General features: G+C 42.4%; 5 protein-coding genes across 9 annotated transcripts in view; 3 read left to right on the top strand and 2 right to left on the bottom strand.

Annotated features, from left to right (window-relative positions):
- The first annotated feature begins 33,002 nt into the window (after positions 1-33,002).
- On the top strand, positions 33,003-39,831 carry si:ch211-262h13.5 (alpha-2-HS-glycoprotein). Its single transcript, XM_015971035.3, has 7 exons — positions 33,003-33,326; positions 33,878-33,988; positions 34,644-34,731; positions 36,381-36,547; positions 37,006-37,113; positions 38,326-38,412; positions 38,925-39,831. The coding sequence occupies exons 1-7, from the start codon at positions 33,099-33,101 to the stop codon at positions 39,408-39,410; spliced, it is 1,275 nt and encodes a 424-aa protein (XP_015826521.3). The 5' UTR covers positions 33,003-33,098; the 3' UTR covers positions 39,411-39,831.
- Positions 39,832-45,006: 5,175 nt separating this feature from the next.
- On the top strand, positions 45,007-72,200 carry LOC107392951 (G-protein-signaling modulator 2). Its single transcript, XM_015971034.3, has 16 exons — positions 45,007-45,182; positions 45,265-45,306; positions 59,295-59,516; positions 59,679-59,814; positions 60,100-60,239; positions 61,628-61,751; positions 61,858-61,973; positions 64,307-64,462; positions 65,213-65,321; positions 65,455-65,617; positions 67,659-67,756; positions 68,047-68,223; positions 68,571-68,730; positions 69,050-69,235; positions 69,315-69,424; positions 71,390-72,200. The coding sequence occupies exons 1-16, from the start codon at positions 45,175-45,177 to the stop codon at positions 71,555-71,557; spliced, it is 2,115 nt and encodes a 704-aa protein (XP_015826520.1). The 5' UTR covers positions 45,007-45,174; the 3' UTR covers positions 71,558-72,200.
- Positions 72,197-85,526, bottom strand: mcoln3b (mucolipin TRP cation channel 3b). Of its 5 annotated transcripts, XM_070554280.1 has the most exons (14): positions 85,386-85,526; positions 84,884-85,203; positions 83,030-83,197; positions 82,611-82,764; positions 79,229-79,304; positions 79,057-79,153; positions 78,717-78,816; positions 78,513-78,625; positions 78,188-78,337; positions 77,954-78,055; positions 74,919-75,041; positions 74,627-74,833; positions 74,058-74,185; positions 72,197-73,871 (listed from the first exon to the last, which is right to left on the bottom strand). In XM_070554280.1, exons 2-14 carry the CDS (start codon positions 85,103-85,105, stop codon positions 73,832-73,834), a joined length of 1,680 nt encoding a protein of 559 aa, XP_070410381.1. In that variant the 5' UTR covers positions 85,106-85,203; positions 85,386-85,526; the 3' UTR covers positions 72,197-73,831. The 5 variants fall into 5 exon arrangements, with proteins under 5 accessions (XP_070410381.1, XP_070410379.1, XP_070410382.1 ...); XM_070554278.1 differs by having other exon boundaries at positions 79,057-79,304; XM_070554281.1 differs by having other exon boundaries at positions 79,057-79,304; positions 84,884-85,061; positions 85,386-85,506.
- Positions 85,527-85,739: 213 nt separating this feature from the next.
- On the top strand, positions 85,740-119,959 carry dnai3 (dynein axonemal intermediate chain 3). Its single transcript, XM_015971029.3, has 23 exons — positions 85,740-85,855; positions 87,178-87,264; positions 87,389-87,427; positions 92,908-93,092; positions 93,918-94,022; positions 94,150-94,245; positions 94,340-94,530; positions 95,608-95,724; positions 97,583-97,767; positions 98,024-98,145; positions 100,000-100,089; positions 102,753-102,842; positions 105,106-105,225; positions 106,048-106,121; positions 109,899-110,052; positions 110,148-110,232; positions 112,568-112,689; positions 112,763-112,823; positions 113,155-113,285; positions 113,437-113,644; positions 116,481-116,572; positions 117,131-117,235; positions 119,467-119,959. Exons 2-23 carry the CDS (start codon positions 87,204-87,206, stop codon positions 119,635-119,637), a joined length of 2,604 nt encoding a protein of 867 aa, XP_015826515.3. The 5' UTR covers positions 85,740-85,855; positions 87,178-87,203; the 3' UTR covers positions 119,638-119,959.
- A 12,965-nt stretch (positions 119,960-132,924) lies between these two features.
- syde2 (synapse defective 1, Rho GTPase, homolog 2 (C. elegans)) overlaps positions 132,925-144,179 on the bottom strand; it is a 74,759-nt gene continuing 63,504 nt past the window's right edge. Inside the window, exon 8 of the mRNA XM_015971027.3 lies at positions 132,925-136,497. Coding sequence (XP_015826513.3) covers positions 135,803-136,497 — 695 coding nt within the window. The 3' untranslated portion in view covers positions 132,925-135,802. The remainder of the gene's footprint in view (positions 136,498-144,179) is intronic.

The raw sequence follows: 144,179 nt of genomic DNA, 5'->3' as shown, positions 1-144,179 counted from the left end.
GAACAATTTCAGTTGCATCCATAAAAAAAATCTCCAACAAAGGAAATGTCAATGTAAATGTTTATTCATTTCGCAGACGCTTTTATCCAAAGCGACGTACAAGTTTTTTTTTTTCCTTTTTTTTTTTTATAACCTGTAGGGCATGTTGTGATGTGTGGGGGAAACCGGAGTACCCGGAGGAAACCCACGCATGCATGGGGAGAACACGCAACTCCACGCAGAAAGGCGAGTTTTGAACCTGCGACCTTCGAACATCGAACCTTCGTGCTGCGAGGCAACAGTGCTAACCACTGCGCAGCTTCGATAATTGGTTCATTTATTTTCAGAGTCAGTTCTAACCCAAACACCAACTCTTTGGTTGTGTAGCTCTATGATGCACATGTGTCTTGTCTTCATTTCCATGGGTGGATAGATGGATTTGTCTTCTGTCAAACTATTGATAAAGACTAAAAGATGAAATTGTGGTGATATTTGATTCTTACCTTCTGACAATCTTAAGGATGAGCCTGGTTACCGTAACGCTTGTAATGATAATTGTTTGGTGTGTTCAGGGCTCTCTGGTCTGCTTGGAAGCACATCGGGATCGCTCAGATCTGAAATCGGGGAGATCAAGCATATCTGATTGCCTTGGGCTGATGTTCGAGGACAAAGCAGCGTGCAGCCTGTTGAATGTGACTTGTAACCTACCAGAAAGCAAGGTGATGGACGAATTGTTTATTAATAATATAAACAATATTGTTAACTATTAATATCAATCAATCAATCAATCAGATTTCATTCATAAAGCACTTTTCAAGCAAAGTGCTTTACAGAATTAAAATGACCCCAAATTCCCATAACAGTTTGAAAACATTAACAGACATACGCACACACACACACACACACACACACACACGCACGCACAGAGGATGGACAGAGACCTGCTTCTCATTACAGGAGACCTCTGAGGTTGTGCGGAGATAACGTAAATAAATAACACACCCCTTCACAACTGATGCTCTTCTCCACTGAGTTTTATTTTATTCAGCTACTTCTCATCTGCCAGCCTTATTCCATTCTGTTTGATATCGATACTTAGCGGGATAATTATCCTTCCTTTATGTTTAATTCTGTTTCTTGCTACTTTTTTGTTATTTTTGTTTCTTTTGGACCAGAAAACGACGCGAATGGACGTTCTGATTAAGCCGACAGCACACACTCCCACTCTAGTTGGCACCAGACTCTTTTATCAAAGCCTACTTTGATTTCAGAGACAACACACAGCCGGTAATGATGTTCTCGGTGGAGCCCCACCCCTGCGGAGGAGCCATGTTTGTTACTGTTTGTTTAGACGCATTCATCTCACTGCTGAGTGGACTCCTGCTGCCACTCTGCTCAACATTCAAATGATCTTCCAGACGGTTAGTCACAAAGTTCAGGAGGAGGTTTCTCATTTGCTTTGCTCCTGAAAGACCTAACACCTTCACTGCGTAGAAGTGACACACGCTTACAGGAAGTCACGTAGGGAGGGGGGCAGAAGTGAAACTTCCCTGCTGCTCTGAGTTAAAGCACAGTTTACTTTTCATTTCACAGGGGGTTATTTTGGGAAAGCTTCCCTTTTCGCTCGTTTTTAAGCTGCCTAGAGAAGGAAGACAAACACACCCTCTCACATGTGTACATATCCCCTCACTCCACCGACAAGAGCAGAAAACCCTCATTAAGATCAAAGACTTGCTTCTCTTAATTACTCTGTCGCTGAAGCCCTACCCTGCCCTCGCATGCGCACACACACACATGCACAGAAGAGAAAAATAATTAGAATGTGATTATTTTAAAGCACAATCACAGCTTCTCAGCAGGACTCGCAGTTTTTCTGCACGTTTCACATCAAAATGATCGTATAACCTCATGCCCCCTGGCTGTTGTGTTAGCTGTCGGTGTTTAATCCTCACTAAGTGAAGTTCTTCACCACATCGAAGCTGCGCTGCATTTGCATCTCACAGCTGCTGCAGATTTCTTACCTGCCTGCTCAAAGGGACTCTCTTGGACTGAGATCCAGTGCTTGTGAGACCTTTTGAACATATTTTATCACAGAGAGGATGTTTACCTGATATGCTACTGGAGGAAACTGTTTGAAGACGGTGGCCTTAAACCGGCTCACAGGCAGCAGTGGTTATGTCATTTAGGTTCCAAGCATTTCTCTTTTTTGGTCATGAACAAGTTACATTACCTCAATTAACCTGCTGGTAAAGTGCTCTGATCAACACAAGAGTGACCCAAGTTGTCATTTGCAGCAAGTGTATTCAAAGTGTTGCTTGTGGGTTGTTTGTGACCCTCAGACAAATTTTGTGCCTGAATTTCAGTCAAGAGTGGTAAACTCATGGTCCATCCGTGGCTGCAGATTTTTTTATTGACCCTTTGCACCGACATCACCTAATCACGTGGGTCCACCATGCTGGACGGCAAAAGCATGTAAACAGTGAGCGACATGATTACTAAACTAAGGGAAAACTTGAGCCTGACATTATTTTTGCGATCAAAACAAAAACAAAACTCCTCCAGCATTCCTTCAACTAGTTCATGCCCAGTTCAGTTATCAGAAGAAGTAGCGCATCTAGCCGGGGCTCATAGAGAGCGGTATGTTAACTAGCTTACCAACGTTAGCTTACGTTCTCTCTGCAGCTGTTCACCGATGTAAACATGTTGCTAACTTTGCCTAAATTCACCCCGCTGGATTTATAACATTATGTTATGAACAGCATTTTACTTTACACCAAAGCTCATTTTTAAAAAGTCCGGATCCCTACCAGCTTCTGTTGCTGGTGGTGTTACCGGGTTCAGCTGCTGCTCTCACACCCAAATGAGAAGATCTCTGAACGGCAACGATCATATAAATAAATAATGTAATTTTAACACATGCAATCATATATCAGAGCTTTAATATTGTTAATAATTATCTCGCTTTACACTACAGTGGACGGAGCGCAACCTCCGTGGTGAAATGCCCATCCATCAGGATTATCAATAACTTGTATAAACAAATCACATTTGTCCCTGTCCCTGTCTTCCTTGTGAAATAAATGAACGTTAATCTTACCCGGTAAAATCATGCTCGCTGCAAATCTGAGGGCTGTTGATTGATCGCTGCAGTTCATCCGTCCTCAGTCTCCATTAAGTTACTGATACTCCTGGTGGAGGGTAGCTCTGAAGTGCCTTTTTTCCCTCCACCTGAACCAATCCTCATGTAACCCTCTTATGCGACTCAGGGTTGCGAATGACCACAGTCACCAATTCTTGTCATGTGTCTTGCCCATGTATGCCTGATCTCTGAATTGTGTGTACTGAAACTCTAATTTCCCTCTGGGATTAATAAATCAGAAATCAGAAAAGGTTTATTGCCATTGTCAGTGAACAAACAATTCACAAACTAGGAACTTGCTTCGGTACTAACGTGCTACATATAACATGAGTAATATAATTAAAAATAGAATAAAGTAGAATAAAATATAATAAACTAGCATAAAACTTTGCTATAAAAAATGGCAGGTAAAGGTAATATGGCCGATAACGTGACGTTGTGTCGAGTACAGAAGACGAGCATGGTTGTGTGTTTATAATCTATTCACAAGTCTAACGGCAGATGGAAAGAAGCTGTTCTTATGGCGGGAGGTTCTGGTCCAGATGGACCGTAACCTTCTGCCTGAGGGAAGCGGCTCAAAAAGTCTGTGACCCAGGTGAGAAGGGTCAGCTGCTATCCGGCCTGCACGCCCCCGAGTCCTGGAGACGTACAGGTCCTGGAGAGATGGAAGGCTGCAGCCAATCACCTTCTCAGCGGAGCGCACAATGCACTGCAGTCTATGTTTCTCCCTCACTGTGACTCCAGCGTACCACACAGCGATGGAGGAGGTGAGGATGGACTCAATGATGGCCGTGTAAAACTGCACCATCATCTGGGTCGGCAGCTTGGCCTTTTTCAACTGCCGCAGAAAGTACATCCTCTGCTGGGCCTTTTTGATCAGGGAGCTGATGGATGGCTCCCACCTAAGGTCATGTGTGATGGTGGTTCCGAGGAAGCGGAAGGAGTCCACAGTGGTGACGGGGGTGTCCGTCAGGACGAGGGGGAGAGATGGGGCTGTGACTTTCCTGAAGTCCACAATCATCTCCACTGTCTTCTGAGCATTGAGCTCCAGGTTGTTGCTGCTGCACCAGTACACCAGCCGTTCCACCTCCCTCCTGTAGGCGGACTCATCACCGTCAGAGATGAGCCCGATGAGGATGGTGTCGTCCGCAAACTTGATTAGTTTAACGGAGTCATGGCTCGAGGTGCAGTAGTTTGTACACAGGGAGAAGAGCAGAGGAGAAAGTACACAGCCCTGTGGAGATTCTGTGCTAATTGTCTTAGTGGTGGAAACATTCTTCCCCAGCCGCACGCACTGCCTTCGGTCCGTCAGGAAGTCAGCGATCCACCTGCAGGTGGAGTTGGGTACGTTGAGCATGGAGAGCTTGTCCTGGAGCAGAGCAGGGAGGATGGTGTTGAACGCAGAGCTGAAGTCCACAAACAGGATCCTAGCGTAGGTTCCCGGGGAGTCCAGGTGCTGCAGGATGAAGTGGAGGGCCAGGTTGATGGCGTCGTCTACAGACCTATTGGCTCTGTATGCGAACTGCAGAGGGTCCAGGTGGGGGGAGGTGAAGGACTTGAGATGAGGGAGGACTGTATCTTTGATTGATTGATTGATTGATTGATTGATTCATTGATTCATTGAAGCACGTGAGGGTAGACACACGAAGATTGCGTCTGATGCAAATCAAAGAAACAAAAATAAACCTCGCACTGTGAGTACCTGCATGTACTATGTGTAGCAATTACGTGAATAGCGTTCAAGTGACGAAATGGGTGCAATACACAATGTGTACTGGAAAAAGTGGTGCAAAAAGAATAAAGTAATAAAACCCTATACTGCGTATGAGAGAAATCACTGCACTAAGTAAAACTTTATCAAAATGAAGGGCAAAAATGGATGTAGCCCATAGAGGTAAATTAACAAAGTTAATCATAAAGTTATCCCTTAATGACTGTAGTAAACGTCTATAAAAAGATAGATGTGTGAGTGTCAAAGTGCACTAAAAATGTAAATCAGTGAAGTTAGTAATCAACCTGCATGTGAATGTACCCATAAGGAATTAGGATTAGTGAATAACTGAAGCATAAAAATTAACTGGAATCAGTTATCAAAAGATTAAACTTCAAAAGTTATCGAAATCACTAGAAATTGAAAAATAAAGAAAAATGGAATTTGGATCGACAGAACAGGTAGTGAAGTTACTCACTTTGAACTGCTATGAACTTAAATCACATGATTATGAAAAACCACAGCCAAGATCACAACCAAAAATCAACCAAGTCTGCATGATATGTTTAGACATGAAATTCATTCACGCACACACATACACTCAACAGGACTACGTGACCTGAATCAGCGAACCCAGCGAGAGCTGACGGAAGCTCACCTCCCTTTTGGTACGATTCGAGTTGGGTAGTCAGCTATATCGGTTGTAATCACATCCAAACTAGTGGAGTTTTTGTGCGGTTTGATTTTGTTCTTGCGGACCCATAAATAGATGGGAACTTTGTTACCTTTGGTCAGGGGCGGCGTTAGGCCCGGCTACTTGGGCTGAAGCCCCGGATGTTTCAGAGGAAGCCCCGGATCTAAATCGCGGAAGTAACATGCAGTACCAAAGTCCAACAGAGAGGGAGCAGCTGGCAGTAGTTTGTATGCAGCCTGCCTGAGCCTCCACCACTGAAGAAGAAGTCCTTCAGTAGCCGGATTCTTCTACTCTCTGCCTGAAATGCATAAGAGAAGATGGACATAAGGACGTTTTTTAGACCCAAAGTACAACGACAGAACCCCAGCTTTGATGAGACTGGTGCTGACTCAGGTTTGTGAGTCTTATTTGAAAATATTTGTTGTGCTGCTGGTTTGCCTAAAGTTAGCTTATCAGGTAACGTTGTTGGAGAAAGAAAGGGAATATTTACTATCATCTCACACTAAACACTAACAGGAACAATACTCTGCCCTGAATATGCTGAATATGTAGCTTCAGATTAAAAATAATGTGGTACAAGACAAATATATATGATGTTGACTAGCGCGTGTCACGTGTGTGTGTGTGTGTGTGTGTGTGTGTGTGTGTGTGTGTGTGTGTGTGTGTGTGTTTGTGTGTGTGTGTGTGTGTGTGTGTGTGTGTGTGTGTTTGTGTGTGTGTGTGTGTGTGTGTGTGTGTGTGCGTGTGTTAAGCCCCGGATGTTCTTCAGTCCTTAATCCGCCCCTGCCTTTGGTGATCTTGATCAGATACACAACCGGAGAGAGTGGTTTAGTTGTCAGGTACGGGCCTGACCTTTCATGCGAAAGGTTATTAACCAGTTTACCAGAGGTGACTATTGTGTGACCAGAATTAGGAGCAAAATTGAGGTCAGAATGAGAGGCCCTCAGATCATGAGGAGTCATACTGCCCCCTGCTGGCTTCTTCAGACTTGTCTGTGGAAAAGAAAACACCATGCAGATTGTCGTTAAGGCTCCGCAAAACCCACTCACTAGTGAAAGTCACAGCACCACCAGACTGAACTGGCTGGAACAGCAGGTGATGGTTAGACATCAAGAGATCTGGGTGTCCTCAGAGTGAGACACCTGAAGAGGACCCAGGCTCATACGGTCGTATTAGAGGAGGCTGCAGAGGGAGCACAGCCACGTTCAGGATCAGACACACACATGTGGCTAGCAAGAAAAACATTGTCTGTCCTGAAGACTGAAACCAAGGATGATTTAGCCCAGGGGTGTCAAATATGCGGCCCGCGGGCCGCATCCGGCCCGCAAACGGGTTAAATCCGGCCCGCTAGATGGTTGTGTAAACTTTATTTTCATACTTTACAATGTAGTGAAAATAAACTTATCTTTGTGAGCAAGTTTTCTCTGTAATGAGTATAAATAAAACAAAGCTGCGCTCAAGGCTCACACAAGAACTTGAATCACATCCTGAAGTTGGCCGCCACTCAGGATGTGACTTCTGATATTGATGTGCTGGTGAAAGCTAAAAGATGTAAAGTAAAATGAGTCAAATATACTTTAAGTCATGGGTGTCCAATCCTGGTCCTGGAGGGCCGGTAACCAGCAGGTTTTGTGGTTTTTCTGCTTCAACACGCTTGATTAGCTGGTTGAATCACCTGTGCAGCAGCTCATCAGGCTCTGCAGAAGCCTGTTAGTCACCTGCTGATTGAAATCAGGTGTGTTGAAGCAGGTTAAAACAAAAACGTGCTGGATACCGGCCCTCAAGGACCAGGATTGGACACCCCTGACTTAAGTGCTGCATGAAACTGATCTAGCCATGTGATCTGTAAGCACTTTGAATCACTAAGGAATGTTTTTTTTATTTATTAATTTTTTTTTTGTTTCAAATTTTCAAGTACACTTCAGGTGTTGTACTTGTACTATTTTGGATATACTGTCCTCAGGCTCCAGCCTTGTTTTATATTGATTGTATTAAAACAATGAAAACAATCTAAGTTTTTCTTTAATTTACCCATCTGGCCCACTTGGGACTAGATTTTCATCAATGTGGCCCCTGAGCTAAAATGAGTTTGACACCCCTTATTTAGGCTATAGACAGGTGCAGGTGCAGCCTTACGAGGGTCCGGAGCAGATGTGCTCTATGGAGGGCCCCCGGTTGACACACAGGTGCGATCAGAGAGATCAGGGTCAGCCAGTAGAGGTACAGGGCGACATCCGACCCGCCTTTTCGTAGGTAAGTCACCCACCTGAGGTTTAGAGGTCATCAGCGCCAGCTGTAGTGGAGTAAGGTCAGTGATGGCGTCGGCCCCCCTTTTGGTAGGTGGTGTTCCCACCGCATAGTACTGGGCTTCAGCTGGAGTCTTAGCCTAGTGAACTAGACCAAATTCTTGCTTTGCAAAGTAAATAATACATTTATTTAGTCTGGCTTGCCAGGCTACTGGAGTCTCAGTGCCACCATCAACTCTCCCTGCGGCAGGTGGTGTTCCCAGTGCAGGGTGTGGAGTCTCAGGCGGAGCGTCGCTGCAAGCGTCAGCCTCCCCTGGGTCAGGTGGCTTCCCCAACTCAGGTAGGAGTGGTTCTGCTGCAGGGACAACACAGGCTCTGTGGACATCAACAATCTTAGAGGTACTGGATTCCCTGGTCAGTCCGGCGCCGTTGTGGTCAACAACACCTGAAAGAGGAGTGATACGAACACAAAAGAGAGCACGCAGCTCAGGAACGGAGTCAAACTCCAGAGAAGGATGTTGATGAGCTTTTGGATCAGAAAGGTGCAGGATCATCTTGCTGACTGAACAGGGATCCTTGTTTCTCCTGCAGAAAATATTCCAGACTTCTAGACTCCTGGATGGGGAGGAGTAGGGCATGATGACATAACCGTGTCCCATCCAGGTGTCTGCAGTTGCTTTGCAGATCAGCAGAGGATTTGCAGCTGAAACAGGAACATAAAAGTAGCCAAAAACTGCTGTGGGGTGTTTTTCATGAGAAAATAACTATGTAACATGGCCAACAGCTCCTAAAAGTGGATTCTGTAGTAAATTAGCCCTTTAAAGAGCAAGTCAACCCCTACCAGAGTCTAACTCCACTCCCACTTCATGTTTGAAAAATGCAACACATGCTGTTGCCTGGCAGACCGAGAGGGCGGAGCCGCTAACAAATACACACACACTCAGGCTCACGACAGCATTGTGACATCATAATGTACCAGTTTACATCATAGCATACTTCTTAGCCAATAGCGGTGGCAGATTTAAATTAAAATACAGTGCAGAGTTTTTACCTGACAACGGCACAACACTGCCAGTTTTAGGCAGAATATTTAAATTTTAACTAAGATGCACTGAAGTGCCAAATTATTGACGACACGTGTCTGCAGCACGATTAGACACTCGTTTATTTAGTTTATCAGCAAAAAAAAGTTTATTTGGGGGTGACTTGCTCTTTAAAGGATCCTAAGGCAGCTAAACTATTCTAAAGTAATCATCATAAAACATCAACACTGTAACTTCTCTGTCGTCTCTCAGTCAAGAACTGGAAAATAAGCATGACGGAAATTTTTTAAAATGATGAAGTCTGCTAGGAGATCTCATTTCAGCATCCTCAGAGAGTCTAGTTAAACTTTTTGTCTTGTTGTAGGCTCCAAAATAAAACGAGCACACTGGCGCATGAGAGCCTTTATGGAAAGATGGCAGTTTTTACTGTTTTATCTCACTTGAGACACGATTTCATGAGATGTCGGCGTGCATGTGCGTCAGTCGTGTCATCAGAAAGAAAGCTGGATCATTTTCTCCTCACTTTAGCAGAAGACTCCAATCAAGTCTTAAGGCTGTTTTTATTTTTTCCTTAAGGAATGTTCGGATCTGATTGTTCCGTCTCAAAAACAGCCCCTGAATGCCAAAATGACAATGTGTGCACGGCCCTTTGTACTTGCCAGAAAAGACCCGTCTGTCCTTTTTATTTCTCAGTGTGGTACCGGCCTTGTCTTTCTCCCTCTGTGTATGTGTGTGTGTGTGTGTGTGTGTGTGTGTGTGTGTGTGTGTGTGTGTGTGTGTGTGTGTGTAGCATGCAGATGGCACACCTGCCACTTCAAAGCTCCTGCCAGATGTGGAGACACTGGGACTGGCACCACAGAGGGAGGCACCCTCACTGTTCACTATTGTATTATTACATGAATGCATATTCATTCATGCACAGATACAATGGCTCGCAGCTTATTTCCGATGCTGAACACAAAGCTCAAGCCTGCGTGTGCTCACCTGTGGTCCTCCTACGATGGGTCGGCCAGAAGAAGCCACTTTTAAAGCACCTTTCTAAAAGAGCACTTATTTTAAATTGTTGGACAAATTTGTGCTCTCAGCTGAAGTGTTCAAACTGACGGACGAAAGATCACAGGGCAATGTCTGCTCCTCGCTGCAGCTGCCAAGAGAAAGTACGATGAAAGTCACATTTCACTCTGCAGAAACACTTTCTGTTGGATGTCAGCAGGTCGGCTTTGGCCAGAATAAATCTTTTCATTCTTTTTTTAATGAAGTAAAACAAATATAAAAGGTGAGGAACACTGAAAAAAACATTCGTAATCATTAATTCCGATTATAATCCGTCACTCTGAGTTTTTTGTACAGGCTGAACATGAAAATAGTCTCCTACACGTATCTCCTGCATTAGCTTCTGATCGAAAATAAATAGTGAGACTCCAGGATATGAAAATGCTGACAGATATGTCACACTGTCTCTTATCAATCATGTTCTCACGCATCATGACGCACAACAGCTGTTGCTGGATTAGTGTCCAGGAAGCAGCAGAGAACGTAAGCGTTAGCCACTCCACCACACAGCAGAACTCCTCCAGGCTTGCGTTATTTGTGGAGATAAAACATCAGCGTTGCAAAGCTGTCAGTAGTAGTGTTGTGTTGCTGTTAGCCGATCCGAATATTTGAAAATACGACTGTCATGACTCGAGGTAAGTGTCTAACCCAAGACATGCAGAATCAAACTCGACGAGCTGGTAGAGTAAAAGAAAAGTTCTTTATTCAAAAACGGGAACAAAAATAGCAAAGGGAAGTCCAGTGGGGAGTGAGCAGTACTGCTCTTGTCCATATAGCGTTCGTGGTGAACGAGGGAGGCGGGAAAGCCGAGGTGAGCGCTGGGCAGAGGGTGAGCGATCCGGGATGGGTGAGGTAGCAGAGAGGGACCAGACAGGAACAACGGAGGAGGATGGGACGTGGTGCATGTAGTAATCCAGAGTTCAAACGGCGAGGGCGAGGCAGGTATGTGGAGATCCTGAAAGGACGCAAACACCACCAGATGTGAGGGTAATCCAAAAACGTAATGCAAATACAGTCCGAGTTCAAAAATCCGAGTAATCCAAAACGAGTCAAAGGGAACAAACAAGAGCAAGTACGAGTGGCTGGGGCTACCTAAACTGGTGCAATCATCCGGCGTAGTGAGGTGTCTCCATCCTCCTTTTATACCCGAGTTCCTGATTGGGAATCTTCTGCAGCTGCAGCCCCCTCCGCTCCTCACCTGTGGGAAATCAGCTCAATAACGGTTAGATTGGAGATGGTGTCACTCACCTCGGCTCGGGAGCATGACAGACTCCAAATCCAGCCGTGTTCTGCCACTCTCAGCTGCAGCAGACTTGTGCTGATCCAGGGTTTTTTGCCCCGAGTACGGTTTGCAAGGCATTCATTCCTACCAGAGACCATTGCAAATGTTTTGATTAAATGAGTTTCCCAAAACTTTAAACAGAAAGCAAAAAGAAAACCTCGTTCTTTTTTTATTTCTTCGGCTCCATGACGTTTTATTAGTGTGGGTGTAAAGCGAAGTGTTTGGGTTCTTGTTCAGTTTGACTCACAGCTGGAGACTTTTATGGCTCAAATCATTACTTAGAAAACGGATATCCGTGTCACTACATTTCCCTTCTTGTAAAAATCCTGTGGAGGGAAACATACCAGGAGAGGGGTTTTTTTCAGCCTCCAGGGTGATTTTAAAAAAGAAACGTGAAATCTTGTCGTTATAAATGCTGTGTTGTGTCACTCAATGTGAATTTTCTGAGCCAATCATCCTTTCCACTGGTTATGTTTTTAGCTTTGAATCCTGCTCTTGTAAATCAATTTAAAACATGTAGACCAGAACATTATTATTAATGTTTTATTAAAATGTTCGCATATCAGTCATGTTGTTTCTGTATCCACATAGCATTCCCAGTTATTCCCCTAAAATCCCAGATGCCTTTCCCCTAATTTCCCCAGAGAATCACTTACATGCATTCATTCCTGCTAGAGACCACTGTGAATGTATTAAAAATGTAAATAAACTTGATCCTTGATTATATTTAAATCATCCAATTTGCCACCTGTCTTGGGACAGGTGGCAAATTTCCAGAGAGACAACAGCGAAGCCCTAAGAAACCTTGATGTGTCATAATCACACAGGGCTGCATCTGTTGTTGGTGACAAATTCCAAAAGGGCATTTCTGAAAGTTTGCAAAACGTTCCAGAAAGGTTGCTAAACAAGGTCTAGTAATTTCTTTCCTAAACAGTCCGACATGGCATATGTGTCCAGGACTCTGCTTAGTTCTGATTCTGTGAGTTGTAAAGTTTAAGGAATGGTGCGTGCAGCCACCGTTTTAGCACATTTGCTTTGAAACAAAAAGGTCACAGGTTTGAATCCCAGCTGCAGCCTTTCTGCATCATATGGCCATTCCCATCTGTACCGGGTCGGCCCAGGCCTGGCCCAGTTGATTCCATACATCCTTGCTTAGGTATGCAAGGAATGCAGTCAGAGACACTTTCAGCTTCTGGGTAATCAGCATGATAATGAATGATAATGAATTGAGCATGCCTTAAGCCCATGTGGGCTGATTCTACCCACCAATCAGAGGCTTGCTCTAATGGAAGGTGTGAATTTGCTGTCAGCAGAGGGTGTGTTGGCCTGAAGCAGACCCCCTCAAGAAGAGGGCTGAGAATGAGCCTTGGTTGGCCCGGGAAAATTCCAGGTCACCCAGATATGTAAACAACCTACGCTACCTGGCCCGGGCCGACCCGGTACAGGTGGGAATGGGGCTGTGCACTTCTCACCTAATGACTGGTGGAGTTGGATACCAGCTCCCTGTGACCCCACTGAGGAATGAGTGGTTCATGAGGGAACTTCAGCTCCTCGGATGAGAAGCGAAATGTCTTCAAGAAACCAAAGAAGTTCAGTTGCCTTCATTCAAACCACTCTGGATTATCATCACCTGGATGACTGAAAACCTTCACCAACAACTTCTTAAAGGGTTAGTGACCCCATCGGGATATCATAAGGACACTTCATGACCAAGGATTTTGAAATTTTCATATGATTTTCTAAATAAACACCCTACATGTGGCAATGAAGAATCATGGGTTTCCCAATCTTGGTCCCATTGTGTGTGGTGTCCAGCCACCTGACAATATAAATATATATATAACACACGAAACAATTTCACACAAAAATATTTCCCATTCAGAGGGGAAATGTTGCAAGATCAAATTTTACTTTGGAGTAAACAAACTTGGTGGGAGAGGACACTTCTGTCTCCTCGTTTTCTTCTGCTTCCGGTCGGCAACAAGATGGCGCCTGTGCTTGGCTTAGCCGCAGTCACCGGCCACTTTTTCAAATTTTTTTCCACTAACCTCCTCTTTTCCACCTTGCTCCTGTCTGCGATCCTCTTCAGTAGTGTCCCTGCTACCATCTCCTATGATCGTCAGACTCTTTTGTCCTTCCGTTCGTTCGCGATCGCCCAAGATGCACTGAGGACGTACCATCCTGTTTGTTTACCTGAGCGGCGCACTGGCCCGGAGCCAATCGACGGTCCCGAGCTGCGCACCTCCGGCTATGTTTATCCAGTCCCGGGAAAACGTCAGAGGAAAAGAGGTAAACGAGCAGGAATCCAGGTGAGAATAAGCAGAGAGACCCAGACCTCCTACCCAGCCACTTGGACCAGCTCTTCCTGGTGAATCCCAAGGCGTTCCCTGGCCAGGTGAGAGACATAGTCCCTCCAGCGTGTCCTGGGTCTTCCCTTGGGTCTAATCCTGGTTGGACGTGCCCAGAAAACTTCAGCAGGGAGGCATTTAGAAGGCATCTTGACTAGATTCCCGAGCCACCTCAACTGGTTCCTCTCAATGTGGAGGAGCACCGGATTTACTCTGAGCCCCTCCCGGATGACCAAGCTTCTCACCCTATCTCTAAGGGAGAGCCCAGCCACTCTGTGGAGAAACCTCATTTCAGCTGATGTTTCCGCAATCTCATTCTTTCGGTCACTACCCAAAGCTCATGACCATAGGTGAGGGTAAGAATGTAGATCGACCGGTAAATCGAGAGCCTTGTCTTTCGGCTCAGCTCTCTCTTCACCATGACAGACCGGTACAACGCCCGCATCACTGCAGACGCAGCACCAACCCACCTATTGATTTTGCGCTCCATCTTTCCCTCACTCGTGAACAAGACCCCGAGATACGAAAACTCCTCCACATGAGGCAGGACTTCGTCCCTGACCTGGAGAAGGCATTCTGCCCTTTTCCAATTCAAGACCATGGCCTCGAATTTAGAGAAACTGATTCTCATCCCAGCTGCTTCACACTCACCTGCGAACCGCTCAAACGAAGGTCGGAGATCACTGTCTGATGAAGCCAACAGGACCACATCATCTGCGAAAAGCAGAGATCTGATCTTAAGACCACCACAACGGATCCCTTCAACACCTTGGCTGTGCCTAGAAATCCTGTCCATAAAAGTTATGAAGAAGATAGGTGACAAAGGGCAGCCTTGGCGGAGTCCAACTCTCACCAGATCCAGACTTTAGGACCTGGGAGATCTTCAGGACATCAGAGAGCTGATTCATGAATATGAAATATCATATTTACAGCAGCCATAGTTTGACTAAAACAGCAAGCTTTTGATATTCCTTCACTGCATTAGAACTCCGTCAGACTCATTTGAGTGAAGAAAACCAGGCAGGAAAAAAAGTAGAGGAAGTAGAGCGACATGTAACTGACACACACACACACACACACACACACACACACACACACACACACACACACACACACACACACAGTCATGCACACAGCAGACACATTTTCCTTGTTTCAGTCATTCTTTGGCTGGCATTTTCTGGGGTTGCTGTCTCTGCAGGAACTCTTCACACATCCTCCCTCTCTGCCTGTGAGCAACACTGATCTGATGGGCAGAGAAGGAGGGAAAGAGGAGTGCAATCAGGCAGATAGTTGGGCTGAGGCAGCCAAGCAAAGAGTGGTTGTAGGAGAATGAGACCGACTGCGTGGGAGTGGTGCTGCGACCTGAATTTCTATTTAACGAAAAGCAGCCATTTTCATTCAAACATCCACTGGGGATCGATCCGGCTGACGCGAGAGAAAGGTACAGAAACCCTGCAGTCTTTCATGTTCCTGAAGCCACAGATGTTCTTCCATTCTCAAGCACCAGACATGATCATTAACCCTCCAATAAATCAACTTTGATGCATGTAGAAACTTTGTTTTTGGAGACTGGTAGGAGTTATCTAATTCTTCTGCACTCATTTACACAACAAACGACGTGATAAAAAAAAAAACACTGACTGCATGTTCTTACATTGAAGTCACATTCTTCAGGTGGCAGGAAGATGCTGGCGCGTCGTTTGGTGTGAAAAAAGGAGACAGATGTAAGTCTGACCGTTATCCCTACTGGGATCTTATGAGTGTCTGAGCTTCCCACTGGTTACTCTGTCCCGTCATATTAAAGCAGGCTCCAGCTTCACTCTGGAGGACTTAGCTGAGATGTCAGACTGGATTTTTGGTTTTTGACACTAAAATGAGGCGGATCTCATTCTTAGTTAACAAAACATATTACATTAAGATGAACGTCCTGGAGTTCCTACAGACACGTTTCTGCCTTTAAAGGCCAATTTCACTGAGAAACCTTTTTTACATGTTTTTTAATATGATGAGCCACTATCATGCAGGCTGAATGCGAAAATAGTCCTCCACCCCGAAAATAAACAGAGAATCACTCAGATTAGGGGGATCCTGTTTCCCCCAGCGAGAGCAGCCATCTACGGCGCTCAGCCACTGTAGTCACAGGTGGGAGGGAGATCTTGGGAGAGTGCAGAGCACATTGACTCCTGCAGGTTGATGACCTCGCCAGGCTGAAGTCCACCAATCCGAAGGTGTTGTGTGTGTGTGTGTGTGTGTGGGGGGGGGGGGGGGGGGTCCACAGCATCTGTCTGCATTCCTTCGTGGAGGTTTGTAGCCGCTCAAGGCTGCCAGGGCGTCAGATTCGGATAACAAGAATATGTTTGGGTCAGGCTGAGATAATTTTCCTCTCTGCCTTCAGTCTTTAGAAATGCAGAGAAGCGCTCTGTGGGCAGACAGGTCAAAGAGCCTTCAGAAAAAAAGATAAGGGAGTGAAAAGAGAAGCGTTTGTACTCTGCGAGTGCCAGGAAGAAGCCTCTTCTGGTCATTGAACACCACATTTTACATCCCGCAGCTGCTCTAGTCCAACAAATGGATGAAACTATGCCATCCTTATGCAGAATAAACATTTTTATGTTATTATTGTTAATGTTGATGCGTTTTGGCGCTGATCAGTGACATCGCTCACGATATGCAGACGTCTGTGAAAAGTCCTGATAGAGCTGAATTTGAATGGAGACACAACAGCTGAGAGGACTGGGACATCTAATCTCCCACTCAATTTCCCCCTCCCAAAATTTACCCTGAAGCTCCGACAATGGAAACACACCTACTAAATGTTTCTGCCTCAGACGTCATGGCCGCTCAGGTGTTACTAGAACTAACTGTGTCTTTACCACCCAGCTTCAGCACTTCCTTGTCTGGTTTGCCCTAAGTTAGTAAATTTAAGTTCTTGATCAGGTTTTATGCCTGTTCTAGTGTCATTTTTAATTACTTTTATTCCTAGATATGCTTTTACTATTCATAATAAAGAAAACGAAAATAAAAAAGCATTTTTATATAGCGCCTCTCAAGATAAAAATCACAAGAACAAAAACTTTAAAATATAAAAAGATTTTTTGTAATGATTTAAAAATTGTTAAAATGAGAAAAAAACTTAAAATTGTGAATAAAAGTAAGGAAAGGGAGAGAGAAAATGAATAGGAAAGAGGGAAATCAGAGGATCTCGGGAAAGGCAGAATAGATAGAAAGAGCAGACAAGGAGAGGGTGGCGAAGGTCACACCAAAGCCAGCCTGAACAGGTGAGTTTTCAGCTGCTTTTTAAAGGAGACCACTGAGTCCACTGATCTCAGGCTCAGGGGGAGATAGTTTCAGAGTCTGGAGGCCACAGCAGCAAACCTGTGGTCTTTAGCCTGGTGCTGCACAACCAGTAGGCTTTGGTCACTGGACCTCAGGGACCTGCTGGGAGTGTAGGGACTGAGAAGATCACCAATGTATGATGGTGCTTGTCCATGTAAGATATGTAATAGAATAGAAAAATTTGGGTATGGCGCAAAATTCCATTTATTTCAGTAATTCAACTTGACTGAGAGGCCATTTAAAGGTTCAGGAACCCTTTACAGGTGTTTTCTATTTGCAATTATAAATTTTTGTTTACAGGCGACTTGTTTCATATCACACAGTGACATTTGAATAGTTGAGATTAGTGTAACGTTTCCTGTTCCTCCTGTTTAGTGCTTATTTATTTCAATTATTCAGTTTTATAATAAACAACTGGACTTTACTGATCCCACAGTGTAGGAATTCACTTGCTACAGCAGCACAAACACTTAGAGAAAAGGAAGAAGAAAAATAATAACAAGATTACAGGTAAACACACAAAGGCGGAAAGCTATCATTGTAACCTTCAACCATTAAAAACAACAAATGAAAAGTAAACTTGTGTTTCCAGAATTATTTAGCATAAGGGACACAGACATACTATGTAAATAAACACATACTGAATGTTGCATTGATGGTATTGTGTACCAGGATAATGCCAGTATCAGTTAAACTGAGGAGTTACACACTCTTACTGCAGAGGGGATGAATGACCTACGGCAGTGTTCTGTTTTACATCTTAGATGATCCACTGAAGGAGCTGTCCATGGTCCCCACAGTGGTATGGAGTGGGTTTGTCCTATTTTAGTATTGTAGTAACTTATAGTAAATGAAGTAAGCTCTGGTAAGAGGGTATCCCATTTTCCTTACATATTTTTATTAAAAAAGTAACACAATAGTTACTTTCCTGGTAATTAGTTACTTTTATAACCATGTAACTCGGTCATTTTGTTAGCAAAGTAATTAGTAAGTATAACTTATTACTTTTTTAAAAGTAACTTTCCCAACACTGTTTGTGGTAATACAACACTAATGTTGCAATGCAAATGGAGTCAGTGGTAGTCGTGTTGCTGTTAGCCAATCAGAGGCAAGATGTCCAAATATCAGGAAGTAGGACTTAAAATTGTGTCGTCTTCTGCTCCCCTCTCCTCTATCTGACTCCTAGCTCCTGAAACAGGAGCTCAAGAGCTTTTTTCCCACTGAGATTGACTTAAAAGGCCGTATTTAATACTAGAGATCGCATAATAGATGCATTGAAAAAACAAGTGAACTTGGTCTTTAAGCAAGCGCCCCATCCCCCCACCACACACACACACACACTTTACCCACTGCTGTAACAAATGTATTCTTTCCATCCACTTTCTAGTTATTCTTTAAGGACATTTTTTTTTACTAAATTAGATATGAGAAAAGCTCATCATTTAATGATAAAAGGATAAAGAGAAGCGATGAATGAGACAGTTTTAACACCCGAAAAGGACCTTATAACTCCTTCCAAATACATACCTGTATGATTAAATGAAAGTTCAGTGAAATCCTTATTACTTGGATACATGGCTTGGTGCTGTCAGTTGCTGATTTGAGGCAGAGGAGTGGAATTTTTATTTTTATTTATTTTTGCGAACTCTACTAGGCATGGAAGCGGTAAGGGCTATGGAAGAAATGATTCAGGTGAGCCTGAGCTGTGGAGCGGAGAAGATAAGAAGGAGTTCTGTGAGAGTAAACTAACAAACTGGCATCGAGTGCAGAGTGGAACTGAGCAGATAAACTGTTGGGCGGATGATGAGCCGCAGGTGAACGGAATGAGCAATCACCAGATTGCTCTGCTGGACATGCTACGGAGAAGCACATGTCAAAATGGGAAAAGAAAACTAGCAAAATGCAAACGAAAAGGAGAGAGGGCTGCTATTAAACCCAAACTGGATCCTGCTAAGCTACTTCAGAATCAAACGTCCCATCTCCAGTTCCAGGAAAAATCTTCACTGTTTCTGCACTTTAATGCAGGCCTAGAATGTAAAACCACATTCACCTTGTTGGTGTGAGTTATAATAGATAATTGACCACTTTCCTAGGTGAATTAGTAAAGCTGTAACAGCCACAGAGAAACTGATCTGAGAAACGCTGATTTCACACATTATAAGCATAGACACACACCCTTACGTCCCATCTCACTTCAGCATTGACAATAACCAGGGGTGGACTGGCCATCTGGCACACCTGGCGTGTCCCGGTGGGCCATTTACCCAATGGGGACCCTAAGTCATGCCCACCTAGTTCCGCACCATGGGTGCCCAGAAGAACGAAAAATGAATGCAAGTTAATGGGGCTAAAAACGCTATTTTCTAATTGTGCCATGGATTTCACATATGATGTCTGTGAATTTTAAAGAAAGATTTTGATACCAAGAACGTGTTTATTTTCTAACAGGGGGAAATGCTATTTTAGGTTTTGTGTGAAAATAAGTCCAGAACTACAAATGTGCTTCACGAAAGTGACGTCATCGAACCAGACACGGAGAAAACTGAGGGAAAATGGCTGTAAGTTCAGCAAACTTCCCACAGGAGGAAAGAAGCACCATAAATCTGGCCATGTGGTAAGTAGCAGCTATAGGGGAGAGGAGATTATGTGGTGATGTCACACATGCAACGTGCCGATTTCTAGTTTGTTGTCATACCAATTACGAACTTTTACGAGCTAATAAATCTCAAAGTACATGACTGGCGTGGTCGAAACAGCCATCATTACTTTTCATTTAAATTGCAGTACAACATTTGTGTGATCCAGGGTGTAAGGCAAACCGGTTTAGAAAATAGCGTTTTTAGCCCCGTTGACTTGCATTCTTTTTTTTGTTCTTCCGGGGACCCATGATGCAGAAGTAGACTTATGGGCCATTCCCATCTGTACCGGGTCGGCCCGGGCCGGGTAGCCCCAGTCGGCCCCAGCCTGGCCCAGTTGATTCCACACATCCTTGCCTTAAGCCCATGTGGGCTGATTCTACCCACCAATCAGAGGCTTGCTCTAATGGAAGGTGTGAATTCGCTGTCAGCAGTGGGTGTTTTGGCCCTGGTCGGCCTGAAGCAGACCCCCTCGAGAAGAGGGCCGAGAATGAGCCTTGGTTGGCCCGGAAAAATACCAGGCCACCCAGATATGTAAACAACCTACGCTACCCAGCCCGGGCCGACCTGGTACAGATAGGAATGGCCCATTAGGCTCTCTATGTGGGCCAGTCCGGCCCCATCACCCCACCCCAACTCTGACTGTCGCCCCAGACTATGAATGAATGCTAGGTAGATCCACAGCCTTCTGTCTTTGTCTTCTTCCTCATCTGTGAGTCCATGCCCCCCACCTCCACTTGACACTGGCCAGATATTCACTTTCCCTGGTAGATATTCACCCCAGAACAAATGAGAACCATGAGGCCAATGGAACTGCCTGAAGAGCTCAAATACATAAATGTGGCAAGGCACAGATCTGGCCAAGGTTATAAAAAATCTCTGCTGCACTTAAAGTGGGAGTAACACCATGGGTTGAGACTTAATTCAATTAGACTTCCTGTCAGAAAAATACCTGGAAAAAGGCGTCACCTGGAGGACTGAGAAAACAGCACTGAGGCAATTCATTTCAATTCAAATTCAAAACCACTTTATTAATCCCAGAGGGAAATAGATTTGAATTTGTTTTACATGGCATATGGTCCTGCAGCCACGTCTCAGTGAAACACATAACACTGCACTGCCGATACTCTGGGTGAGTCCTTGAAAGGGCTTGGAGTTCATCCATCTTGTTGGCCAGTGATCTCACATTGCCCATTATGATTGATGGAAGAGATGGTTTGAATTTCCTCTTTCTCTGTCTCCGTTTTGCTCCCGCTCTGCATCCACGCTTCTTGCGTTTTAGCTCATTTGTGACTTGAGGTATTATTTCAGCCTTTCCCATGTTAATCAGCTGCTCCCGATAGTAAACCAGCTTGTTGCCATGGTTACACATCATAACAAATGCTCAAAAAGTGAAAAAAGTTTAAAAAAAATAGCTTTAAAAATCCTCTAAGCTTCACGGCACCAGAAACAGAAAAGTAAAATGTCCAAAAAATACCATTTTTCTTGAGAAACTTGAAGAAAAAATGTCAAACAAAAAAGGCTAAACTTACATGTAGTTATCAGAGCTGCTCCAACTTGCAACACCCAGATCAGCGCAGTTCTGGGAAATCATGGACTGCACCCCCCTCAACACCCCATGTGAACTCTCTGAGTTTCTCAGTTGGAAAAAGAGTCGTTAGCAAGTGTGCGGAGTTGCGCGTGCACACGAGCACACACAAAAAGCAGACTTACCACTCAGGAGAAGAGCAGACACAGAAACTACTGTAGGAAGGAGGATTTCTTCACCGCATTCATTAGAAAAAAGGGAAGGAGGAACTTTTCTTAAGGAGGCGAGCAACTCCAAGCGCCAACATGTCATATCAGCAGGAGTCCAGTGCAGTGCAGCCACGTAGTCCTGCACTGACAACGTCACCCTGCAGTTCTTGAGCAATCAGCTGTGGCTGATTCTAAATCAATGTGGAGCAGAGTTTTAACCTGAAGATGGAGATATAATTATGGTTTTGCGCTAAAACATCGTATTTTAAGTAAGTTGCACTAAACTTCCAAAATAATTACACATATCTACTGCACCATTAGACAATCATCTATATTGGTTATCAGCACAAAAAGCTGATTTAGGTGTTACTCACATTTTAAGGTTCCTAAGAGCACAGTGGCCTCTATACTGATTTGGAAGATGTTTGGGAAGACCAGAACCCTTCCTAGAGTAGGCGGTCCAGCCAAACTGAGCTACCGGAGGAGAAGAGCCTTGGTGAGAGATGTAAGGAAGAACCCAAAGATCACTGTGGCTGAACTCCAGAGATGCAGTCAGGAGATGGGAGCAAGTTGTAGAAAGTCGACCATCTTTGCAGCCCTCCACCAGTCAGGGCTTAATGGCAGAGTGGCCCGTCGGAAGCCTCTCCTCAGCACAAGACACATGATAACTTGCATGGAGTTTGCTATAAGACACCTGAAGAATCCCGAGATGGTGAGAAAAAAGATTTTCTGGTCTGATGAGACCAAGATAGAAGAAGATAGAAGTGGTATTGTGGAGAAAACCAGGCAATGCTCATCACTTGTCCAATAAAGTCCCCACAGTGAAGCATGGCAGTGGCAGCATCATGCTGTGGGGGTGATTTTCAGCTACAGGGACAGGATGGCTGGTTTTAATCAAGGTAACGATGAATGCAGCCAAGTACAGGGATATCCTGGACAAGAAACTTCTCCAGACCGCTGAGGACTCCAGACTGGGCCGAAGGTTTACCTTCCAACATGACAATGACCCTAAGCACACAGCTAAAATAACAAAGTAGTGGCTTCACAGCAACTCGGTGACTGTTCTTGAATGGCCCAGCCAGAGCCCTGACAAACCCAATTGAGCATCTCTGGAGGGACCTAAAATGGCTGTCCATCAACGTTCACCATCCAGCCTGACAGACCAGGAGAGGATCTGCAAGGAGGAATGGCAGAGGATCCCCAAACCCAGGTGTAAGAAACTTGTTGCATTTTTACCAAGAAGACTCATAGCTGTATTAGCTCAAAGGGTGCTTCTACTAATTAATACTGTACTTCTACTATGGTGTAGTGTTGGATGCATGCTGTAGAGCGCCATGCTGCCCTATACAGTTTGGGAGAATATTGGCTCACCACAGAGACAAGCCACATGAACCATAAACGCTGCGAGTTGTGAAGCGCGTTCCATCTGCGAGGCGCATCACCAAGCAGAAAGTGAATGCGTCAAGCATAAACCAAGCTTTAATGAGGAAATTTTTTTTATTGATCTTGTAGCAAATGGCTGCAATATAACAAAGAGTGACAATTTGAGGAGGGTCTGAATACTGAACCACTTTAGAAATACTTTTTTAAAATATCAATATCACATAAGAAAATCTCTCCAGACCAGCAACTACATCTCAGAACGCTGCAGCTTTCTGAACATAATTGCGGGGATGGTACAAGATAATCAGCAGTAGATTATATTAGTCCAAGATAAAAAAAAATAATCCCAAATGTTTTAATTTTTCACAGAATACCATTGTGAATGATTGTGTGGGAGTCTGTGCAGTGGAATGCCCCAACAATGCAAAGAAAACCAGTCTAATATTTGATGATCATTAAAAAGACTGGAAAAAAGTGTTAAGTGATTTTAAAAGACTGCTTTAGGACTGTGTTGGATAGCACTGAGATTAAAGATTACGCTGGAGAAAGTCAGAGCAAAAAGATAATTGAAATGGCTCGCTGCCAAGCACAGACCAAGTCTGTTGAATATAAAGCTGGCAGATGAGGAAGTATACAGGGAAGAGGGACAGACAGCAGGTCTACTAAAAGACAAACGGGAAAAACACCTGGATTAATAAATCAGCAAAAACATAAAAAGCTATGGAACTAAATGTCCTAAAAAAAAAGCTAGAGGTGGGAAGACTTATTAAAACAACAGGGCCTGAAAGAAGAACTGCAGCACAGACCGTGGAGCAGATGGACAATAAGGGGAAGTAAAATGTGAAGATTAGGAGAGTGAGCACGCACGGACACAAGCAGCTAACTCGCATACGAGCTCACCCGCATACATACTTCTGACACATACATTTACCACGCTTATGAATGCATGCAGCTGCACACACACACACACACACACACACACACACACACACACACACACACACACACACACACACACCAAACCTGGTTGAGACATCCAGAGTCTCCTCTGTGCACCAGACTGTTCCTCCAGGGTGAGTTAGCGGTGCTTTTAAGTGTCGACATCAAAGAGGCCTGCATGGGTGTACAAATAGGCTTTAGGGCTGAAAAAGTTCTAGTTGTCATGAGTTTGATACCCAGTTGGTTAGGCAAGGTCATGCATTGACTTCATTATTTCCTAGTAGCCTCTCTGATCCTTTCTCTCTCCCACACACACACACACACACACACACACACACACACACACACACACACACACACACACACACACACACACACACACACACACACACACACACTGAACACTCGAGTGCAAATATGCACATGGAAACAGCCTGTTTGGTGTTTGTACAAACACATTTTAATGTATTCAAAAGAAACACATGTAGTCACAGAAATGCTTTCAGTTCTTAAGAGCAAGCGAATGTTACCACATTTGTGAAAGGCCACATTACAGCCAAATGTTTATTGTTATTATTACGTTTCTATTTTTTCTCTTTTGAACACCTGTCAATGACTTCCAGCTGGGATTCTTACGGCAGGTGATCGGCTGTGACATGTCTCAGAGCTGACCAAAGAGGAAAAATGAGAAGAGAGCGATGCATCACGAGAGTCCGTTAGAAATACCACACACGGTACTTCAATCACATTCAGTGATTGAGCTGGTCTCTCACACTGTGAGTCATCTTTCCAGCTCTGGCTTTCTATAATACACCCTGAGATAGCAATGCTCCTCTAAGTCAAATTGAAGCCTTGTGCTTTCAGAGCCTAAAAAAATATCATTCGAGTCTCAATTGCAATTTCAGATTTTCCATTTCTGGCAAAACTATGTTGTGTTTATCAGCACATATTTCTGGGAAAAGTGGGGTCCTACCAGTCAGGTAGCAGGTTAGAGAAATGCCAGTGGGGAAAGTCACCAGATCCTTTCCTGAAGCACCTGGTTATGAGCTGAACTGATGTTTCATCTTTAAAATAAATGTGACAAGACTGTGACTCACTGAGCTTATAGTAACACTAAATAGTTTTTAAACTTTAATCTAGAACTTTAACATTGAGCTCAGTGATTGTTGGGTTAGAAACTTGACCAGTTTCACATTTGACACCAATCTGCAGCCCTCTGATGGCCAGATCATGCACTTAACATTTTTGTGGAGGGGGTATGTGTTCTAGGGGGTGCTCTTATACATACATTACAGCTGTTCAGCTATTTTCTGTGCACTTAGCTTCCACAGTTTGCCGATTGTCAGTAAAAAGCACAAGAAGAAGAAAAAGACAAAGTTCCTGGGGAGGATAAAGGTCGTTTATGAGATCAGACCGTGGCGGTAATGTGGCGCAATCGTGGCAATTTTATAAAAGATTAGGTGATGGCGGCATAAAGGGGGTATGGGGGTGGTTTCTGCGCTGCCGTAGACTTCCATTTATCTTGGACATAACTTGCTTTTTATTGCAATTAAAGCCGTGATCGTTACGTTTTTTTTTTTTAACAAGCAGCTCCTAAGGTGTCTGTCCCCATCAGTCCCTGTGCAGTCTCTGGTGATCTGAGCTTCAGCTGTAACAGAGAGGCTCGTGGAGCGCCAATTTGCTGGCATGGTGTGTCTTATAAAAGCACCTTTTGTCTGTATAGGACTGTATATGCCGGGTGCGGTCTTGGACTTCTCTCTCCTGAGACTTCTTGTGCTACTACACATCTTCGCCTACCCCCCCCCCCCCCCCCCCGCCACATTTGGTGTGGAGTGTGAAGCCGTGGTCTGCCTGAGTGTTTGCGGCTCCCAGGTCAGGGGATTTAAGATTTTTGGAGTCTGCCTGATTGATCCCGGTGGCCGCTTGGTGGGATCTGATTCCCTGGGTCCCGGGTCACTGGGTTCTGGGCTTGGCCGGCTTTGGGGTGGGAGGCTGCGGGTGGGCCTGTGGGCTTGCTGCTGATATCTCCCGGGACTCTGCCGGCTGCTGGTTGTGGCCCCCCGGGGCAATCCTCTGCGCCTCTCTCGAGAGAGGGCTGGGGCTTTTCTGGTTACAGTCTCCCTGGGGTTTCTGTGCTCTGGGGCAACTCCTGGATATCTGGCACTTGGAGCCCCCTCCATCTCCTACACATCTTTGGGGGGCAGATCTGTGGCCCCTCACACTCTCTATTGGACACTTTTATAGAGAAACCTTACATAAACAAGCGCGTGAACGCATACAGGTGCTCACATGGTGCTCTCATAAGTATGGGCTTGGGCACGTTCAACACATGTCTTAAGGCTGTGGTTGGCACTAAATGCACTGTGAGTTATTATCGTGTGATTGTTCAGTAAAACAATGTTGATTATATATTTCCTCATCAGGTTGATGCAGTGATAGCTTGCTCTTGTTGTATTGTTGTGTGTTCTCTTCTTTTTGTTTGTTTGTTTCTCTCTTTCTGCAGGTCTAGAAGCAGACTCTAGTTCATCATTGATTGTTTATTTTTGTGGACAACCCCACCCCCGTGGGGGGGGGGGGGGGGTGTCAAACATCAAACTTGGCTGTCGTAAACGTCTCTCGTCGAATTTTGCATAATTACTCTTAACCCTCCCACTGGTGGTGCTCACTCCTCACCCCTGCCACGTGGACCTCAAGGGATAAACCATCCATCATCTCAATGGTCAACTTTCTTTGCAGGGTCACCCATGAAGACAGTGGGAGGGTTAACCTGTTTGAATTTCCTGTGAGATTAGAGGGCAGGTGAGGAATTTTGCTTCGGTACTTGTTTTCGTTGCTTCATTGCAAACCTCTGGTTTCTTCCTTCATCACCCTGTAGTGCATGCTGGGAGCTGGAGTGCATCCTCATTTACTGGCAGCTCCCTCTAGTGGATGAGCAACTGTATTGCTCATCGCTCTAGACTCGAGTAAATGATCAATTTTGCTGTAGAGACGAGAGACTTAGGGAATCTATAAATGAAGGCCGACTACCTACTTTATTATCATAGATCAGGGTCAGATAGTCAAATCTAAGCATTTTAAGTTAGTTTAAAAAATGTAATCTATGATCCCCATCTAAGAAAATTTTGATGAAAATCTTTTCCTTTGGAACAAAAATGATACTTTGATTGTAATTAAGTTTTTAAAGTAATATTTTATATTACAGCAATTGAATGTCCACCAAAAATAACACAACCCAACCTGTCTGCAACACAGAGGTCATGTTGCAGTAATGCTCTCATATAACCTCCATAAAGATGATTTTTATGTAGTGTTGCACTTGAAGTTTTCTTCTCCTCTGTTCTCTTGTCTTTTGTTCTCTCATCTCCATCCCCAGGCGTATCGCTGAACAGCCTCCTCCTATCAGAGCTGGGGCATCACTGCAGCATGGCATCTCTCTGCAGTGAGCAGAAGGAGAGATTATTCTGTCCTCACATCAAAGGAGGTTTGTCTAACTTGGGCCTGCCGTTGTTTTGGTGGACCAGGCCCTTGGAGCAGCCGTGCCGTTCTTATCTCTCCCCCACAGACTCCCTCTGCTTTCTGCTGCAACACAGCTGGCTGCCGGTAACACTGACTCATGAATTTGTTGCTCCGCGCGACCAGACGTGCACACAGCCAAACACCAGTTTGCATTCTCTTGTATGAAAAAAAACACGCGCACGCACACACACACACACACACACACACACACACACACACACACACACACACACACACACACACACACACACAGCATTGAGGCAGCTCTTTCCCCCCTTGATATTAGTAGAATTTGTTCTGCTGAGCAAGTCTCTGTCTCTCCCAACAAGCCTCTGCTGGGAGGTGAACCTGGTTCTGTGAATATTTCAAATGGATTAATGTAGAGAGATTAGCCTGGGACAGATGGTTGCAAAAGGGAGCTCCCTACATGAGCATAAGATGTTAAAAATGTGAATTTCCTGAAGTGCATTCAACTAAAACCACGATAAAAGCAAATAACACATGTTATGATTTATGCAGAAGATTTAAACCTGAAACTGGTAACAGCTTAAAGAAATTTTTGCTCACCGGGACAGAAAGCATGCTTTTAATACTGCCAAGTTGTGAATAACAAGAAAGGAATTCGAGTCTCACAAAACACATCAGCAAGTCTGATCACGTATAAACATGAAATTACTTCCTGCTTACTGTTCTCAAGTCCCGTGTGATGTTGTGACTGTCTAGTGACTTTCCAAGAAGCATTCAGCAGCGCAGCGTGTCCTGTGTGACCACTTGACTTCTCAAAGTCCCGGGCGTGAAGCTGCGTGGCGCGTCCACCTCCGGAATGCCCCAGGCTTAATGTTACATTATACGAGAGATAACGTTATATTTTATACGTGTACGTTTCAACATAAATATTATAACAAGGCTTTTACTTTTTTAATTGTGTATATATTTGTTAAATTAAATATGTAAGCGAGTTACCATTTGCTAGCCACTGAAGCTGCAACTACAAGCATCTAACCAATCATGGATAACTTTTTTGGATCTAAAAAAAAACATTTCAGATATCAGCTCGATAGCTACAATTAGTTGACGTACATTTAAAGTAGCTGCTGGCTCCTGATCCGCCATCTTGTAGAAAATACCACAGTGTATTCTGGGAAATTTTTGACCAAGGCTAGGCTACAAGACACCTCTCGTGTATCCTTACTCAGCTAGCTAAACGGCTAACGGCTAACAAATGGTGAACAGACACCTCGGTAAAACATGAAGATTGGAACACGCCTTGGCGGTTCCTGATGACGTATCTCCTAGGCAATCGGCGCGGGGCCAAGACATCAAGGCAAGGTTCCTTGGCATTGAGAAACACCCACCTTCAACTTTAACACAGCAGTACTAAAAATGATGAGGCTGTTTTAACTTGGTTTGTTTACAAAACAAATAAAAGCAGAGAAATGTTACAGGAAGGATACCCCTGTCTGCGTTTTGTATGAAAATCAGGAAACTATTTGTGTGAGATGAGGCTGCGTGCCACGTCCTATTCTAACCGAAGACATAGTGTTCTCAGGTGCTTGAACCTAAAGCCGAGCGGACACTGTGCAACTTTTTCAACTCCATCTCAAACGGTACGACTTCGTCTCAGAGCAAAGCTCAAGAGTCATGTTCTCACACTGTACAACCCAGTGCTCAGACAACCTGACTGCTCACACTCTATGTCTGGTAGCAACACGTCGGACCTACAAAAATGCTAAAGTTACTAGTCTTACCACAACACATTGTACCTTTGAGTCAGAAATCCCCGAAGACAGGAGACTGTTGTGTTGTTATTGATGTCTATTGACCTTCAGGCTTGCCGTAGCAGGACACACGGGGGCTTATGGCAGTTGAGGGAGTACTTTTGGGTCACAATTCTGCTTCAAAAGTGCAATGTCATCAGAAGAAATAATGAAAATATCAAACATTTTTGACATTGTCCTGAGGTTTTAATCGCCTCTCGTAACTCGCTGTATACTACGTAGTGCAAAACTCACCCTTACCTCAAAGATTCTCGTACGAGAGGAAAATTAGGTCAAAAAAGTCCAAACATCGCATAGTGTATACCCGGCTTAAGTGATTGTAGACCTAAATAAAACTATTCCAGCTAGTTTATACCAGGTTGTATTCCAAAGGTCAGAAACTGGATTGACGTGACCTTGTTCAGTTAAAGTGGCAGTGTGTAGTTTCCTGCCACTAGGGGGCAGTGCAAGCATTTCAGGGTAGTTTTACACCATATCATCATGACTGTCGCTAGTTTGAAAAGACATTATGGTAAATGTTGTATTTGTTACCTGTTCAGCAGATAGCATGCACCCTCTGCGTGACTCCTCAGACTTTGATGGTCATTCAGTTAATTCCAACAAGAGAATGCAATGCAAATTGTTTTCTGGAGATGTAGTTTCTGGATCTGCTCGGGTTCCTGCGCTTGCCGATGATGTCGTCATGGTACAGCAATACCGCTCGGCCAAAATGTATTGCATCTTTTTTTCGATTCTGTTTTTTCACATATGTTTTGTAAAGAGTTTTGTTATTAACCCATTCACTGCCGCTAACGACTAATTTGTCAATTGCGTTTTTTACGGGGCGGGAACGAGCTTGCGCACCTTGAGAGTAAACATCACGGCTCTAAAGTTGATCACACGCCACATGATCAGGGAGCAGAAATGTTAAGAACAGAACTTGAGGACCCGTGAGGACACCAAGACACAGTAAGGCGCTTATTAATGTCTTTATTAAAAAGGAAAACACAACTAGGTGTTCCCAGAGGTGGACGAGGCTGAGGCAGGGTCAGGAGGAAGCGTGGGTCAAAACCAGAGAGAGATCCGTGAATGCTACAAGGGGCAGGCAGGAGGCTGAACCCAGAGAGTGGTCCGAGGTCGAGAATCCAGGTAGTCAGAAGCAGAGAAAACAATCCAGGCAGGGAGCAGCCACGTGGGTTGGTCAAGGAACAGAAACAAGGTCAGGATCTATGATACAGGCAGAGGTTGGAGAGCTGGAGAATTTATTGGCATGAGCTTTCAATAATCTGGCACTGGCTTGGTGTTGGTCCTGGTGTTGTAGAGGGTGTTGCAGGTGGAGCTAATGAGTAAATGTGAGACAGGTGGTTTGGATGACGTTGATGAGCTGGTTGCTGGGGAAACTGGGCCTGGCTGACATCAGAACACCCCACCATACACAAAATGTCAGTAATCAGAACACTATATCACCGAACAAACATAATAACAGAAGAAAGAGACCGTAAACAAGAGGACAAACACATACAACATGCTTTAAAGACCTGCGGATACCCGACATGGGCAATAAACAAAGGAAAACAACAAACAACAACAGAAAGAAAAGAACAACCAAAGCAAAGAACCAGAAACCCAGAAAGACAAGAACCAAAACCAGTGATAACCCTACCATACATCAAAGGCATAACAGAAAAAATAAGAGCAACAATGAAAATACACAACATAAACACACCAACAAAACCATACACAACAGTTAAAAGCAGACTAGTACACCCAAAAGACAAAATATCAGCTGGACATAAATGTGGAGTCATTTACAAAATCCCATGCAAACTCTGCAATTAAACATACGTAGGAGAAACCGGACGCCAACTCAACACACGAACAATAGAACATAGAAAGGAGTGCGAGAAAGAGGCAAGTCGAAAACACACAAGAGCAGCAAAAGAAGAAGCAGAAAGCACAATAAAGAAGTCAGCCATAACAGATCACTGCACAAGAGAAAACCATATAATGGACTGGGACAACACACGGATCATAAACACCGAAGAACAGAAATACAAAAGATGGATTAAAGAAGCAATGGAGATAAGGAGACGTGGGACCATGAACAGGGACGATGGGGTTTACACGTTGGACCGCGCATGGGATTGCATCGTTGGAGAGGGGAGAGCGGGCAGTAGAGGGCGACAACGTCCTCTGCTGCCCGCAGATAAACAGAGAAGGAAGTGACGCCACCATCACCGTCAGCCTGAGGAAGTCTGCAGCCGCAAACGAAACGTAGCGAAAAAAACAGGTAACTAAACCCTTACTGAACTACAGCATGGAATTAGAAACAAGACACAGCAAGAACACACCTAAGATGTTTGTATAATTGTTTCATTGAATAAAAAAATGTAAAAAAAAAAAAGTCACAAATGTCCAAAGAATAAAGACCCATTGAAGTCTGCAGTATGGTTGTTCAAGACAAGGACACATGTTTTATGACCTAACTGAGCCCTGTTATAGCACATTAGACCTGCAGATATTAAATATTGATACCAGTTATGATCAGGATTGCAGCTGAAGAGAACCCCCCCCCCCACACACACACACACACACACACACACACAGATATTCCCCTCCACAAGCTGCTCTGTCTGTAAATGTCTCTCTGCTCCACACACCTGTTTGTTCTTCTCTATAAATCCTCTCTCTCTCTCTCTCTCTCTCTCTCTCTCTCTCTCTCTTCCTCTTTCTCTCTCTCTCTCTCTCTCTCTCTCTCTCTCTCTCTCTCTCTCTCTCTCTCTCTCCTGCCTCATTTTTTCCTCTCACACCTCATCTCTATAGGTGGAGCTCTGCCAGGCCGATCGCTGATGCCAGTTCTTGGCATCGCGCTCCCCACACTGTTTACCTTATTCCTAATTAATGTCACATTCTCCCATCTCATTGAAAGTGTGGTTCTTGCTCATGAATGTGCAAATCAACCCATAAAAACCCACCACTCTGAATTATTGAAGGCTTTTGCATCAGTCCAAAACACAAAAAATGTGAAATCACAGCTCTGGATAGCTAGTTTTTGTCATTTTGTTGTTGTGTGTGCATGCTGCGGATGTATTACAACAGAGTCCCACAAGCAAGATGATGCTTTCAGGCCTTTCAGTTAGAGAGAGAAAGAGAGAGAGAATGTTAATGGTTTAACACAGATTTCAAAGCCAGGCTAGCAGATTTCAAGTCAACTTGCTGAGTTTTCCTTGTTTTTCTCTACAAACTGGGATGAATCAAAAGTGTGCGTGGGAAGTGACAGACTGAGAGAGTCTACGTGTGCGTCTGCTCCGAGCTGCAGTTACAGACTTTACTTGATCCTGTCGTGAACGGCGGAACCAATCTGACTGCTCCCAAAGTGTGAACCCCACCCACAGCAGTCAGCCGAGAGGTTCACTGCTTCACCGCCAAGAGGCATGAGCAAGAATACAACCATAGAGCTCACAGCTCCATCACAAGAAGTCTGTTTTAATTGTTTCTTAGATGTTTTTGGCGCTGCTCGTTTACCACAGAGAATTCAAACGAGTCGAAACGATGGCTTCTGACTTAGTCAGGAAAAGAAAGACCCAGACCAAAGAAAGTCACAGGACAGCAGCAAGACTAATGCTGACATTAATGACAGTCACTGGATATTAGTGAATCATTAACCCAGTTCTGCAGGCTGCACCAAAGGATTTCCCCTCGACTCCTCAGGCCAGGAACACAGTGACTCCTACTGGTCCTCAGAATGCACTACACCTAAAAAAAATAAAGCTTTTCCCTAAATTAAATGCTGCATGCTTCTCAGTCCAGGCCTCCGGGATAGCCATCTATTGGTTTTATTTTAAAAAAGAAACATGTTTCTGCATAAATTAGTTCAAAACTGAAAATAACTTGTTTTCTTTCAAAACCAGCTGTTTTGCAGAAAGAAAATGTTATGCAAAGAAAAAGAAGACGGATCGAGTGCCTGGAGTTTATTCACACATGTAAGCCACACTTCCTGTTTTCCCCAGTCTGGCGAGGAAGCAGCCTTAAATCTACAGTGCGGTTGCAGGGAGAACTATAAATGACAGCTTTGACCTTCACTCTGTTTGTGTTCGCGGGAGTTTAATGAACCACAGCAAATTCATTCACAAATATCAGCCCTTTGTCATCAAATAAACTTTGCCCTTGGTGTCATTTCCACATCTCTGGTCCGTTTTCATTCCAAAAGTCACTTTCTGGACGGAGGGCAAACATAAGAAAACAAACATCACCTTAAAGCAGCTCCGTCGGTTCGTTTTCGTCCAAACCTCTGTCGCTATGGACATCAGCACATTTTTACTCCTGATTCCTCTGCTTTCTCTTCGTGCTCTGCATGCGTATGGGGAGGATTTTCTACTAATGCCGGTGGAACTCGCTCCTATTCCCTGTAACGACAAAGCAGTGGAGAAGCTCTCTCGTCTGGCCGTCACTTACATCAACGAGGATCGCAGCGAAGGCTACAAATTTGCTCTAAACCGCATTGCAAACGTCCACCTGCATGCTCAGGTGAGTGTGAATGCAAATGCTGAGGGGGAGATTTGGAAGGCCCCTCCAGCAAATGAGTATTTTATTTGAGAAAAACTGGGAAAGAGAGGTTGTTTGATAGATGAATTATTTGTTTCACTGCACAAAAACAAGTGACTGTGCTCAGTTTCTGGATCAAAACGTGACCAGCGTGGCCTTTAGAACCAGGTGATGCCTTGTTTGATAACTGCTAGAGTGAGAAGTCATCACCTGTCGTGCCTCATAAAGAAGACATTCAGGACATGAAGTAACCACTAATAAAGTTCATTTTAGCGCTAAGCTGCACCACAGTCATGAACTTCATGCTGCTGAAGGCTACAAAGGCCTGCGTGTGAGACGGATCACTCTCAGGCTCAGTTTAACCTCACAGCCTGGAATGTTTGCATTTGTTTTACGGGGGAGGTTAAGGATTAAATCAGTGTAGCTTTATCCATCAGCTCTGACATCAAGGCTTTGGTTTACGTGAATATTTCGTAACCTGTGTCGTGTTTTCTCCTCGTGCCTGTGACATGGACGCACATGTGGGAACACAGGGACCAGCAGGAAACGTGTATTATCTGGACCTGGACGTCCTGGAGACAAAGTGTCACACAGGCAGCCCGAAACCATGGAAACGTTGTGACGTCAGACCATTCATGGAAACGGTGGGACCCTAAAACACACATGAAGACAAATGTTTGCACTAGAGGTGAATTTCCTCCAAAGTGTCCTTTATTTTATTAAGTAGCATCCAAGTAGGCAAACACTTGTCTAAATGTCAAGGCTTTATTTATTTATTTATAACTAGTATTATTATTTGTTTTATTTATTGGAAATTTTAGAGAAGCAAGAGAAGTTTTATTTTTGTTTGTTTTCAATCATTTACAGTTTAGGGCTGGGGGTCACCAACCGTCGTGAATCTGAGAGCTGCTTCGTGGGTACTGAGCCTCACGAAGGGCTATCAAGTTGACACAAGAATGACCTTTGAGCTAGAATAGATTATAGATAAACTAAACTTCACGGACAATAAACGTATTTTAAAGAAATTTGTAGTTTTTAAATGTATACTAATGCAGATAGCAACAGATGTTTGTGCTATTTGGAGAAAGGGCCCGCGGGCACCAGGTTGCTGACCTCTGGTTTAGAGGCTTCAGGATATTAATTGAACATTTTAGAGCAGGGGGCTTAATGCAACACATTGCCCAAGACCTACCTGCTTAGTACAAACACACAAATCCATTATGGAGCCCTCAAATGTGCTTATTTTGGAGCTGCTTTGGTTTAGTTGTCCTGATGCCAACCAGAAATTCTGTCTTTTAGCAAATCAGTGGCAACTGCAACACCACCATTCTGCACACAGCAGAGGGCTACACCTACCTGTACAGCTACGACTGCGCTCTACTCCCAGGTAATGTCTCCACACTGCGTCTAAATACCTTAACCGCTCATATAAGAATAACTGTTATTTTTCATATATGGCATGCGTTCATCTCACAAATGTTCTGAGAGGTTTGCGAAGAGAAAAAAGAAAAAGCACTTGTTGTTTCAGTTTGTCCAGATCAAATGAAACTAGCAGCATTAACAACTGTTTATTGGAACAGCTAAATGGTCCCTGAGCTCCAATTAAACATAAATTTGTGACAATCAGACATTAGCCACAGTATTAGCTACTGAGTCCAATCTTTGATTTTTCAGCACACTGTATATTTATTAAAGAGGTTGTTCAATGAAAAAACATTTTCACTTATTATTTTTGAAAATGATCAGTCACTCTGATTTAGGATGAACATGAAAATAGTCTCCTACACCCGTCTCCTGCATTAGCTTCTGATAGAAAACAGACGGTGAAACTCCAGGATTTGAAAATCCTGACAGATCTACGCCACACTGTCACTGAACATTCATGGACTCACACATCTTGACTTGTGACGGGGAAGGCTGTTGTTGGTTTAGCGGCTAGCAAACAGCAGAGAATGTCTCGGCTAGTAGAAGCTAACCATTAGCAGTAGCAACTCCACCACACAGCAGAACTCCTTCAGGTGAGATGTCCAAATATCAGGAAGTAAGACTCCAAATCCTGTTGTTTGAAGCTACTTTCTCCTTTGGCTGAGCGTGCTGCATCTGAGCTTTGTTCCCCCAGAGGAACAAGGTCTTTATTTCTACTAGAGACCACTGCAAATGTACTAAATGTGAGTGAAATTCCTCTTTAAATGTTTTTACTGTACTTTGTATTGTGTTTTGTATTTAACCGATCCTGCAATGACCTACAACTCTTATTTAAAGAGATCCTAGTTTTAAACCATATTTTACTTGCTGTTGTTGTTGAATAAAATGCAGCTTGGAGTGTCTAATGTACCAAAAAGTGTGTGCCATCTGAAACCTGCTTTGCTGCGTAAATCATTAATTTTTGTAAAGGCCAAGTAGAAACGGTTCGTTCTGAGAAATGCTGATTTAACACATCATAAGTTTACACACACACACACCTTTAAATCTTCCTGTCCCGACTCACTTCAGTGTCAGCAATATATAAACATTGGTTGTAATGCTAATCCCGGATTTGCACTTGGACAAACTACTGTGGTTGAAGTGTCTTGCCCAAGGACACGGCGACTGACAGACTGAGCAGAGCTTGAACCTGCAACCCTCTGGTTACGGGACAGGCACTCAACTCCTCAGCCACCGTCATGCTTTCATGTGAATGAATGCCAGATGGTTTAAGTGTTTTTGGACCTTGTCTTTCTCATTTCATCTCTCACTCATCCACACTGCCTCCCCCTATTCGTGTCCTGGCCGAGTGGGTGGGAACAACCACTTTATTTTGGAGTTGAGTTTGGCCATCTATCAGGGCTCCTGCGCCATTGTGAGCCCCAACAAAGTTTTACATGTTCTACAGAGGCTGAAAGAGCAGTTTCCAAGTATAAGTAAACCTTTAAAGAGTTATTCCTGTAAGTTTAAGTTCGTTCTCGGGGTAAATTTCAGTGGTTTGTTTGTTGACCAAGTTAACATGTTTTTATTTTCATCTCTCAAGTTTACTGATCTGCATTCCGATTCTTTCAGATCCTCCAGAAAAGCTCCAACAGACTTGTCCAACTTGTCCCCTCTTGCTTTCGGAGGACAGTCCCGATGCCATGATTGCTGCTGGGATCAGTCTGGAGTCCTATAAGAGGCAGTCCACTCTGGGTGCAGGACTCGGAGTGAAAAAGATCACTCGAGCTGCAGCACAGGTACAGTTATGGTTAGCACCGATGCAGGAAATAAAGCTCTGTGGCTGATTTTACAGCTCTGCAACGAGTTAAATGTTACCTTTATGTGTAAATTACACCCAAGATTAATCTCTGGGTGTGTATGAACAGACCTTACAGTGCACCTCTGAGCTGAAGCAATTACTGCTCAACAATAACTGTAATGCAATAGCATCATATGAGCCTGGCAAGGTTACAATGGATCAATGAAAGTACTTTACACATTACTGTCCTGTCCGGGTACGAGGAACAGAAAAGTTTGTTCAGAGACCAAAGCTCACTTTATTGCATCTCATTGCAAATGATACTGTGGCTCTGGGACTGAAAACAAACAGCAAAAACAAAGTGGACGTTATAGAACAGGACTATTGCACCTCTGCTGCTGCCAGTGTTTCTCTGTGTGTGCTTGAGCTGTTTGCCATTTCGTTTTTGTAACGCAGGATGTGCCAACAAAAGCCATTTTAGTGGAGTACACAGTCCAAGAGTGTCCAGAAGGAATCACAGAGAGAGGAACCTGCCAGAGACTGTCGCTCAAATCAGACACACAGGTACTTCAACACTGTGTGTGTGTGTGTGTGTGTGTGTGTGTGTGTGTGTGTGTGTGTGTGTGTGTGTAACATTTAAAATCTGTCATATTTAGAATTTAAAAAATTGCTGTTGACATCTCGACTTACTTCTTTTGAGGAAGGATCGGAATTTTAAACTTGAAGTGAATTTAAATAAACATTTATTTAAGCAAATAATCTAGCCTAGAAATCTAGACAGTAGCTGAAGTAAAATGATTTTGCTCTGCAGCTCGGTGTAGCCACGCCCCATAGGAACCTCAGCAGACCCAAACAGGCTTGTGCCTTGCCAATCACAGTACTCTATCGGTTTGGTGGGCTTGGCCAATCACAGCACTCTATCGGTTTGGTGAGCTTGGCCAATCATAGTGCTGTATCAGTTTGGTGGGCCAATCACAGTGCTCTATCGGTTTGGTGGGCCAATCACAGTACTCTATTGGTTTGGTGGGCCAATCACAGCACTCTATTGGTTTGGTGGGCCAATCACAGCACTCTATTGGTTTGGTGGGCTGGGCAAATCACAGTGCTCTATCGGTTTGGTGGGCCAATCACAGTACTCTATCGGTTTGGTGGGCCAATCACAGTACTCTATTGGTTTGGTGGGCCAATCACAGCACTCTATTGGTTTGGTGGGCCAATCACAGTACTCTATTGTTTTGGTGGGCTTGGCCAATCACAGCACTCTATTGGTTTGGTGGGCTGGGCTAATCACAGTGCCGTATCAGTTTGGTGGGCCAATCACAGTGCTCTATCAGTTTGGAGGGCCAATCACAAAATTAAAGATGGCGACGGCTCGTTTGAAACAGCTTTGATCTTTGGAATATTTAGACTTGGGCTTTTCTTTGAGTCAAGAGCAGACAGAGGTGCGGTGTGTAAAATCATTCGACTCCTCAGCGTCATGCTATTCAGAGTAGGTATCACATCTACAGCAGCCCACACGCATCAAAAAGACAATGAGTCATTCAGGCAGTGCATGTACAGCTGCGGGAGAGAGGGAGACACTGTAGCACAGGCAACTGTTTTGGGGGTCAAACACAGAAAATACCACAAACCCACATCTACCACATGTGCAGCATCACTCACGCATTCAGTTCCATTGTGATCCTCTGCGCTGTTACTGTACTTGCTTTAGAAATCATCAGTCATTCAAAACTGAAATAAATAAATAAATAAATAAATTGTGTTTATTCCTCCCAGACCACAGGTTTCTGTACAGCATCTGTGCTTGGAGACTTGAACGACCACCCTGATGTTCAGGTGTCCTGTGAATTGTTCAGAATACAGGTACAAGAAAGCAGTGGCAGCAATGTTTAGCTAATAAATCTTTTAAAAAAAAAGTCAGTCCTGCATATTTATATCATGCTAACACACATTTATAAAGTGAGTGCTATTGACAGAAATGTTACAGACACAACAATCTTTGTAACGACGTGCATCAGGGAGTAAATCCTGCACAAAACCCCCACAGAATTTAACAAGCTGAGTCATTTCACATCGTTACAAAAGAAACCGGTACTTTGTGTTTGTTGTGTTTAAACCTTCTCTACAGCAACTTTTAGAATAATAATTTACCTCTACTCTTACATAATTACTGTGTCAGAAACTACCTGCTGTGTCTGACTTCTGAACATTTGTTTCTGCTTCTGTGTGTTTAAACCTGCGTGATAGTGCTGCGGTGTCATTAAAATGTCTTTAAACTCTTTTTTCTAGCTGTGGCGAGTAATGAGACTCACGCTTGGCAGCGTGAGCTGCAGATATTATAATTATAGCGTGATGATTTGTATGTGTGTGTACAGAATGTTGACGTTGTTCGGCCAGTGCAGCCGCAGGTTCACCGCCTGGACCCTGTGGTCCCGGCCCTTCCGCCTCTGCCTGATGACCCAGGAAAGGATGTGCAGCCAGTTCCCACTCACTCACCAACCCCCAGTTCTGCTCAGCCGGCTCCGTTTGACCCAAAAGCAGCGCCCGTCGTTCCCTCTGAACCCTCGGTTGTGGTTAAACCCTCTGGTGTTCTCGGCTCTTCCTCCAGTGAGTCTGCTGAGAGTCTAGAGAACAAGAAACCACACCCAGTCAGGAATTCTGAGTCATCCTCTGAAGAATCTGGAGGTCCTGTGGCTCTACGTCCACCCTTTAGCTTCCGCTACCAAAAGCGTGATCGTAAGAAACGGCAAGCCTTGATGGAGACATCTCCGTCTCACCAGCCAGTGTTTCTGTCTGATTTTCCCAGTGGCCTGTCTCCTTTCCGGTCCTGTCCTGGGCCGGCTCGATACGCCACAGTGTAACCAGCGCCGCCCTGCTCAGACGTATGATAAACTGCTGCGCTACTTGTCACTGGAGGCTTGTAACAATTTGTGCTAATGAGAAGAATTCTGTCTCTTTTTCTTGCCCCGGAGCATCCCCCCAGCTGCTCCCAGAGCAGCTCCAACTTGTTTCTAAAAATGGCTTCAGAAGTTTTCAAAATGGCAACAAAACACTTTTAAACTACCTATGAAGTTGGATGTTTTTTACTTAATCCTGAACTAAACCTTTTCTACGGATGGTGTATTTAGCATTAGCTTGTGCAAACAAAACCGTCTCCTGCAGCCAAGGGATTTCCTCCTAAAAGGTCCAGTTGGTTCTGTTTAATCAGCCAGTTGTTTAAAATGTCAGTCTTCAGTCGTTGTTCAGGTCTGCCAAACTAATCAATAAAAATCTTTACGCAAATCTTTTTTGTGATTTTGTGGAATTAAACATGAAAACAAATTCAGTTTTACAGTTTCATGGGCGACTAGTGGTGTCTTCTTTGACTCTGGCTGGTGTGAACTTTGAGCTTTTGTAGCTTCATAAACATTCAACATACAAAACATTTTGAAATTTCAAGAGCTTGTATGCTTTTCTTCAAATTTTTAGATTTTTAAGGTGATTTTCTTTTCCTCATAGACTCTATCGGGTCAGATTCGTTGTGTGTATTTTGCACATTCTGCACGATAAACTTAGCCTGGCCCGCCAGACTCCTCCTCTGTTTAACTCTGCACAGAGAAAGGATCTGGGAGCTCTCCTGTTAAAATAACCCCACCCCCTGAAAATTCTTACCGAGCTAATCAGCTCTGCGTAGCGTACGTCATACACCATAATGCAGAGTTTGTCAAACATGGCGACTGAAGCAGAGTTCGCTGTGGCTCTTTCCTCTGTTCTAAATGACTTGAATGTCTTTAAAGCCACAAGTAGAAGCACTAAAAACCTTTCTTCTAAAAGAAAAAAAAGATGTTTGGGCCGCTGCCAGATGCCCCTTTTTTTTTTTTTTTACTACAGCTAAAAAACTACAGCGTCACGCGGTACAGGCGGCATTTCCGTCTTTTTTCTGATTGGTTATTTTTGAGATGTCCCACCCTTCATGTTCCTCTCTGCCTGTGAGTAACCAGACTCTTTCTCTGTGCAGAATTAAACAGAGGACGAGTCTGGCAGGCCAGGCTACAATAAACTGCCACGGTCAAGTACTGAGACTGAACTGAAAATTGTAAATGGCCTGTGGTTGATATAGCACCTTCTAGCATTCTACAGCCCCCCAAGATGCTTTACAAGACAATCAGTCGTTCACCCATACAGACACACTCACACTGGAAGTGATGAGCTACATAAAGAAAAATACTATTTTAGGGGGGAGTTTAGTTGTGCAAATTGGAAGGTACAGACAACTTTAAAAATACATTTTATGTCAATCATTGTCAAAAGATTTACAAATAGTTCCAAAAATGTTGTCGTCGTCGTCGTCTTCCTCCGCTTATCCGGGTCCGGGTCGCGGGGGCAGCAGGGGCGGATTTAGGACTGAAGAAGATCCGGGGCTTAACACACGTGCGCACGTGCGCGCGCACACATGTGACACGCACTAGTCAACATCATATACATATATCTTGTACCACATAATTTTTAATCTGAAGCTACATATTCAGAATATTCAGGACAGAGTATTGTTCCTGTTAGTGTGAGATGATAGTAAATATTCCCTTTCTTTCTCCATCAACTTTACCTGATAGTAAGCTAACTTTAGGCAAACCATCAGCACAACAAATATTTTCAAATAAGACTCACAAACCTGAGTCAACACCAGTCTCATCTAAGCTGGGGTTCTGTCGTTGTACTTTTTGTCTAAAAAACGTCCTTATGTCCATCTTCACTCATGCGTTTCAGGCAGAGAGTGTAGAAGAAGCCGGCTGCTGAAGGGCTTCTTCTTCAGTGGTGGAGGCTCAGGCAGGCTGTATACAAACTACTGCCAGCTGCGCCCTCTCTGTTGGACTTTGGTACTGCATGTTACTTCCGCGATTTAGATCCGGGGCTTCAGCCCAAGTAGCCGGGCCTAACGCCGCCCCTGGGGGGCAGCATCCCAACTAGGGAGCTCCAGACTGTCCTCTCCCCGGCCACCTCCACCAGCTCCTCCGGCAGGACCCCAAGGCGTTCCCGGACCAGATTGGAGATGCAACCTCTCCAACGTGTCCTGGGTCAACCCGGGGGCCTCCTGCCGGCAGGACATGCCCGAAACACCTCCCCAGGGAGGCGTCCAGGAGGCATCCTGACCAGATGCCCAAACCACCTCAACTGACTCCTTTCGATCCGGAGGAGCAGCGGTTCTACTCCGAGTCCCTCCCGAATGTCCGAACTCCTCACCCTATCTTTAAGGCTGAGCCCGGCCACCCTACGGAGGAAACTCACTTCGGCTGCTTGTATCCGCGATCTCGTTCTTTCGGTCACTACCCAAAGCTCATGACCATGGGTGAGGATTGGGACAATGTTCAAACAAATAAATGTAAAAACATCTTAGCATTTTCCAAAACTACTTAGTTAAAGAGTAACAAAGTTAAAATAATTGACAAAAAAAATTGAAGCAATTGTGTTGTTGGTGGAATAATGATTTAACTGGATAATTAAAGTGAACTGTCAGTAAGTAAACGTTTGTTTATATCATGGCTGTGGTTGTTAGCTTTGTTTCAATTTTAGGATGCAAGTTAACTGGATTGATGACCCAGGGGTAGGAAATTTATAAGTTATACTTCGTTTTACTTAGCCTAGAAATCTAGACAGACATTAGCTGAAGCTAGCGATGGGTACCGAATTCGGTACTTTTTAAGGTACCGACCGAATTCCATAGTAGCGACTGAGCACCAATTCACGTCATTTGAAATGTTGCCTCGTTTTGGTACCCATCCTTCATAACAAGAACTTGCCTGGACAGCTGCGCATGCGCAAGAGCGTAATGTCATTGGTCCCTGCGAGTATGTTGTTGTCATGGTGTGAGGGTGGAGATGGTGGACCAAGTGTAGTGGAGGGTTCCGGGAGGCAGAAGAGCAGGCACGGATGAAACAAAAATGGTTTAATTGTAGAATGGGAGAGACGGGACAAAACACGCATGAACAAACAACAATGATCTGACAAAGACTGGCACAAGGAGGGAGGTATAAATACACAGGGAAATCAGGAACACATGGGCAGGTTAACGAGGGACAGGTGAGAACAATATGGATCAGTCAGGGCAGGAGAGAGACAGTCAGGAAGGCAGGGGCAGATCGTGACAGTTGTAAACAGAGCAGCATGGTAGAAAGAACGAACGCTAAAGCTTGGGTCAACTTCACTAAATGTGATGGGTAACTGGGTGATGATGAAACCAGCGACAACAATCTAAGTGAGACATCCTCATCTAAGTGAGACATCCTCATCTTCGGTAGGTAAATAAAATGTTTAAGATAACGTTAGCTTGATATGTTAGCTTCCGTTCCGCTAATGGTGCGTTCGCTTTCTCCTCGGAACTCCGAATTTCCGACTAGAAGAACATGAACGCGCTCTAAAGTTTGGCTTCACTTTACTAAATGCGACGGGTGATTGGGTGAAGATGAAACCAGCGAAAACGATCTGTGAGGCATCATCGTTTTAATCTGCTCCAGGAGCTAAATATACTGTTTAAGATAACGTTAGCTTGATAAATTAGCTTCCATTGCCACCGTTGTTATCAGCTAATGGTGCGTTCCCTTTCTCCTTGGAAATTCTAACTTCCAAGTAGGAAAAATCAAATGAAAAAGGACGGCCAAAGGAATGAAGATACACAGTAAATTTAGTTCACAGTAAAGATGTTTGCTTCAGTTTAATTATCAGCTTATAAAACTACAAGGACGATTTTAAAATACAAACAGTTGTATGTTATTTATCGTGATATTTATCAAATATGGTTATATATTGAGAAAAATATGTATTTAATTATAAAAGAGAATTAAAATATTAAACACTCAAAAGTAAGTGCCGTTAAGTACGGGTATGGATTCCTAGGTACCGGGAATTAGTACCGAATTGAATCAAATGTCAAAGGTACCCATCCCTAGCTGAAGCTAAATTATTTTGATCTGCATGTTGTTGTAATATATACTCACTAGCCACTTTATTGGGTACACCTCAATAGTATGGGGTTGGACCACCTTTTGCCTTTAGAACTGCCTTCATGGCATGATTCAACAAGGTACTGGAGACATGATAGCATCACGTAGTTGTTGCAGATTTGTCAGCTGCACATCCATGATGCGAATCTCCCGTTCCACCACATCCCAAAGGTGCTCTATTGAATTGAGATCTGGTGACTGTGGAGGCCATTTGAGTACAATGAACTCATCGTCATGTTCAAGAGATGAGATGAAATGACTGGAGCTTCATGACATGGTGCATTATGCTGCTGGAAGTATCCATCAGAAGATGGGTACACTGTGGTCATAAAGAGATGGACATGGTCAGCAACAATACTCAGGTAGGCTGTGGCGTAGCAACGATGATCAATTAGTACTAAGGGGATGGAAGTGTGCCAAGAAAATGTCTCCCACACCATTACACCACCACCACCAGCCTGAACCGTTGATTTAAGACAGGATGGATCCATGCTTTCATGTTGCTGAGGACAAATTCTGACACTACCATCTGAATGTTGCAGAAGAAATCGAGCCTCATGAGACCAGGCAGCCTTTTCCCACTCTTCTATTGTCTAGTTTTGGTGCGCCAATGGGAATTGTAGCGTCATTTTCCTGTTCTTACCTGACAGGAGTGGCTCCCGGTGTGGTCTTCTGCTACTGTAGCCCGTCTGCCTCAAGGTTCCACGTGTTGTGCGTTCAGAGAAAGTCTTCTGCATACCTTGGTTGTAACGAGTGGTTATTTGAGTTAGTCTGGCCATTCCTCTCTGGCCTCTGGCATTAACAGGGGATTTTCATCCACAGAACTTCCGCTCACTGGAGGTTTCCCCTTTTTCTGACCATTCTCTGTAAACACTAGAGATGGTTGTGTGTGACAATCCCAGAAGATCAGCAGTTTCTGAAATACTCAGACCAGCCCGCCTGGTACCAGCTAATGAATGCTTTTTATATATTTCTAAGAATATGTGTGTGTATAAAATCAAGCAATCTGTGTGTGAGTTATTTATGTTCACTAATTTTGTTTGAAATAAAAATAAATAAACTTGACCATATTGACCATTATTTAAAAAAATGAAGTACACGAACTGATTAATATTTCCTTTAAATATTTGCTAAAACTCTTAGTTTGAAATCTGTAAGGATTCTGCATTTAAAGAGAGGCTTTTATTTTGAAACGCAAGGTGCATTTACTTGTATCTCGCACATCACGTTAAACAGCAAATTATAAAATATATGCACCTTTCCTAATTATTTCCACCCAATTATGATTAAATAGTTTAGCAAATTATATGTTTGAGCAGCAGAGGGCGGGAGAGAACGTCACATCTAACTTTCGCTCTGGGCTTATTATTAATGCTGCTGAATCGGTTGAAGTTTGAGCCACACGTATTGCTCGGAATGGATCAAACATGACTCATCAGGAAGATCAGGTGCCTTTCCCGTCCATTGATGTAATCCTTAAAGCACAAATGTGTTGAGAAATACCCAAACTTCCCACGGCTCCTGAAGGTAGCAGCTGTGGTCTCCTAATTGGAGTCAGATTGTGGCGCGAGCCCATAGCTCGAGCCGCGAGGAGGGGCTTCAAACTTCTGCTTCCCGACCAGAGACGAGTCGCCTTCCTTCCTCCCAGATGGACGAGTGAGTAGAAAAGACGCTGCTAAAAACAGAAGATTTGCTAGTATCTCAGACTCTGACTCCAGTTATATCTCTTCCTTTTAAGCTGGAGACATGTTTGTGGGGAGTTCGCGAACTTCTATGTGAGGTAAGTGAAACAGCCTAAGAAGTTTGGGGTAGTTTATATGGGTTAAATGTTTGCTAGCTTACTCTGCTCTGTGTAAAAAAACAAAACTTGCTGTGTTTGTCAACCGTTCCTTGTTAAGTCAACTCCAGCATGTCGTGGCATGTTTGGGCATAACTGACTCATTAGCTTTCTAGGACATCATTTCCAAAAACAACCAGTCACGACCAGGAAGACCGTGTCATGGGATTTTTTGGAAATTACTACGTTTATCTGGTGTTTTATAGCTACAGACATGGAAAATAATACTTTAGTCTTTTGGGTTAAACGGCTAATTCTGGTTAATATGAGCAGTTTACAGTTCTGGTGTTGACCCCCAACGTAGAGTTGTTTTTGTTTTTAACTGTGGCTTTACTTTTATTTCCCTTTTTTCTCTTAAAATAAAAATCTTTATCACTTCAGAGAGAATCAATGAAAGGGCCTAGTTGGGCGTGTTCGAATAGAAAAATCTATAGTTTAGGAAACCACATCAGGGCTTTTATTAAGCAATGTCACTAAATGAAGTTTTGGTTTTTGAGCTTGTTATTTATATTATTTTACACAATTATTTTATTGAAAAGGGAAAAAGTGAGATTACACAAGCTGCTGTTTCACTATTTTGATGGTAAATATTAAACATGTCTCCTTTTCTGTGCCTGTGAGTAGTAATGTGGGTGTTTTAAGTCTCAAAATCCAAAAAGCAGCCCTTGCTCTGTTTTAATCTGTTCAGATTTACAGCAACACCATCACACCCACCTATACAAAAAGTCTGCTTCCTTATCTCTATCCTCTTTAGTTTTTGCTTCATTTGTAAAATTTAAAATATGCACACTTCAAATTAACACTGCATTCAGTATGTCCAAAACAAATGATGATCTTGCTTCTGTACTCAATCCAAATCGCCTTTACCTAGAAAGATGTTTATGTATTTAGCAGACGCTTTGTCCAAAGCGACTTACAAGTGATAATCGGCATGTTGCCCTTTAGGCTAACAACAACAACAATAACAACAACAACAACAAACAATTTCCAGTCAGTCGTAGGTGGCAGTGAGGCAGCATGATGAATCATGGAGAGGAGGGAACAAGGAGTGGACAGTAGAGTGTGCAGGGATGCAGGGAGGGTGCTAGTTTAGAAGATGCTCTCTGAAGAGCAGGGTCTTCAGGAGTTGCTTGAAAATCGAAAAGGAAGTCCTTGTTCTTGTAGTGCTTGGTAGGTCATTCCTCATTTGTGGAACGATGCATGAGAAGAGTCTGGATTGTCCTGAGCGTGGTGTAGGCACTGCTAGCCGACGATCCTGTGATGACCGGAGCGGCCGGGCCGAGACGTAAGCCTTTGCAAGAGGATTCAGGTAGATGGGAGCCGTACCATCTCTGACTTTGTATGCTAGTGTTAGCAATTTGAACTTGACGCAGCACTCTAGAAGACGCTATACCAAATACAGGCCATTTTTACCATTTATGTGATTGCTGCATTAGCAAGGACTTTTCTTGGAATATTTTTGCACTGCTTCTAGAGAAAGTGATGCAATCACACAAATCAGATGAAAACACTTAAGTCAGAGACTGAGGTCATGGGATGTGTAGAGCCAACATGGAGGCAAAACCAGTATCATTAGCACAGTGAAAACCAGCACATGGAATCATATTTAAGATGTTCATTTCTCTTTAAGCTTCACTGTGGGAATAGGGAGCCCAATGCTTGTGCTTACAGAGCAGTGCATTTTTCTGGGATTTTATTTCTTTTTGTAGCTCTACTTTTACCAGTATTATCAATGGCCGTCACTCATTTTCTATCACTTGTTCAGCACCATTTGTGAGTGTGAGACAAATCTATTCTACCCACTTCCTGCATTTTATCTAAACACTGTGGACATTAAAGTGACAGTGTGTAGTTTCCCTGGTGATAGGGGGCAATAGATACCTAAATGATTGCAAGCAAGCATTACTTTTGTGTTCAAATAAAACCTTACCAACGGATCGCCATTAGGGTCTAAATCCCTGGGAGCACAACCTCCAGCAAAAACACAAGGACATCAGATTCCCTTTCATCACCGGCAACAAATGAAGAGGCAAATGTGCAAAACAACAATGTTAGTGGTGAAAGTTTTGTAACCATTTGTTACAAATCAGTAATGCATTTAGTCCTCACGGGCTTCTGTAGAAGGAAACATGGCATCCAATATGGAGTTGCCCAGAGACTTAGACCCACTCTCATGTGTTTTTTGAACAGATATCTATGGATATATGTTATGAAACTGCCAATATTTTTCATTAACTGGGCATCTTTTAATTCATTTACAACAACAGTTTGATATTTCCAGAGATTAATGGTAAAACTAAGCATAACGTCTTTTTTTTCAAAAACCATTAGAATTTTTCTGATAGCGCCAACAATTTCAAAGTTTCCGTACATAAAAATAAGCATGAAAAATGCGCCTACATTCAATGTTTTTTGAGAAAACAAATCCAGGTGGCCCGTCTTAGAAAAACAATGCAGGGAAAACTCTGCAAATAAATTGGAGATGTACTGAAATGAAAATTCTTGGCCAAAACCACAAATGAGAAAACCAAGGCCGAAACACCGAAAGAAATGATCATTTTAAATATTAGAACCATTGCATTCATGGCTACAGTGTGTACTAACCTCGCTAAAATCAAGAGACTGCGGTAAATCAATTACAAAACTATGAAAATATTTATTTAGCACTGACATAACAATGCACAAAATGAGTTTAAAATTCTAAATAAAACATTTCACTGGACCTCACTCATGTACATCAAAATTTAAATAAATTAAAGAGACTTATAACTGAAAGGTCTGCTCGGAAAGGCTGTAGAATTAAATATGTTCTCTAATAAAAACACGAAGTGTAAGTGCTTTTTAAATGTTTCTGTGTAGGACTACTACAAAAAACTACAACAAAGTGCCTTCAGAACAAGTGCCACTGCTCACAGATATCACAATATTTTCTCTGTAGGCCTACAGCATAAAAATGTATCAAAACAAATCTGTCTGAGTTTCACATGTAGGCTTAACATGAAAACGGTCTCTTTATCCTGCACGAACCCTCAATAGAAGTAGACAGTGAAATGGTTGGGTCAGAAAAAGCCACATAGGCACTTGGCCTGGCGGGGGCACCAAGCAAGACTTGGCAACCCACCATTCTTATAAAGCACTGGGGGAAACCCTGGTATTGCGCCTGCTGATATTGCGATGATGATACATTTGCAGCACTACACTTCTCTACACCAGTGATCCCCAATCAGGGGTACACGTACCCCTAGTGGTCTGTGAGCGCATTACAGGGGGTGCCCTGGTTTAAAAAAAACATTGTGCTGGGATGTGTTGTGCTTAATGAATACTCAAATAAAGGTGGGTGTCACAGTGCCACCCGTGTGCCTATGTAGGGCAAACACTGTTTATTCATTTATCGGTATTATTTGACTTCTTCGCTCTTTTCACTTTGCCATGCATTTGGCCACCTATCACAAGCTGGAAAATATGCAGTCCAAATTGATTTGGTCTAAATTAATTATTTTACATTTATTCTAGGGCTGCACGAAATTAGGAAAACCTGCGATATGCGATAACAGTGATTAATATTGCAATGATATTACTTGAGATAAATAAAAACTTAACTCTGGACCAAAAATAATCAAAAACAAAGAAATTAAAAATGGCAAGAAAAATTTTTTGAGAAAAGCAAAAGATGTGAGGAAAGGGAAAAAGAAAATGAACAGAATGCATTATGTGTAGCAAACATTGGAGCTGACCATTCATTGGGACATCTGTTCTTTGTGATATGCATATTGCACATGCTGATATCTTGATAACGGTATATTTGTGATATATTATGCAGCCCTAATTTATTCTGTCAGTCATGCCGGCAAACCTGTAAATGCAACGGTACAGGACTCTCAGCTGTTTTCATTCAGGAGTGTGCACGTACAGCATGCACGCCTCATGCACAAGCTTAGTATTGAAACTGCAGTTTTGCGTTTAGCCTAAGGGGGACCATCGTAAGCATAAATATTTCCAACTCCACATATTCTCTTTAAAGCTACATCAATCTCATACAAAGACTTTGAGAATTGATATTTTGAGTTATGTTCTCTACTAATGCATTGCTTCCAGCCATGAAATTGAAGTGGTGAGAATGGTTTAAGGTGCAATATATTTGTCAGCCTCTAGATGGTGCTGTCAGATAAAATAAATTGAAGAAAATCCTGAAATTAATTGAAATTGCATTTCAGTCTTCTAAAATCACATAAAATGCATATAAAAGTATGTAGAATTGATACTCAGCATCTTTTCAAATTTTACTTTTTTTGCAAATGATATAAAATCTCACAAACATGCGGCATTGATTGCCTCTGAGGGTTTTTCCTCACGCGCTTCAGTTTCAGGGTACAAGATAGTGTGACATGTAAATCCGAGCTCAGTAGTGTTCAGTTCAGCTTCCTAGTGATTGCTGTGCGTGGAGATTTGCCATTAGTTTAATGATTAAATAAGTAAACTTGTTATTGTTCAAAAGGAATTCATATTGTGCTTCATCTTCTGGGTTGGTTGTCATGAATAGCAATTCTTCTCCAGCATGAACGATACAGGGAGCTTTTGCTTTATGTCCGACAGAGGTAGGCTGTCTAATGTCATTAGTGTGTTTTGATGTCTAAAAATTAAGTTTACCTTTAGGTTAGTGTGTGAAGTTCTAACAACGCATGGCACCATAATTGCCTGGTAAACAGTGTTACAAAAGCAACAATAATCAAGGAAAATGTAATCAACAACTGGAATACTTTAATTTTGGAAAACTAAGTTTGAAGCAAAAATATCTAAAAATACATTTTAATATTCTGTATTAAATGAATACATTAAACTCTAAATAAAGACAGGTCTCCATGAACAGTGTTGTTTTTCTGTATTAACATGTTCAGCTTGTGTGTTTGTGTGACTGTAACATGACTCACTGTTGGCCAACCAGTCAATGATGGTGAGTAGACTACAGGAGGTCTCTACTAGCCTCACTGTAAATATTTTATGGAAGAACTTAAACCATTCTGAGAGTAGGCACTTGATTACAGCATTACTTACTTTATGATTGCTTTTAAACTTGTATGTAAAAATCATAAAATAACTTGTAGGAATTTTGAAATTAACCTTTTTAGTGTCTTCTTCAGAACTAAGAAAATGAACTTCAGTAAATGCAATAAATTAAACCTTTTTGAGTGCAAAAATAAGTTGCATCACCTTTTTAGAAATTTTAACCAGTGCTTACAAGTCTCATCAAGTCAGACTTGATCTATCACCCTCTGTAACGAATTCCATTCTGTCTGGGTGCAAATAACCAGCTGTACTTGCAGGAACAATGATTTGATCTGGTGACCATGCAGGGTTTCCCCCAGAAAATGAGTTAAGCCTGGCGGCTTTGGCCGTCGGGGAGGGGGGTGGGGCATGACGCTTAGCCTGGCGGGTGGGCAAGCAAAGCCTGGTGGGCCCCCAGGCTTATAAAGCGCTGGGGGGAAACCCTGCCATGTGTTTGCTGTTCTTGTTGTAATGGCCACCTTTCACATGAGACATTTGACTAGAAGATGTTGAACATAAGTTATATTTAAATTTTAGCATTGCAACAGGCAGGAATTGAAAATTCCTTTTAAAGGGACACTATGCTTTTTTTTGGCTTGCTTTAACAACCCCAGTGTTTGTTTTAAATCGGTGTTGTAAAAACAAAATGTCCCTCCCCCTCGCTGTTTGCCAGTGTTTTCAAACCAGCTGACCACATACTAAAGTTGTACTTATAGGTGCAATAGCATGATTGTGTGGTCTGCTCTGCATCCAATATTAATACGTTGTTGCTGAGCTCTCTCCATTCAGAAAACACTGAATGTTGACTCTTGTTTGACCCTTTTAGGTCGAACGCTCTTTTTCTCTCTTGCTTCATCGGTTAAAGGTTTTCTTTGGCTCTTCTGAGGCTTTGACACAGTGAGCACAACCCCAACCAATCAGGTTCTATTGCTCATCTGTTCTGAGCATACTTGTCAAGCTCTGGATTTGAAAATAAAGGAACTTTCCACCAGCAGACTTGATGACTGTTGTTCTGAGGTGTAAACATGGATTGCTGTAAAGTGTTCATGCCTCTAACAAGAAACATGACTGTGAGATTTCAGCTCTCACAAGGAGAGTAGGGGCTGAAGTCAGAATCAACTTTATTGTTAGTGCCCCAGCATCCTGAAGCATAGAAATGTGTGTCTGCAGTACAGCCTGTCCAAGGTTACACACACACAAAACATGTAGAGCAAAACAGATACAGGCAGACCACGAGAGCTGCCATCAGAAAGACTAATATTGTGAAGGGCCATTTTGGCACCTCCAGTCTCAAGAAAATGATTTAATATATGACAAAGCTACACAGTGTACCTTTAAGCCACTGTACTCATGTGTCCTCTACATATATCACAGCAAAGGTTTTAGTGATTAATACTGATCGTTCTTTAACCATTTTAACTACCGTAAATCCTCTAATATTAGCCTGTATTTAATTAACTGCCGGGTATCATATTTTGGCCGGTGTCGGAGTCGGCGGAGGTGAATAATGGCCGTTTTTTTATTGTGGCCGGGTGGAATGTGGTAACAAGCAAGTACGGGGGGGGGGGGTTGTGTCATCCCTCTCACTTTTGATTTGCCAGTGATAGACCGCGAAGGTAACTAACCGTGCGGAGACTAAGAGGAGGTGAAAATTTGATATCAAGTTCAAAGAGAAAGTGCTGATTATGCTGCAGAACACTCTGGGGAGCAGTAGGGGTTGTATGAACTAGTCACTAGTCGACGTCACCGCTCTATAGTGACTTTTTATGCCTGTCATCGACTAGTCATCGACGGCAAGATGCAGTCCTCAGAAAAGACAGCAGCCTGCTGTCAGCAGGTGACAAGCTCCTGCGCGTCGGGAGGCAAGGCACTGTGCCAGAGCGTCGGCACTGACGCCCGCCATAAAACGGACATTTAGCCAAATTGTGACGTTTAACCTCTTGCAATTTAACCTTCCCCTCACCCCCATCCTAACCTTAACCAGCTTGCGCATGCACATCTCTGATTGTTGACATGCTCCAGACATCTGCGTCCTGAGCACGGCCACAGTAACGTTATATCAGATGTCGCCACCTCAAAAACTAATTTAACACGCGATCATTCATGTCGGCTCGTTTCCTTTTATGTTTTCTGTCTTTTATTCTTTTATTTGTGCCTGATACGTTTCGCTGCTGTGGATCAGGGCGTATCACCTGTTTTGTCCTCGGTGACGCACCTGACTGATGTGGCTGGCGAGCACTCCGCTGTTTTTGCGGTCGGTAGATCTTTTAGAACTGCAGTTCAAAGGTAACTCATGAGGTGAATATATATGAACCCAGGTAGCAGTTTTTCTTTAGGATTGAGAGGAGATGCAGGAACATGAACAGACAGGACAGAAAAATAGTAAAATAAAAACAAGTTAGTTTTTGTACCGGTGGTTGCAACAAACAGACACCATTGAAGGTAATCAGAAGTGAGGAACAGAAAATGAAATGATTATTTTAATGTTTAGAGCAGCAGGAACTCCGAGAGGCTGCAGGCGCATCAGTGAGTTTGCGGCCGCTGCGCAGGGGGAGGGGGGAGAGGGCTGAAGCAGAAACTACCGTTGTTAAAAGAAATGTGTTTAACTTTGAAAATGTGGGCGCAATTTTAATTGTCAAAAACTCAGCGAACCATTAGTTAATTTTGCTCTAATAGAAATTGAGGCCTGCCTCTAATTCTGGTCCTCCTTCCAATAAAGGCCTGGAGCTTGATGAGCTTGAGTCAAATACAGGCTCGGGCCTGTATTAGAGGATTTACGGTACTTCCTTTTGTATTAAAGTTGTGATATTTTTACGATTTACTTGACCTGGTGCATTTCTTCTGGTGATATTATTTACTACCCTACTGGGTGCTTTTGTCCAGACATCTTGCCCCGTTTAGAAGACGCACCTTGCTGACACATCAGCGTAATAGTGCTGTCACGGTGTGCCTTATGAATGCACCCTGGCGGCATGGCGATATGGGATTTTTGTGGCATTTGTTCCACCAAGCGAGGGATTGCTGCCGAGTTCCAGCCAGCAACTATATTGAAAATGGAAGTAAAAATTTACTGTGCGTCTTCATTCCTTTGGCCATCCATTTTCAAACAGTTGATTTTTCCTACTTGGAAGTCGGAATTTCCAAGTACCGAGGATAAAGCAAACGCACCATTAGCTGCTAGCAGTGGAAGCTAAAGTATAAAGCTAACGTTATCATAAACAGTTTATTTACCTGCCGAAGCAAATTAAGACGATGATGGCTCATTGAGAACATTGTCGACATTCGCATCACCCAGTTACCCATCGCATTTTTTGTGAAGTGAAGCCAAACCTTAGAGCGCTTTCTCTCTGCCTTCTTGGAAGTCGGAATGTCCGAGTGCTGAGAAGAAGGTGAACGCACCATTAGCTGCTAGCAATGGGAGCTCAAATATCAAGCTAACGTTGTGCTAAACAGTTTATTTACCTTATGGAGCTGAACAAGACAATAGCTCACTTAGAACTTTGTCAATGTTGTTGTCATCCTCCATCACATTTAGTGAAGTAGACCCAATCTTTAGAGCGCGTTCTTGCTGCTTGCTCTGTTTACATCTTGCCCACAGCGACTGACAACATAAGGCTCTTGCGCTGCTGTCTATCTTGGGAAATCAGGTACCGAACTCTAGTGTGTAAGTTACAAAAGGTACCGAAATAAGGCACCATTTCTTATCACGTGAATCGGTCCTTGGTCGTTACCGCGCAGTTCGGTCGGTGCATTAAAAAGTACCGAATACGGTACCCATTGCTAGGGACTATGAGTGACAGGCACTTTTAGGAGAAGCTTGTCAAAAAACAAAAATGAGCGAAGCTTTGATCACAAAGAAGCAAGTTATGTCCAAGTTAAACGAAAGTCCACGGCAGCGCAGACAGTCCCATTACCCCTTTATGCTGCCATTGCGTAGTCTTTTGTAAAAAGGGCCCGATTGCACCACATCACTGCCACTGTCTGACCCCTTATAAATGACTTAAGGCTCCCTGATGCTGGCTCAATGTTGCAGCAAATTGGTGGCATTGTTTTCTAAAAGTTCAGGGACATACATTCCTCTGAATTGTCAAGTTTGGTTTTGTAAAGGTTCAGGATATTTTTTTCACTGCTTCTTGTTGGTAAATGCCCAAGGGAATGATTGGTGAGCGTGAATTTATTGATCATTAAAATTCAAATTATGACCCAGTCACTTGGAAAGGTCAACAATAAATGGGTTGAGCCTGCTTCTGATTTTCTGCTGTGCTGAGTAAATAGTCCCAGGGTTCACTGGAGACTGTTAGCATTGCTATAATTACACACAGAAATCTGGACTAATTGGATCTGACACATGGGATCAGGTGACTTGTATATGCAGGTTACCGGTGGCTTCTTGTTAGAGAAACACATCAATCCGCTAATCATGGCAACCCAACACGCGGCTCTGACTGAATTATTTCTGCTCGGTAACAACCAGGTGTTAATCCGTATTCACCTCACTCAGAGGTCTCCCTGCCCGCCACTTGGTTGTTGAGGTCAATGCAAACGCTGAGAGGATTAAGTCTTTTGTTTTGCCGTGACAACCGGTTAGCAATGTGCTCATAGGGAGAGCAGCAGATCCAAGAGGATTGTTTTCTCTTAAAAAATAGCGCCCGGTGGCTGTTTGCGTTATGCGTATGCACACGAAGGGAGAGGTGGTAAAGGATGTTCTGCAGAAAAAGCTACATTTGCTCCAGAAGGTGATCCAGAAGCTTGAAATGTCTGTCGTGTCAGCCTGCATTGAGTGCATCAGAATGGGAAGAGGCGGCAGGTATGTGACCGTGTGTGATGAGCGTGACATCACTAACAGGTTTTCATGTTTGATCTTTTGTTTAATTAAATCAAATATGTTGGCTTTAAACTAAACTTAGGTTTAAACCCAACATTTGTGCAGTTTGTGTGGCTTTTATTATAAACCGATTCAGATTTTCAACATTAATACATTTGTGGGGCTAAAATTAAGTTTTTATATGAAACTTTTACGTATAACACCCGTTTTAAACCAATCCTCCCTGTGTGGCTAACAGGTTTTGGTGCACTTACATTTAGATGCTTCTCAGTTTAAAAGTTGGCAGAATTTAAACACAACATTAGTTTTCTTTTGGTTTGATTCCTACATGAATTAGAATAATTTTTCTGAAGGAGACTTTTACTTCAGCTGAAAACGCTGCACGGCACAGTTTCTACTGATGGAAGAGACGGAGCTTAACCCCAACCTCACCCACTGATTTCCTTAAGCTGAGGTTACTGGAGGATCCGGATGCATAGTGAGGAGATGCAGTCAGTCTAGAAGCTTTAGTTACAACTTATCAGTAGAAGATCAAGGCTCCTCTAAGGTCAGAAGTCACCTTTAAAGGCAATATTTTAAACAGGCACCACCTACATGCCGTAAAACATTCCAATATGAACTAAACCAATTTATTTATTTAAAAGAAAAAGTTTCTCTTTAGCCACAGCAATAAAACTTTTCAACTCTTTCATGTGGAGTAAATGGCGATTATCCTTATTTGCAGTTCTGAGGAGTGAATCCTCTGCAGCCATGCGTGACTGGATTTGTTTTACAGCTTCATGAAGTAATCCCACGGATTTACATTTTTATTTTACATTGTGCACTCACAGCTGCGGCTGTTTTTACCTCCCGAGTGCTATGCTTGTGTGTGTGTTTGTGTGCTTGTATTGGTGTGTATGTGTCGTAATGGCTAAATTGGCATTCTGGACACACCTGCAGCTGGAGAAAATGACACAATACCAGTCTAAGCTATTGTGGCGGGTGTTTACATGTCTGCCTGTGAGCACTTTTGGTGCTGCTAGCACTGCCAACAGTTGCAGGATCATCCAGCCACAAAGTTTCACTGAGATTAAAGAGAAGTTCTGTTGGTCCGACCCGTGAGTTTCGGAGTTGTGATGTAATCGTCTCCAGCAGAGGCAAACTTGCTGGATATCTGGAAAGCTCGTGCAGGGTCAGTTTAGACGTAAAGTGCAAAAGTGATTTACGAGACTTGGTAATTTTCATGTTTAACTGGAGTGCTGATGGTGCATCCCAGCTGTGTCGGACACGTGCCAGACTTTTACTGCTGTTGTCTCAAAGATAAAGTTACCCACTACTTACTTTCCTTTCTTGTCACTGGGCTTTAAGCATCTTCAGATTATTCTGTCATCAGTTTTTCTTCCACAATACAAAGGCCTGTGATAACAAGGCGAATTAATCCACATCAAAGCTGCGTGTCATCTTGAGCTCAGCACTCTAAACGAGAGAGTGTCAAACCTGCGTGGGCTTTGTTCACACAGAGAAACGGGCCAAACTGGCTTTCTCATAGCGCTCCACATAATCTTTCATTACCTAATCCAGTGTTTATGTGGTTCCATTTTATTTTACTTCCTCTCCTAGTTGATCAGAGAAGGAAGGCCAAAGTTTATGCACTGTTGTCATGCAGCAAAACCAAAGCCATTCTTGTGATAAAAACCAAACTAATCAAGCAGAGTTAAAAAGTTAATTACAATAAAGTTTAAAGCTGCTGTAGCAAATCTACAGAACACACAAACATGGTCACTCGCTCCTTCTGTCAGCGTTTTCTTTTGGGGACTCTGGTAGTTTGTCCTAGAGACGAAGCGGTAGCAGCCGGCTGTTTCTCCTTCTCTGGTATTATTGAGCAGAGGACCTCTCACCAGTGGTGTTCTGTTGCAAAATGTGTGAGTGTGGAATCAGTGGAGGACTCAGGGAAGTGTGGCCGTCCAGTGAGACAGAAAATGAGATGCTCCAATCGTTGCTTTTGGTCTGAGCTGTGTTATTGGCATGTTTTTTAGAAGCATGAAAAAATATTTGAAGCCATCTTGTTCTGTAGATTTGCTATAAAAGCTCTAAGAATGGATGTTGTTATGAAACCAACGTGAATGGATGAGAATCTGAGCACATTCACATCCTTTAGATGTCACAGGGCGACAGTGGCACAAGAGTTAAGTGCTCGCCCCGTAATCGAATGGTTGCAGGTTTGAGCCCCGCTCAGTCTGTTGCTGTCGTTGTGTTCTTGTGTCCAGCAGGTGGCGGTCGGGGGGACCGGTGGCGCCAGTGTACGGCAGCCTCGCCTCTGTCAGTGTACCCCAGGACAGCTGTGGCTACCATGTAGCTCATCCCCACCAGAGTGTGAATGTGTGTGTGAATGGGTGAATGACTGATTGTGTTGTAAAGTGCCTTGGGGGGTTCCAGAACTCTAGAAAGCGCTATATCAAATACAGGCCATTTACCATAATGTTGTTCCAAGGTGATACAGATGCACAGGAATCTGTTGTTGTCCACATGATCTACCACTTCCTTTTTGGGTAGTGCAGAGTCAATAACAGAGTAGCCACGTTGCCATGCCCTGCTTTATTTGCCTTATTTAACCTAAATGAGCTTAATTTAACACTAAGCAAAAATCCACTGTGTTAAACTGAGCTCTAGACTCTATACTTCTGCAAAACATTCAATGGCCTTTTTTGATCTCTTTATCTGAATTGTCTGAACTATTTGTCTTATGTGACCACGTTAGTGGCCATCATGGAAGCGTGATTCCATGTGTTGGTGGTTTTTAGCTTCATGATGTTGGTTTGACACGCACAGGAGACAAAAAGGTTCCTATAATAGTGGACATGACCACAGCCACATCTGAATTTACCCTGTGTTCATGGTAAAATGTAAGCTACACATTTGTGTTTCAGGGTAGTTGCATTTTTAGGGCTTCGTGGTCATGATGGGCAGGAAATGCTTAATCCGGTTTTGGAATTTCTCTTGTTTGGTTTCAAAAGAGCTTGGCTTTTTGTCTCCCTGTCATTTCCAGTTTCTCTGTTTGTCTTGTGAGAATGGACTTCCTCTGTGACGCACCAGTGGTGGAAGTAATGCAGGTTTTTGAAATAATGTCTGAATGCTACAAGCTAATTTACTTTACTAAGTAACTGATAGGGATGCACGTTTTCCAAAATCTCTTTAACCGGTTAATGACGCCCCCTTAACAGTTAAAAGCCGGTTAACCGGAACACCCTGTTGCTCTTTAAATTAACACTTTTTCCGTCTACCCTTTTTTTTTTAATAAAATTCTGACGCACCACTAAAATTTTACACTTGTAACATTTATGAACAAAAAGTCGAGAGAGAGAGTGGGTTGCGTGCTGGAGGGGTGGGTTGATGTCCGTCAGACTCAGAACTTGTTGCAGCGGAGCGTCTGGCATCAAGCACACAGCACAGCTTGTGATCGCGTGCTTATAAAAAACACTTTAGTTTCCAAACATTGAACTAAATAATTACACTGACATTTCTTTATTTTACTAGACAAATTAAGAGTCAGATGCAAGCAGGAGTGTCATGGCCGACTGATCTATTGCTGGTCTCGGTTCAGTTCTGCCAGGCTCAGCGCTTTGATGTGAGGCTTATTGTGTTCCAACAATGAAATGACTAAGAATAAACTGCTCCAACCCTGTGCTCTTTGCTAACCGCTTCATGTTTGAGCACATTTGTCTGGTCACGGGATGAGCCCATTTCTTCTTCTGTGGTTGTCCAGTAAACCTGTTATGATAGCTGTGTTCTTATGCCCTCTAGTGGCACAAAATATATTAAACCCAAGTGCAGCAGAAGGGCCGGGCAAAACTATTTTACCCAGTTACAACGTTCAAGGCAATTAACCGGTTAACTATGTACATCCCTAGTGTTTGGTTGGACAGCCAGATCAATCTACTCTTCCACGCCCCCATTACAGTGTCTGGTTTTTATTCTGTTAGTTCCATAAAAAGTTTGGTGTCCACTTGTATGTTTTTTGGTCACGTTTCTGGTGTAAATCTTTGAACTTTCGGTCTAGTCTCACTCAGACCTAATTGATTTGCAGGATGGAGTCATCGTGTTTGGACCTTGCTCTGGAAGGCGAGCGCCTCTGTAAAGCAGGTGACTATCGCGCAGGTGTGTCCTTCTTTGAGTCTGCCATACAGGTAGGAACCGAAGACCTTCAGATTCTCAGCGCCATCTACAGCCAACTAGGAAATGCCTACTTTCATCTTCAAGAGTACAATAAAGCCCTGGAGTACCATCGACATGACCTCACACTGACCAGGTAAACCTTTCCACAAAGGTTAGTTTTAGATTCCCTTTTTGGCTGGATGGTGCATCTGTACATGGTCTAACAAACATGTAGAAACATTGACTTTCTCTCGTGTGTTTTGTGATTCTCGCCCAAACATACCAGTAACGCTGTAAATCTCTGTTGCAATCACAGAACAATTGGAGATGAACTTGGAGAAGCTAAGGCCAGCGGTAACCTCGGCAACACATTAAAGCTTTTAGGGCGTTACGATGAAGCGGTGGTTTGTTGCCAAAGACATTTGGAAATCACAAGAGCAGTCTACGATAAGGTGGGTCTTCACGGATTTCGTTTTGCTTGCTTCGTGTTGATTATCTGAGGTAAAGTGATTGTTTTGGTGGTTTTCCAGTGAAAGTTTCTCTAATAAGGAAAATTCCCACACATTAGGATAAATGGATTCCCTTGTTTTCAGCCTTACTAAATGAAACGTTGTACAACCTTTTAATATTTCTGCAGCTGCATCTGTTGCCAGCCAGCATGCAAACAAGGCCTTGGTGTATTTTAAGTTTATAATTACAGCCAGTCTCTCTCTGAAAATCTGCTGTGCGTGTTGTAGGTTGGGCAGGCTCGAGCTCTGTATAATTTCGGAAACGTTTACCATGCCAAGGCTAAGAGCATCTGCTGGAGTGGATGTGAGCCAGCCGAGTTTCCAGAGGAGGCCAGGATCGCCCTCAGGAAAGCTGCACAGTACTACGAGTGAGTCTCTGCTCACCTCCGGAGGGATTTTGTTTTTATCTAGTATGAAAACACTGCAGGATTAACAGGAGCACTAGTGGCGTGGTTGTGCAAGGCGGGACTGTGAATGTGCATGAATGTTGTCAAGCTGCGTCTACTTTGGACGAAAGCAGCAGCGGCGTGAAGCGGGTGGAGGAGGAAGTGCTTGTAAAGAAAATGGGGTGCTGTCGGTTATATGGACCAGGTTTGGGTTTAAGGAGTCTGACGTTGACCCAGCAGTAAAGCAATATCTACGTTATTAGCTCATTAAAATCCCTTAATTGTTTCTCTTTTTCTTTTTAACACAAAGACTTCCAAACTTTTTGGACATCTCCTGTGTTTAAAGAATATTTCCTCTGCAGTTTCAGCCGTTTCTCCTTTTCATTAAAAAGTCTGAAGAAGGAGCAGTGCAGGAAATGCTGTGGTTCTTGATCACTCGCTCACAGGTGGCTGACTCCAGCTATCAGGTTTATTGTAAAGTGGCACTACTTGTTTTTATGATTCAGTTTATAATTTCTTACCCCGGCTTTCCACGGGAGCCGTCAGCAGCACGTTACTGCAGCAGCACGTCATAGCTGCTGCTAGGAACCGCTGTGGTCAACAGAACCTTTTCCACTGGAGCCGTCGGCAGCCGTCAGCAGCGCGAGTCGGCCGCGTCTCAGGAGCAGCATGTCGCGGCCTTTACGCGCCGGTTCTATTTCCTACGCGCGACGCCTCTGAAACGGGTCAATTTAGACATTTTTGGGGAAGGAAAGACAGGAAATCGGACGCGGAAATGGAGAGAAGCTCCTGAGATTTTCAGAATAAAGAACGTACTGCCTTCCGTTTGCTTTACTTAAAAAAAAAAGTTACTAACTGTGCGTCCCCGTGAGAAGTTATCACCTAGCTAGCGGTCTCCTTTGTTTTTTAGGTCCGTATTGGCGATTATAAAACGGACAGAAGATAAAACACAAACCATGTTGTAGTTTTCTCCTGCTTGTTGTTGTGTTTACTGACGAAGTCACTCGTGTGACTTCGTGCTCGGTCGGTGACAGCTGCTCCCCTGCTGCTTCGCGTCTCGTGGGAAGGGCCAAGCAGCAGCTTACGCGAGAAAGACGTGCTGCTGCAGTAACGTGCTGCTGACGGCTCCGGTGGAAAGCAGGGGTAACACTTGAGCTACCTCTTATGTTGACTCTTATCTGATATGTTTGTTTGTTTTTAATCATCATCTTTGTGTATAAGGCATCAGAGTCCAAAGCAAAATGCTGTACACCACATAACAACAAACCATGAGGGGTTTGACAGAGCGATGCGTAAAAGAAACTAAAACGATTAAAACAGGTCCTATACAAATGTGTCGCATTTGCACATTAATTATCTTTTTTACCTAGAGCAAACCTGCGCCTTGTGAAGGAGCTGGGTGACTGCGCCGCTCAGGGTCGAACCTACGGGAATCTCGGTAACACGTATTATCTCCTGGGTGACTTTGAAATGTCAGCAGCCGCACATGAAAAGGTTGGTTCTCAAACGCATATAAGGTCAAGAGTGTCCGTTTTAGTACTTTTTTACACTCCGAACACATGATGATTAGTTTTCATTATCTGGCTTTTTCATTGTTTAGCGGCTTCTCATTGCTAAAGAATTTGGAGACAAATCTGCAGAGCGAAGAGCCCACTGCAACCTGGGCAATGCGCACATTTTCCTTGGCCAGTTTGAAGTGGCGGCTGGGCACTACAAGTAAGTAAATGTGAGGCAGGATGTCATTCTGTTTTTAATAACTAGAGAAAACTTAAAAATGCAACCGGTGAAGAACAGAAACGGCATTAAAGCTAAATAATTTATAACTCAGCATGGGCTCATTATTTCACTACAAGCCCCATTATTTGTTGCTCGTGCTGTAAACAACCCAAACCAATGGAGTCTGTTGCATATTAATTAGGGATGTTCCAATCACATTTATTTATTTTTTGCTCTCGATTCGATTCAGGTCATTTGATTTTGAGTATCTGTCGATACCGAGTCCTTTCAGGAAAGCAGTAAAACAAGAAGGCCATATATATTTAAAAGTAGCAGTGTTGCTCTTATTTCAAGTTCTTTACTCCCTCAATGTGCAGCTTCGAGTAATGTGTGTTCCCGTGACGGAGCAGGCAGTTGGAGCCCCGATGGGCAGGGTAACTTTTCCCTGCACAACATTTGTAGCTCCAGCGCGCAGATCTGGTGCTGTAGGAAAACCTAAGAAACCCTGATGTTTTGCTGTCTGTTCTCGTTGCTTATTACCATATCCGTCTCTTTTTTTGTCTGACGTCACTGTGAACTGGGACTGTTGGTGGCAAACTGGGAATTAATGGAGAACTGTGATTTGCTTTGTTGATGCATTAAGAGGAAAGCAGACGGGGAATGCAGTCTGTTTGGCTGCAAGTCATGCAGCGGTGTCCCTTCCAGTATGTTGACACAGAGGCAAAAATATAGTTTATAAAAATCGATGTATTACTGTATTAATTATGAAAGGCTAATGATTATAAATGGTGATTCAGTGATATTAAATGAGACTGAGCTCAGATGAAACATGACCTTGTATGTTTTAAAAGTTATTTTTCTAAGTGACTCAGAAAGGTGTGATGTCTGGGTTTATAAAATAAATTTGGCTGGCTGTTGGATGTCATTTAACAAGTTATCAAATTAATATCAACCACTCTGACGCCATTGTTTGTTTAGTCCACGCTCCTTGGATCGTGGAAGCTCCTGGAGGTCCGGTCTGCAGGCAAAGCCGTCTCACAGAGGGAGTGAGTGGACTTGAGATGTATCTGAAGATGGTAATATTTCTGCATCACGGGTCCTCGGAAGAATGAAAGGATGAATGCAAGTCAATGGGGCTAAAAATGCTATTTTCTAATTCTGCTTGTTTTGTGCCATGGACATCACATGAATTTTAAAGACACATTTTGATGCCAAGAACGCGCTTATTTTCGAACAGGGGGGACAATATTTTAGGCTTTGTGGGAAAATAAGCCCAGGACTACAAATACGCTTCATAAAAGTGACGTCATCAAACCAGACACGAGGGAAAAGGGTTGTTCAGTAAGTAGCAGCTACGTTAGGGGAGAGGAGATTATGTGGCGACGTGCCGATTTCTGGTTTGTAGTCATGCTAATTACGAACTTTTACAAGCTGATAAATCTCAAAGTACGTGACTGGCGTGGTTAACACACCCATCATTACTTTTCATTTTAATTGCAGTACAACATATGTGTGATCCAGGGCGTATGGTAAAGCGGATTAGAAAATAGCGTTTTTAGCCCCGTTGACCTTCGTTCTTCCGGGGACCCATGAGCCGACCGGAAAGGGAGAAGGCTTAGGCTCTCTATAGCTTCCCTGAGGAGACATGCTAGCTCTGCGTTAGCCTGCTTGCTAAAATTTGCAGCTTGGTGTCTGAATCCCTGCTGCCGTAAGTTGTTTGTTACTTTGTTTTCCATTTTTTGTTTTCTTTTTTCTTTTTTTTTACACCATTTTAGTAAAAATATTGTTTTTTTTTACCTGACATGTTTCAGCTAGTATCTCTAGTCGTCATCAGAGATCGCCGGTGTTGGTGGCGTCACTTCTATCCGCGAGCAGCAGAGGACGATGTCAACAATGTACAAAAGAGTTGCTGTGTTGTTTTCGTACATGAAACAAACTATTGATGTGGAGGAAAAACTAAGCCATTCTTGTTCTATTTTAAAATCTCTCAGGATGAATTTAAAGTCATGTTTGTTGTTTTAAAAGGTTAAATCCGATTAATTTCTCTCAATCCCAATCCTTTCTAAATGACGTGATCGGATCGGAGCATCCAAATATTAATGTCTAGTCATAGAATATTTGCAATTATAAACTTTAGAAATGTTTTCATAACTGTATACAACCACAAGTTTCTTCTATTAAAGAGAAAACCACCCACTGTTTTTATAAAGGACCGTGATACTATTTAGTTCCAAATGTTTTGAATCCCTGACGCCAACATTTTATTAAAGGAGAAGGAAAATGAAGCTGACGGCCATCGTTCTCCCACCCCCTTCCTCCTCCTTTCCCCTCAGGAAGACTCTGCAGCTGGCCAGGCTTTTGAAGGATAAAGCAGTGGAGGCTCAGGCCTGTTACAGTCTGGGAAACACCTACACACTCCTGCAGGACTACGAGAGAGCCATAGACTATCACCTCAAACATCTGGTCATTGCTCGGGACCTCAACGACCGGTACGCCGTCATGGCCGCTTGTAGGCCGTTCTCTGGAGTGTGAAGAGCTCTGCCTGTGAACGTGGGTGGCCCCTAAACGAGTCGGTTAAATGAGGAAGGTGTTGCTACAAACACCCATCATAGAGTTAAAAAAAAAAGAGTCATAATCACATAGAAGAAACATATAAATGCTGTAGTATACAATGCAGTAGCAGTACAGTTATGGGCCATTGCCATCTGTACCGGGTCGGCCCGGGCCGGGTAGCCCCAGTCGGCCCCAGCCTGGCCCGGTTGATTCCGCACATCCTTGCCTTAAGCCCATGTGGGCTGATTCTACCCACCAATCAGAGGCTTGCTCTAATGGAAGGTGTGAATTTGCTGTCAGCAGTGGGTGTGTTGGCCCTGGTCGGCCTGAAGCAGACCCCCTCGAGAGGAGGGCCGAGAATGAGCCTTGGTTGGCCCAGAAAAATACCAGGCCACCCAGATATGTAAACAACCTACGCTACCCGGCCCGGGCCGACCCGGTACAGATGGGAATGGCCCATTAGACTAGAATGGATTCTTTAACATCTTTATGTGAAACTGCAGTTTTATTTAAAGGGCAGAAATACCCCTTTGGAAGTTTAAATGAATTCCAAATTTTTCCAGAATTTTTTTTAGTGACATCAGATGAAAGAATGTGTTTTAAGAGGGTGGGACTCAAGTACAGCTCATGCTTGCACAATGTCAGTGAAAGTTGCTCAGCCTGTTCTGTTTTGTTTCTGACTGCAGAGTGGGTGAAGGAAGAGCCTACTGGAGCTTAGGAAATGCCCACACCGCCCTGGGGAATCATGAGCAGGCCATGTACTTTGCTGAAAAACATCTGGAAATTGCCAAAGAGGTGACTTGTTAATAGTTTCCTTCTGCTTTATCCAGCTTTCACTGGGTCACGGCGCCCTCTAGTGGGCCTAAGTGTGATAACCTGGATTTATTGTCAGAGGTAAATGAACCTTTTCCTTCTGGTACCGCTTCAGACTGGAGACAAAGGTGGCGAGGTGACTGCCAGAATGAACTTGTCGGACCTGCGGCTGGTTGTAAACCTCAAATCAAGCTCCAGCAAACATCAAATCTTCCGTAACAACAACTCTAACTGCTCCGCTGAGGCAGAAAACGGCCAAGGTTACTTCAATCTGCTTGGTAAATCCATTCTTCCTCTGAATAATGGGATTAACGTCCTGCCTGTAATCAAGAGCACTTTTTGTTAGTTTGAGAGCATTTCTTAAAAATGTGTTTCATGCTTTTACAAGTGCTGATTGGTCAGCTGGCTCCCTATTGGCTGAGGGTCATCTCACATTAGTCCAGTTCCAGGATATAAGAGAGCAGTGAGAAGGAGCTCAAACTGCAGAGAGGCATTTGTATGAATTGAAAAGTCAATTTTAGAGAAAGAATGTATTTTTTGTGAGTTAAAAGGTTTTAGAGAGCTTGCAACTGTTAAATCATTGTTCCAGGCCCACTTTTTCAGGTGTTAGTGTCGTTTTTACTCTATGCTTTTATTTTTTCTTAAATGTTTTTAACGTGTTTTATAAAAAAAAAGGTTAAAGTCCCGTTAGTCATCATCACTCTGGTGAAACTCTTCTCTGCATTTGACCCATCCCCATGGGGAGCGGTGAGCTGCAGCGGTGGCTGAGCTCAGGAACTATTTGGTGCTTTATCCCCCCAATCCAACCTCTTAAAGCCGAGTATCAAGCAGGGAGGCATTGGGTCCCATTTTTAAAGTCCTTGGTATGACCCGACTGGGATTGGAACCCCAATCTCCCAGTCCCAGGGCGGACACTTGGAACGTTGGTTTGGCTAGCAGTACAGGATCTGAGCTTGAAAATGACAATTAATGGTCTCTAATCAACTAAATATGCTTTTGATTAAAGGCAGGGAATGAATCCCATATGCTGGTCATTATACAGTGGGATGCGAAGGTTTGGGCAGCCTTGATCTTCATGATTTTAGGCAAGGCAGCTTCATCTATACACAGGCAATTCAATGGGGTTTCCATTAGTAAGAACAGGGAGAACATTTAAACCAACATGACAGAAAATACAAATTAAAAAGAAATCAATATAAAGGGTGAGCAAATACTGTAAAAGTGCAGTATAAGAAAGGCTGAATGAAAATGATTTAACGGTTAGAGTTGCGGCACATTGGAGGTCATAGGGAAGCAGATTCTGCGTGTGTGCAGCATAGTAGCTAAAAGCAGCTTCACCCTGTTTGGTTCTGACCCGAGGTTCTACAGGGAGGTGCTGTATGTGAGAGTGATGCAGAGGAAGCCTTTTCTCCACCCACAGCACAAACAGAGCAGCTAGAAGTATGCTGAAGCACATCTGGACTAGCCAGCTTCATTCTGGAATCAGGTGCTGTGGACTGATGAAACTAAAATAGTTATTCAGACATAACAAGAGGTGTTATGCATGGAGGAACAAGAACACAGCATTCCAAGAAAAACACCTGCTACCTACAGTAAAACATGGTGGTGGTTTCATCATGCTGTGGGCTGTGTGGCCAGTGCGGGGACTGGGAATATTGTTAAAGTTGAGGGAAGCATGGATTCCAGTCAAAATCAGCAGATTCTGGAGATCAATGTCCAGGAAGAAGTGACAAAGCTAAAGCTGCACCGGGGCTGGATCTTTCAACAAGACAACGACCCTAAACACTGCTGAACATCTACTAAGGCATTCATGCAGAGGAACAAGTAGAATGTTCTGGAATGGCCATTTCAGTCCCCAGACCTGAATATTACTGAAAATCTGTGGTGTGAGTTAGAGAGAGCTGTCCATGCCCAGAAGCTGTCAGACCTGAACGTACTAGAGAAGATTTGTAAGGAAGAATCCAGGCTTTCATTGGAAGCTATAGGATGAGTTTAGAGACTGTTATTTCTGCAAAGGGAGGATCTACTAAATATTTCTGTATTTTCTTTGTTGTGGTGACCAAATGTATGCACTTGCCTAATTGTTTTAACAATTATTGCATTTTCTGTAAATCCTATAAACTTCATTTGACATATGATGTATTTAACTGAGCATTTTTATAACAACCCACGATTTGTAAAGTAAAATAAGAGATTACCCAGGCTGCCCCAACATCCCACTTAGCAGGAAAATGAGCTTTTTTCTCGACAATGATAACTTATGCAGCACTAATAGCATGTTATGAAGACCTGAGTTGTGATGCTTTCTGTGTGTTTAAGGGGCCAAGTCGTCTTTAAGGAGAAACGGAAGTGCAGAAAACCAGGAACAGAGTCAAAGCGCTGACCGGCCCCAGAAAGAAGACCCGTCGCCACATGAGGTGTGTGTGTGTGTGTGTGTGCGCGTGCGCGCACACTTTGTGTAAAGTATAATTGTGTGTGTGTACACACTTTGTGTAAAGTATAATTGTGTGTGTGTGTGTGTGTGTACACACTGTGTAAAGTATAATTGTGTGTGTGTGTGTGTGTACACACTTTGTGTAAAGTATAATTGTGTGTGTGTGTGTACACACTTTGTGTAAAGTATAATTGTGTGTGTGTGTGTACACACTTTGTGTAAAGTATAATTGTGTGTGTGTGTGTGTGTGTGTGTGTGTGTGTGCGCGCGCAGGAATGGGAGGATCATTTATTTCCTGGGTCATCCAAAAACAACACGATCAAAGCCTCCACTAAGCTTTTCCTTTTCCATCGGCTGAAAAGCAAGAAGAAGAACACGAAACCTAAAGATCAGGAGGAAAACCACAGCGAGAACACGAACTCGGAGCAGAATTCACCAATGTCTCCAAAGGTATTTCTAAAGAACTCATCAGAATGATTCCGAGAGCGCTCGTCCTGAAACTAGTCTGACTCCTAAAGGGATACAAGAGTTTGTTACTGTTTTCCTGGTTTCTACTGCTGAAACACTCTGAATCACCTTTATGGTCCATGTAACACAATCACCATGGAGTTGGCCGTGTTTTCTTCGGATTTGTGTTTTTCTTCTTCCTTTTATCTGTTTAACGAGTCACCAGCTGTTTACTTTTGATTATCCTTATTTTCTCTCCTTTCTTTAAAGCTGATCACTTGATCTTCTCACTCATCTTGTGTTTTCACACACGCCTAAGCTTCTGTTTTGTTTTGTTTGTAACACCACAGTCCAGACCACAGGACGCGATCGGAGAGGACAGCTTTTTCGACCTCCTGTCTCGGTTTCAGGGAAGCAGAATGGACGACCAAAGGTGTACACTGGATGTCCTGAGCCACCCCTCCGCCCACCCCTCTCCCTCCTCTACCTTACCTGTAGCTGAAGGGAAATGTGAGTGTCTCCTAACAATAGATGCTACGTGTGTTGTGTGTATTTCTAGTGATGGTGATATTCCACCTACTTTATTTTCATTTGTGCTTTCGTCTTTTGGACTTTTCTGATTTTCTAGATTCATTATTAATGTCCACAAATTTAAACTCTCACCAGTGGCTCACTCAGAGGACCACATTCAAATCCATCCGATTCTGGGTGAAATATTACTTTAAGCAGAAACTTTTCCTTTTTTTATTCCTCCCAAACTTCTTTCCACTTAATACTAAAACAGTATAGATCATTAGTTTACACACCCGCACTGATTTCTTGTTCTCAGCTACATCAGAGGGAAAAGCACCATCACAGGATCCTGGACATTTCCTGGAGCTGCTGGCCAGCTCCCAGGCCCGTCGTCTAGACGACCAACGAGCCAGCCTCAGCCAATTTCCTGGCTTACGTCTCAGCACCTGCAGCCCGCCTCATACACCCTCCACCTCCAGCACAGACCCAGCCCCGACACAAGGTGATGAAACACGAGGCTTAGCCTGTTTCAGTCGACCCTTCTCTTATCCCTGTAGAGTAACACTTGTTCTCCGCTGCAGTGATCCCCGCGGCAAGCACCAGTCACACACCCTCCCTGTACAACCACCTCGAGAACGCTGCTGAGCCGGCCGAGGCAGACGTCTTCTTCGACATGCTAGTGAAGTGCCAGGTGCGACACTGGGATTAAACCTTCAGCTGTGTGATTAATGCTTCGTTTAATTTTTACTTTCAACACTTTTGCAATAGGTTTTATACCTGGCTGAGTGGCAATAAGCACCTTTGTTTAATATTGTTGCAATTTAGTGAGAAAATGTCATTATGTTTCAATTTGTTTGCAATTCAGCCTCACGGCACCTTCAAAGGCTGTCTCAGTTCTTCTACTTTCATGGTAACCAAGTTGAAGGTGTTCAAGATGGGGTCTGGATGCTAATGACGGATGTTCTCATAGAACAGCAGCTGATTGAACAAGTTAAAATTTCCACCAATGCCTGGCAAACATTAGACATTTTGGAAACGCCCCTGTGAATGTCACTGCTGTGAATGCCAGTCAGATGGACTTATTTGTGGGTGTTTTCCAGATTGTTGGTGGTACTGTAATGCTGTGATTTTATTTTCCAGAGTATGTTTATGTTTATTCATTTAACAGATGCTTTTATCCAAAGCGACTTACAATGTATAACCTGTAGGGCATGTTGTGATCTGTGGGGGAAACCGGAGTACCCGGAGGAAACCCACGCATGCATGGGGAGAACACGCAACTCCAAGCAGAAAGGCCGCAGCCGAGCCGAGTTTCGAACCTGCAACCTTCGTGCTGCGAGGCAACAGTGCTAACCACTGCGCCGCCATGCAGCCAATGAGTAAACAACGAAAACTAAAAACTGCCCAGTTTTAACCATAGAAACACTACATGAGCTAGCATACTGAATTGTTACTTTGAATCAGAAGGGCTTTATGCAATATGTGTGAGAAGGTTCACAATATTAGGAAATTGCTGCAACGTTTGGTGTAATAATAAGAAATAAGCACAATCAAATAATCATAGAGCAGCAATAATTAGAAATACGACTATTATATTCAAGATAGAGTAGGTACTGATCAGAGCGCAGTCAGGTGATTGTGGCTGTTGCCGTAGGAATTATGGCTGAAAAGGTACCAACCGGATGTAAAGGATACTACTGTCAGGTTTGACAGTAGTATCCTTTACATCTGGTGTTGTACCATTTTCTGCAATCATCAGATCCTGTGACTCTAGGAAGGAGCCTTGAAGAAAGAGGGTTGGCACTTAGAATTGTTATTTCTCAAAATGTAGCTTTCTTGAACAGCTTTTTCCCTCAAGAACTTAAACTTCCCCTTTAAAGTAACACTGAAGTTTCACCACTTCACCCTCCAGCTGGCTAAAAGCAGAATAACAACAGTCGTGATCAACCCTGCTGCAGCTTGCTGTAGCTAGCGCTAACAACGAGCTAACATGAGCCACTTGATGCTAAACAAGCTACGAAGTAAAAAGTTCCACACTGCTGGAAAAAGACTTACAAGTCCAGTAGCAACAAAGCCAGGTCACCATCAGCCTGTGATTTCATAGCCTCCTTTAGCTTCCTCAAACGAGTGTAGGCTATGCTGATTTTAGCTCTGCTTTTCCTCCAAAGACATGACTCTCTTACATTTACTTCCAGGCACCGCCATGACAACAAAATAAGCTAAATTATTTTTCTTGTGTTTTTTTACTGATGGTGGGTGAACTGAAAAAGCTAACTGCTAGCCTTTATGTTGGCTACTGGCACAGTAAACAGCGAACAGCCATGAAGCATGTGGAGACCTCCCACTAGTGTACCTTCCTGTTAAATTCAGTTTCTGGTCAGCAGCGGGCTACAGAGTGCTGTACAATCTGAAGTTGGTCAATTTTCTAGCTCAATCACCAAAACCAGTTTGAAAGCAAAATCTTAAAGTGTTACCTCTTGTGTTGCTTTAAGTCAATTATTTTAGTGTTCTGTTTACAATTAATCACCTCTTAGTGATTCAAAACTGTTTATTTGAAACTAGATAATTACTCATTTTCTTAGATTATCTTGACTAATTTTATGGCTTTTTGTGATTCATGAGCTGATTTAGTTATTTGTTCTCCACGGTGTCGCAGGGCTCCAGATTGAATGACCAGAGATGTGCCGCTCCCTCTTCAACGTCCAAGGGACCAACGGTACCCAGTGAGGATTTTTTTAGTCTCATCCTGCGTTCCCAGTCCAACAGGATGGAGGAGCAGCGGGTTTCACCTCCCTCTGGTGATCCCCAAACCAAACCAGGCTGATGTGAAGAAGAGCTGAGCACAAATGAAGTAGCCAAGATGGATTTTTTTTTACTAACACTTTTGCTTTTGTAACCCATAACATGACTGACCTCTTGCCTTTTTGGATTGTCCTGAAGACGAGGATATCCAGATTGCAGATGAAATAAAACTGATATGTGATGTTCAGGATTGTTGGACTTTTAGGTCAAATGAACTATTTTTTAAAAGATTTATTTTTTAGGCTTGCATCAAGTCACTTGTACAAAGGTGCATTGTTACAGACTAAATCTGTATTCCCACATTGTTAAATATTACTCTGGTTAAGAACCTGATGTTTCACTGTAAAACTGACTGGAGTAATGCAGGGTGACTTATTTTAATCTGAGATCTTTTGGCTGTAACTTATCAGAGTTTCGTGTAATCTCATCTGCATAAGTAAATAGGCTAATGCTTCAGTTACTCTGCTGAGTATCAGCATCCAGAGATTCAGACTATCGCTTCTAAAGGTTTATGGGATATTTCTGCGTGGTAACCTGCTTGTACAGAGGTTTGCCTCGTGTGTGTGTGTGTGCGTGTGTGCGTGCGGGGGTGTTAAAAATAACTATTTGGCCTTTGTACTGATGACTTCCCCAGACAATGGAGAAATAAAATCTCATTTAATTTACATTTCAGCATTTTATTGATTTATCAGCATGTGCAACATGAATTTCCTCAGGAACATTAATAAAAAAACTTTTTCATTTCAAATTCATAGTCATATCTTTAAATCTTAAAAAAACGTAAGTGTCCCATCCACCTCCACTGATGGGAAACGTTTATGGGCCATAGCGATCATGAGACTATTGTTTTTACTGATAGTCTTACTCTGAATTTCTGATACCGGTAAGAACAGCAACATGGTTGGTAACTAACAAACATATCTCCTACCACACATACTTAAGCATTTGTGCAAAATAAGATGGCGACATTTAAAGTGACAATGTGTAGTGTTTACTATTAATCTTTGGAAATATCCATTGAAATGTAAATTAAGATACCCAGTTGTTGAATATTGGTGGTTTCATATCATAACCATAAAAATTGCGTTTACAGTGCTTGGGAACGGGTCTAAGGGTGTTCCTGAATGTCAAGACGCCTCACGAGGCGATGTCTTGCAAGGTCAGGCGCCTTGCCTACGAGGACACTGTCCTTCCTTGGTCAGAGAAAACTGTTAAATGGGTCAGACTTGCATCACGTCACCACAGCGGTAACGTCACGTGACACAGGAGATAACGTTATATTTTATACATATTATCAATATTAAAGTATAACGAGCCTTTTACTTTTTAAATTGTGTATGTTTAAATTAAATATGTGAGTTGCTACCTGCTAGCCACTGAAGCTGCAACTACTAAGCAACCATTAATAACTACTTTGGATCTTTAAAAAAAAAAAACATTTTTAATTGGATGACATACTTTTAAACTTGAAATTTTCCCCCGAAGTAGCTGCCGGCTTCTGTTCCGCCATCCTTTTGAAAATACTGCTGTGTATTCTGGATAATTTTTGACCAAGGCTAGGCTACAAGACTCCTCCCGTGTGTCCTCGCTCAGCTAGCTAAACGGCTAACAAACGGGAGAGCACACGCCTCGGTAGAACATGAACATTGGAACACGACTTGGCGGTTCCTGATCATGTATCTCCTAGGCAACTAGGGCGGGGCCAAGACATCAAGGCGAGGTTACTTGGCATTGAGAAACACCCTATGTCTCCGGGCGACGCCATATTGGATGCCATGTTTCCACCTATGGAAGCCTGTGAGGACAGACTGCATTCACTGATTTGTAACAAACGGTTACAAAACTTTCAGCATTAATAAATGTTCTTTACACATTTACCTCTTCACTCATTGCAAGTGATGAATGGGAATCTGATGTTCTTGTGATTTTGCTGGAGGTTGTGTACCCAAGAATTTTTGACCCTAATGGCCATCTACTGGTAAGGTCTTACTTGAACACAAAAATAATGCTTGCTTTAGATATCTACTGCCTCCTATCGCCAGGGAAAATACACATTGTCACTTTAAGGTAGACTGGTTGTTCCAAACAAAAATATCAAAACTAAACTCAGACCTTTCATGGTTGGACATTTTGAGTGAGAAAAGTTAGCTGAAGGGTTTAATGTGTGTGTGGTATGTAAAAGTTGTAATAAATGCAATTTTCAATATTACAATTTAATGTCAATATTGGCCGATAATATCAGACAACCCTCATGTTTACAGAACAAACGTGTTACGTTCCACAGTTTAAAAAGCTGCTATGCCTCTGAGGTCAGCCTCTCGTGACGCTTTCTGCACCTGCAAAGATGACATCAGTCTTGGATGGATGGATACAGATAGAACTGCATCTAAAGGAGCACTAAAGTGCGCTCTAATTTTAATCAAAGTGAAAATGTTGCAGTATTAAAAAAATACATTTAAAGTACTGATCGTATGAAAAAGGAAAGCTACTTTTGGCTATAGTGATGTAAAACTCAATTGTACCTGCTGATGCAGCAGTTCAGGAAGCAGCTGTTCTTGTCTAATCTGTAGACTCCAGACTTTGGCAGGTCTGTACACTCCGACAGGAACTTCTGCAGCTCTGATGTCGGGGCTCCACTCTGCTGCTGTTGCTAAATGACAAATCATGGCTAAATCATGATAAGCATGGCTGCCTTTTTCATAATGAACAAGTTCATATTTAATATGTCAAGTAGGGATGTGTATTGGTGAAATTCTGTCGATGCGATGCGGTATATCATGATATATACAGCCAGGCAATAGATTTTTTTTAGAATGAAATTATTATAATAAAATTAATTAAACAGTCCAAACTGATACACACGATAGAGGGATTAACATTTCAGTGGTGGAAACGAAACCCATTGCTCACTGCTGCAAACTAGCGGTTGGCGTTAGAATTGCACCAAAAGAAAGTATGTAAAGTCCAATAATTTGATACACGTCTTTTGAATATCGATATATTGCAGGAAAAAATATCGCGATATCAATATTTTATTAATGTCAAGTGCTAAATATCTGGATTTACTTATTGAACTTGCTGTTCTCATTACCTTGATGGTGTAGTAAGTATCTGTGATTAATGTGATGAAGAGGCTGAGGATCATGTAGATGAAGAGTGACACAAAGGAATAGATGTAAACTCGGCTGAAAATCCACACCAGTCGGCTCTTCTGCTTCATGTTCTTGAAGGTGGGAAACATGTCGTCTCCATTGATCAGCGAGAACAGACACTCGGAGCCGGTGTCTAGGCTCCGGAACTAAAACGGGAGTCACGGGATTACCTCTGTTCGTCACGGCACATCATCACACTAGTGGCTTTATCAGTAAAGATTTTTCTGTTACCTTCTCATGATATGGGCCCAAAACAATCCAGCCACACAAAAGGTAACTCAGGTAGATTATTCCAGCGCAGCAGACAAAACGGATCACATTTGGAAAAGCTGTCCTGAGTGTCACGATGAGGATCTGAAAATGGATGAAATCAATTGTAAAATTGACTTTCCACCAGAATAAAAGCTTGATTTACAACTATGTAAGGCAGGTATCGCTGTTCAAAGCTAAGCAGATGACTGCAACAACTGGACTGAAATCAAATCATAGCTCAACAGTTTACAAACAAAAGAAATTAGTTTCCTAAACTTTTGCATAAAGGCCTTACACATTTGCAGTGGCCTCTGGTGTAAAATAATGCTTTGTAGGTTGATCTCTGGGGGAAAAAGCTCTGGCACTCCTGTTTCAGGAACTAGAAACGAGCCAGAGCACCAGGATTTGAAGTCCTATTTCCTAATATTCCGACATCTCTCCTCTGATTGGCTAACAGCAACACGACTCTACTACTAAAAACATTTGTTCTGCAACGTTGATGTTTTACCTCCACTAATAATACAAGCCTGAAAGAGGTTTTTTGTTTTGTGGAGTTGCAAATGCTAATAGTTTTCTCTACAACCTGAGATGTTCTCTTCTCTCTCCTGGACGCTAAACCAACAACAGCCTTCTTCGTCACGAGTTAAGATGGGTGAGTCCATGTATGCTAATTTACATTGTGACGTAGATTTGACAGGCTTTTCTAATCTGAGCATTTCCCAATCTCTTTTCTATTGGCGGCTAATGCAGGAAATAGACTATTTTAATGTTTGACCTGCATTTTAAACCGAGCAACCAATCATATTTCAAGTAAAACACAGTTTCTCAGTGAACTTCCACATCCACCACTTTTCATGTCACATTTTTAAACTAAGATTGTGTCATGAGAATGATTAAATGATTAATAACACAAAAAATAGCACTGATTTATATCAATGTCTTCTACAGCCATTTAAGATGTTTATTCAAAGAACAAGTTCACTGAAAAAACATTTTTTATATAGTGACTGATCATTTTTAAAAAACAATGATCAGTCACTCTGAGTTTAACATGCAGACTGAACATGAAAATAGTCTCCTACACCTACTTCCTGCATTAGCTTCTGATAGAAAATGGACTCGGTTCAGAAAATCCCGACAGATCTACGTCAAACTGTCACTTAACATTCATGGACTCACCCATCTTGCCTCGCAACGGGAAAGATTTTGTTGGTTTAACGTTCAGGAGACAGCAGAGAACATCTCGACTAGGCACTAACCGTTAGCATTAGCAACTTCACCACACAACAGAACTCCGTCAGGTTTGCATTATTTGTGGAGATTAAACATCAACAGATCCAACTGACTACTAGAGACCACTGAAAATGAGTGAGTAAAAGTAAAAGTGAGTAAAGTTGACCTTTCAATTTGTTTAAAGAGCAAGTCACCCCCAAATCAACTTTCTTTTGCTGATAAACTAAACGAGTGTCTAATTGTACTGTAGACACATGTAGTCAATAATTTGGCACTTCAGTGCATCTTAGTTAAAATTTAAAATTTCTGCCTAAAACTGGCAGTGTGGCGCCGTCATCAGGTAAAAACTCTGCACTGTATTTGAATTTAAATCTGCCACCGCTATTGGCTAAGAGGTATGCTATGATGTAAACTGGTACATTATGATGTCACAATGCCGTTGTGAGCCTGTGTGTGTGTGTATTTGTTAGTGGCTCCGCCCTCTCGGTCTGCCAGGCAACAGCATTTGTTGAATTTTTCAAACATGAAGTGGGAGTGGAGTAGGTTTCTTGTAGGGGGTGACTTGCTCTTTAAGAAATTGTGCGCTTTGGGTAGTACGAGGAAGAACGAGACTGCGGATACAAGCGGACCGAAATCAGTTTTCTAAATAGGATGGCTGGGCTCTCCCTTAGAGGAAGAGGGGCTCGGGAGGGGCTTGGAGTAGACCCGCTGCTCCTAGCGTTGGGTACCGAATTCGGTACTTTTTAAGGTACCGACCGAATTCCATAGTACCGACTGAGCACCGATTCACGTCATTTGAAGCGGTGCCTCGTTTCGGTACCCGTCCTTCATAACGAGAACTTGCCGAGACCGCTGCGCATGCGCAAGAGCGTTACATCGGTCGCTGAGAGCGAGTTGTAAACAGAGCAGCATGGTAGAAAGAGCGCACGCTAAAGCTTGCGTCCACTTCACTAAATGTGATGGGTAACTGGGTGATGATGAAACCAGCGACAACGATCCAAGTGAGACATCCTCATCTTAATCTGCTCCGGCAGCTAAATAAACTGTTTAAGATAACGTTAGCTTGATAAATTAGCTTCCATTGCCACCATTGTTATCAGCTAATGGTGCGTTCGCTTTCTCCTCGGAAATTCTAACTTCCCAGTAGGAAAAATCTAATGAAAAAGGACGGCAAAAGGAATGAAGATACACAGTAATTTTAGTTCACAGTAAAGATGTTTGCTTCAGTTTAATTATCAGCTTATAAAACTACAAGGACGATGTTAAAATACAAACAGTTGTATGTTATTTATCGTGATATTTATCAAATGTGGTTATATATTGAGAAAATATATACTGTATTTAATTATAAAGGAGAATTAAAATATTAAACACTCAAAAGTATCTAAAATTGGTACCATTATGTACCGGTATTGATTCCTAGGTACCGGGAATTAGTACCGAATCGATTCAAATGTCAAAGGTACCCATCCCTAGCTGCTCCTCCACGTCGAGAAGAGCCAGTTGAGGTGGCTCGGGCATCTGATTAGGGAACCTCCCTGGTGAGGTTTTCCGGACACGTCCAACTGGGAGGAGACCCAAAGGAAGACCCAGGACACAACAGAGGGACTCTGTATCTCAGCTGGCCTGGGAATGCCTTGGGAATCCCCTGGAGGAGCTGGCCCAAGTGGCTGGGGAGAGGGAAGTCTGGACCTCTCAGCATTGTTTGATGCCCCCGTGACCCAACCCCAAATAAGTGGAGGAACATGAATGAATAGCTGGAAAATGATTGTTGCTCTTACATTATACTTCCTAAAGTAGCCCATGTAGCGGATGACGCCAATCCAAACAAACATGGTGCCCATGCCAAGGAAGATGCTGCACACGTCGTAGCTTGTGAGGACCTACAAGCAAAAATAAATAACCCTGCAGGGGACTTGGAGAAATATCCTGATTTACCTGGAGGTAATAAATGCTGGAGCTTAACAAATGACCTGACTGAAATGGAAACCAGTCACTTGACAGTGCCTCATTACCTTAGTCTGAATTTCTATCTTGAGAATGGATCCTATAATGGTCAGGGTGTCGCTGATGATGATCATGATGTACCAACCACTCACAAACTCCAACTTGTCTGACCAGGGCACCTCTCTATCACAGTGTTTATTGGAGTGGTGAACGTACTCCTGTTCAAAACATTGTAAAAAAAAAAATAAATAAAAAAACATGAGGAAGTGAAAAGTTAAATGTGCAAGGAAAACAAGCCTGTTACAATTTAACAAGATAGGTTAACATTTAAATCAAACTCTCCAGTCCGTGGAGACATATCCATGTGATTAAACATCCCAACATTTTACTCACAAGCATCAACCGGATCCCTTTGCACACGGAGCGTGTGCAGAGTGCGACGGAGCTCATGCAGGTTATTATGATGAGACAGTCAAAAACCACAGTCAGGTATGACTTTCTAGGAGCTGAGGGAATACAGAAAAGATTGTAAACATTTAGAACAACTCCACTCTAAATACTTTTAGAAGATCCCTGTGTGAAGCCTGGGTAACTTACAGACTCCGGACAATTTCAAGTTGTCGCATTCATTGATAGATACATCTGTATCCAGGTCGATCTTTATCCTGCCACTGTGAACTTGGTTGTCGAAGGTTATCTGTTACTCAAACATTTCACATTTCCAAGAAAAGAGAATTTTCTTTTTTAGATGCAGCAAGTTTTATGTTATAAAGCAAACACCTGATAAGAAAATATATCATGAAATATGCAAACGTTTCTACAAAATAAAAGGAGCACTGTGTTTAAATTATTCTGATTTAGAGTAAAGCATATGTCAGTTTTGAGGGATTGTAATATTTGTAATTTCTGATGAACAAGAACAAGTGAAGAGACATACAAGGACAGTGAAGTCATAGCAGTCTGGCATTTCGCGATATTGCACGGTTTGCACATTTATGGCCTTGAGGACAAACGTGACCTTCACAGAGAGCATCCTGCAACACGGAGCAGATCCATCAAAAGGGGTGCAACAGCAAAAGAGAAAACACACATTAACACCTCTTACAGACCTTTTAAAATGCAATTTGAAGTCTTGCAGCGCATCATGTTGTGTTAGGGGACTCATTGGATAAATATTAAGGCATTCTGTTATATAAATACAAAAAAGGGTTAAATGAATTTAACACGTTATTTTTAGGGTTTTGTTGTCAGTACCTTTGAAAACAGAATAAGGTTTCTACCAAAATTATAACTAAAATTCAATCAAACATTTGATTTCTGGAAGTTGTTTTTTTGTGGTCTTTACCTTTACCTTCCCAAACAGCCTTGAAAGAAAATCCATCTTTTAATGATAGCTTTACTTTTCTTTCTGCCAAACTTTCTCACCTGGGTGTAGGTCTAATGGTGGTGCCACCAATCTCAAACCGTACTGGAAGGTTTTCAGAGAATAACGAAGATTTGTTCAAGACTAACGGGGCAAGTCCAAGGTGAAGTATAAGATATTCTTCTTGCTGTTCTAGGACACTTTATTTTGAAAACACAATTCAAAGGTCCATTTTTCAGGGTCCCCTTGAGTCAGAATCTGATGGTCGCAGAATATGGTATTACACCAGACACAACAGATGCTGTCAAACATCCATAAAAACATAGTTATCTACATTTTGGCTCATTTTTTGCACTTTTTCTCATTGCCATAAACCCTAATGCAGGGGTATATAATTCTGGACGTGCTGGTATCTGGCACGTTTTAGTGGTTTCTCTGCTCCAACACACTTGTTTTACTGATTGAATCACCTGTGCAGCAGCTCATCGGGCTCTGTCACCTGCTGATTGAAATCAGGTGTGCTGAAGCAGGGTTAAAACTAAAACATGCTGGATACAAGCCCTCCAAGACAGGAACTGAATACCCCTGCCTTAAAGTAACACAACTACGTAACAGTAGCCATACTATCCACAGTCCAGCGCTGGTCAGTTCACAGAACTTTGTCTCCACTGAAAGTTTAAAAAAAGAGAGAAGCCACTGGGACCTAGATCAGAGATCCAGAAGGGAGGACTGAGCTTATTACACAGGAAAGCCTCTCCACTATTTCTACTCAGGCTATGGAGCCATAGCTTAGTATTCTAGCTAATGTACAGTGAAGAACGTGAAAACTTGAACACCCTGCGATTTTGCAAGTTCAGCTACTTCACATTGTAGTTGCAAGCCAACTGTGAGAGACAGCATTTACATTTCAGGAAATCACGATGTATAGTTTTTAAAGAATATTTGTATTGCACTGTCTGCTGCACAAAAGTATTTCAACACCTGAGAAAATCAGTGTTAATATTTGGTACAGAAACCTTTGTTTGCAACTACAGAGGTCAAAGGTCTCCTGTAGTTCATGACCAGGTTTGCACAGACTGCAACAGGAACTTTGGCCCACTCCTCCACGTAGATCTCATCCAGATCTGTCAGGTTTTGGGACTGTTGCTGAGCGACAGTTTCAGCTCCCTCCAAAGATTTTTTATTGGATTTAGGTCTAGAGTCTGGCTAGGCCCCTCCAGAACCTTGATGCTTCTTATGGAGCCACTCCTTGGTTATCCTGGCTGTGTGCTTTGGGTCATTCTCATGTTGGAAGACCCAGCCACGACCCATCTTCAATGCTCTGACTGAGGGAAGGAGGTTGTTGCTCAAACTCTCACACTACATGGCCCCATTCATCCTCTCCTTAATACAATGCAGTCGTCCTGTCCCCTAGGCAGAAAAACACCCCCAAAGCATGATGTTTCCACCCCCATGCTTCACAGATGGGATGGTGTTTCTTGGGATGCAACTAGACTAGATATCGGAAGTAATTCGATATCGGCCCAAAAACACTGTATCGGATTATATCGGACTGCATCAAAAATCTCCAATATGAGCAGTAAGTTAAGGTTCACAATTTTGCAACCAATGGTTAAAAAAATTGTCAATTTCTTCATACTTACTGTTATTGGCTCTTGTTCTCTGACTGAGTAATATCACTTGATGAAGCCTTTCATACATTCCACACTATGTAAATAGGTAAAAGTACGTATGATTTGTGCTGATATCATATCGGACTGATATTGGTATCGGTCAATACTGAAGGCTGCAATATTGATTTCGTATCAGAAGTGAAAAAGTTGCATCGGGACATCCCTAGATGCAACTCATCCTTCTTTTATCTCCAAACATGGCGAGTGGACTTCAGACCTAAACGTTCTATTTTGGTCTCATCTGACCACATGACTGTCTCCCATGCCTCCTCTGGATCATCCAGATAGTTGTTGGCAAACTTCAGACGAGCTTGGACGTGTGATGACTTGAGCTGGGGAACCTTCTTTGGAATGAATGATTTTAAAGCATGGCAGAGTAGCGTTCTACTGACAGTGAACTGTTGTCCCAGCTCTCTTCACGTCATTGACCAGCTCCTCCCGTGTAGTTCTGGGCTGATTCCTCACCTTTCTTTTCATCAGTGATACCCCACAAGGTGAGATCTTGCATGGAGCCTCTGTCTGAGGGAGGCTTACTCTTTAGCCTCTTCTATTTTCTAACAACTGCTCCTATAGTTGATCTATTTTCTCCAAGCTTTTCTCCAAGCTGCTTGGAGATTGCCGCGTAGCCTTTTCCAGCCTTGTGGAGGTCCACAATGTAGTCTTTTTTGACTGTTCTGTGGTCTTGCCCATTGTAGTAGTCTGACTGACTGGGGGTGGACAGGTGTCTTCAACAAGATCTGACAGGTGCTGCTAAATAAGATTAATAAATAGAGTAAAGGTGGACTTTTAAAGGCAGAGTAACAGGTCCTTGAGAGTCAGTATTCTTGCTGATTGCCAGGTGTTCAAATACTTGTGTCCATCAGTGCAATACAAATAAAATGTTTTTAAAAACAGTCAATATAATTTCCGGATTTTTAAAAAATGCAGTCTGTCATAGTGGGAATAAACCTACAATGAGAATTCCCGAATCCTCCATGGTTTCTCAGTGGGATAACTTGAAAACTAGCAGGGTGTTCCTCACTGCAGCAAGCCCAGCTAGCTTCACTTGCTGTTCTGCCGATCCACACTGAGAACGGTGATTCGTGGACAAAGAGGGTTATGCAAAGCAAGGGGAGGGCTGATGAGAGAGAGTGGGTTATGCAGAGAGAGAGAGAGAGAGAGAGAGAGAGAGAGAGAGAGAGAGAGAACACAGTGTACATTTTTTTCAGCACTACATTTCAGAAGTTATTTAAAATTATTACCTTTTTGAATAAACATTTAATTTATTGGTTGCCATCAGTATGTAAGAGCATTTGAAGCAATATGGGGAAAATGCTCCAGAAAAAAATATCTCCAACCCACCTTTAACCCACAATTGCAAACAAATTCTGAATTTTGACATCAATGGATCCATTCTTCACCAGAGAGGAATAAAAATGCAGAAGTGGAGAAAAAAATGGTAGTAATCATGCTTACCAGTGTCAACTTCAGCATCAATATCAATTGTTTCGGTTCCAGAATAAATGCTACCGTTCCTGTAGAACTCATGACACAGGGAAAGAGGAGTGTAGGCACTGCCATTTTTGTCATATTCATGATTGCCCACCGTGTTATTGTGCAGTAGTCCAAACTGGAAATAAAAACGTCTGTCATTTTTTGAGATGGGGTTTAAAAATAAAAGCATGTTGGAGAGGGAACTCAAGAGTCATGACTAACTTATGGGCTAAGACCAAAGTCCATTCCCATGATCAAGTACAGGTCTTGAGCTATTTCTGTTGCATACATTTGTTGAGTTGTAAAAATCTTACAATAATTTACAGTAACTCACAAAAAAATTAAAGATCACCTGATCAGAATAACCCAACACTGGGTTCGTGTCAACGCACAAGTCTCACCTGAGTAATTATGTACCGAACATGCTCATAAACATCAGCCTGTCTGTAAACAGCATACGTATCCATGTCTCCGTCTGAGAAATCCTTCAAGAAGAGGTGTTTGAATGTCAACAGATTTTCCTCCTTGAAAGTGACAACCATCTGGTTGCTTAGTCCAAACGACACCAGCTGAAATGGAGAATAAAAGAAGAGAGTTTAAGTATCTACAGGTGCTGGCCAGTAAATTAGAATATCATCAAAAGGTTGAAAATGTTTCAGTAATTCCATTCAAAACGTGAAACTTGTACATTATATTCATGCAATGCACACAGACCAATGTATTTCCAATGTTCATTACATTTAAATTTGATATTCATAAGTGACAACTAATGAAAACTCCAAATTTGGTATCTCAAAAAATTAGAATATTCTGAAAAGGCTGAATATAGAAGACACCTGCTGCCACTCTAATCAGCTGATTTACTCAAAACACCTGCAAAGGCCTTTAAAAGGTCCCTCAGTCTTGTTTTGAAGGCACCACAATCATGGGGAAGACTTCTGACTTAACAGCTGTCCAAAAGACAATCATTGACACCTTGCACAAGGAGGGCAAGACACAAAAGGTGATTGCTAAAGAAGCTGGCTGTTCGCAGAGCTCTGTGTCCAAGCACATTAACAGACAGGCGAAGGGACGGAAAAAATGTGGTAGAAAAAAGTGTACAAGCTCTAGGGATAACCGCACCCTGCAGAGAATTGTGACGACAAACCCATTCAAAAATGTGGGGGAGATCCACAAAGAGTGGACTGCAGCTGGAGTCAGCGCTTCAAGAACCACCACGAGGAGACTCATGAAAGACATGGGATTCAGGTGTCGCATTCCGTGTGTCAAGCCACTCTTGAACAAGAAACAGCGCAAGAAGCGTCTCGCCTGGGCCAAGGACAAAAAGGACTGGACTGATGCTGAGTGGTCCAAAGTTATGTTTTCTGATGAAAGCAAGTTCTGCATTTCCTTTGGAAATCAAGGACCCAGAGTCTGGAGGAAGAGTGGAGAAGCACAGAATCCACGTTGCATGAGGTCCAGTGTAAAGTTTCCACCGTCAGTGATGGTGTGGGGTGCCATGTCATCTGCCGGTGTTGGCCCACTCTGTTTCCTGAGGTCCAGGGTCAATGCAGCCGTCTACCAGGAAGTTTTAGAGCACTTCATGCTTCCTGCTGCTGACCAACTTTATGGGGATGCAGACTTCACCTTTCAACAGGACTTGGCACCTGCACACAGTGCCAAAACCACCAGCACCTGGTTCAAGGACCATGGTATCCCTGTCCTTGATTGGCCAGCAAACTCGCCTGACCTTAACCCCATAGAAAATCTATGGGGTATTGTGAAGCGGAGGATGCAATACGCTAGACCCAACAATGCAGAGGAGCTGAAGACGACTATCAGAGCAACCTGGGCTCTCATAACACCTGAGCAGTGCCACAGACTGATCGAGTCCATGCCACGCCGCATTACTGCAGTTATTGAGGCAAAAGGAGCCCCGACTAAGTATTGAGTGCTATACATGCACATTCTTTTCATGTTCATTCTTTTCAGTTGGCCAACATTAGAGAAACAAACATTTTTTCATTGGCCTTTAGAATATTCTAATTTTCTGAGATACCAGATTTGATGTTTTCATTGGTTGTCACCTATAAATATCAAAATTAAACGTAATAAACATCGGAAATACATTGGTCTGTGTGCATTGCATGAATATAATGTACAAGTTTCACGTTTTGAATGGAATTACTGAAATATTTTCAACCTTTTGATATTCTAATTTACTGGCCAGCACCTGTATAGAACAAACATGAGCACCACCTAAATTTAACACAGACCTGGGTGGTAACAATGACGATTTTGACGAACTGCAACACAAGTTTCCATGGTTTTCTCCCGCGGGCGTGGTATTTCTCACAGGGATTCATGAAGAAGAACTTGATCTTCCTTCTGAGGCAGTCGACATCAACATGATCATCACGTTTTTGGTGCTGGTGTTCTTCCCAGGAAGTAGGACTGTTTATGTTATAAACATCATACACATCACCGGACTCCTCCATGTCAAGAATCACAAAATAATGAATCCTTTATTTGCAGAAGCTGGAACAATGTCAAGTCACTTTTAGTCCGGTTGATTTTCTGGTTTAGTCGGTGACTTCTGGGAAGGAAATACGATCAGAACAAAACAATGCTGGGAATAACACAAAATTCTGCTTCTCTTTTTTGTATAAAATAAGATATTCTTCAAACGACTAAAGCCGAAATTCTGGATACAGACAACCTTCAACCGGAAGCTGACATTTATTTACATTAATTATATAAACAAAAAAGTTTACGTACCAACTTGCCCCAAAAGTAGCTTCCAAAGCACTCGTAGCCGTTTGTAACGCGAACTCTGAGTGAAGATGTCTTCGTTTCAATAAAAACTTACTCTGAATGTGTTTAAATTCACGACTGAACCTGCTGAAGTCGAGCGAAACCTGATTTTTTTTTTAGTGAAACCTGCACGTAGCTTCTCAAGCAGCTGACGCGTGACGTAATCGATAAGCTGAGATTTTATTGGCTATCATTGCTGTCAGTCCAGGGGTTTACCCCGCCTCGCTCGTAACCAATAGCAACCACACCAACGCTACAGTTTGAGCGAGAAACTTATGTGTTAAACTACCGACAAAGTTACTCTATTTTCCTATAATCTGCTCCATGGTTATCATCACGTTGAATTTAGCAGGCTACTTTACTTTAGGCTCAATGGGCTTCTATATTAATTCCTTTTAAAGTCGGCTATAGCACACAGAAAACAGGACGTTTGGGTAAGTTTATGAGAACAAACTTCGATTAAACAAATGTTTAGAGTTTTCGCGAACTGAGTAAAATGAGTTATATCGAATAGCACTGAGGTATCTACGTTTTCTTTCTTTTTTTCCCACCTTTTCATCAGTTTTTTGCGGTTTTTGTGTTCCCTTTTTTGGGGGGATTGGAATCTCGCGAGATCCAGTGCAAATATCGCGGGGGTAATTAAAAAAAAGTCCCCAGATAGAGAAAACCAATGTAAATAAAAATGAAGTGCTCACACGTGCATTTGTATTAATATCATGACCATAAAACATGAACTTAAACAGTAAAGTGACTTTAAAATGCACTTGTTACAACTTTTCCTCACCCCTGCATTCTGCAACTTGTGGTTTTTAGGCCAGGCGTGTTCAGACCGGAGTCATCAGCCTCTAAATTAGCTTTTTGTTACCAAAATTTGCATGAACCACTGAGTCATGTTCATGTTTAAAATGTGTGGGTGTGCAGTTGTGGTTTAATCCAGTATTTTGCATTGTTTAGCTAAAAACGGCCCAAGTTTACACGGAACTTGTTGGTGTATGGTCGCACTGTTGGGCGAATGGTCTCTTAGCTTTCTCTCTAAATACTTTACTGAATGATTTAAGTGGAAAAACCACTTTGCACATCTATTTGTTACATTTCAAGAAATCAGAATAAGCAAGTTATTCATTGAGCACAACATTGCTAAAAACGGAACAACTTGTCCTTAAAGAATATCTTGCTGACTTAGCAAGACATAGTTTTCAAGTTAGACAGAAATGTAACATGGTTCTATTAATTATACTCCTAATAGATGATTCAAACTTTAATGCTGGTACATCCGCACTGGAAAAGTAACCAGAAGCGGCCCTCAAAACCTGAATCTGAACCTGAATTTTTATTATTCATATAACTAAAGAAAAAATAGATAAATACTTTTTAAATTTAAACGTCCCATACCGTATGTTTTACAAATAAAGGTAAAATTGGCAAAGCTCAGCATGTTTCTGAACAAAATGTGCAACTTTCTTGCATTGACCTGTAGTTTATTTATATTTTGCCTCAAATTAAAAAGAAAAACGATCATAAACTTTTTCGAGATCCAGGTCAATTTTGTTGTTCTACAATTGTGCTAAGAAATTAGACGATCTAACAGCTTTTTCCACACATCCCATAAAAACAAAACAGGACAGTTCTGTTTATTTTCCACAAGATGGCGTCACTTTCAAACCTTTCAATCACCAATGCATTTTTCTGTAATTTACTATGAATTACAAATGAAATAAACATCTGAGATGAATTTAAATCAGTTTTTTTTCTTTAGAGAATCCGTAAGTCCAAAGAACAAGGATGCCACCTAAAAGACGCAAAAGATCTACAAGCAGCGCACGGAGTAAGGGGAAAGGCAAAGGTGAGCATCTTATCATTTACATACATACTTTTAATTAATCCATTTTAGTCTTTGGCTTAAATCTAATAAAAAACTATTTCATATTACTAATTAAGTGAATTACTCCCTTTTATTTCACTTTCAGGAAGGAGGAGTGGGTCTCAACAATCAGAAGTTAACATCGGTAAGAGAATCAAGCCTTTATGCAGTCTGGGCTACCTGGGCTGCATGGTGGCGCAGTTGTTAGCACTGCTGCCTCGCAGCACGAAGGTTGCAGGTTCAAAACTCGGCTGCGGCCTTTCTGCGTGGAGTTGCGTGTTCTCTACCCCCCGGGTACTCCGGTTTCCCCCACAGATCACAACATGCCCTATAGGTTATAAATTGTAAGTCGCTTTGGATAAAAGCGTCTTCCAAATAAATAAACATAAACATAGTCTGTAAAAAGTTTCTCATTAACATTGATTCAATGTGAAATTATTTGTTTATCATTAAATGTCGACAAAAAGTTTAAACAAGATCAACAAAGTAAGGTTAAATGATATTTGTGAGGAGTTTTGTTGTTGTGTGACTGATTATGAACACAATACACCTAGAGGGTTTACAAAATAACACAAGCTGTTCTTCTATTGTGAAATATGCTGTTTAACCAGGACAGCTGAAAATAAAACACATTTACTGACGACTCAGAAACAAAAGGTCTAAGAAGCACAGTGTCTGCCCAGCTCGGATGCGACTCAGTTGTGCCCTCTGGACACGCTTTTTCAGCTGGAGGTCCTTGTCACTGGTGTTTACGAGGTTAACCCTGCAAACGTTCTTTTGGTCAATATGAATGTCACTGTCTGCTTACTGTGTAGGTCATTGTTTCACTCACAGGAGGTCTAAATCACTGTTCTGAGATTCCTAAGGGTTACATTGTTATGTTTTGTTTATTTGTGCATCAGTTTAATCCCATCACAGCTCATATTCTCAGCAATATAAATTCAAGCCATGGCTAATCCGAACCAACTTCCAGACATTCCTTTGGGATTTAGCTCCGCCTTAACTCAACTTTGCCCTTCCACTTCACCAAAGTCCATGTCTTAACCCTAAAAGTGAATGTGAACCACAAATCTGAAAATTGCCCCTGATGTGTGGCCTGAAGAAAGATACACTAATAGTGCATTTCCATTGACTGATTTGGCATTGAATAGGGATGATCGGTTCACTAATTCTTGTGTTCCGACTGTAAAACTGGTCCAGACAATAAGTCCCGACCGCGCCAGTCACAGGACATTTTTGGCCCCCTTCTGTTGTAGGGTTAGGTTGACAGAAGTACGTCACTACTTGCAACGAGCAAAACAAACAGAGTTGTTTGTATTTTCATTAGCTGTACATGAATGTAAAAAAAATGCCAGCAAGTAGCAGCAAGTTTTGGCCATCTTCAGAGCTCCGTACACTCCTCACTGTCATCCTGAGAGCTTCTAGAGTACATAGAAGGAGCCTGACAGATCGGTAAGGACGTTTGTTTTCTCATCAGATGGCATCTGAAGGATCAGAGCAGACGTCGGCAGTGTCAGGCCAAGATGAAGAAATTAAAACCCAATATAGAAAAGTTAAGGACAGAAAAAGCTGCAGTGTGTGGATTCTTTTTTCAGATATTAGAAATACACGGAGTAGCTACGATGTGCTGGATGCTATTTATAGCCGAGGCAGCGAGGTAGTCCTCTGGAGTCACAAGTGGAGCCTGTGGTAAGCTTTTAGTTTTTGTCTTTAGAGCTGTACACCATTTCTTGCTGCACAAAAATACTGAATATTTGCACAATTTATAAAATCGTGCGTGATGGTTGTTTAACCCCGCCTGCTGACGTGATGTCCTAAACTGCGATCGAAACGCTCGCCTGAAAATTGCAGACCAATACCGGAACACACTGGTCCAAAGATAACCAGACCCGACTGTACCAGATCCAGTGATGGGAATCCCCCATTCGCTAACTGTGAGAACGTGGGGTTGGGGTGTTGAGCATGGACTGCTTTTAGCCCATTCGCCGAACGTCAGAGGTGGGGGGCGGTATTGATTATTCAGCGTGAGATATTGGAGGTGTGGCGTGAAAGTGTGTGAAGAACGTTAAATGCCTGTGTCTCAAGTTCAGTGTGTGAGTTGACAGCCCAGTGTACTATACCATGCCATACCATGCTGTTATGGGCGGCCATTGTATCAGAAACTAGCGCGAGTAGGCAAGAATTCCTTTTCCAAGCTTTATTCAAACCTGCGTCACATGTACCGACATGTAAAGAGCAAGTCACCCAAATCAACTTTTTTTGCTGATAAACTACATAAATGAGTGTCAAATTGTGCTGTAGACACATGTAGTCAATGATTTGGCACTTTAGTGCATCTTAGTTAAAATTTAAATATTCTGCCTAAAACTGTCAGTGTTGCGCCGTCGTCGGGTAAAAACTCTGCACTACATTTGAATTTAAATCTGCCACCGCTATTGGCTAACCCCCAAATTCCACTACCTCCGCTCCGCTCCGTCACGAACTCCGCAGCAAAATCGGTCCCATTGTAGTCAATCAGAGCTATTCCACTACTGTGGCCGTGCTGCAGCAGTGCGGCGCAGTGCACTGCCCTCTGTTCCGGCGTCCGGCAAAAATAGAATCTATCCTATTTTTGCCGGACGCCTGAGCACCTCCGCAGTCAATGGACAGGAATCACAACCGCCCAACAGGAAAGGGAGCAAGCACAACTTTCGTTATTTCACAATAAATCGATAAACAAAAAGCGTTTTTTGTTTCATATGCACAGGTTTACCAACTTTTAACAACTATCGATGGTGGCTGAAGTTTAAATGCACAAAAGTAAGCCATAAATACAGTTTCCACTATCAAAGTAGTCACACTTTGTTGATCCAAACACTGCTGATCTCTCAACACAAATGATGGGCAGATTAAACAGTTCATTTCGATTCTTCTCCCACACAACGGGTGTTTGGATCTAACTTCCGCGTTTATTGCTCGGACTGTATCGCAAGATCTCGAAAATCCCGCGCATGCTTGTTTGTGCACCTCAGGTCTCCGCACCGGAGCGGAGCCGTTGTAGAGCGGGTACCAGTAAAAATTGAGTTCGGAAGCAAGCGGCTGCGGAGGGCGGGGGCGGTGCGGAGGTAGTGGAACTTGGGGGTAAGAGGTATACTATGACGTTATGATGTCATAATGCTGTTGTGAGCCTGTTTGTGTGTATTTGTTAGAGGCTCTGCCCTCTTGGTCTGCCAGGCAACAGCATTTGTTGCATTTTTCAAGCATGAAGTGGGAGTGAAGTAAGTTTCATGTAGAGGGTAACTTGCTTTTTAACTTTCTCCAGCACTTCTTCTCTCTCTTACCTACTTCTCCTATCCAATACTGCCCCCTAGTGGGAGACACATGCCATACCGTACCGTACCATTCCACACCACACCATAACACACCATACCACACCATACCATACCATACCACACCATACCATACCATACCATACCATACCATATCATTAGATCTGTAAAGCACTTTCAGACACAACAGGAGGTTTACAGAAAGTGCTGAACAGTAGCAAAATATCAAAGCAGGACAACACATTGACCAATTACAAGTTCCATATAAAGACCACAAGGAGCATAACACACACTCATCTAAAGGCAGTTCTAGAATAGCTAACCTACATAAAAGAGGAGGACAAGAAAACAATCTAAGCATCAAAAGCAAAGAAAAGGAAGTGAGTTTGAGAATTAAATGCTGACTTATTAGCATAACTCCTTAAAGGGACTTTACGGACTTTTGAATTTTTTTGCTCGCGATTGCCCCCTCAGGCCAAAAGCATAACAGCAGCTTCAATAGTAGGCTCGTGCATGAGGCGCGCATGCTGTACGTGCACACTCCTTAACGAAAATAACTGCTGAGACAGTCCCGTGTGTTTGTATGTGTGTGTGTGTGTGTGTGTGTGCGCGCGCGCGTGTGTGTGTGTGTGTGTGTGTGTGTGTGTGTGTGTGTGTGTGTGTGTGTGTGTGTGTGTGTGTGTGTGGCCCGGAGGACAGAGGACAGGAGAACGTGCAGCTAATTAATTAAATAATTTGGTTCTGTACCTTTCTCTTCAGCACAGCCGACAAAGGTTTATGATGGGTCAGTCCTCCTGCATGCTCAGATCATTCCCTTCCATTGCTTGAAAAATTGTTCCAAAATGAAAGTTGAACTCACATCTTTTTTATCTGTGAATTCAATGCCGTTTGGCGAGTCTCAAATAAAAATTTGGGCATCTTGCTATAAAAAAATATATCATTAATGTAAAAGAGAAACTCTAAATAAACAATGTTAATATCCAGGACTTCTGCATGAGAGTCAGACATCTTACAAGGTGAGCTATACTCTAGTAACATTAATAGTATCTGCAACATTTATATCCTTGATGACAGCTGAAACAACGTCAAACCAACGAAGGATTCGAAGCGAAAATGGCTATTTTCTTGCTAATTTGCAGGAAATATCTAGAAGAAAGTTCTACAGAAAGTAGCTAAGGGTCCTCAGAAATGTAGCTAGCTTTGTCACTAGGCGTTAGGAACAGCGACAAAGTCGCTGAGTTGGCACTGCCTCTCTCTCTGCTGCTAAGCTACTGATAGCAAAGCTACGGGCTATGCCTGAGCGTGAACGCGCATGAAGCAGCCTGCTCGACCCGAGCATCTCTCTTTTTCTGTGATTATACAGAAAAACATGCAATCACAGTAAAAATGCCAGGGCTCATTCTACAGGACCAGGGCATTGCAGGAGAATGTATGAAGAAGACATTTATTATTTCTATACATGTTTTGGCTGTCAAACTTCCATAATGCCCCTTTAAGAGGCTGTCAATGTTTGAAATAAATTCCTACATTCTAGTAACAGAGACAGAAAGAAAGCTAATTTAGTTTAAAACTATCATAATTATGGACTTTTGTTTGGTATTAGTGAAGCCTGGCAAAGTAAAGATAAGTTTATGGAGAACTACATTACTTTGAGGGGAAATAGAACATTATACTCTTTTTCCCATCTGTGCAAATTCCAAAGTTGACTCATAAGTTTGTGAAATGAAGGGTGTGAGTTTCCACTACAATGATTTGGCACAAGGCCTAAGTGGTGTGAGTGGAAAAGGTTGGCACGCCCAGCTGGGAAGTGGTTACTTAAGCTTTACTTTAGCATTCCTGACGTCCTCACAGCAACCTTGTGGAAGAACTTTGACGGGAGAGACCACAAGCAGCAGGAAAACTATTATTATGCAGAGCCCTGTTTGCTGATGTGTGCCCGGATGTGAGCAAGGGCGAACATACAGAGGATGTGCACAGATGTTGTGTGTATGAAATAGAAAAATCTAAAAAAAAGAAATTACACAGTAGAGATTCAGTTAGATGTCATTTAAAAATAACAGTATTGTAAAAAGAAAACAATCCCTAAAATATTATCATAACATTTGTTACTTGCTTTATTTTCAAGTTATTTTTTCATGTTTGATGTCATCAGTAACATTTCTGTTTATTCTGATCCTATAAAATTAGTTATTTTAGAATAAAATAAAATTATATTAATTATGGATATTCTTTAAGACCAAAAACATAAGAGAGATGTTTCAGCATTCACCATTATTACTGTAAATCCTCACTACTGGTTGTAATTTCTGTTATCAAGATCACCCTGATGACATCTTCCCCGTGGCCCTGACGTCAGCCACCCAGGAGCTCTTCGGTTGTTGCGCTGATGAGGACATCACACAGAAGAGCACTTACAAGCTGCTGAAAAAAGACATCATCATGGAGGACATCAAGAAAAGGGCTGAGACGTCTGACTTTAGTTCTGTGAAGCAGATTGTGCTGGTAAGACTGAGATAGAGACCCAGGGATGAAGGCTGTTGGAGCAGCAGGGGCGGATCTACCGTGGGTGGGGTCGGAGGCAACTTCCCTTCTACTGAGCCCCCTCAGCTGCCCCCTTACTTTTATATCCTTAAAATGTGCATAAACTTAATTTATCTTCTGTATCTATTTTGTTGAACATGTATTTTTTTCTCATTTACACCAAAATATTTTGTTTTCTTAGAAGGAATAATGACACAATTAATAGTTATAAAGGGTTTCTGCTCTCCTGTTTAGACCCTTTGCCCCTCCATGTAAACGTTTCTAAGTTCGTCACTGAATAGCAGAGATCATCTTGACTAAAAGTCTGATTTTGAAATAAAAACTTAGTGAGCCCTCATACTTGATGTTTAATGCCCCTAATGCCCAGACCCTTTGCCTCCTGTATACATTTCTAGATCCTCCCATGACGAGCAGAGTTAAATTAGCATATAATCTCTCTCTGTCTGATTTTGATTAAAAAAAAACACCCCCCTCCATACTTGATGCATTATTGCTCCTTCTATTGCAGCACATTACTCTAATGAGGCCATCTAGTCTCCTGAGGGACTCGTACTGACTCATCAGCCCTGCCAGCTTTCCTTTTTACAGGAAAGCCCTCTCCTTCATGCTAGTGATGCTTACAGAGGTTTCTGTATTTTTAACCCCATAATATTATTTGTCATAAACAAAATGTTCCATTTTGGAAAGAAATTTTGCATTCCCCCCAAAAGCATCTCATAAATTTTACATTTAATCCAAAATTAAAAACTGAATATTGAGAGTTCCACACGTTTTTCTAACTAACAGGACTACCCAGAGGAGGAGCTCCTGCTGGTTTTTGACCCAGACTTGACTTATGGTCAGAGCTTCTACTTGGTTTTGACACCAGAGGCCAAGAACCGGATACTAGCAGTAAGCAGAACTCTTTTTTTATAATGCATGTGAAGATTTCTCAGTTTCCACCATCACGTGAAACCGTATCCTTGTATTTCAGGTCATCTGTTCTGTGTCTTCTTGTAATTCTGTCTGTGTTTTGCAGCCCCCTGAGACTGTAACACCAGAACCAAAGGGATGGATATCGCTTGGCAGTGAAAAGGAAATTGATGAAGAGTCTGTCAAGGAGACAAGAGAAAAGGCACTGCAGTATAGCTTAAATCCAGTCTTAGTCTCATTCATGTCTGTGTTTCCATTTCACATCTCTATCAATTCTATCACCTTCTCCTCATCAGCTGAAGATCCTGGTCCAGAAAGTTCATCGTAGATTTGGACAACCCTTTAGTTTTTCTGACAGCACCACCACAGACAACATACTGGAGATTCCCTCTGAGAACCACAGCAGGTTCAGCATCAAACTGATGCAGAGAGACGTCGGGATTCAGCCTGTTACTGTGCTGCAAAATGACAGTACTCAGACACACCGGTACGGCAACAAAACTATACATATAACATGCCAGTAAGACAAAGGCAGACTTTGTTTTCTTGTGTTTTATCTAGGGGTTGGACTCAGTTAAAAAATAAATGTAATTGATTTGAAGTTTTGTAATTGATTCATCTTGATTAATCACACTTTGATCGTTCAAGACAATTTGCGCCCAGGAAATGACTTTTTATTAAAAATAATGTTAGTGAGGCGCAGATGACATGCCCACACCTTTAATAAGTATATTTATGTAACCACAAGATCTCTTTTAATACTTTGATCTCATTATAAAGGTAACCTAACACTAGGTGGCAGCAGAGCACTGCTAGTGTATATAGAGGTGTAGTATAGAGTTCAGGGGAAGTACTGCCTAGGCTTTCTAACGACTACAAAACAGAACAAAAAAGGTGAATTTTTTTTCTTTATTTTCTTCATGAAGAACGGTTTGTCATGTTTTGTTTAATTGTAGTTTTTGTTGTGTTTGAAGCACCTAGAAAAGGTTGATATGGTCTTGTAGCTCAGGCTCTGCAGTTTTGTTAGAGGTGCAGCTTGATGATATATATATAGGTCATAAAGTTTGATGCTAGAGTTTTTCGCCACCCAATTGGGGCGTGCTCAGACCCAAGGGGTACTTTTTCAATGCATAATTTAAAAAAAAGTAATTAATCACCATTATCGCATTGACCCTCTGATGCATGAATTATGAAATCTTCAACCATGATTTTTTAAACAATTTTTTAATTCATCTTTAGGTGTGAATGAAACAAATTTCAACAAATATTTTTTGTAACATTTTGTTAATTTACAAATAATTTATTACATGTCCACCTCAGTGGACAGTGTGCATTCTGAACATGAAATATGTTGACTTGACTCACTGAAGTCCAAATGGAGGGGCTCAAATGCAATAAAGTCTTCAACAGCTGTGCTTAATAGCAAAAATAAATACATAACAATTTTGAGTACCTGTCCACTGCAGTGACCATTATGCACCAAAGAGTTAAATCCCACCCATAATTGTATCTTTACATTAATTCTATCCCTGATGTAATTTGTCTGCCTGTGTTCGTTTTACAGAAGTCCTCAGAGGAATAACTTCAGCCAGTACAGCCCAAGGCAGTTAAGCAATGAGGAGCTGAAAAGCATCCTTCAGGATGAGAGTCTGAAGAGTTTTTGTAACAAAGTGACTCCCAGGTAAAAAAGTTATTTTCTTCCCATATTGGTTTGCCTCTTATAAAAGCTCAAACCTATGGCGTTTAAAGCGTGCCACAACCCGTGCACGCGCATTGGGTCCACAGCGCGCGTGTGAACGGGACTCGCGAGCGAAAATATACATGGCAGCGCGCGCGTGAACGGGACTCGTGAGCGAAAATATACATGGCGAGAGGTCATTTGTGCACTGAGAGGGAGCAAACTGTGTCTGTGAGCGCACAAGGATGTGCACAAGTGACAAACCTGCGTGCGCGCGTTGCCAACGAGCACACGGCAGAGGAAAACGTGCGCGCGCGGCAGCCTCTCTGCGCGCTCGGCAGCCTCTGCGCGCTCAGTTTCTAATTCCGCTTGCTCGGCTGTGAGGAGTTTTGGCACTCTGGAGGCGTGGCCTGTGGCAGATCTTCCCTATCCTCTGATTGGTTAGTTTACCCCGCACTTTACTCTCTAGCTATCTATATAAAAAAATCTGAAATTCAGCAGTTGCTGCCAGGTCTCCTTTCTTATTACAGCCCACCACTTCCAGTCTGGGTTGTAACAATCTGCAGACAGATTTCTGAGTATCTCCTCCTTTACACAGATCCTCACTGAGCCATGTACTGTGAACAAATAGTTTCTCCATGATATTATCCAGCAAGGTCCCGTTTTTGTCAAAACAAGGGTGAGGTAATGAAAAAATAGAAATATTTCATTAAATTAACATTTAAATTATTTATATGCATCATTAAAATAAAAATAAAAACGTTTTGAAATATATAAAGGGCACCAAACTTTACTCAGTCCATTCAACAATTCTAAATGGACAATTATGTAACTCATCAATTAATTATTTGAAAGGATAATTTGTCAATTAAATACTGAAAAAAATAAACAATACATTAATGAGGCAAGAACTTTCTCTCTCTCTCTCTCTCTCTCTCTCTCTCTCTCTCTCTCTCTCTCTCTCTCTCTCTCTCTCTCTCTCTCTGGAAGCCCCACTCTAAGGGAGTTTGCAGTGTATTAGTGAGTCATATATTGTACAATCACAGTCATAAAGTTTTCAACCAGTAGTTTTATTTCAGTATGTATTTTTCCAGTATCACAAAAAATGTAATTTTATATGGTTAAAACCATCTAGCTTATGTGCACTTTTTAAAACACTGCCCAGCAAACATTCGGACGTTTAATGACAGTTGAACGGTCACAACTGTAAAATACCTGAAATTAAGAAAAATTAACATGACATCTACTGCATTTTCCTTGCCCGGACTCGAACATGGATCCTCCGGGGCGAGAGTCACCCGCTCTCCCAGCTGAGCTATGCCAGCAACTACTGAATATCAGACTTTTTTATATAGATAGAGGGTAAAGTGCGGGGTAAACTAACCAATCAGAGGACAGAGAAGATCTGCCACAGGCCACGCCTCCAGAGTGCCAAAAGCCCTTACAGCCGAGCGAGCAGGAGTCAGAAACCGAGCGCGCAGAGAGGCTGCCGAGCGCGCACAGAGGCTGCCGCACGGGCACGTTTTCCTCTGCCGTGTGCTCGTTGACAACGCGCACGCAGGTTTGTCACTTGTGCACATCCTTGTGCGCTCACAGACACAGTTTGCTCCCTCTCAGTGCACAAATGACCTCTCGCCATGTATATTTTCGCTCGCGAGTCCCGTTCACGCGCGCGCTGCCATGTATATTTTCGCTCGCGAGTCCCGTTCACACGCGCGCTGTGGACCCAATGCGCGTGCACGGGTTGTGGCACGCTTTAAACGCGATACAAACCCATATGTTGTTTCTATAATAGAACATAAAAATGACCAGAAAGAACAGCATCTTCAGCTTTACCATGAATTCATTTCTTGTGTTGCAGGATCTTAAAAGCCCTGCAGGAGGGAGAGATTGCAAAGGATCCCTGGAAGTCTTTAGAGACAGAGTTTGAAGATGATGGGGCTAGACAGATTTCTGGATATTTAGAGTTGTACTTTTCCTTCAGAGACCCGAAGTGTACCACAGACAAGAAAATCAGCTGCATGAACTGGCACCCCACCATCGATGGTAAAAGCTCAGAATTTTAATCAGTGGACCGATATAGTTAACGTTTCAGAAAAGCCAGGGTGTTGTCATTTGCTTCAAAAACAATATTAGGACTGAAGTTTTGTGTCTTGTTTAAGTCATTTGACTGAATAAAATCATCAATCTAGTTAGTCTGTTGGGGTTTAATCATGGCTGGCATCATGAAATGTAGGCATTGGCAGCATTTTTACCATCCTCTTTTAAGATGTCTTTGCAACTCAACACTTTGATTTGGCAGGTGTTATGGCTGTGGCTCTGATAGACAACATGCAGACAAAGAATAAAGAGGCCACAATCACAGTGCCGCTCTCCAGACCTGCTTTCATCATCTTCTACAGCTTATCTGACAAAACTATCAAGGTAAGAGAGCACCACTTTTGCAGAAACTTAAGAGACCTTCTCATCTGATATTTGGTTGAGAAGAAAGTTTAATGTGACATTCAAGATCATTTGCTGTAGGAACATCTGAGAGGCCTTATTGAACTGACCCAGGCTCTTAATCGATAAACCTGAGCTGCTAAAGTAAAGTAACCCCACTTCTGATTTGTGTAAATCTTCCCTGAAGTCACGCATTGTCTCTGTGTTTGTTGCATAGAGAAGAATTGCTGCAGGGGGCAAAGCACTGCAGTCCTTTTATGCATCTTATAAAGTTAATTTCATGTTTTTCTTATTGGGGCATGTGTTATACATGCAGATGTAAGATTATAAGGTGTGGATCACTTGATTAATCAATACATATGCTGTGGTGTCTAGTAGGAAGGAATGCCTTGTAAGTCGTACTCTGGGGAATCAGAGCTCCAGTGTGCTAGTTTCAGGAAGTAGGAGTGAGCCACATCAGAGATTAATTTCAGACGACAGGAATTGGAGTTTTATTTCCTGATATTTGGACATCTCACCTTGGATTGGCTCACAGCAACACAACTCTACCACTGCAGCGTTGATGTTTAATCTCTACAAGTAATACAAGCCTGGAGGAGTTCTGCTGTGTGGTAGAGTTGTTAATGCTAACGGGTCGTTTCTCAGGGCTGCCAACTCTCACACATTGAGCGTTAGACACATGCACCTGACCCCTTTCACACACACTCATGCCACACCTTCAAGTTCTCACACTGAAAAAGTAAAAGCCTGGGTCTGTGTATGGTTGAGCTTTTGTTCTGAAAGGCTGTTGCCGCTGGTTGGTATAGCGACTGGATTTTTCAGCTTGTCGTTGGTTCTTTCGGTTAAAGAGTTAAAAGATCAGGATTGGCCACTCCGTCACTTTCTCTGGAACACTTTGAACTGGCGTTAGAGCTGACGTGGCATAGTTTTATACCTCGGATGTTATGGTTTATTGTCGAATGAAAATGACCAAACACCATCAGAAGCACGCCTCCGTCAGATCTGTAAGATTCTGATTGGATCAGTGAGAGTAATGTGTTCGGTCCTTTTAACACTACGTGAAATGAGTCCTGTTGGAACACTTAAAGTCACAGTACTTATTATTTCTATAGGATCATAATAAAGTAGTTAATATTTTGATTTCATAGGTCAGTCACATCTTATTTATTGACTAATACTTTGATGGATTAGCTTTATTAAAATAGAGTTCTTTGATTAATTAAAAGAAAAGAGTTCATTCTTCATTCTTCTGTTGAGCTGAAAATAATCAGGTTAGAAGGAATGCATGAGACCTTGAGACTATCTCTCATGCAGATTAGTTCTGAGCAAAGAAGGGAAAAATAAGAGTCATTCCGTTCCGTTACAAAGGAAATAGGGGTAGATGTTTCACGTTCCGCCAGCGCGTTAAACTCAGACTAACTGATCGTTTATTTAAAAATAACATGTAAAAAAGGGTTTCTCTATAAACCTGGTCTTTAAAGAATGAGTTTCTCCCGCAGACTTTCATAAGAATTGATGGCGTTAGAACCCTTTGGTCAAATCGTGAAGATAATGTTCAGTGTGATCTGAAACAGTGTCAGTTAGCAGCACTCGGAGTGTGTGTTGGGGAAAACTCAGCTTCTACCACCTCAGGTTGTGGGTCCGAATATGTAAAGTTGACAGACATAATCAGAATCAAGTTGACTTCAAAGAGTGTAGATGTACACCCTACAAATACTTTTGGGTAATAGTGACTTTGCAATGAGAGACTAGAGTTAAGCACATGTGATTGGAATATGTACCTATTTATAATGTTAAAATCAAATAACTTTATTTGGGATTTTCTGTGTTTTAAAGCTGCTTCTGGAGAGCCCAGATGACGTTTGGGCCTTTGAGTTCTGCCCCTCCAATCCAAACATCATTGCTGGTGGTTGCGTGAATGGCCAGGTGTGACGTTTTCACTTGACATAATATACAATCAGCAGCTTTTTCTTGTGTTTCGTTATAACATTTTTATTTAATTTTCAGTTTTACTTAAAAGTTAAATATGGAACACGAACACCAAAGCAACATCTAGTGTGTGGAGGTTGTAGTTGCAACAATAGAACAAGGTTTCCAGCCATCGCGACACCAGGGACCCTGCTAAAACATGACATTTTTTGTTTGGATTCATCTCTTTTAGGCTTCACCTAAACTCACTCAGGTTTTAGATCTTTTATGGCTGCTCATTTTCTGAGATAACGACATCTTCGGGGGTGTTTCTCAACGTCAAGGCACCTGGCCAGGCAAGGCGACGTCTTCCTAGGCCAGGCTCTTTGCTTACACTGGTCCATCTTATTGAAAAATTGCGCTGTATTCTAGGAATTTTTTTTACCAAGGCCAGGAGACACCTCATGTGTATCTTTGCTCAGCTAGCTAAACGGTTAACAAATGGAGAACAGATGCCTCTGTAGCACATGGACATTGGAACACGCCTTGTTGGTGTCACGGTGCAGTGTAGATGGTGGTGGACCCATGTGTGGTGGAGCTGGACCAGGAGGCAGTAATGCCAGATCAGGTAAAAAATAAAAAATGGACTTAATGAATAATGGCAGGTAGGATGATGCAACAGGAGTAACGCAACAGGGTGAAAACACAACAATGGTCTTACAAAGGACAAGTACAAAACAGGGGGTATAAATATACAAAGATAGTCAGAAACAAGGGGCAGGTGAGTCCAATAAACAACCAATTAGGGGTAAATGAGACCAAAAGTCAGAGGGGTTGGAGCAGATCCTGACAGTACCCCCTCCCAAGGGGCGCCTCCTGACACCCATGACAGGAGTCCCTCCTAGAAGGAGAGGAGGAGACTATGTCCATCAAAAGTCCAAGGACCTGAAGCTCCCAGGAGGGCGCATGAAAACCCCAAGACCTGACAGCACGATACTGAGGGCAAGGCAGCGAGCTGGGGCCTCCCAATCAGGCGGTATGGCTGGACCACAAGACGTAGATCCAAAGGAGATCTGGAGATGGTCGGAGAGTTGATATACTGTAGAGGAGCTGAGCGAAAAAACCAGGATCAGCGGCAGGTACCCGACAATCCGGTCAGGGCAGGTGCACATCAGGATACACTGGGTCCACAGGCAGAGGCTCAGGTGAAGGGAAGCAGTAGAGGAGCGGGGAGACGAGCCCTACCACCAAGAGAACATTGGCGTGCGTAGGGGGTCTACTCCACAAAATCTCCAAGACTTCTGCAGCTTCCGTGGTAAAACCAGGACAGGGTGGGCAGCACAGGAGAGGAGAATGGGTTCGACCACCCGGAAACAGCTAGGATGCGCTGAAACCCCCAGTAACAAAACTCCTTCTGCTGGAATGAAGACAAAGCAAAAAAATAAATTATCCTCCAGGCAGGTGTTAAAGCTCACCACAGGTCCAGGTGGGTCAGATCATTCTGTCACGGTGCAGTGTAGATGGTGGTGGACCCATGTGTGGTGGAGCTGGACCAGGAGGCAGTAATGCCAGATCAGGTTAAAAAAAAATGGATTCAATGAATAATGGCAGGTAGGGTGATACAACAGGAGTAACGCAACAGGGTGAAAACACAACAATGATCTGACAAAGGACAAGTACAAAACATGGGGTATAAATACACAAGGATAGTCAGAAACACATGGGTATGATAACAAGGGGCAGGTGAGTCCAATAAACAAATAACTAGGGGTAAATGAGACCAAGAGTCAGAGGGGTTGGAGCGGTTCCTGATGACATATCTCCTAGGTCAGTGTTTCCCAACCCCGGACCTCAGGGTACTCTGCCCTGCATGTTTTCCCTGTTGCCCTTTCAAACGCCAGTGTTTCCCTGCTGCCACACACCTGAATGAGTGATTAACAGGCATCTGCAGCACTTGATGTCCTCCTGAGGAGCCAATGAAAATCAGGTGTGCATGGAAAACATGCAGGTCAGTGTGCCCTGAGGACCAGGGTTGGGAAACACTCCTAGGCAACTGGAGGGGACCAAGGCATCAAGGTGAGGTACCTCGACACTGAGAAACACCCCTGGGCTCAGAAGCAGCTGCTTCACTTGCCGAGTCTGCCATTTTCCACAGGGCCAGCCTTGCCACGATGGTGCCCTCTACTGGCTGGTAGATGTAAACATAAACCCAGTGTTGTGCCTGTCAAAATAAATATTTCATTACTTTTTAATTAATTAAACTATAGCTTTAAAAAAACACTGTCCCTTCATTCTACACACATCTGAATGCCCCGTGGAGATATTATTACTATTTTTTAATATAACTTTTTATTCAATTGTTCCATATTCAACCTTTAATAATCCCCGTGGCCTCATTCCAGGAATTTGGCTTCTTGCACATTAATATTTTTTTCTTTTAATCTTCAGCCCGTTTTTGTTATTCAGAGACATTGATTCATAATAAATGTTTTTTTTATTCTTTGAAAAAAATGTGTCACAAAATTGAATTAATACTTTTTAATTACTTATGAATTCTGTCTAATTTGAAACAGCTAAGAAAATAATATCACAACAACAACAAAAATGGTCTTTCAGAATATATATATATTTTTTACTTTACTATATCAAATGTTGAGCTCTAACAACTGCTTCTGTCTCAGGTTCTGTTGTGGGACATTTCTGCTTACACCAAACACTTACAAGAAGATCCTTCTGGCAGCAATACGACCTCAAACAAATCTCACATATTCGTAAGTACACGCGTCTCATCCCTGTACAATATTACACAAATACTTTCTTCTTTTCAAACTATTTTGTGGTTTGTGTGGTAATAGAATTTTTTAAGTGACATTGGGTTTATTCAAGTATTGTTCCTCAGTCTAACAAACCACTCATCTTGAATTGGTGTATGACAATGTGAGATGATGATATGTTGACTTCTCTCCTCCTCTCTCATTAGATGGGAATGCAGTTACATAATCAGGCTCGTCTGGCTAGAGGCAGTTGCAGTATGCGTATTTTTGAAGTTAATTTAGTAAAACTTTACATCTGTGTGAATTTAGTCATAAAAAATACTCTTTATTTAGAACAGGGGTCTGCAACCTGCTGTTCTAGAGCCAGAGTGACTTTTTATGGAGACATATTAGGATTTTTTTTCTTAATGGTTGATACAAAACATGTTCATGAAATTCTTTGCACTAAATCGCACTCACGTGAGGCCATTTAGCCGTTTTATTCTTGATGGTTTCAGTGCCTTCCAGAATGAGCTGTTTCAGAGCTCTGTCACTTTAAGAAAATAAACCGTTGCTGGCCACGCACACCCATCCCCCACTCAGGCTGCTACTGTGAGAATTCCAGAAAGGTGTCACACTGCATGGCGCAAGATTTCTGTGAGTCAGACTGCACGACGTGTCGCTCCAGCAGGACACGCTACGTCATGAGCACACCTCCCAAAAGCATATGTCACTAAGCAGACCACTAACCGAAACAAAGCTTTTAAAAGATTTTAACAAGCGCCGCCGTTAACACTTATTTTTAGTCTCAACACATGACCCAGCTCATCTTCCTCAAAGAAGAATCGTTTTAAAAACCCTCACTTTGGCGTCAGACTCCGGCTGTGGGTCCCCTTGTCATGACTCGAGGTACGTGTCTAACCCAAGACATGCAGAATCAAACTCGACGAGCTGGTTGAGTTAAAGAAAAGTTCTTTATTCAAAAATGGGAACGAAAATAGCACAGGGAAGTCCAGTGGGGAGTGAGCAGTACTGCTCTTGTCCATATAGCGCTCGGGGTGAACGAGGGAGGCGGGAAAGCCGAGGTGAGCGCTGGGCAGAAGGTGAGCGATCCAGGATGGGTGAGGTAGCAGAGAGGGACCAGACAGGAACAACGGAGGAGGATGGGACGTGGTGCATGTAGTAATCCAGAGTCCAAACAGCGAGGGTGAGGCAGGTTGTGTGAGGATCCTGAGGGAAGGCAAACAAACACCAGACGTAAGGGGTAATCCACAAACGTAATCCACAAATCAGTCCGAGTTCAAAATCCAAGTTTTCCAAAACAAAGACAAAGCGAATTAACAAGTACAAGTACGAGTGGCTGGGGCTACCTAAACTGGTGCAATCATCCGGCGTAGTGAGGTGTCTCCATCCTCCTTTTATACCCGAGTTCCTGATCGGGAATCTTCTGCAGCTGCAGCCCCCTCCGCTCCTCACCTGTGGGAAATCAGCTCAATAACAGTGAGAATGGAGATGGTGTCACTCACCTCGGCTCGGGAACACGACACCCCTGCCTGCACAGATATCTTCTGACTGCTAAACAAATGTAAACAAATGCGTACCGTACACCCCCACCAGCTTGTGTTTTTGACTACAGTGAAACAGCTGTCCCCAGCCCTCTTCAGCTCCCACCCTTCCTTCTCTCCTCCATTCTCTTTGTCCTTGTTTGCCCTTATTCTTCAGAGCCAACAGCCCAATGTGGCAGCTGTTGCACAAGTCCTCATCGACCACCGAATGACACATAACAGGCAGGCGAACCAGATTTCTGCCCTTCCTGCTGTTTGCAGTACAAACAATGGCAGTTGCATCCATTACAGCATCTTTGTTTGGATGCTGACTGCTGTGGAGACTGTGTAGCAACTTCACTGGTTAACCAGACAATTAAAGAATTATGCAAGCAACACCAAGGAAGTTTTTATTTGTAACTTTTCCAACTAGTGATATAACTAATAATATCTGAAACTGCAAATGTGGTGTCAATCTTTTTTTCTGCTATGTTTGTTCTTCCTTGCACAGATGATAGGGGCACTCTCCATGGATGTCACTAGAATTTAGAAACATTTAGCTTTGTCTTTAAGTCTCAGGACTAATTTAGCTTTTCTTGAAAGCTTTGTGTATTTTGACAATCTGTTGGACTATTTTTTTGCACGACTTTAAACTGAATACAGTTTGTCTGACTTGAATGATTTGTCACATCTCACTACAGCACATGCTGGGCTTTTTGTTTCTGTTTTCCCTCCAGAACCTCAATACCATCAAAGAGAATAAGGCTCCTGTCCTGCACGTCTGTGCAATGTCGGCCATAGAGAGCAGCCACAAAGCCCCGATTACTGATTTGCATTGGCTGCCCCAAACGTTTGAGGTACTGAAGGCTGAAATAAATGGAAATTGTTTTTTTTATTATCGCACTTTTTACTAGGCACATGAAACAGTTAAAAATCAGGTCTCATCTGCAGAGTAAAGATTTCCTTTTTTAACCCTCTCAGGCTCAAAATAAGTTTTGATAAAAGGATGAACAACTAAATCTTTCAGGGGTACTTCTGAGTTAAAAAATGCTCATGAAACACGTATGTGGAGTAACCAGGTAGGCAGGTTTTTAATGCCTGCCTCCAGAGAGTTACATTTTTTTCCACTGTGGAAGACCATTTTCGCTACTTTGATAAAAAAGCAACTTCCATATTATTGGCATCTGGCTCATCATTAGGAATTAACTATCTCATCATAATGAGATGCCATTATGATGAGATAGCTAATCCGCAATCATGAGCTTTATGCCAAAATTAATTAGCCAATATGGAAGCCCACTTCTGCCACTCTGGTGAAAAAATAAATCTTAATTTGTCACCTCATAATTATGAGTCATTATAATGTGATGTGTGATCTTTTTTCATCAGAGTGGCAGATATGTGCTTCCTACTTTACAACATGTCAGTGAAAAAGTTGTAGTACATCAAGATGGATTTGCCAGCAGAACAATCCCCATTCAGTTGTCGACGTGTGTTGCTGATTTCATAAAATGCTCTCTCTCTCTCTCTCTCTCTCTCTCTTTCTCTCTCTCTCTCTCTCTCTCTCTCTCTCTCTCTCTCTCTCTCTCTCTCTCTCTCTCTCTCTCTCTCGCTCTCTCTCGCTCTCTCTCTCTCTCTCTCTCTCTCTCTCTCTCTCTCTCTCTCTCTCTCTCTCTCAGGTGACAGACACGGGCTTACCGGTGGAGAACGAGCTGAAAACATCTGTTCATATAGTTACCTGCTCCCCTGACTGGTAAAATCATCATCGTTATAAATCTATTATGATTTAAACATTTATGTTTTTATGGCGTTCAGTATGATTTGTAAGATGATAGTAGTTTGTGTTTGTGTTGAAGCAGATGGTGTTTTATTGTAAGGCCTGTAACTGCTTCATGGTCTGAAGTGTTGGCGTTATTGTTGCAAATGCAAACAAGAGGCAGCAGGTGACATGTCACCTACGTGCATTATTTACAGCTAGATACCAAGTTCTGTTTGATTTTGAGTGAAGTGAATACAAGTTTGTCCATTTAAAGTTGTCTTGTGCCCCAATTATTCATAATCTTGGTTATATGACATTTATTGTGCAGGAAATAGTACATTAAACCAAATTCTGTTAAACATGATAAGGAAGCAATAGTGTTTTGATCCACAGAACCACAGTTTGACGCTTCCTGACTTTTTAGCCACCTGAATCACGTCTGGGTCACAGGAATACTTTTGTTCGCTATGGGATTTTTATGTGATTGCTGTTAAACCTGCTGTGGTTTGCTATGCTAGTAAATACTCCGTTACGAGCGATTCTGTTGAAAAAGTTGAGTTTGTAACGCGTGGGTTACGGCGATAGTAGCCCGACAACAATACTCATAAAAGATCAACCAGACTCTGAGCTATTACAGTATAATCGCTGATATGAGTCAATACTGTTAGACTCCAGCCATGTTTGCCCTGATAACTAATAACTCCACGGAGCATGACCCATGTGATCTTCAGTAGATGCAATTACATCATCATACACTTAGCTTAACATGATAGACTTATTTTCTCTGGGCAAGAAATATACGATATGGCCCACCTCTAGAAGAAATTTAAATAATTTTACATTAATTATAAATTAAAAAGTGCCTGTGGGACATTTGATACACTCTAGCTCTCAAGTGTGTGTGTGTGTGTGTGTGTGTGTGTGTGTGTGTGTGTGTGTGTGTGTGTGTGTGTGTGTGTGTGTGTGACGTGTGTGTGTGCGTGTGTGTGTGTGTGTGTGTGTGTTAACAGACAGCTGTACCAGAGAATAGGCACTAAGGTTAAAGTTTGACAAGAATCCATACATTTTTTTGCATTTAATCTACTGATTTATGTACATAATTTCTCAAGACAGCTCGAAGTGAGTTAACTTGTAAATATTTTACAGGAGGAAAAATATTGAGATATATATTGTATATCGGAATTCAGCTAAAAGATATCGAGATATAAGTTTTGGTCCATATCGCCCAGCCCTAATAGGAATGTAGTTGGACATATACGGTGGAGAAAATAATTATTTGAACCCTCGCTGATTTTGTAAGTTTGTCCAAATAACAAAGAAATGAAAAGTCGCAGAACAGTATTATTTTTATGGTAGGTTTATTTTAACAGTGACAGATAGCACATCAAAAGGAAGATTCAACGATAGCTTTAAATAAAAGGTAGAAACTGCATTTCATTGAGTTAAATGAGTATTTGAACCCCTACAAACCATTAAGAGTTATGGGGCCCACAGAGTGGTTAGACACTCCTATTCCAATTAGTCACTCTCATTAAAGACACTTGTCTTAAGTAGTCACCTGTGTAAAGACACCTGTCCACAGAATCAATTAATGAAGCAGATTCCAAACTCTCCAACATGGGAAAGACCAAAGAGCTGTTCAAGGATGTCAGACAAGATTATAGACCTGCACAAGGCTGCAATAGGCTACAAACCCGTTAGCAAGAATCTGGGAGAGAAGGTGACAGCTGTTGGTGCAATTGTTTGGAAATGGAAAGAGCACAAAATGACCATTTATCGACTTCAGTCTGGGGCTCCACGCCAAATCTCACCTCGTGGGGTGTCAATGATTCTGAGAAAGGTGAGAAATCATAGAACTACACGGGGGGGGGGGGGGGGGGGGGGGGGGTTGGCTAATGACCTCAAAGTAGCTGGGACCACAGTCACCAAGGAAACCATTGGAAACACATTACACTGCAATGCTCACAAGGTCCCCCCGCTCAAGAAGGCACATGTGCAGGCCCATCTGAAGTTTGCCAATGAACACCTGAATGATTCAGAGAGTGACTAGGAGAAGGTGCTGTGGTCAGATGAGACCAAAGTTGAGCTCTTTAGCATTAACTCAACTCGCTGTCTTTGGAGGAAGGAAAATGCTGCCTATGACCCCCAAAACACCGTACCCACCGTCAAGCATGGAGGTGGAAACATTTTACTTTGAGGGTGTTTTTATGCTAAGGGCACAGGACAACTTCACTGCATCAACAGGAAAATAGGCGTAGCCATGTATTGTCAAATCCTGAGCAGCAGCCTCCTTCCCTCTGCCAGGAAATTGAAAATGGGTCGTGGATTCCAGCACGACAATGACCCAAAACATACAGCATGGCAAGAAAGGAGTGGCTCAAGAAAAAGCACAGTAAGGTCATGGAGTGGCCTAGTCAGTCTCCAAATCCTAATACAATAGAAAACCAATGGAGGGAGCTGAAGCTCAAAGTTGCACAGAGACAGCCTTGAAACCTTGGTGAGTTAGAGATGATCTGCACAGAGGAGTGACCAAAATTCCTCCTAAAAGAAACGTTTGACCTCTGTGCTTGCAAATAAGGGTTTTGCCATGAAGTATGAAGTCTTTTTGTTAGAGGGTTCAAATACTCATTTAGGGGCTCTGCACACGGGAGGCGACATCTCCTCTCCTCCATTCATTTTCAATGAGACATGCGCGACAATGCGATAATCGCGGGTCTCCCTCCTACTAAACGAAACGCAAAAAACGTGCGTGTGAAATTTTGCGCTCGTGCACGTGTTGTGCACAGGTGACCCAGCGACGCGATCCCAGAAAGTTGAAATGTTTTCAACTTTTCATCGCTGTCGCTCGGACGAGGACCAATCAACGGAGGTTTCATTCACTGACCAATGAGCGGACAAGATGCTCCGTACATCTCCGAGCAAACATGAAGGAGAAGTTGATTATTATTATGTTTTATAGTAAAATCAGAAGTAAGATTTCACATAACTCTAGCAGCACCTTGTGAAACATCATATCTACTGCTTTTTTTTACTCTGAACTGCTAAAATAACCTTAATTCCCTCCAACCTGACACAGCCAAACAAAACAACGGAAGTTTCGATTTCGCCATGGAACAGAACGTGTAGGCGGCTTTGCCGCTGGCCGCTGCGGCGGATCGCCCCCCATGTGTCAGGTAATAAAAGCGGCAGCGGCAAATTTCGCTGATTGTGGTCGTTTGTCACCTCCCGTGTGCAGAGCCCCTTAACGTAATGAAATGCAAATCTGTTTCTATCTTTTATTTAAAGTTATATTTGAGTCTTCCTTTTGATGTGCTATCTGTCACTGTTAAAATAAACCTACCATTAAAATGATACTGTTCTTAGACTTTTAATTTCTTTGTCATTGGACAAACTTACAAAATCAGCGAGGAGTCAAATAATAATTATCCACCATGGAACCTTTGATTTTATTTGATGTCAGGATCTTGGACGTGGCCTGAGTTATCCCGTGTACATTGTCGACTGTCAACCTTGGCAGGTCCTGTAGCAGTCGTATAAATGCCATAGCTGAGATCCCTGATAGGTCACTGTGACTCTTCAGTAATAACTCCAGTATCATCGGCATAAAAGAAACAATCCTGTTGAAAGCCACAGACTAAACCAAGTCACCTTCTCCCTGGAATCCTTGGATTTCAGACCATTTGAATTTACTGCAAACTCACATCTACAAATAGAGACAGCTAAAGGAAAGTTATTCATGATGTTTAACTGGGTCCACCTGTTGTCTCAAAGCACTATAATGTTCTGGAGCATGAGAGCACCACAAAGGACTGATCCAATTGCTTACGGTAACCAGCCGAATGTGAATGAGAGGACGGCCACAGCCACCAGCAGCATGGCTGAAATGTTCAAACATCTGGATGGGACGTGGAAACCTCTGTTCAGGGTATGTGTGTTCATGACCTGTATGGAATTAGAATATGTAACCTGTGTTAGTCATTCGTATGTAAATTTAAAACCGTTTTTTGTGTCTTGTAACAGATTTCTCCTCCTAAGATTGATTCTCCTGGAAAATATGTTCCTTTAAAGTTCAACCTGGATAATTACCCCAATAATGATAATACAGGTAAGGACAAAAGGAACAACTTTACCTTTCAGGCTGTGAGGGTTTGAAGGACCTTTTTTCTCAGTTTCAACTGTTAAAGATCAATCATTAGGGCCACAATCACTCCAGGAAACTCAATTATTTTCTCTCTATTTTACAATTTGAAATATCAAAGGCAATGTAGAAATATTCTGTGTCCTAATTAAAGGCCTGTAGAGTTAAATGCAGTTCAGTCTTTGCTATTTATTTATTTTTTGTTTAAAGGTGCAATATGTAAAAATAAAGTAAGTATGCCATCCTGTGGTCAAATTCAGTTACTGAAGCCAGTTTTTCTGAACAAAAAGTCCCTTTCTCACAGCCGTCCTATGAGTTTCATGGCTGTTGCTAGTTACGGATCAGCACCAGAAGATTCCAGATGACAAACGATGAGTCATGCTTCCAGTCAAGAAGGCAGACAAACGATGAGTCATGCTTGTCATTTCAAAATCATTAGTTTAATTTGAAGAATTAAATCTTTTAACTTTCAAACTTGTCTCTTCATTGAACTGAAACACAGACCCACGGATATTATCGACAGTTTATCGATGAAAACAACCTTTGAGTCTTCTATCAAATTAATATGTAGAATGGTTCATCTTTCATAAAAGAGCATAAACCATTACTCTACATAATTGTCAGAGCCTACCCAGGTTCACTACACACAGTTAGTTGATATTAGAGTAAAACAAAAGATGTCGTGGCTTCTTAGGGGTACAAGAAATAACTTCTGGGTTGCTACTTGCTTGGGCATTCATACATTCTCCTGCTATGCCCTGGTCTTGTACAATGATCCCTGCTATTTTTACTGTGATTGGCTCTGTATTCCTGTAAAATCACAGAAAAAGAGCATGAACATTTCGAACACGAACGCTTCCCCAATGCCTTCCAGAGGCAGCGTAATGCGTGATGATGTCATGCTCGTCCACGCTCAGGAAGCCCCATGGCATTTGCTCTCTGTGGCTTAGCGGAAAAGCAAGAGGTGGTTTTGGTATCATGGATTAAGCCTATAACAATAAGAGAGCTGCTTCAAGCACCAGCAAAACTCCAGCCCAGACCGCAAACAAGACAAAGAAACGAAGAGTGTATTCCAGTGCGACAAAAATGGCAAAACTCAAGTCTGATTGCCGAAGGCAAAGAACGAGAATAAAACATCAGTGCGGCATTTGAGAAGTGGAAAATGCTGAGAGTCTTTGTTGTTGATGCTTTCAAAGCAAGCCGGAGGCTTTGCATATGTCATAGTGGGCACATTTTATAGGCTGCTTGTCCAGCGTGTCTACATCAAACTACATTGTTTGTCTAATTTATTAGAATTGTGTAAAACAGTCTAAACTTTGTAAAACTGTGTCGCTAATCAAATCAAGTGTTTATATTTTTAACTCAACATGTGCATATGTAACAAGGTGGAGAAACGAGGGCCTGGGCGGGATTCGATTCCCAGACTCCCGGGTGAGAGTCATGCGTCCAAACCAGTCAGCCAAAGGGACATCCCCGTGGCCAAGTAGCAAGGGCGCATGATCAATCGGGATACTGTGACAGGATACTCACACTGTCACACATACTAAGTGTACTTGTATTTGTTGTTTTTCCTCCATCAAATGTGATTCATTCATTTATCGGTATTACCGTATCTGGCTTCTTCACTCTATTGTTATGCATTTGGCCACCAATCACAACCTGGAAAAATATAGTCCTAATTGATTTGGTTTAAACATCTTATATTACATTTATTACTTCCGTCGAAGTAATGCCGGCAAACCTGTAAATTGCACCGTTACAGGATTTACTCAGCTGTTGTTTTTGTTCAGGAGTGTGCACGCACAGCATGCACGCTTCATGCATGAGCTTACTATTGAAACTGCAGTTACACGTTTGGCCTGAGGAGGCAATGGCGAGCATACACTTTTCAAACTCCACATAGTCTCTTGAAACAACTGTGGAGCTTTTTGCGTGCTGGTGTCGAATTTCAAATGCAGCGTTAGTTTGGCGCAGACTCGGGAATCTCACTAACTTACTGATATAAACAGTAACTACATACCTCTTTTTTTTGAAAGAAGAAAAACAGACAACTCCTGAGCTAGCTGAGAAGGAAATCCGTTTCAATGTATGTAACCTTTCTTCTGACATGACTGACTGCTTTTGTATTATTTCACGGTATAATTCTTACATATTGCTCCTTTAAAAATAAAACCTCAGTGTTAACCAAAGTCAAACCTGTTGTTTTGACATTGTTGGTGTATTTGCCTTTGGAGCATGTTTGGGAAGCATGCCATCTGCCTTTGTTTCTGAAGTTTGATGGTTACCTTAATTCTGCACACAGAAGAGACATCAGTGAAAGAAGGTGCTGAGAGCACCACTGACAACAGCCAGCTCTATCTACCTGCTAGCAAAACACTAAAGATTCTAAAAGAAATCAACACAAAGTTTTATTTTGGAACAGAGGTAAAACTTTCAGCACCCAGTAAAACCAGCGCTCGATGAATTCCTCTTACATTTGGTGTGTTTTTGTTTGCAGAGTGGGGAACTTGTCTACACTGACTGGAAGCTCGAAAAGGACGAGTTTGGACGGCTGTGCAGTAAGCATTCTGACGTTAAACTGTGTTTTCTAAATGTTACAAAAGCATAGTATTGTAATTTTTGTTTCAGTTTTCTTTTGTAACAACAGATCAAGGTTTTTATTTGAGGAGTGTCAAAAGGAGAAAGTGAAAAATGAATGACAAAAACATGAATAATTATGTCCACTTCATCAAAACAACTGTAAAGCCACTCTCATAGTAAATCGCTGAATGTAATTGCTATTATGTAATTTGGACGTTTATTTACTGCTTTTTTAATTGAAGGGGATTGCCTAGGAACCAATTTGCTGTTGAGGATTTTTCCTGGTGTATGCTTTTATTCATCTTCCAGTGCCAAAACCGCTCCAGTGTTTCCCCACACATCATTGGCTGGTGAACTCGATCCAGCGATCGCCCTTCTTCAAAGACATTATTTTGACAGTGGGAGGCTGGAACTTTGCCATTTGGAAGGAAGGAGTCATGGTAACAGAACCAAAAACAGGTTCCTTAATTGCATGTGTGCCGCTATAAATTCAAGTTATTGGAACATGGAGTTTGATTTGTGTAGAGATGTAAACAAATTAGCACTTTTCCCGCCAAGTTTGTTTATTTTTTCTTTTGCAACTACATTCAGTCTGGCCCACTGGTCAAATCACCGTACTCAGACCAGGAATGCTCAGCAGGATGCTGGTCCCAGACCCGATCAGCAGTTTTCTTTATTGGGAAAGAAGATGGCAACATTGAGGTGTGGAACCTGCTGGAAGATTCCCACAAACCTTCGCAGATCTTTCCACTTCTGACCAATACAAAGATTACCTGCATGAAACCTTGGACTCTTTCCCGTAAGTTCCATTGTAAAGAGGTTACTTCTATATTTTATGATTTACTTGGGACAGCAGTACCTCAGGAGGTAGAGCAAGTTGTCCGGTAATCAGAAGGTTGCAGGTTCAACTCCGGCTCCGACCAGAGAATGCTGCTGTTGTGTCCTTGGGCAAAACACTTAACCCACCTTGCCTGCTGGTGGTGGTCAGAGGGATTGGTGGTGCTAGTGCTTGGCAGGCCTCACCTCTGTCGGTGTGCCCCAGGGCAGCTGTGGCTACATCGTAGCTCATTCCCACCAGTGTGTGAACCCTACTATAGAGGTCCGAGTCCGGACGTCAAGTGACTCTCAGAGAGTAGACGCCATGTTGGCAGGCAACAAAGGTAAATAAAATGAACGGGATCAGCTTGGATTTTACTCCATCTGAGTTTACTTCACTCTTTAAAACAGAATAAATCGTTTGATATAGTCAGAAATTAAATAGACTAAACATCTCCGACCCTCACCATGCCCCTGGGATACTTTTTAAAATGCCAGAAGCTGTCGGAGAGGACCTCTTACCGGATTTGAGATACCCTGACATTTATAATTTCCTTGTTAATTTTCCCTCGTCCTACTCCAGAGCATGTAAGAAGTTTAAATAGAGTGCTGTGCTGTTTGAATGTATAAACTGAACGCCAAGAGAAATCACTAGTTTGATTTTTTCCGTGAATAAAATAAATATGTGAGGCAGGAGCGTCTCAGGATCTGTCTGAGATCTGTCTCGGTGAGACAGATAACAGCAATCCAAAGTGCTTTTTATGTGTGATCTGATAATTGATCAGCCATTGCTTAAAAATTAAATGCAGCTTAGCCGGTTAATTGCTGTGATCATAAAACACGTAAACGGCAGCACGCAGAACTCACGAGGCAACGTTTTATGTGATGTTTACTTGTTGCTATGAGTAAAAAGACAGAAAAAGCCATTTCAAAATAAGTTTAGGAAGCCCACTAAGAATCATAATAAAAGCATTTAAAATAAATACCATACACAGTTGAGGAAACGTTGGTTTAAGTACCTGATATGAAGCGGTCGCTGCATAAGCGAAAACCTTTACTCTCGGGATCCCACAGCTTCATTTTCGCCCGGTCACTAGCGCATTTTATTACAATGATCCAACGTTTGCGGCACTCCGGATCTTGGGGAAGCCTGTAGATGGCTCATTCCTTATGTCGTCCGTGTCTGTTCTGCATCCTGGGGCACAACAGGAATCTACCATATTTCCCGTTTGATTGAGTTTTCTGACAATAACAAATAGCCTAGCTGCTGGCTTCTGCCTGCCAAGATGGCGCCGTTCGATTTGAACTGTTGCATGCCGGGAGAAGTGACGTCAACTCCCGGAGCTCTATAGATATGATTCCTACTATAGATATGATTCCTACTATAGAAATGCTTCCTACTATAGATATGATTCCTACTATAGATATGATTCCTACTATAGATATGATTCCTACTATAGAAATGTTTCCTACTATAGAAATGTTTCCTACTATAGATATGATTCCTACTATAGATATGATTCATACTATAGATATGATTCATACTATAGATATGATTCCTACTATAGATATGATTCCTACTATAGAAATGTTTCCTACTATAGAAATGTTTCCTACTATAGAAATGTTTCCTACTATAGAAATGTTTCCTACTATAGATATGATTCCTACTATAGATATGATTCATACTATAGATATGATTCCTACTATAGATATGATTCCTACTATAGATATGATTCATACTATAGATATGATTCATACTATAGATATGATTCCTACTATAGATATGATTCCTACTATAGAAATGTTTCCTACTATAGAAATGTTTCCTACTATAGAAATGTTTCCTACTATAGATATGATTCCTACTATAGATATGATTCATACTATAGATATGATTCATACTATAGATATGATTCCTACTATAGATATGATTCATACTATAGAAATGTTTCCTACTATAGAAATGTTTCCTACTATAGATATGATTCCTACTATAGATATGATTCCTACTATAGATATGATTCATACTATAGATATGATGCATACTATAGATATGATTCCTACTATAGATATGATTCCTACTATAGATATGATTCATACTATAGATATGATTCCTACTATAGAAATGTTTCCTACTATAGATATGATTCCTTTTATAGAAATGTTTCCTACTATAGATATGATTCCTACTATAGAAATGTTTCCTACTATAGAAATGTTTCCTACTATAGATATGATTCCTACTATAGATATGATTCCTACTATAGATATGATTCATACTATAGATATGATGCATACTATAGATATGATTCCTACTATAGATATGATTCCTACTATAGATATGATTCATACTATAGATATGATTCCTACTATAGAAATGTTTCCTACTATAGACTGCTGAAACTGTATTGATGAAACATGTCCACCACTCCTTGAAGGAAAACAGCAGAAGAATTGTGTTTCTGTTAGCCAGTTGAAAGATGAGAGGTTTGCCTGTAATGAATATTAATGGAAAACCCATAATTCTGAAGCCCCCCTCCAACCACACATACACACCTTTGACTAACTTCTAACCCCTGGTACAGGTGTGCAAGAGTTTTCTTTACACAGAAAAAGACTCACAAGGTTTTCATTCATACTAGAGTAAACAGCAGATTACTAGAAAAACAGGTGAATGAGACCTTTAAAGACCTAGTGTTACTTAGCTTGGTTCTGTGTTTGTTTTGTCGATTTTCTCACGCTTTTTATTCGACCCATGGAAGTTAAAACCAGGAGCTTAATTCAAATCGACACGTTTACATTTTGTGTATTTCCAGCCAAGGAGCACTTCTTGGCTGTCACGACTGACCATGGAGTTCTTCATGTTTTTCGTATTTCAAAGGCCCTCTACACTCGCTCCAAACATGAGGTAAGTCAATCCAGCACTTCAGAAGAGGGAAGTGTGAATCTCTACACTAGAACATCTTAACATTTGTGTAATTTTAGGACCAAGATTGTCTTTGACACTGACTTTTGATTACCAAATTGCCATCATCACCAAATCATTCATGGAGTTGCAGCTTAATTTTTTTTCACAGCAATGTTTAAAACAGTTGTTAGAGACATTCTGACCATCACCTATGTTCATGAGATTTGGATCAGGCCCCAAAGAGCTAAAAGGTAATATGAGTGGCTGAAATGAACTTCCCCCCGTAGGGTGGCTGGTGTCGGCTTTAGAGACTCAGGGTTGACCTCTTAAATTCAGAGGCGGCTTGGAGCGGTTCAGGCATCAGACTAGGATGCTGGAGACCCTGAGGCAGGTCTAAAGGGGGGATGTTATATCCTCGCAGACCTGGGAACACATTGGTATCTCTCCTGGACTTGTTACATACACCAATATATTCATTAATGGATGAGCAGATGGATTATTTCTAGGGCATATGTCAAAGATAAGAAACACTAACTAGTCTATCTCTTGTGTTTATAGAGTTTAAATTTGAAGAATTTTTTTGAATGGGAGACGGAAGCAATGAAGAGGGAAGAAAACTGGTCAAAGCAGCAAAAGCAGAGAGAAGAAGTCGAGAAGATAATGGTGAGCACTCATTTGTAACTTAAAGGTGTGGTTCACTCGTTTAATTAATACATTTGCAGTGGTCTATAAATGGTAAATGGCCTGTATTTGTAGAGCACATTCTTAGGGTTCTACAACCCCCCTAAGGCACTTCACACACTAGTAGGAATGCCTTGTAAGTTGTACTCTTGGTACAAAAAGCCCTGGAGCGCCTGTGTCAGGATCTAGAAGGTTGCCAGATCAGAGGAGGACTTCAGATGGCAGGGTTTGGAGATAGGTGTAGGAGACTATTTTTCATGTTCAGCCTACATGAAAAACTCAGAGTGACCGATTATAATCAGAAAAAAATGTTTTTTTTTTTTTTGTCAGTGAACCTCACCTTTAAGCAGAAGGACTAATGTGAGTGGTCTAAGAAGTTATATACAATGTGTTAACTGGGACATCATTTCAGTTCCACTGGTTCACCAAGATTGTAAAGACATTCCAAACATTGGTGCTGTGAAGCTTGGAGGATTTTTACTGCTATTTTTTTTAGCTTTTTTCACTTTTTGAGCATTTGTTATGATGCATAACCATGGCAACAGTCTGGTTTACAATCGGGAGCAGCTGATTAACATTGGAAATGCTCAAATAATACCTCAACTGAAGCCACAAATCCCAAATGAGCTAAAACGCAAGAAGCGTGGGTGCAGAGCGGGAGCAAAACGGAGACAGAGAAAGAGGAAATTCAAACCATCTCTTCCATCGATCATAATGGGCAATGTGAGATCACTGGCCAACAAGATGGAGCAACTCCAAGCCCTATCAAGGACTCAGCCAGAGTTTCGGCAGTTTCGGAACCGCTGGAGGAGATAATGCAAAGAAGGATTCTCCAGAGAATCAAGAAAATGATGGACAACCCTGAGCATTCTCTTCACAAGACTGTCCGACAACGGAAGAGTGTCTTCAGTCAGAGGCTTCTTCAGTTTCGCTGCAACACTGACCGCTACTGGAGATCCTTCCTGCCAACAGCCATTGTAATATACAATAACTCTTTGACGGCTTGATTATTATTATTCTGATAATTTAATTATCTAAATTAAACATTAATCTTTGGATTAAAATTAGATCGACCAGGTTGATATATGAACTTAGATCGATGTATAAGTATCCGGGATATTTATATATATGATATAAGCTTCATAGGTTAATCTGATTGGTCATTTTTCAGAATCTCCACTGAATAGCATCAGAGGTGATTTCAGTATGCAGATTTAACTCTACATGAGCTACTACAGCAATCAATTTCCCTCTGGGATTAATAAAGTATTTTTGAATTGAATTGACTTGAAAAAACGAGTTTTGAAATTTGAAATTGTTAAACAAACCAGTGTTCATCCCTACAATAGTGTAGTTTAAACCTTCCAAGGTTCTGTAATCTTTGGCCCGGTTCACACAGCAGGATTTGTGACTTGTTGTACAATTCTGAAAACGCGAGAGACTCCACACTGTGACGAATAAAAATCACTAACATACCAGGTTTGGTCTGTCAGCGGCAACCCTGTTCCAGACATAACAACCCCAACAATCATTACTGAAGGTTACTGTTTTCATAACTGGAGTAAAAATCAAATCTTTCAAACCAGTAGCAATAGTTCCCAGTTTAATTAAACACTGGAAACATCTGGAGAAAGTGTCCAACTGTGTCTCTGTCTTACTGTTAGTGTCTCTCTAATTCTTTCTTGCCTAATGTTTTATTCATGCAATGGTCAAGTGATACGGGCCTCTGGGGGCAGTGTAAGCATCATCTGGCTGTGCCCGGAAGTCTTTCTGCTCACTAAATCTTTCATCAGCACATGGACGTAGTTTTGACTTTAGAAGTGGGGGGGACACAACCAGCATGAGGACCGAGGGGGGGGGGACACTGGTGTGCCACTACTGTCTATATATTTAGATGTTTTTCTGCTACAGCACACCTAATTAGAACCAATGGATTATCAATGTTCTGCAGAACTTGAGGATGTGCTGAAAAGTGAATTTAGCCACTGAACTGGATATGTTGGAGGATAAAAACAACAAAAACATGCAAGATAGTGTGCCTCGAGAAGTGGAGTTGGATGCTGCTGGCTTAAAACATGAATGTTTTTTCACATGTCCGCAGTCAGTTTATTAAAATTCTGCTGCAATTTCTGACTAATTCAAACTAAGAGTTTCTAATTGCCTCACTGGGTGCAACTCATTTATGACTGACCCCAATGTGGTTTGGTCTGCAGGATCCTGACAGATTATGTAAGACCCTGATGGATAGCGGAGACTTGGACTTGCAAAACAGTGAATACCTGAAGTTGGAGAAACACATCCTGGGAAGCATCGGCCTGGAGCCTGCAGCTGCTTCACACACAAACACACACACACACACAACCCCTAATATCACCCAGATTTAATGTTATATGAGTTTTTGGCATTGATGAATATCGTGTCCTGCAGGCTGTCTTATTACTGAATTTTTGAGGACTTGTGTTCATGGCTTGTGTAAGGCCCTTCTAGGAGGTTATGCTACTGTATAGTGCATGTTTGTTTCTATAAATTAGTGTTTTTGTTATTATTTGTTGGTTTTCTTTTTAGACGTTGAGGTTGTTGAATAGGTCTTGTAGTTTGAGTAGATATGTACTTGTACTTTGGGAGGTATTACATCAAATGGTGTTATATCATGACCAACAAGCCAGATTGTAACATTTTTGATATTCAAACATCTTTGACAAAGAAGTTCTGTGTCACTGTGTCTCTCAATGGCCACTCATCCTGCCTTCCCTCATGTGAAGGGAGAAAAATGTGTGTGTGTGTGTGTGCGTGCGTGCGTGTGTGTGTGTGTGTGTGTGTGTGTGTGTGTGTGTATACACAAACACACATATCTATCGATCGATCGTTGCTAGTGACTGACGGGCTGGTCTGAGTGTTTCAGAAACTGCTGATCTTCTGGGATTGTCACACACAACCATCTCTAAGGTTTGCAGAAAATGGTCCCCCTGTCCTGCCCAAAACTACGTCCATGCTCATGGAGAAGGACAAAAATGGACATTCACAAGTGCACTTGCTCTTGAATATTTGGTAGAAATGTGCACACGGTACAGGCTTGTGTATTTTATTTGTGTGTACACATGTGTGGGTAGTAATTTCCTTTTGCCAACACAAATCTGCACTTTCATTGTTTATTTGACTAGATTTTAATTGTGCCCGCTGGTGAAGAGGGGATTTAAATACAGGTAAACAATAAGGTAAATAACCTTCTGGAGCAGTTACGACATCTTTGCTGTGAACTTCTCCCATAAGCTCAAGTATTAATGTTGCTTGATCTGTTTGTTGACTTCATCCATGAAGCTGATGAATTGATAGAAGGGAAATAAAAGATTGTAGAATTGTACTAATTTTCAAACTGAATGCGTATAATAGACCTGGAAGGGTAATTTACTATCAGCCCCATCAAGGTTTCTTGTCACCAGCTGCCACTGGTATTTGTCCAGCTTTCTGGTGTCATTAGTCTAGCTCCATCAAGATGATGGAAAAAATGAGAAGCAGCTAAGCAAACCTATAGTTTCAACGTGACGCGCAGTGTCCTGTCAGAAAAGAAACAGCAAATGGGGGGTGGGGGTGCAGGTCAGATACAGGGGCAGCTGTCTATTGTCAAGTTTTCATACTAAGAAACCTCAAAAATGAAAGAGAGCATGGAGGTTGAGAGAATCAATGAACAACATAAACAAATGTTTGGGGGGTGACAGTGGATTCACCTCAGCCGAACAGAGCCAGGGTCGACTTCAGTCCGGCCATGACTCATTCACATGGACGGCCCTGTCACAGAGGGGAGGAGGGTGAAGAATGGGCTGATGTGAGAGTGCACAGAGACAGGCGTCCATATGGCCCCCGAGGCACCAACAAGCTCCTGGTGACAAAAGGGGCCTCTGCTCTCCAGTCAGCTCCTCTCCAAACCTCTCTGGGAAATCTGTTTTGCAGCGCCTCTCACTTTTTCTGGGACCTGCTCAGGAATGTGCCATCTGCACGTCTGGTTGGGATGGCCGACGCCGAGAGTCGTATGGAAAAGGGTTGGACTACGTGCAGCATAAACACTTTTAGGGTTCCACCTACACATGAGGTGTTAGCCGCTTGGGCTTTGATGCACCACACTCCACTAATGTCTGGGGCAATGAACAACTGCACAGCCATAAACTGGGTGACCCACTGGCATGAAGGGTATTCATGCTGTCAGGTTTTCCTCAGTTAACTTCTTCATCTAGGTCCAAGAGATTTCCCAAACATAAAAGGAGATCTGTAACCGAGGGGGGTGTCCATACAGAATGGTCTGCCTGGGGTTCAATTTTTATCATCGGTCCTTCAAAGTTTTCAAGCCAAATCCTGGGAAACAAAGTGAGCAGGTGCTGTGTAGGAGGGGCTGTAAATCTGGCTCGGCGAATTAAGCCATTGCCTTGGCATTGTTCTGGCTGGCCTCTTAGCAGCTCCTGCTGGGGAGGGTGGTAGGTGGGGTGTGGGTTTTTGTGAGAGCCTGCTTCCACAAATCTCCCAGCATGGGGGGGTACACTGCACATTTCACACATGGACATCCAAGTGAGATGGCGTCTGAAGAGAGAGAGCATGGGGAGCTTGTCGCAGGACAACAAAAACAACACAAGAGACAAACAGATTGTTTTACCTGCGATTAGCACAAGATGTTTGCCTCTGTGATCCAGTAAAAAAAAACATCACAAATTATTTCCATTTTTAATAAAGTTAGTATCAGCTACATTATGTTTATATCTACGTGCTTTCATTCCATTGCTGCAAACCAGCATGCTGTTTCTTCCTAGAGCTTCTCTGGGGTTGGTGGTAGGTTTCATTAGCTGACCCTTGACCTCATAAGAGATCAGGTGACCAAGACACTGCTCTGGAATGCTCCCTCTTGACTCTTTTTCATTTTCTAATTTAAAGCTCTCAAGAATTCTGATTCATGTCATTTTATCAGCCACTGCTGAGGTGCAGAGCAGCACGTAGCATCTCTGTGTGTGTGTGTGTGTGTGTGTGTGTGTGTGTGTGTGTGTGTGTGTGTGTGTGTGTGTGTGTGTGTGTGTGTGTGTGTAAGGGGGTGTCTAATGTCTTTGTATGTTGCATTGAATCAATTTCCCTCTGGGATTAATAAAGTATTTTTGAAGTGAATTGAATTGAAGGAGACAGACTAAAATATTGATATGTAATATTTAGCACCTCTGAGATGTTTGAATTAGAAAAGTGCAGGTCTGTAGAAATAAGACCCGACAAGAGACCTGAGAGATGATGTTTTTTATGGTTTGCAGTTCTGTGAAAATATTTTTTTAGATTCTAAAATACATCTCTGCTTCAAACGGAATTATCTTTGATATTCTATGAATTCATCAAACTAAAAATCAGGAACATTTGGGATCAGGCTGCAGTGCAGAACTTGAAGATTCCATTCGGAAGATTTCATTTCCACACCAAGAAATTGAAATTCATTTTTTATCTTTTGTGCATTTCTGTCATTTTAGGCAACAATAAATCAATTAAATTTTCTGCATCCATGCTTGTCTCTACTGCCTCTTTAAACTCTCCAAACACAAAAAAAACATCCATACATCTGTTTTTGTTGTTGTTTGTTTGTTTATTTGCGAGTGTTTGGTTTTATTAATGATGTGCCTAAAACAAGCCATTTCAAAGAGTCCCCGATTGTGACATCACAATCCGGGAAAATAACATAGATCCGAGCCCCTTCAACATATTGGAGCTTCTCAGCTTATAGCAGCCTGAGTGGGAGAATTTGTTAATTTGCATAAAAAAGTTACCCTTTTCCTCATTGTGGCTCACTTAAAGTTGTCTTTTATCCTATTTTCTTCCTCAAAAGGTCTAACTTTACTAAAAGAGACCACATTCAGCATCGGGAGGGCATCGCCCTCTAACTGCACAGCATGAAAGTTTTACTGCTGACAGCTGCTGAGTGTGCCGTTGACAGCACGAAGGTGATAGCATAAATACCTGAAGGTTAAAATTCCAGCTCTCTCCACTTCCTCCACATAACTCAGACTTATCTCCACACTCCATATCAGCACAATGTTAAAAGAGAATCGGAGGAAGAACTACTACTAAAGGTGCACCACCTGTGAGTTTATCAAACCAGTCAGGCCCAACTCTGCTCATTAAACCTGAGCACAGCTGCTGTCGAGGCTTCTTTTCAGTCTCACCTTTCACATTCTTCTTTCCTATCAAGCGGAGTAAACCTTCCTCCTGTCCTGGGGCTGAAAGGAGAATGCTGTTCTCGAGGAGTGGGAGGGAGAGAGGTGATGAGCAGCTTACCTTTAGGAGGGATTAGCTTTATTAAAATGAAAAACTCTAGTCCTGAGTGACAGAGCAATGGAGGTGAAGGAGGGAAAAGGCCGGTGGAAGCAAGGAGAGGACACGTTGTGTGAGGCCCGACCCCTGAGGATCTGAAGTGCCGCTCCTCTGTGTTCTCCTTCCCTCCATTCTTCACTTTCACTCCTCTCCCTCGCTTCGTCTTCTCCCCCTTCCCGCTGGTCATCACTGCGGTCCAGAACGGGCAGATCTGTCAACGTTGCATCAAGAGATCTGCCCCTGGGCCCTCAGATGAGCTGCCAAGTACAGGGGCTGGACTGCAGGGGAACAAAAGACCCCCAAAAACACAGCAAAGAGGCTGAGACCTTGGCAAAATGTGTTTAATAGCCCTCCTACTGATGAACACTGTGTGTGTGGAATGTGGACTTTGGGTCACGGCATGAAAGGTTCCCAGCTAGCTCTGAGATTGATTTGGTTTCAAAAAGCACTTCCTGTTAAATGATCTCTGCTAAAAATGATTCAAACTGTAAGATCAAATACAAAATCCAGGATCCATAACATTTTCCTGTTGTGTGCTAAATGTGATTAAGTCTCTGATGTGTAGAGATAAAACATCATTGTTGCGAAGCAGAGTCAGTGGTAGAGTGAGTCACGTTCTTGTTAGCTGTTAGCCAATCAAAGACAAGGTGTCCAAATATCAGGAAATAAGACTCCGAATCCTGCCATCTGAATTCTGTCTCTTCCAGCTTACTTCTACGTACTCGAACACCGGAGCATTCTTTCCACAGAGAACAACTTACAAGGCATCCATTCCTATAAGAGACCACCAAATTGACCACTAAATAACCTTTCATTTACAGACAGGAAAGCACCATCTGTCTGGCCTCCAACTTCCAAAACAAATCTTTGCCACAGTTCTTGCTACAAGAAGCCATAACATCTTCCTCAGGGTCTGAGGCAGGAGCCAGGCGGCTGCTCTCTCACTCTGAATAAAGTCAAACTCCTGGGGGTTCCTATGTGACTTTAAAACTTACAAGTTACAATAATCATGTGTGTTGAATGAACATGATGTTTTCATCAAATGTTAAATAATCTGTGCTTTAATCACTGGTCCTTTAAAAGGAATATTGTTCCTGCAATGATCCAGTTCAGATCTTATCTACACCAGATCAATATGTGTTTGATTTAACAAATGAATCAATATCTACACTCATACACATTACAATAAGATATTTGTTAATGTTAATATTTAATTCACATAAGTATTTTTAAACATTCTCATTCACATAGAGTTAACCACCTTTGTATCTGAAGGAAGGCGTGGCTTCTGAAGGAATGTTTTTGTAAAACCCTCAAACGTGTCAAATCCTGATTTGCCAGATTTATCAACGTTGTGGTTTAATAAAACAAGAATTACTAATTCAGTTTCTAGCTGACTCCCGATTCGGCCAAATCGGGGAAGAAGCATTTTTGAAACGTCTTCTCTTTTGACCTCCAGTCAAAGTCTCTCTGCAACGCTGCGGCTGATATCAGACAACCGGCTCTTCTAAAGGTTGGTTTATGCTTGACGCGTCCACGAGGTCCGCACGGCTCCGTCCGGCGAAATTGCGTCATTTTAATAACCACGCCCCTCCACCGCGTCTCCGCACGGCCCAAAATTTCCGCAACGCCCACCTAGAAAATTTTCTAACCACGCGGACAGTCGGACGCGGAAAAACATGGCGGACCGGCAAGAACTAGTATGGCAGAGGTTCATAAATACAGACATTTGTATGATTCAGCTCTCAAAGATCACCGTGATCAACATGATGTTAATAATTCTTGGAGAGAAATAGCTCGCACTGTCGGAAAAGACGAGGACGCTGTTAAAAATGCTGGAATGCCATGTTGTAAACAACAGTAATTTCTACTTCTACTATGGTGTAGTGTTGGATGCATGCCGTAGAGCTCCATGCTGCCCCCTACAGTTTGGGAGAATATTGGCTCACCGCAGAGACAAGCCGCATGAACCATAATCGCTACAAGTTGTGAAGCACGTTCCATCCGCGAGCCGCATCACCAAGCAGAAAGTGAATGCGTCAAGCATTAACCAAGCTTTAGAGCCAAACAAACAGACTTAGACGCAAACAAGCATTCCAGCTTCCTGTCGTCAACTGGAGAGGTCTCAGACAAGACGGGTTCTATCAGAGCTAATCTATGGGTTCCTGATATTAGAGGTCCATTCCACCGGAGTCAGCAACACGACCTCTTGACCCCCTGGATCGCACGAGAATCTCCACACATAAGGGTGCGTAGATTCGACACAGATTGCGTCAGACGGTTTTTTACAAATAAATATCTAATTAAACATGCGGCCAAATTATTTTACAACCCAGACTTCACAAATTCTCTCAGATACTTAGAAGGTCTGCTAAAATATCTAGCTTCCATTACAGCATTTCACACATCACACTAAATCACTTCATATCCATTACATCACATCTCATTATTCATATCTTTTCATGTATAATTATTAGTTTAGGAAAAATAAAAATAAATCATATTTAGAAACTATATACTGACTCTGTCTGAATTAATACGAAGTGTGTTTATGGTCCCTGAACAACTAGAACTTCTGATTAAACACTGAAAGATCAATCAGGTTGACATTTCATATTTGTATAGAATATTACATCTTTCTGGTCATTTCTAATAAATATGCAGTGATATCATTTTCACTACAAATGTAAAACAAATATCGTTGAGCTTTAAGCTGGCAAAGATCTCCCAGCTAGCTCTGAGATCGATTTGGTTTCAAAAAGCACTTCCTGCTAAATGATCTCTGCTAAAAATGATTCAAACTGTAAGATCAAATACAAAATCCAGGATCCATAACATGTTCCTGTTGTGTGCTAAATGTGATTAAGTCTCTGATGTGTAGAGATAAAACATCAATGTTGCGAAGCAGAGTCAGTGGTCGAGTGAGTCACGTTGTTGTTAGCTGTTAGCCAATCAAAGACAAGGTGTCCAAATATCAGGAAATAAGACTCCAAATCCTGCCATCTGAATTCTGTCTCTTCCAGCTGACTTCTATGTACTCAAACACCGGCGCAAATGTAAAACAATAATATATATGCAGTGATATCATTTTCACTACAAATGTAAATCAAACATCGTTGAGCTTTAAGCTAGCAAAGATCTCTTCGCTCTCACCAGATGTTGTCAAGCCGCCGTACACTTGACTAGAAAGTTACGTCACAAGCCGTTGTACGTTGAGCCAGTTGGTAGGTCGCCCCTACTTTAGCTTCTATGTATTGATCTCTTTAAAAACTGCAGTTTTTGTGCTTTAAATAACTCAAAGGCAGCCGGTGGCCGTGGAAATATGCTGGTGAAAACCTCACTGGTGTATCATATTTACATTCCTCGGCCAAAGAAGCTGCGTGTTTGTAATTCTGTGACATAGTGATAGTCTGGGTGGAATTTACCAGTTATGTAAGCGGTAGTTATTGTCACACATGCTGGTCTCCTTATACTACTTTTCTATCTTAGGAATCTAACCTGGAAGTTCATCTCCTAAACAAGTTGTGCACAGAGAATTGGCGTTGAGCTGACTTGGAGTCAGTCCAAATGGGCCCACGTCCAAATAGCGGACAGTTGCCTCCTGAAAATGGTTGTGATCTCCCAAATTTTAAACTCTTTTACAAATAACCACATAATCAAATAAAATAGCTGTAACGGAGGGGAGAAAGTTTGTCCAATAATACTGCATGAACTCCTGTGAACGACTGGACATCAGCCCATCAATCTTGAAGAACTTCAGTTATGCTCTTACCAACAGATGGCATTCAGGAAGCTATCTACAACTTTCAAACAGTCCATCTGTTTGTCCACCCCCAGGTCACAGGGGTAGCAGCCCCAGCAGAGAAGCCCCTTTTTGTTTTTTTCAGACAGGGTTCAGCCTGGATTACTTATTTTGAACCTTTTTAAAGACTAAATGACTTCATTTTAGAAGACTGTAGCCTCTATTTACTTGAATTTTCAGTTTTCTATTGATTCTATGAACATCCCTCATTCACATATTTTAAGTTGTTTATGTTTATCTCTGCATCAAATTTTGGAGAACGTGTTTTAATGAAAATAAAAATGTTCAATACACATGAATTTATTCGAACCGTCCTCTTCCCAGCAACCTCCACCAGCTCCACCAATGGGATCCCAATGTGTACCCTGGGTCGACCTGGAGCTTTCTGCTGGCAGAACATGCCCAAAATGATAATCGATGATGATGCGTACTTGTATAGTTCTTTTCAGAGTCAGAGGACTCCAAAGCACTTTACACTACAGTGCACATTTAGCCGTTTTTTAGCAGCTCTGGGGCCTGCAGGTACAGTCAGTGTTACTCCCTCCGGCTCCTCCAAGAGGGAGCCAGCTCCTATTGGTCACATCAACGAACCAGTCACATCCATTCACACACTGGTGGTGATGAATCATAATTTATCTACTGCTGCACTGGACCACACTGAAAGAAGTGAGGTTGCCAAACACAGGCACTACCGGTCCCTCCAACCACCACCAGCAGGCAAGGAGGGTGAAGTGTGTTGCCCAAGGACACAACAGTAGAATTCCTCATGGGAGTTGTCCAGGTAGCAGTCTGACCATCTGATCACGAAAGAGGCTCAAGTCTCTCCCGGATGTTTGAGCTCCATGCTCTATCTCCAAAACCTCATTCACACCGAATGTAAAACAGACGCACTCTAATTTTTGTACGGCTTCCGCGTTGACCAAAAGTCATTGAGTCCAATCAGAGCATTCACACTGGCTGTGGTGCAGTGTGGACCCGTCTGCAGAGCTCTGGAAAATTTCCACATGGAGTCTATTTTTTCTGGATGCCACGTGCAGAATGTCATGAAGTTAAAGAAGTTACACGAACCAGACAGGAAGTGAGACCTGTTTATGCGAGCATTTCAAAAGAAAAACTTTTGTTGCTTCATTTTTTCTGGCCTTTGATTTATTATTAATGATGAGGAAATCAGCTCACAGTGGCAGCTCATGTCAGTTTTAGTCATATTTTTAAATGCATTGTGTCAAATTTCTAATCATTCAGTCAGGGGCGGCGTTAGGCCCGGCTACTTGGGCTGAAGCCCCGGATGTTTCATGGAAAGCCCCGGATCTAAATCGCGGAAGTAACATGCAGTACCAAAGTCCAACAGAGAGGGAGCAGCTGGCAGTAGTTTGTATACAGCCTGCCTGAGCCTCCACCACTGAAGAAGAAGCCCTTCAGCAGCCAGCTTCTTCTACACTCTCTGCCTGAAACGCATGAGTGAAGATGGACATAAGGACGTTTTTTAGACCAAAAGTACGGCGACAGAACCCCAGCTTTGATGAGACTGGTGTTGACTCAGGTTTGTGAGTCTTATTTGAAAATATTTGTTGTGCTGCTGGTTTGCCTAAAGTTAGCTTACTATCAGGTAAAGTTGTTGGAGAAAGAACGGGAATATTTACTATCATCTCACACTAAACACTAACAGGAACAATACTCTGCCCTGAAAATGCTTAATATGTAGCTTCAGATTAAAAATTATGTGGTACAAGACTGTGATGTTGACTAGCGCGTGTCACGTGTGTGTGTGTGCGCGCGAGTGTGTGTGCGTGTGTTAAGCCCCGGATGTTCTTCAGTCCTTAATCCGCCCCTGCATTCAGTGCTGTTGTGGGAGCAGATATCCAGAGACATTCAGCACATGAATCACAGTCGGTGTGAATGGCAGTTTGCCTGGAAGCTGGACCGCCTCCGTTCTGCATTCAGCTCAGATGAGGGGTAAGGTTGAGCCCAGCCACCCGACGAAGGAAACTCGTTATATTCTAACTCTTGTTTTTACAGTCATGACGTAAAGCCCATTTTGGTGGCCTAAAGATCAGGTCTCTGCTTTTTGCAGATGATGTGGTCCTGTTTGTTTCACCAGAACGTGATCTCCAGCTGGAGCGGTTTGCAGCTGAGTGTGAAGCAGCTGGGATGAGAATCAGCTCCTCTAAATCCGAGACCTTCAGGTCAGAGACAAGGTTCTGCCCCAAGTGGAGGAGTTTAAGTATCTCAGAGTCTTGTTCATGACTGAGGGACAGATCCACGAGGTTGGTAGGCAGACTGGTTTTGTGGGTGTTGTACTGAACTGGGGTCTCATTTATCAAACTTTGCGTAGAATCCTTACTAAAACCGTACTTAAGCTCAGCAAAAAAAAAAAAAGTACTTACGCCAAATAGGTTTGTGATCTATCAAACATGGAGTACGCACAGCTGCACGCAATCTCCGCTTCATAAATCAGAAACTATCTAGAAACGTTCTCAGCTGCTTTTTAGTCACATCCTGCCCTCACCAAATAGTCAATGCAAAGTGCCTTGTGGATCTCATGCATATACACAAGCCGGTTGTTGCAGCGCTCCAACAATGACAATGGCGACCATAGATCAAGGCAGATCAAGGAAGCACAATTTCACAGAAGCAGAAGTTGAGGTACCTGTGGGTGAGGTGGAGAAATGATAGGAAGTGCTTTTGCCAAACAAATAAGAGAAAATCCACGGAGTGGCACAGCGTTGCTGAAGCCGTCAATGTTGTGAGTTCTTCAGAGAGATCTGTGGCGGATATAAAACAACAGTCCAATCGGGATTTGATCCCAAGACTCCCAGGTGACAGTCACATGCGCCAACCAGTCAGCCAAATGGAGATCTCCCCTGTACAAGTAGCCAGGGCGCATGATCAATTGGGTCACAGTGACAGGACACACACTGTCACAGACACATGACAATCTGTCCCCCTCCTGATATTCTGCATTCCGTATTCTGCACTTCAGGCTGTGTGTGTGTGTGTGTGCACGCGTGTGTGTGAGTGTGCGCACATGTGTGCGTGCGCGTGTGTGTGGGGGGTCTTGTTCTGTGTGAAAACGAAGCAGTACAAGTGATAATGCTGCAGGATTTCATAATTTTATCCTTCTCAGCAGCAGCACTGCAGGTGCTCTCCATGTCCAAAATGTGCGTAAGCCATGTCGTTAGTCAACAATTTTATTTGAAATGATTTAAAAACCACTCGTGTTGGTTGTGGTTATAAAGACAATATAAAGCTTGTAGTACCTGGAGATTTGATATTTTCACTTATTTACATTCACTCACAACTCATCTTCAATACCACCAAAAAAGTTGCATGAATCAGGTCCCTCTGTCTGCATCTGCTCTGAGCTTGTTCAGAACTCTTTTGATGTCCCATCCTCACACGTTCCCTTCGGCATGGTGAACGCCGTACACCGCTGAAGGTGAAACAAAGGCTGTGTGTTGTGCGCCTGGCCGGTTGACTTGCAGCCATGCTGACTCAAAGGTCAGCAGAGATTATGGGAGAGGATGAGAAGAAGCAGAAGCAGAGGAGAAAAGGTCTGGTTTCACATGCAGGTGGCTGTCAAGGATGTTTACTTAACAAGCCTCATATCTCCCCTCTCCCAAATTAGAAATGAACAAAAGTTCAATTCAGTTCCCTCACTGAGACCAGCTGATGTGGAGCAGCAACCCTGACGGTGTTATTATATCTGTCTCTGTCTCCATCATGGATTTCACTCGTGCTTTTGATGGAACGGAGAGACAATCGAAGTCAAAGATGGATGAAAGAGATGTTTAAAATGGCTCGTTTGGATCCAGCACCTGATGTTTAGACACAAAACGTAAAAACTATAAACAAATATTTCATCTGGATTGGATCATTTTCCACCCAGGCCTCACAAAAGACCCCAAAAATAACTTTTAAGAGTGACGGGAAAGTTATTCCCAGCTTGAATGATTATATACATTCTCAGACTGCTGGTGAGGGTGTTTGTGGCTTGGTTTGCGCATATACTCCAGTCTGGATGGTTTCTGAGGAAAGTGGATGTGGGAGCATAAACAAGCTGTGCAGTGCAGACAGGTACGTGTGCTTTCTGCTTCCCAAAGCTTCCTTTGACAGGATCTGATAAGTATAGCCATAAAAAAAAAATAACACAGTTCCGACCCTCTGAAGTGACATCAAACGGAACTGAAAACCATTTGTTGCTGAAAGAGCTCTGGCGTCGTTCACCCCTCATGTTATTTTCCAGAGATTTGTATCAACAAGAGGTCTCGGTCCCTTTTTCATGGAACATTTGGAAAAAAAATTAGTATTTTTTATGTCGTACAATATCTAATGTTATATAATAAGGTTACAATCCTGTTACACAGCTTAAAAATATTGTTTTGAGGAGCGGCGCTAAAAGTTCATAGAACTCTTTTTTTCTTTATGCTCAAAAAGCAGCTGCATGCTGGGAATGTCCCAGAAGCTAAAAGTCATTCTGGGAGATTCCCACAAGCCAGCGAAGGCAATTCCTCCCGCCAGAGTCTGGTTTACAGCCTGTCCACAGCAGGGGGGGAGTCTTGGAAAAAAAAAACAATTCTTGGAGTAAAAATGATCTTTAATCTTCAGTGAACAACGGCCATCTTTGGAACAGCTTGGGAAAGTCGTTCCACCAACTGTTTGTGTTACTGAGCCACAATCTAAATAACAGGGATGTGTTTTTATGAATGAACTCAGAGTGTTCAGAGTGGAATGGTGCTCACAGAGCAATAAAGATTTACCATTCTCAAAGGTTTCACGGCAGACATCATTTTATTTCTTGGACTAAGTAATCAAACCTGTAAAGATGGAGAATGAAACTTGAACCTTATCATAAGCTGGCAGTAATGTCAGTGTCTCTGCCGAAAAAAACAATAAATAGGTGGTGGGCAATAAGGAGCCTAACCCCTATAGGGAGCCTGATATTATGCTTTCGAGATTCAAAACACAACCTGCTCATAAAAAACCCTACGAATTCTTCACTGATCTTCCACGATGATATTTAGGCACCAGGCGCTGGCTCATGTTTGTGTTTTCTGTGCAGATGGTTTGAAAGGTTTCCTGCTGAAGCTCAGTTTTAGTAGATCCACTCAGCAGCTGCCCCCGCTTCCCGATGAAGCAGCAGAATCAAACACAAACACCAAGTAGCAAGGCAGGACGTGGACCATCTGAGAAAAATATATAACAAAAAACAATTCAAACTGAGTTTATCCTACTACTGAAACAATTTCAGTTTTAAGTTAGAGATATAACAGCTGAATCAGAAGATTCACAAAACGTTTTGCAACCACCACTTGGGTTTTTCTAATAACTTTAAACTTTTCTCATGCAATGCACAAGCATTTCAATTAAAATTGCTAACAAAACAAGTCAAGATTCAAATTTGATAGAGCTAATCGTGTGATTTAAACGATGGCTTTTTGGCCATGCTCCTGTTTTAAAAAACCTTGTGCCTGTTCATTCTTTGGAAGAAAACTGCAACAATGCAATCATCCATTTAAACAAGAACGGGGTCCAAGAAACGAGCAAACGTAATAAATTTTTATTTTACACATAAATATAAAATACAATGGCTGATGAGACAGAGCCTTGCTAAAGCCAGTAAAGCTTTTTGACCAGTACCTTTAACAAAAACAACACAGCGTAGTCCACAAGAGACACGAAATGTCAAATATGTACACAAAAAGTAACAAAAAGGACAAAATCACTTTACCTGCAATATATATTTTACAGCTATACTGGTACCATTAATCCAACACGTTACGGTCTGTACAGGTAGCTCGATGGGGGGATGAGTCAACACTACAAGGTCATCAGAAGTATTTAAATACGCCACTGAAACATAAGCTGTAAAAATAATAATACACTCCCAATATATATTTATATAATTATATACACATATAGTTTAAATACTGTTCAATTAGAATCCCTGGATTGCTGAAAACCTCCATTTTTGTTTCGCTTTAGGCAGCAAGCTAAGTCATGCTAACTGGTTGAGATCCTGTCAGAAAAATGTGCTTCACGTCGTTTGTTTTATTAAACTTTTAGCTTGTTTGTCTTTCTGCTGTAGAAGACCAGATGAACATCTCATTAGCTTATTTTAGCAAAGCGTAGAACAGGGGGCTGCATCCTTCCAAGGACGCATTTTAAGGTTGACGTCACAGAGAAGGCTGTTCGATGTTGAAGGCTACTCAAAATGTGGCCCACAAGGACAGGTCTGGTGTATCTTTGCTAACCCACGCTATCCCATGATACAATGCCGGCTCACTGGGAGGCTTTCGTTCTTGTGAATAATGGCGGAAAAAATGGGGGAGGGTTACAGTTTTTAATGCACGTATTTCAATATCTAGCAGTGGATAAATCAAAAGGTTAAAACGATTGTGTTGTTTTCGCAATCATTATTGTTACTGTAAAGTAAAACAAATCTGAAGGAAAATCTTCTTAAATGCGCTTGTATAGGGAGTCCTGCAGTTCTTTATGTCTTACCTCCAAGTTTAGTTGTAACACCCGTTTCGCACGGCTGCGGTTTCTAGGCAACAGGAGCTATGCTGAGGACATGTATACACAGACGTCCTGTGGACTGGCGCAGTCTATCGGAGCTGCCATAGTGGCCGGCCTCCATCTTAGATGGGTCTCCATTTGCCCCCAGTGCATTCATTGCTAATCAACAAGGTGCTTACCCAACTACAAAACACATTTTATCAAGCCTTTTCATAAAATCCCATCAGGTAGGCTAGAAAAGTCGATAGGAATCCCACGTGATCTGTCGTATGCCGGTTGAAACGTCATTGACTTTGCAGAGTGAGGAGACCCATCCAATATGGCTATTACGCTCTCCAGCGTCCAATGGGGTGTCAACGTAATCATGTCGATGATCAAGGCTAGGACGTCTAAATTCACAGCCATACACTTCCTGTCATTAAAGTTAGCGATGAACTAGACCCAATACGACTAAATAGGTAGGGTCCTTAAAAGGATGCTGCCCCTGAATTTGGATATAGCCAACAAAATGAAGGAAAACAGAATTTGCACAACCAAGCTAGCCATTTGTCCTCATCCCGGTCTTAGGCTAGGCTACGCTAAGCTAACTGTCTTCTTAATACAGCTTTTATTTATTTAAAGACAAAAATGGCCTCTATGTTCTCATCTAACTTAGAGATCACATAAGTGATCAAACACATTTCAGGCGTTTAAGCCTTTAACAGGGTGCCTAAAAATACCAAAAACACATTTTTATTTATCAGAGGTTTCAGGTTTTTCACTTTCCTTGTATCGCAGAATCACCATAAGGTATGAACTACAATAACAATCCGCTAATAAGTGCATTAATGTTGTACAATTATTTTTTATACATCAAAATAAAAACTCTGTTGCCTTAACCCTCAAGCACCTGTGGTGACACTGGTGTCACCACCCATTTCAAGCATCAGCCACATGCTTCTAGACTCATATGTTGAAGTTTGACGACTCCAAGAGACACCCTCACCATAGATTTATCAAAAAGTATTTTACTTCTTGATTTTTTTTCTAAATGTTGATGTATTTATTCCAGTCTGTATTCTATTTTGAAAGGGTTTGGGATCCAAGGGGTTAAAATGGAGGCCCACCTTAAAACAAAACCTTTCTCCTAAAACGTTGGCTTGTTTCAGTCAACACTTTGACTACAACACAGATGGTAGCAGCAGCATGGAAACAATTCCTTTTTAGTGTTAAAGACGAGTCTTCTGCTTGGTGATGATGTGGTTAAAGAGCATCCCGCTGGTTCAGCCAAATAAATATTCAAGTTTGACTCAAGATCAGCCAGATCCGGGTCCTAAAACTTGACAGACACGACTCCCTAAGACAAATGATACATAATCCACAATAAATGCGGGAAAATGTGTCATAATTGATGTCAATCCAGCAATTTGGTCAGATCCGGTTCGGTTTTAATGAGACACAACCAGAACATCTAGTAACTCAGATAGGCAAATTGTTAAATTTGATTGTAGGAACAACATCTGCGGCTGCTTCTTAGGGCCCCATCATCTGAGTAATGTCTAAAATGTTATCTAGCTGAAGGTGGCACGTAGTATTTCAAGGTGGAATGTCCTCTTGACGTACCACCTTCACACAATTAAGGCACCTTGTAGACCCCTGAGGGGTCAGTGGGCTCTTCTAATGAGAAGAGAAGCAACAACAGAGAACTGGAGCAAAAACAAACCAGGAACAAAGTAAGACAACAAGAGTAATGGAATGTTTATATGTCAAGCAGAACCAGCAGATGTGTCATTTCTTCTTCTATCATCACAGCAGCGCTGATTCCAGCCCCGCGTGTCACAGGGTCTCCATGGAAACATTGTGGTTGTTTCAGAAGCACCTTGATGGTCAAAGCAGGTCCAAAGCTCATCGGGCCTGGTTAGGAGTCAGTATCCCACGTTGAGCTTGTTCTTGTTGAGCTCCCTCTCCAGGTTTCCTATCAAAGTGTCGATGCTCTCCTGGAGGTCTCTCAGGTTGACCCTGTTGCTCAGCACGGGGCTGATGTCCTGGATCTTCATGTACGCCTGGTAAGTGTGCTCCTTAGGCAGCCGAGGAGGCAGGATGTGATTGTACACTCTCTCCTCTGCATCCTGCTCCTCCTCCTCTAATGGATCCCGCTCTTCGTCTTTCACCTCCTCTTCCTCCTTTTCTTCCTCCCTCACCAAATCCTTTCTTGGAGGTTGCTCCTGCTCAGCAGAATCTGACACAGAACTTGTGACCACCTCCTGTTGCTCACCCTCTGCTGTGTCCTCCTGCTTCTCGTGGATCTCCGTGGTTACTTCCATGTCCTCTGAGGGTACGTCGTCGTAGTCCGCCTCCTCTTTGCCAGGAAGCTGCAGAATGTCGGAGGGGTAGTAGTTTTCACCACAGCGGCTCCAGTCACCCGCGTAGCGGTTGCTGGGGCTGTCCAGACGTCCCGGTTTGGGCCTCAGGACGCCCACTATCTCTGCTTCACTGAGGTTCAGGACTTGGGGGCGTTCTTTCCTCCGTCTCAGAGGAGGAGCTGACAGCAAGTCTGATGAGGCGGGGGCCACAGAGGCTCCAGGAGGCTGAGAGGAGGACTGGTCATGTGGGTTCACAACTAAAAGAAGAGACAAAAACCAAAATGAATTCATGAGTTAAAGTTAGAAATCAATATTTGTTTTCAATAAATCTTCTGTGGTCTCATATGAATAAATGCTTTGTGAGTCCATTAAAGCTCTGTGCTCCTGTTTCAGGAAGTAGAAGTTAGTCGGAGGAGGTTGAGAGGTGGAAAATGGCAGGATTTTGATATTCACAATAGGACACAAACAGCTTTGCTCTGATTGGCTAACAGCAACACAACTCTTTCGCTGCCTCCGTTTGGCCTTCTTTCTTTGGTAAAAAATAAAACACTGATTTGTTATCTCCACAAATAACACAAGCCTGAATGAGCCCTGCCGTGTGGTGGAGTTGCTAATGCTAACAGTTAGCTTCTTCTAGCCAAGATGTTCTCTGCTGTTTCCTGGACGTTAAATAAACTACAGCCTTCCTCGTCACGAGCCAGAATGGGCGAGTCCATGAATGCTGTCAGACTTTTCTAATCCGAATGTTTCCTCGGCAGCTGCTGGAAATAGGGGTAGAACCCTTTTCATGTTCAGCCTGCATGTTAAAGGTGGTGTAACGAATATTGAAACAAGCTAGGCCCAGCTAGCTAGCTTACACACACACAGTCCCAGAACTCTCACCCCTCTTGTCGGGTGTAATCCTCAGGCTGCACCCCACCGGATATGTGAACACGCTCTCCCACGGTGAACAACAGAGAGCTAAACACCAGTTCACATGAATCATTATGGCCGAATGACCGGTATGTGAAAAATAAACAATGTAAACGTCTAACATAAATCATTTATTCATATGGTAACAAAGTTTTAAAATGTTTATTTAGGGATTATTTTAATCAACAAGAGTAATAAATAGCATGGTAGCCTGCTAGTATTAGCGACAATAAGCTAATACCGCTAATAGCTTGCTGACAGAACAACTCCTATGATTTTGTCAGTCAAATGTTGTTGTTGCTTCTTGTTTTGTAGTGAAATGGGTTCTTTATTTTTCCACATCAGTTTTCATGATGAGAGCCTCACAGGGTCTGATACAGAAACCAGAGCCAGGAGCAGAACTGGAAGAGCTCGTGGAACATCTCAGCACCAGCAGATAAGGTGAGAGGACTTCTAGGAGAAAGTCTTTCAGTTCAAGATGTGCGCAGAGTTGAGGAGTTCATATTATTATTAGGTCCTTTCCTTCCTGTGTACAGGTGAGCAGAACCCATTTCACTGTTTGTGAAAAATTATTTATTATGTAGGTTGGATACAAATTCTACTTCACCAATTGTGATTTCACCACAATAATCATTCAAAGCACCCATAGACCAACATATAATTGTATTGGGTGGAGTGTTATTACTCTTTTTACATTTTTTAGTCATTATTTAAAGATAATTAGTAAAATTGCTCAAATGTATTTGCTGAGAGCTCTACAATGTTTCAGACATTCTACACTGGGAAAGAAAATATTATGTTCAGGTTGTTTTTACCACTCTTCATTAGCATTTAGCAACTATTAACCATCATCTTCTTTATCTAATTTTTCATCAGATCCCTGAACTTGGAAACATCCCAGACTGCTGGAGAGTTGTTGAACACGTGACCCAAGTCTCTTGTTGGACATGATGGATGAAACATCACCCAGTAGCTCCTCCTGCATCAGATGCACCTGGTGTTTCTCAAATGGAAGCGTACGTTTTGCAGAGGGGGTCCTCCGGCGTCCCAGACAACAGTGGAAGGACCATCCGTGCAGAGGGACATGGTCGCAGGGTTGTAACACCATATTGTGTCTGGAGAACTCGGGACAAATACTCTGTCCCACATGGACAACATAAAGCTTTTATCCCTCAGAGTGAAGGGTTAGGGTTACACGTTTCCCAGTAAACATCTGCCTTAATGTTTTTCACTCTCAGATTTTTCCTTCAGTCCATTAAAAAAGCAAGAATTGTTCATATTGTTTATTAAAAGATGGAAAGAAACATTCAGAGTCAAAAAAGTAGCTAATGAGTATCAAGAAAAATTCATGTGACCTAAAACCACAATCATTTATGGGATGAAAGCAACCACCCCCCTACACAAACACACACACAGCCAAGCTACATTCCCATGAGTGAATTGGTGTGATGCTGAAGTCAAACCACCCCACGCTGCGATTTTACTCTTATTAATCTGTTTTTAACTAAAACAAACTTAAATATTAACCAAAGAGAAGCCCTGCTTGCTCTCCCTCACTGTATCAGCAAGAAACACAAACACAGTCAGGGTCAAAATGGAGACTAAATTATACATTTGTCCTCTAAATCCAAGATTAGGTTATTTCTGAACAGTTTAAAAGCAGACATGCTGATGTGTTGGAACTGGTTCTGTCATCTGATCAATGTGCCCCCCCCCCCCCCCCCCCCCCCCGACTCTCCTCAGGCTACAAGCTGAACCAATTATCACTTGAAACAAACAGAAATGATCCTGCAGTTAGAGACACTGTTATTTAATTTCAGACATGATTCAATGATGACAAATTAAATCCTTAACCGTCAGCAGGAAGAGCATTGGCTAACTGTGCATTTTCAGATATTTGTTTACTCCGAGCATTCATTAGATTCCATTTAATCCTGTTTCTAATTAGCTTTAAAGATGACTTTATGGTTAATGTTCATGTGTGTGTGTGTGTGTGTGTGTGTGTGTGTGTGTGTGTGTGTGTGTGTGTGTGTGTGTGTGTGTGTGTGTGTGTGTGTGTGTGTGTGTGTGTGTGTGTCTGCTCTCGACTCCCAGTGAGTCGTGGTGGATGGCTGCTTTTACTGAGCCAGGATCCTCTGGAGGTTTCTTCCTGTTAAAAGAGAGTTTTCCTCTCCACTGTCGCTGCATGCTTGCTTAGTATGAGGATTGCTGTAAAGACTCTGAAACTAGTCAGTGACTCGATGCAACCTGTTGAGTTCCTTATATAGGAAACTTTTTACTGATTGGCTTAATGAACTGACCTGTATTGGAATGTTTACTGTGTGAAGTGCCTGGAGACGACTCTCGTTATTTGGCACTTTATAAATGAACTAAAGTGAATAAATGATAATAACTTCCTCCAAAAACTGCAAATATTTCATCCATCTGATCATTTTGCAGATGTATTTTTGTTCTTTTGTGGGAGAAAAACAAAGTATCTGAAGTGAAACCACTGATAGCATATATAATGGATGAACCCTCCACGTCGTCACCCATAGGTTTCTGAAGAGCTGAAATGAAGCCCAGTGGGCGGTTCCCGCCACATCACGCATCTCGTCACTCCCAGAAAATAAAACAATTGAGCTAGGAACAGGGCTAGGAAGGTGGGGTCAGATGACTGACACCCAACAAACTCTGAACACATGTAGCTACGAGCTAACTGAAGCCAGCGAAGGTTGTCGGGCACTTTTAGCCGATAAACGCGCTTGACCAACTCTACCCTCTGTTTCTAGCGTGGAACACTTTTAATGCAAGGCCTTCACTGGAGAAAGCAGGAAGACATGCTGCTTACGCTGACGACTCATCTACTACCTGTCAATCAAAAGAACATGCCCCTAATTATTCATAATTTTAAGCTTTAATTACATTTTAACAATGGGTTACAAAAAAAACATGCCCGTAAGAGTTTATCTATTATACCTAAATGTTTTCTGAACCAGGTTGTAAACACATTTATTTTGTTGGGAAGTTGGCCTTTTTAACATGGGAGACAATGGGAACTAGCTCCTTTCCCCTAGTGGATGAGAAGGGAACAGCAATTTTTGTCACTTCAGCATTGCTTTCGCTTTTGGCAGGCAGATGTTGTCCCTTGAGTGAAACCCACACAAGCAGAAGGAGCTTACAAAACTTAATCTTAAACATTAGAAATATTAGCAATTTGACCTAGATTTTGCTGAGTACAACCTTATTTGTAGATGGTTTCTATTCCCTTATTTGGTTTCAGATGACATCCTTTCTGGTAAAATTGACACATTTGACACCTTGAGCAGATTTTGACTGCATCATGATGGCACAAAACCACACAAGGATGAGGTAATGAACCACAAACACTTTTCACGCTCATACTTCCTGTAAATATTGCACTTATTTTCCCACAAACACTCATTCGCTGCACTTGAATCTGCACAAAGACGTGCAACAGACGGCAGAGCAACAGGGCCTCAGAGGGTTTGGTATGTATGATTGAGAGGCGTGAAGTGTTGGCTGAAAATATCCCATAATGATTGTGAAATGTCAGGGTGAAGCACCGGGGGCTGAAGGGTAAGGTTAAGCCTGGAATGTCTTTAATTACAGTCCAGACGTCCTGCTTTTGACGTTGGGGAGAGGACAGAGTGGAGGTGAGGGTGTAAACGAAGACTTGAGTCTGTAACGAAGACTTTCTGGGAGTTATTACAGGCAGTCGCTACATCAGCAGCAGACAGGAAACCAGAAACGGATCTAAAGTGTGTCTTCAAACTCCTTTTGTGACTTCCTTTTCGCTCAACTGCCAACCAAGGGGCACTGGTGCCACGTTGGACATAGTTAAACAAATAAAACAAGGCCATAGGGACAATATTTCACTCAAAATGTCCAGAATAGTTTTATATTTAAATATATGGTTACATCTTTTGGCTACATCAGTGCAATCCACAGAGGAACTCAAAATGGTGGGGACCTCTGGAACAGTTCTAGATTAGTTCAGATCGTACCTTTCTAACTGAAGTTTCAGTCAATGTGTTTACATGCGATTTAAGTCGATGTAGGTTGATCTAAAGTAATTAATTGGAAGCCTTTATTCTAGTTTACATGTATGTTAGAAAACCAAACTCTCAAATGAAGTGCGTTCCACTCCGCTACCGTAGGTGGCGACATGCGCCCTTTTGTGTCGGTTTTCTTCTGGTTAGCTTATTGCAACACAAATAGAAAACAAATGCTGGCGGGAGTGAAGAAGATGGAGTAAAATCATGATATGCACCATAGTCAAAGGAATGGGGTGTTTCTCAAGTTCAAGGAACCTCGCCTTGATGTCTTGGCCCCGCCCTGGTTGCCTAGGAGATACGTCATCAGGAGCTACCAAGACGTGTTCCAATGTTCATGTTCTAGCGAGGCGTGTGTTCTCCGTTTGTTAGCCATTTAGCTAGCTGAGCAAGGATACACAGGAGGTGTCCTGTAGCCTAGCCTTGCTCAAAAATTACCGAGAACACACCGCGGTATTTTCAAAAGGACGGTGGATCAAAAGCCGGCAGCTACTTCGGGGGCAAATTTCAAGTTTAAAAGTAAGACAGCTAATTTAAAATGTTTTTTTTAAAAGATCCAAATAAGTTATCTATTGTTGGTTAGTTGCTTAGTAGTTGCAGCTTCGGTGGCTAGCGGGTAGTAACTCACTTACATTTTTAATTTAATAAACATATACACAATTTAAAAAGTAAAAGTCTCGTTATATATTTATATTGAAACTTATACGTATAAAATATAACGTTATCTCCCGTGTCAGGTGGCGTTACGTGACCACGTGGTCACGTGATGCAAGTCTGTTCCATTTAACTGTTTTCTTTGACCGAGAAAGGACAGCGTCCTCGTAAGCAAGGCGCCTGGCCTCGCAAGACATCGCCTTGCGAGGCCAGGCATCTTGACATTGAGAAACACCCATGGACTTATTTGGTGTATACTGCACTGTTTGATGTCAGATACCAACTGCATTATCTGGTTACTTCACCTCGATTGGAACCAGTTTGTCTTCAGTCAGAATAACACGTTTACATGCATTTAAAAAATGCTGTCAGTCTGTTTAAGGTAGGGATGCACACTTTCCAAAATGTGCTTAACTGGTTATTAAAGCCATTAAATGGTTAATAGCAATTTATTTCATATCATGTCCTGCTAATTGTAAAGCACATTGAATTGCCTCTGTTTGAAATGTGCTCTAAATAAAGCTGCCTTGCCTTTTTCCAGGTTTTTCTAGACTCAGCCCTCTGATGTTTGCCACATTTTGTTCACTACCGACTATAAAAATGTTTAAAACATATTTTTAATAATTTTTTGAAATATTTTTCATATTCTAATTTATTTTTTGTGAAGCACCTCGTGATTTTTTATCTTGAGAGGCGCTGTATAAAAGATTGTTTTCTTTCTCTCATTTGAAATAAATTCAGTCTGTGGCCTAGTCCACAAGTAGCCGGGGTTTTTTGAAAACGAATATCCGCCCCTCCAAAAACTTGCATCCACACCACCGCGTTTTAAAAACAAACTCTGTCCACACGTACCCGGATAAATACGTTGTTAAGGACATGCCAGACCTGTAGGCGGCAGTACTTCCCCCGTTCTTAACCTCGTCCTTCGTCTGTGGTCTTCCGCAAGGAGCAGTAATTCCGCTTGCAAAAACAAACGAGCAAAAAGCGCTTGGACAATTGATGGATCGGGTAGTGACAGAGCGCAGCTCTGAGGGCATCCATGATGCCGGCTAGTATAAACATAGGTCGCACACGTGATGTCAGCATTTTTTGTCGCGGAAAGGGACGTTGCGGACCTTAAAACTCAGGTTTTGTCCGTCCACACGCAGACACCCAAAACGGAGAAAACGCAGATCTTCACTTTGGCCGGAGTTTTTAAAAAGATCCATTTTCGTGTGAAAAAACTCAGTTTTCGTGTGGATGACAGGCCAAAACGTAGAAAAATATCTATGTTTTGGCAGATCCCCGGCTACGTGTGGACAGGGCCTGTGTGTAACGAATTAATTTAATGTACAAATTTCACTTTTTGAATGGAATTACTGAAATAAATCAACTTTGCAATGATATTCTAATTGTATGACCAGCACCTGTATATACACACTCTTCGGCAGATAATAAACTCATGTCATAATGTCTCCCATCACTTATATGCAGATGATATTCAGCTGTATTGCTCCTTTAAGGGTTCTGAGTTCTACAAACCAATTATTTGCAGTAATTGCATCATCGGTTCGTAATCTCTCATAAACATACTTCCCTGATTTTCTTTGGCACGTGCTTTCCTTAATCCCCCATTGCTGTTGCCAAAATATACAAATATAGGTAATGTTATATTACTGAACTGTTGAAGCCTTGTGCTCCAGCCCGAGCCCTCAGGTCCACAAACCAGAATCTTCTAGATGTTCCAGAGTCCTGGAGATTGCTCTTTCCAGGCTGTTGCACCTCGACTTTATAATGAATTTCCTTTATTTTATGATGAACTTGACCTTTTTATTTAGATCTGCTTTTACTTAATTTTTTTGTGTTTTTAGTTATCTTTTAGGATATTTTTGTTTTTATTGATCTTTGTGATTTTTCTATCCGTGATTCTGTACAAATGTCCAAAAGATACAAAATGTATCAAATGAAGTATTCCTTAACTTGTCGCGAAATTATAAATAAGATAGAATAAAAACATACTTTTCTTTAACAACACGGTTATTAAACTGATTTTAGCTTTGATCATCACTTCTGATTGATGTTGGAAATAACCCGCAGGTTCCCGCATATGTTAGACTGCGCAGACAGCTGCAGCTGGATCAACCAGCTGTCCAGGCAGACACGTGATCTGCTCAGAAAGAAGCTGGTACCGATGATCTCTCCTTAATAAATGTTTCTTTAAAAGGACGTGGAGGGCTACGCCTCTTAAACTGGGCTTACTGGCTTGGCTCTGATTGGTTCTGCCCACTGTGAGGAAGCGCTTGTGGACAGTTTCATCTCTGAGGAGCCAACAGATGGTG

This window comes from Nothobranchius furzeri, chromosome 8, assembly GCF_043380555.1.
Source record: "Nothobranchius furzeri strain GRZ-AD chromosome 8, NfurGRZ-RIMD1, whole genome shotgun sequence".
Classification (NCBI taxonomy): domain Eukaryota; kingdom Metazoa; phylum Chordata; class Actinopteri; order Cyprinodontiformes; family Nothobranchiidae; genus Nothobranchius; species Nothobranchius furzeri.
This window is presented reverse-complemented; position numbering and strand designations above follow the sequence as displayed.

Coding starts and splice junctions, on each gene's coding strand:
- LOC107392951 (XM_015971034.3), top strand. Junction 61,974..64,306: donor GTGGCGGCTGGGCACTACAA/GTAAGTAAATGT, acceptor CTTTCCCCTCAG/GAAGACTCTGCAGCTGGCCA. Junction 69,236..69,314: donor AGACCCAGCCCCGACACAAG/GTGATGAAACAC, acceptor TCTCCGCTGCAG/TGATCCCCGCGGCAAGCACC.
- dnai3 (XM_015971029.3), top strand. CDS start 87,204: ATGCCACCTAAAAGACGCAAAAGATCTACAAGCAGCGCACGGAGTAAG. Junction 94,531..95,607: donor GACAGTACTCAGACACACCG/GTACGGCAACAA, acceptor TTCGTTTTACAG/AAGTCCTCAGAGGAATAACT. Junction 116,573..117,130: donor ACACTCGCTCCAAACATGAG/GTAAGTCAATCC, acceptor TTGTGTTTATAG/AGTTTAAATTTGAAGAATTT.
- mcoln3b (XM_070554278.1), bottom strand. CDS start 85,105: ATGGAGGAGTCCGGTGATGTGTATGATGTTTATAACATAAACAGTCCT. Junction 74,834..74,918: donor TGGGCCCATATCATGAGAAG/GTAACAGAAAAA, acceptor CTCCCGTTTTAG/TTCCGGAGCCTAGACACCGG. Junction 73,872..74,057: donor CTGAACTGCTGCATCAGCAG/GTACAATTGAGT, acceptor TCATCTTTGCAG/GTGCAGAAAGCGTCACGAGA.
- si:ch211-262h13.5 (XM_015971035.3), top strand. CDS start 33,099: ATGGACATCAGCACATTTTTACTCCTGATTCCTCTGCTTTCTCTTCGT. Junction 34,732..36,380: donor CGACTGCGCTCTACTCCCAG/GTAATGTCTCCA, acceptor CGATTCTTTCAG/ATCCTCCAGAAAAGCTCCAA. Junction 36,548..37,005: donor TCACTCGAGCTGCAGCACAG/GTACAGTTATGG, acceptor TTTGTAACGCAG/GATGTGCCAACAAAAGCCAT.